General features: G+C 42.4%; 3 protein-coding genes and 1 non-coding gene across 15 annotated transcripts; 2 read left to right on the top strand and 2 right to left on the bottom strand.

Annotated features, from left to right (window-relative positions):
• Positions 1-5,329: 5,329 nt before the first annotated feature.
• Positions 5,330-17,424, bottom strand: C4BPB (complement component 4 binding protein beta). Of its 2 annotated transcripts, XM_055108767.3 has the most exons (6): positions 15,817-16,769; positions 14,778-14,951; positions 13,438-13,614; positions 8,636-8,729; positions 7,010-7,124; positions 5,330-5,534 (listed from the first exon to the last, which is right to left on the bottom strand). In XM_055108767.3, the coding sequence occupies exons 1-6, from the start codon at positions 15,872-15,874 to the stop codon at positions 5,394-5,396; spliced, it is 759 nt and encodes a 252-aa protein (XP_054964742.1). In that variant the 5' UTR covers positions 15,875-16,769; the 3' UTR covers positions 5,330-5,393. The 2 variants fall into 2 exon arrangements, with proteins under 2 accessions (XP_054964742.1, XP_034801484.1); XM_034945593.4 differs by having other exon boundaries at positions 14,778-17,424.
• A 7,030-nt stretch (positions 17,425-24,454) lies between these two features.
• Positions 24,455-53,112, bottom strand: PFKFB2 (6-phosphofructo-2-kinase/fructose-2,6-biphosphatase 2). Of its 8 annotated transcripts, XM_055108828.2 has the most exons (16): positions 52,076-52,220; positions 50,637-50,738; positions 43,426-43,551; positions 42,788-42,884; positions 42,295-42,361; positions 42,083-42,157; positions 41,675-41,731; positions 40,350-40,474; positions 37,779-37,986; positions 37,147-37,293; positions 35,912-36,016; positions 35,031-35,160; positions 34,190-34,252; positions 33,867-33,931; positions 33,057-33,236; positions 24,455-26,458 (listed from the first exon to the last, which is right to left on the bottom strand). In XM_055108828.2, the coding sequence occupies exons 2-15, from the start codon at positions 50,719-50,721 to the stop codon at positions 33,069-33,071; spliced, it is 1,518 nt and encodes a 505-aa protein (XP_054964803.1). In that variant the 5' UTR covers positions 50,722-50,738; positions 52,076-52,220; the 3' UTR covers positions 24,455-26,458; positions 33,057-33,068. The 8 variants fall into 8 exon arrangements, with proteins under 8 accessions (XP_054964803.1, XP_054964806.1, XP_003822951.1 ...); XM_055108831.2 differs by lacking the exons at positions 33,057-33,236; positions 52,076-52,220 and adding an exon at positions 52,235-53,111; XM_003822903.5 differs by lacking the exon at positions 33,057-33,236 and having other exon boundaries at positions 52,076-52,246.
• Positions 53,113-53,194: 82 nt separating this feature from the next.
• YOD1 (YOD1 deubiquitinase) lies at positions 53,195-86,935 on the top strand. 4 transcript variants are annotated; one of them, XM_055108804.3, is made up of 5 exons: positions 53,211-54,757; positions 55,728-56,347; positions 77,797-77,982; positions 80,411-80,588; positions 81,962-86,935. In XM_055108804.3, the coding sequence occupies exons 1-5, from the start codon at positions 54,415-54,417 to the stop codon at positions 83,485-83,487; spliced, it is 2,853 nt and encodes a 950-aa protein (XP_054964779.2). In that variant the 5' UTR covers positions 53,211-54,414; the 3' UTR covers positions 83,488-86,935. The 4 variants fall into 4 exon arrangements, with proteins under 4 accessions (XP_034801450.1, XP_054964779.2, XP_054964781.2 ...); XM_055108806.2 differs by lacking the exons at positions 53,211-54,757; positions 55,728-56,347 and adding exons at positions 56,900-65,846; positions 67,218-67,482 and having other exon boundaries at positions 81,962-85,107; XM_003822906.7 differs by lacking the exons at positions 53,211-54,757; positions 55,728-56,347 and adding an exon at positions 72,713-72,890.
• Positions 66,663-66,769, top strand: LOC112438702 (small nucleolar RNA U13). Its single transcript, XR_003027078.1, has one exon. It is a non-coding gene; the product is annotated as a small nucleolar RNA U13 (small nucleolar RNA).
• Positions 86,936-132,042: the final 45,107 nt, after the last annotated feature.

The raw sequence follows: 132,042 nt of genomic DNA on the forward strand, positions 1-132,042 counted from the left end.
CAGGTGATCCACCAGCCTCGGCCTCCCAAAGTGCTGGGATTACAGGAGTGAGCCACCGTACCTGGCCAAATCTCTTTATTTTTCTATCAGCCCCTTTATTCTGTGCTCATACTACATTCAAACATATCTCTAAGCTTAATGCCAACCTTCTTTGATGCTTCTGCCTCTTCTGTAGTCTACTTTTTATTCTTTTGGTGTTACCATATTTAGAGATAGAATAGGAATCAGCAAAGAGATAAGTGGTTGAAGAATTAAAATGAGGATCAGAATGGTACTGTATCCTGGCCAACCAAGGAAGAAGAGAATTTCAAGAAGGAAGGGTTATCAGCATCGTCAAATTAAGAAAGTAAAGAAGATGAGGACGACTAAGCCTGCTAGCTTCAGAGACCAACTGGAGGCTGGCCAGTGTCCTCCTTATTACCAAATCTAAACATCTTTGCTGTCAGTGGTGGAGGAGATTTGGAGTGGTTAATCAAATCTCAAAATAGAAATGGCCCCAGTTTTCAGAATGTAGACTAAGAAAAGCAAGCTTCCTGTGAACCCTTTGAAAAGTCTGATTGACCCCTTGCCTCAACTCTGATGTGGGAAGGTGGTGAAAGATCAACAAACCAACACATCTGTCTTTTAGATACAGTAACAAGAGCAACACCTTACACCTCTTCTTCTTTAGCTTATTTTATTAGAATGCAATATTATTCCTCCATTTATAATTTTTAAAACTTGAGGCTCAGATAGGGTTTAAAGTACGTCTCAAGTCTTACATCCCCTAATACAGTGCTCCTGAAAAGATTTCTGCCGAAAACACCTCCAAACTTTTGTCTCTGTTTTATCCTTCTAATCCTGCACTCCTTAAAGGGCCAAACCACCAGCCTTTCCTCCAAGCTTCCCCAAGGGTTTAGTAGTCCACCGACCTTTGGTAGTTGAGGAAGAGCAGAAGACTCTATGATGATATCTGGGATAGTTTCTCAAAGAAGAAAACTGCCTTGATCTATGTAGTCCTGGTTCCTCCCCAGATCAGAGTTTATCATAATACCCTGAAGTTGACTGGTAATTGCTCCACCAAAAAGTCCCTGAATTTCAGCCTTGACCAGTGGTTGGCTGGTCAAGGACGGTTGATGGAAATAGATGGGCAGAAACTTTTGACGGGCCCAATGAATGATTAACAGCAGAAATAAAGCAGCACTGTTTACCTAAGCTCCTTCCTCTTTGCTAGTCCTCATTCTTCGTAACATGTCGCAATCGTTTATTTTCTCCTCTGCCAACCATTTCCCCTAAGTGGAAAGGTAATTTGAATTTGAAGCCAGAATTCTTTTTTCTTTTCATAAACACATAAGGGTTATGCAAGACACAGTCCAGCTAGCCTGGAAACCTTGGATACTGCGAGGTTCAGAGAGCCTCCGCAAAAATGATCCACTTTCCATGACACTAGGTCCAGTATGCTTTCCTGGAGTTTGAAAACTGATATTCTTGCCCAGAGCTCGTCTCTATCCCACCCCAAGGAATTACAAAAGGTGGGGAATTTTTCAAACATGCGTTGGGTTTCCACTATGTGCTGAGTTATCTAGAACGTATTTGGAGTTCAGCAAATGTTAACTGCTACTACATGTCAGGCACCAGAGGGCCTCCAAAAATTGATCTATCCAGTGCGCTCAGAAGAACGCAATGAAGGACCGGCCATGTTTCCTCTCGCATAGATCTAAAAAGACCACAAGCACTTACATTGTCCAATTAAGCTACTAATCCTCAAGGTTAAGATTTGTGTGCTCAGAAGATTGCTATTAAAAGGCAATTCTTTCTGAGAACTTCACTTTTTCTGTAATAAATACTAAAAGTCCCAGAAGAGTTTCAGAAAAGGAACTAAACTACAACAGGTTGAGTTAATCAAGGAAGTTTTTACAGAAGATGTGAGATTTGGATAAAAGGTAGAAATTATTAGATAAAAGTGGTAAGGATATTAGATGTAAAGAAACCATGCGCTAGGTCACCAAGGTGAGACACTGATTTGACCAGAATGAAGATAGAGGAGGATTCCAGATTGCACAGTCTTGAGACTAAATTGGAAGAAATATCACCTTTAAAGCTGCTATTTCTTTAAAGTACCGTTTTCCAATGTATTGAAGTCCTTTCGTTTACTTTCCACAGTGACTCTTGCAGATTTTTCTCTCCAGGTCACCAAATTGTCACATTCCCTCTCAGCAGATGCTCTTACCTCCTACTTTACTAAAAATCATTTTACCTTAGCTTCATCAATGTCAAATTTTCCCTCCTATTCACTCCTCATTCCGAGGAGAATTGTTTCTTCTTTTCCTGCCTCATTTTCAATGCATCTCTCATCCTGAAATGTCCCTTCAATTTTGCCAATACCTCAAATTCCACCTTTCTTCTTTAGTGTGATGCTGAACTTCTCAAAGGTGTGACTTGTTCTACCTGCCTGTTCTTTCTCATTCATCACTCCACCTGTTGCTTTCCCATCTGGCTTCTACCACTCTTCTACTGACATGTCTCTCTGAGGCACGCCCTTAGGTCCAAGTCCAAAATATCTTTAATTCATTTCTTAGGATCTGTCTGCAGCCTTTGTCACTGCTGATCATTTCCTTTCTGAAACTCTCTTCTCCTTTGGCTTCCATGACACTAAACTTACCTGATTCCCTTAACTTAACTAATTTCTCTTTCTTAGTTATTGTTACCTTCTCTTCCTCCTTCTCATTCCTAAATATAGATATATCTCAGGCTCTTCTTTTTTTAAAAAAAAATTATCTTCGCAATTTTAATGATCTTGCCTTCTGTCACAGCTTTAACTATTATCAGTAAGAAGACTAGCCAGCACTACATTATTATTTCTGATTACTCTCCGAAACTCAAGACTTACTTTCTTAGGTTTTTTTTTTTTTTTCCCCCACTGGACATCTTGCAAGCACTTCACTCTCAGCACATCCAAAGAGGAATTTCTCATTTCCGGCCAACAAGCTTCACTTTCTGACCCCAGCTTTTTCTGACCTCTGGTTCTCGGGAATAAAATTTCAGATTCACTTTTGAACTCTTCCTCTCCCTCACCCTTCAATGTTTGATTAGTTGACAGGTTGTTTTGATACAAGTTTTCAATACCTCTCGTGTCTGCTGCTGCTTTTTCATTTCTGCTGCCACCAAACCAGTTCAGGTTGATAATGCCTCCCATATGGACTATTGTAGGAGTCCTTTCGTTGGTTTCTCTTAGTTCTTTTCCCTCATCAACCAATACTACAACCAACATTGTGAGAGAAATCTTTCTTTATGTTCTGTCCTTATTATTTCCTTGTTTGCAAGGCTTCCATGTCTTCATGGTCTGACTGCCAAAAAACAAATGTATATTCTCTGCCTACCAAAAACAAGTGTATATTCTCTAGCACGTCATTCAAAACCCTCCATAAACTGGCTTTGACTTATCTTTCCAGCCACCTTCTCTCTCACCAATTTCCATGCTTCATCTAGGCCAGTCCAGGCTATGTGCAAGTTCCTAAACATATCCCATTTTTTCTGCCTCTGTGCAATGCCTTCTAAAATTATTATTAGAAATTCATTTTACAACATTAAAAAGTTTTAAGAGAATAAACACTTATAATTTCATATTCTAAGACAAATGTTTTTATCTGTGCCTATTATTGTCTAATCCTTTCCCACAAGAATAAAGGTTTTACATAAATGCAATCATAAGCCCTTGTTATTAAATATTGTATTTTTACTTAAGATTGTATTTTTAAGATTTTCTACTTCCTCATATTTATCACCATATAGGTCTGCATTACATTTAAAGTACCATAATTTATTCAAAATTTTCCTAAGAGTAGACATTTCAAATGCTCATAAGATCCTCCTAGATAGATAATATATACAAATAAGAATTAGCTTCAATTTCAAATCATTTTCCTCGAGTTAGATTAATCCTAGGAATGAATTTACTTGGTTAAAAATCTTATTATTGGCCAGGCGTGGTAGCTCATGCTTGTAATCCCAGCACTTTGGGAGGCCGAGGCGGGCAGATCACCTGAGGTCAGGAGTTCGAGACAGCTTGACCAACATAGGGAAACCCCGTCTCTACTAAAAATACAAAATTAGCCGGGCATGGTGGCGCATGCCTGTAATCCCAGCTACTCAGGAGGCAGAGGCAGGAGAATCGCTTGAACCCAGGAGGCAGAGGTTGTGGTGAGCTGAGATCACGCCATTGCACTCTAGCCTGGGCAACAAGAGCGAAACTCCATCTCAAAAAAAAAATTTTTGTTTTAAATCTTATTATTGTCTTACTCCATTTCTCAAATATTCTTTCCAACTGGAATAAGCTCTTTAATCTTTGTCTCTAATTCTCACTTACTTTTGAAGGCCCAAATAACTGTGACTTCTTCCTTGACAATATTCCTGCCTCCTCCTCCCAGACAGAAGTGAACCTCCTCTCATCCGAGCTCTCATAGCCCACTGTTGTCTGAAAAATGTTTACTTCATTCTAACCACTCTAAAATAATGCTACGTGTGTACATGTCTTGTGTCTATTAGTAGACTCTGGGGTACTCAAGAGTCCATCTCTTATTCCCCTTCATAACTTTACCTAGCGATTTTCCATTATTTCAAGCTGGCTTATATATTTTGATTGCACTTTATCTAGATATCCTACGTGTTTCAGGTAGCAGTCAGGATGAGAGGTGGGAGAAGCTTGTCATGCCAGCTCAGTATGACATTTTGATTAAAAGCCTTAGGATTCTTATTTCTTCTACCCTCTAAAAAAGGAGAATTGTAAGTAAAAAATAATATAAAATTTTTGTTTCTAAAAAAGAGAAGAAATATATTCACTTGTGTTGCACCATCTCTAATTTATCATGCAGGACCAGGTTTCATTCAAGAGGCAGTAAGCAATTTTCCTGCAGATTTGGAAACCTGTTTCCATAAGCCAGATGTGGGCAAGACTGGGAGGAGAGTTTGGGTCCTAGCTCTCCTTCTGTCCCAGTGGGTCATTTTTAAGGATGTAACTATTCTCAGCATCTTTTCCAAAATGGAAGGTTAATTTTTGCCTCATAAGTTGCGGTTAGTTTTGGTTTCGTAATTCATGGTCTCATGTTAAAATACGAGTTACTCTCTCGGCTGAGATCAGAGTTTTCCATTCTCCTTACAGACTGGAAATTAAGCCCTCTATTCTCCAATAATATGTTGCTAATTCTGGCCTTAGACAACCACTACATTTGGCCTTTTCACATTCTGAGAACAACACACACACACACACACACACACACACACACACACACACGGTGCATTATACAACTGCAGTTGGCAATTTCAGCCCAATAAGAGGTAAATCTGAAACCAATTTCAGAACCAAGAAGAAAATTTATTCATAGGTTTATTTCTATTACATCTGCTCAGCTGCAGTGTTACAACAATTTTGCCTTCAACTCAGCTTTCTTCAGCTCCAGAGAATATTTTAGCTCCTCCATTGTCATGCCACTTTCCTTTAATTGTTGCATAAAGTTCTCCATGGCTTCGCAGAGGTCCTTACTCTCCTGAAAGGCAAGCTGAAGAAAGAAAATTTTTCACAAGTTACAACATAAGGACTGAGACCCAGCTATATACTCTGAAGCCAGTGAGCAGCAGTTAGCTCTCTGAATGGGGGCTCAGAACCAGGCTAGCTTAAGTAAAGATTTGGGTTTTCAACATGGCAAATCATTTATATTTTCTGGCTTAAATATACTTATTAATATTATCCCAGTAATAAATATGAACTAAAAGAAGAATCTCAATGAAAATGGATCTGTTCAGTGTTGTTTGTTTAGTTTTGGAGCCTAGAAGAATTTTAGAGACTTTTCCAATTCTCACGCATTGTGCTTATGTGCTTTGCTCTATAACAGGGATCCCCAACCCCAGGGCCACAGACTGGTACCGGTCCACGGACTATTAGGAACTGGGCCACACAGCAGAAAGTGAGCAGCGGGCAGGCAAGCAAAGCTTCAGCTGTATTTATAGCCACTCTGCTTTGCTCACATTGCTGCCTGAGCTCCACCTCCTGTCAGGTCAGCGGTGGCATTAGATTCTCATAAGAGCATGAAACCTATTGTGAACTGCTCATGCGAGGGATATAGGTTGACCCCTCTTTATGAGAGTCTAATGCCTGGTAACCTGTCACTGTCTCCCATCACTCCCAGATGAGAATCTAGTGCCTGATGATCTGTCACTGTCTCCCATCACTCCCAGATGAGAATCTAATGCCTGATGATCTGTCACTGTCTCCCATCACTCCCAGATGAGAATCTAATGCCTGATGATCTGTCACTGTCTCCCATCACTCCCAGATGAGATTCTAATGCCTGATGATCTGTCACTGTCTCTCATCATTCCCAGATGAGATTCTAATGTGTGATGATCTGTCACTGTCTCTCATCACTCCCAGATGAGAATCTAATGCCTGATGATCTGTCACTGTTTCCCAACACTCCCAGATGAGAATCTAATGCCTGATAATCTGTCAGTTTCCCATCACTCCTAACTAGATGGGACCCTCTAGTTGCAGGAAAACAAGCTCAGGGCTCCCATTGATTCTACATTATGGTGAGTTATATAATCATTTTATTATATATTACAATGTAATAATAATAGAAATAAAGTACACAATAAATGTAATGCATCTGAATCATCCCCAAACCATCCCCACTCTCCCCACCCCCATCCGTGGAAAAGTCATCTTCCATGATACCCATCCCTGGTGCCAAAAAGGTTGGGAACCACTGCTCTATAAGGCACATGAGACAACAACTTCTACCAACAGGGTCTCATGAGGTATTTGTGATGATGGTAGTGAATGGGAACTTCCAACTTCCATTTATAAAAATGTGAGTTAATAGTTTATGAGTCCCTTCTACAGCCAGGCCAAGGCCAACCCATTCAAAAGCAAAATGTCCCACATTAAACAGATATATACTGAGCATATGCCAGGAGTGATGCCAGGCCCTGGAGATCCAGCTGTGAACAAGACAGATATGAGCCTCCTACTTACAAGTGCCTTCTCACACTCTGGTTTGGGAGCTTCCTGGATCAACTTGCAGACTGGAAGTGCACTGCTCCACTCCCCATCAACGCACTGCTGCTCCTGTACGCCCACTAAGTAGTACCTGAACAGAAATTAGAAAAAGGCTTAGCTTTTCCACTTTCTGAATTGGGTAATGGAGACTGGTTTTGTGTAGTTGTATTTCAGTATTTCATGCTGTGATGGAATCCACCTCCCTGCCCTTGAGCCTCAATGCATGCTTAAGTTATCTCGGTATTACAAAGCAGTTCAAAGTAAAACCATTTTCCTGGAGGTAGGAGAGGACCCAAGTGATGAGTCAACTCATAAAACATAGAGAAGTGAGAAATTCTGAATCAGGTGTTTACACACTCAGGTTTTGGGTGGGGAGAGTGATAGAAGCACTTTATCATTCAATAACCTAAAAAGGCATCTGGCATCTAAGCTCTAAAAAGGAGTAGAAAATGAGAGACACTTGCAAATAAATCTTAGCGAAGGGGCTAAAAAGGAGCAATTGCTTTTCATCAGAAAAATATGAGAGTTGCCTGCAAAGTGCATTGAAGGTATATAACGAGATCGAAATGCCAGTGAGGCCACATGACTCTGAGTTAATTAGGGGGCTTTAAGGGTCTATACACTAAGTCTTTATATTTCTGCACTTCTATGTTTGTCTTTTAGTATTTATATTTTTTAGAAAAACATACATTTTAGGCCAGGCACAGTGATTCATGTTTGTAATTCCAGCACTTTCCAGCACTTTGGGAAACCAAGGTGGGAGGATCACTTGAGCTCAGGAGTTCAAGACCAGCCTGAGCAACATAGGGAGACCCTGTCTCTACAAAACCTTAAAAAATTAGCCAAGCGTGGTGACCCATGCCTGTAGTCCCAGCTGTTAGAGAGGCTGAGGTGGGAGGATCTCGTGAGCCTAGGAGGCAGAGGTTGCAGTGAGCTATGAGTACACCACTGCACTCCAGCCTGGGTAACAGAGGGAGACACTGTCTCAAAAATAACAACAACAAAAAAACAAAAAACCCATACATTTTATTTATTTATTTATTTTAAAACAGAGTATCACTTTTCCACCTGGGTTAAAGTGCAGTGGTGCCATCTAGGCTCACTGCAACCTCTGCCTCCTGGGTTCAAGCGATTCTCATGCCTCAGCCTCCTGAGTAGCTGGCATTACAGGAGTGTGCCACCACGCCCAGCTAATTTTTGTATTTTTAGTAGAGACAAGGGTTTTGCCATGTTGGCCAGGCTGGTCTTGATCTCCTGGCCTCAAGCAAACCGCCTGCCTTAGCATCCCAAAGTGCTGGGATTACAGGTGTGAGCCATCACGCCCAGCCAAATCCATTCATTTTAAATAATTTATCTTGTCTTGGCAGAGAGGAAAAAGAGATACTTGCATTGGGGTAAGTAGGATACTTTAGTAGGATCAGTCTGTCTTCTAGGGATTGAGGAGAGCTAGCAGAGGGCCAAAGCAGCTCTCAAAATCAGAATGAGCTTAGAATCCTGCAGCAGTAGGAAATCAGATGACCAGGTGGACACAGACTGGGTTATTCCCAAAAACAATGCTGCCAAGGGGCAAGATCTGGCATTTGACAGGCTGTGTTCACTTACCTGTCTTCACAGTAATAACTAATGGTGGATCCTAAGGTGAAATTATTTCCTTCAAAATAGCCATGAACTGGATTCCCAGGAGGGTCACAGTCCCCTGAGAGAAACGAGTATAGAAGTCACAGTTATGAGGGCCAGGCATGCTCAATGAACAGCACCCCTAATTGCAGCTGTTTATGCCAGCACCTGACAGCCTCAGAGCAACACCTGTGCCAGCACCTGACATCCTCACAGCAACACCTGCGGGATCTGGAAACCTGTTCTTCATTCATTTCCTTCTCTTCTAAATCATATTTGTCCATGGGAAAGAGCTTTCCCCCAGCCCATCTTCTGAGTTAGTAGGGATTTGGGAGTATTATCTGACAGCAGGAGCTCAAGGAAAGAAATTTTAAGTTGTAGAGAAGCTAATTGTTAATGTACAAGAAAAGAAAAATTGGGCCATAGGTGAAGGCTGAAGAAATAACTCCCTGAGAGAGGAGATGAAGCGTGTGAGCTCAAGTGGAAGCTGACATGCCCTGTGGATAAGAGTTGTGAAACATGAGTGTATTAGTCCATCTCGCATTGTGATAAAGAAATACCTGAGACTGGGTAATTTATAAAGAAAAGAGGTTTAATTGGCTCACAGTTCTGCAGGCTGTACAGGAAACATGGTGCTGGCATCTGCTCGGCTTCTGGGGAGGCCTCGGAAAACTTACAATCATGGCAGAAGGCAAAGGGGGAGGGAGGCATCTCATATAACAGGAGCAGGAACAAGAGAGAGAGGGAGGAGGCGTTACACACTTTTAAACAACCAGATCTCATGAGAACTCACTCGCTGTCATGAGGACAGTACCTAGGGAGATGGTGCTAGACCATTCATGAGAAATCCACCCGCATGATCCAGTCACCTCCCACCAAGCACCACCTCCAACACTGGAGATTACAATTCAATATGAGATTTGAGCAGGAACACACATCCAAACTATATCAAAGAGAGTATCAGAAAAAGGGGAGAAGGTGGGAGCAGTGGCTCACACCTGTAATCCCAGCACTTTGGGAGGCTGAAGGGGGTGGATCACCTGAGGTCAGGAATTTGAGACCAGCCTGGCCAACATGGTGAAACCCAGTCTCTACTAAAAATACAAAAATTAGCCCAGCGTGGGTGCGCACCTGTAATCCCAGCTACTTGGGAGGCTGAGGCATGAGAACCGCTTGAACCTGGGAGGTGGAGGTTGCAGTGAGCCAAGATTCTGCCACTGCACTCCAGCCTGGGAAACAGAGCAAGACTCTGTCTCAAAAGAAAAAGAAATAGGGGAGAACATGGCTGGAAGGGAAGAGGACGAGTCTGTGGAACTGTGGAAAGAAAGCAGGATGACGTGTTAGGAGTTGTGAGTCTTGATACTGGCTCTTCCACTAGCTATGTAGCACTAAATCCATTTTGCTCCTCTTGGCTTCCTTCCTAATATTATCAGATAAGCAGGTTAAATAATATCATCTCTAAGGTCCCAGTCAGCTCTGAGACCACAGGACACTAAACATGTCGATCAAAAATAGTGGCTAACAATGATTATGTAGGTGTATATTTACTGAAACGTAAAAGTCTTCTAAACAAATGGTTGAGTAAAAACAGCAGATCATGAAAGAGCATGTATAATATTATTTTTGTAAATCATGGTTACACATACATAAGCACAGGAAAAAAGTATGGAAAGTTATATGCCAAAATACTTAATGCCCTTATCCTTAGATGGCTTGTACGTAATTGGTTTCGTCTTTTATTTTCTATATTTTTCTACAACAAAGGTGTATTAATATTACTTATGCAGTTAATACACTGTAATTTTTTAAAGCTCAGAGACTGAGCTCAAAGGCTGAATAGAGGAAAGCAAGAAGAATTTCCAGGAGTTGTTTGGGGGATTCCAGTCCACCAGAGTTCTGGTAACTTTTATGAGTACAATTTTGAACGGAAGGAGATGATGTGGTAAACAGAATAAACAGAAAGAATCTGGTTTATTCAGAAACCTAGGGAGCTCATCCTAGATTTAGATAATGAAGTGACATAAAAAGACAGGGATCCTGTGGTTAAGAGCTAGGATAGAAACTACTGAATTAAAAGAGAGTAAACCAGAAAATGTTTGGAAGAAATAAGGAAATACTTTAAACTTGTGTCAAGCTAATGACATAAAATGCTATTATATGCATGTAATTTAACTGTATATATAATAGTATGTATGCAAGTTTTAAATAACCCCAAATTCCCTCATGTAAGAGCATATATAGTTTGTGCTCTTAAACTGCCTGTCTTTATTATTTCTTTTTCTTTTTCTTTTTTTTTTTAGAGACAGGCCTCACTGTGTTGTCTAGGCTGGCCTCAAATTTCTGGACTCAAGCTATCCTCCTGCCTTAGCTTCCCAAGTAGCTGGGACTGCAGGTATGCACTGCCACGCCTGGCTTTTATTATTTTAGTAGCTACTGCCAAAATACATCCAAATAGTGATAGCACTTTACACTCTCACTGACGTAAATGGCTATTTCCTCAGGTCATGAATAGTATTAAATTAAATCCATCTTTTCATTTTTTGCTAATCTGATCAGTAAAAGATGTATATCTAATTTTAATTTCCAGTTCTATAATCATTTGTAATGTTCAATATCCTTTCATATAATCAGGAGATAGAAGTGCTGTTTAGGGCCATTATTTTGGAATTGCCTGTCCTTACCCAACTGATTATTTTCTATTGGGTTGTTTTTTTCCTTACTGATCTCTAGGGGATCTTTGTTGATTAAAAACATTAACTCTTTAACCATCAAATATGTTGCAAATACTTTATTCAATATGATGTCTTTTAGTATGTAGAAGTTTTTCTTTTAAAAATTTAATTAAATCTGCCCATTTTCTTCCTTTATGACTTCCTGAGTTTTATGAAACTGCTTAGGAAGGCTTTCCCCATCCCAATGTAATAAATATATTATCTCATGTTTTCTTTTAATGATTTAATAATTTTGCTTTCTATAGTTATATATTTAAAATCCATTTGGAATGTATTATGAATATGCTGTGAGCTAGAGCCCTAACTTTGTCTTCTTCCAAATAGATAATTATTCCATCACTATTGAAGACTTTTCCTCCTGACTTAATCTGTTCTACTTATATGTACCTATACTTTGCTATTTTAATGATATATAATTTGTAGTACCTACAGTTTGCCATATTGTGCTCATAGTAACTTTGTAGTATTTTTTACTATCTAATACGGCAAGTATTCCTTTCCCTTTGATCCAGTCAAATGTATACATCATTCATCATTTTCCCAAAAATATTTACAATGTTAGATGTGTATCCTACCGGATGAGATTCTTTAATTAATGTTTTTTTCATATTTTTGAATTTAAAATCCTGGGAGGCATTGCACTGTAATACTAAGTCTGCCCATCCAGGATCATGCATGTCTTTTCTTTCATTCAAGTCTTGTTTTATATCTTTCAGTAAATTTTCATATAGATCTTGTGAATAGAATTATTTTTACATTTCAAATTCAACTAACAATTATTAATAGAAAATAAAAACATTGATTTTTTTCAATATTTATTTTGTGTCCAAGTATATATTAAATATTTTAGTAGACTTTCTTGGATATTTGAAGTATATTCTGCAAATAATGGCATCCTGTGATCCAGCAATCATTTTAGGAATCTATCCTATAGAAATAGCAATGTAGTAGCCTGGTGCGGTGGCTCACGCCTGTAATCCCAGCACTTTAGGAGGCCGAGGCGGGTGGATCACAAGATCAGGAGTTCAAGACCAGTCTGGCCAAGATGGTGAAACCCCGTCTCTACTAAAAATACAAAAATTAGCTGGGCGTGGTGGCAGACACCTGTAACCCAGCTACTCGGGAGGCTGAGGCAGGAGAATCGCTAGAACCTGGGTGGCAGAGGTTGCAGTGAGCCGAGATCACACCACTGCACTCCAGCCTGGGCAATAGAGTAAGACTCCATCTCAAAAAAAAAAAAAAAAAAAAGAAAGAAATAACAACGTAGACATAAGAATATGTGTGTGTATAAAATATTCATTTCAGCATTGTTCCAAATAGCAAAAATATTAAAATAATATGAGAGCCATATAATAAATTACGACATACACATATGCAGTTATTAAATAGCGGGCAATAGAGCTACATGGACTGGTGTAGGAAAATGGCCATGTATATAGTTACATGAAAAAAAGCAATTTAAAAATATGTATAGCAAGTCCCTTTTCTGTAGGTATATTTATACATATACATACACACAAAATGGCATTTAATGCTTATTTAATTTAAATATTTTATTTGTGTGTGTTTGTTTTAAATGTCTGTATAAACATAAGAAAAAGTCATGAAATAAACACACCCAATTTACTAACTCTGAGAGATATGAATTGTAGTGATAGAAAGAGGGTCTTTAGCCTCTTGTAGATAATTTTGCAATAGATGAGTTATGATCTTTTTCCCCTGTTTTGTGTTTACTTTTCAAACAAAGTCACTGTCTTGAAATTAAGAAATAAAATAGTCGATGCTCCAAACTACCCTACATTACACCTAGTAGGACAGGACCCCTATCTGAGAAGGAAAAATGTGTGCTTTGGATGCTGTTCATTGCAATGGAATGTATTCTCTTGAGGTGAGATTTGGTTCCGTGAGCTCCACTTGTTTCATGGCTGTCTGCTAGATCTTAAGCCTGTCTCTGATACAAAAAAAGAGAAAAGCATCCCAGGGATGTGGCAAATGTCTAAGTTTAGACTACTAATCAGTATTTTGGGGATCTTTGATGGTTTCTCTTGTACTTACTACTTTTGCAGATGGGAAAGGGAGGTGCCCAGGTGTGGTCCTCTAGACACTGGCTCCGATTGCTGCCCTTGAGGATGTAGTGGTCATTGCACATAAACGTGATTTTGTCACTTACATTCACAGGCCCTGAAGAACTGAACTCTCCATTCACCAGCACAGGATCAGGACAGTGGCCCACTGAAGAAGAAAATAAGCAATAAGCTGAAAGGGCAAAGCTGAAGCCCAACACAGCAAAGGCCAGACCTCCTCAGTCTTCAGTGAGAAAACAGCAAATTAGAGTTAATACTGCACATTTTTAATTGAGTGAAGTACATGGTACTACCATATCAATGCAGATTGAAAAAAAGAGGAGATTGACCTAAGTACAGCCCAAAAGAGCTTTGTCATGCACAAGAACAACATGAATTGGCAACTGAAAGTAATTAATCACGTAACTGAAAGTTACCAATCGTATGTTTATTGTACTGTTATATTAAGCATGGCTCAAAATAGTGAGACTATGTTTGAGGCAAGTATTTCCTTCCCTTTCAACCAGCCAAATATACACTTACTTAGCATTTTTTATTTTGTTGTGCTTTTTCCCATGGCATGGAAACAAACAGGAGAGAATGCACAGGGATATATGAGTTTGGTTATATGAATGAAGGATAATAATATCGGTGTGCTGTACTCTAGGTATACAAGAGAACTAATGCAACTATTCTTTAAAAAATAATAGTAATAAATAGGATATGGATTAATTATTACCCATCTCCACAGAGGATACCAGAAATGAGTTTTGTGACCTTGAGCAAGTCAGCTGGATCTCAACTATCACATTGGTAAACTGAGAATATAAGCTATTCCCAGTTCAAAAGTTATATGATAGGTGAAATAAAATGATACAATGCACTTACTTCAAAATAATAAAGTGAGGATATACATGAAACAAGATTATCATGTGTGGATAATTGATGAAATTATGTGATGAGTCTATATGAGTGAATTTGACTCTTCTGTCTTTTGTATACATTTTAAATTTTCCATAACATAAACATTTTTAAAGCAATATAAGGTTAAACAAATTATAGCAAAAAAAATTAGTTCTAATATCTGGAAGAAATTATTTCTTTCCCATAGAGGGAATTGGTTCTGTTAATTCAACTGAATTAATACTGATCAAGATCTGATCATACAGCTTCCAAGAGAAGCTCCTCCACTGGAGTGCTTTAAAAGAGGTCTCCTAGAAATTGAGAATTTTTGTTTTCTTATAAAGTTTTACCACAGCCTACAGGAAGTAGGATGTGAAGGAGTAAAACAGGATATCAATATGGGCAAAGATACAGAAAGATCTAACTTACAACGGCACTCAGTAGTGGTGTTATCCCACTCCTTAGAGGCATTGCAAAAAAGGGTCTTCTTTCCTACCAGGTGGTAGCCCTTGATACAAACGTAAGTCCCCAGAATCTGTCCTTCCACCTCCTTTGCGACAAATATGCTATTGTCCACTGGAGGAAGTTCTGGACAGTGCTCTGCTGGAAGGAAAAAGAAAACAGATTCACTTGGCATATCATGTGCTGTCAGAGAACCCTTATCAGATTTCCCCATTCTCATGTCTTTTTGCTGGATTATTGATCCTGATTCCTGCACTCCTCCATGTCCATGTACATCCATGTCCTTCCCTTCCAACGGATTTCCAATTTTTTTTTTTTTTTTTTTTTTTGAGACGGAGTCTCGCTCTGTCACCCAGGCTGGAGTGCAGTGGCCCGATCTCGGCTCACTGCAAACTCTGCCTCCCGGGTTCACGCCATTCTCCTGCCTCAACCTCCCAAGTAGCCGGGACTACAGGCACCCGCCACCACGCCCAGCTAATTTTTTGTATTTTCAGCAGAGACGGGGTTTCACTGTGTTAGCTAGGATGGTCTCAATCTCCTGACCTCGTGATCCGCCCACCTCGGCCTCTCAAAGTGCCGGGATTACAGGCTTGAGCCGCTGCGCCCGGCCGGATTTCCAAAGTTTTATTTTCAAAAGTATAACAGGAATTTTACTCAAATTCAACCACAAGTTGTCAACTTCTAAACAAATAGTCCCCTACCCAAATAGCGATCCTGGAGTTTATAACAAGTAAGACCTCCCAGGATTTTGAAATTGGTACTCTTTTTGCTCCCAGAACAGAAAGGGAAAGTAAACAGTAACCACCCACTTCAGAGATCAGGGTTATCATTAAATGTACACTAAGCTCCTATTGAGTGCAGAGCATTAGGCCAACTTGAGATTTTTCAATAGAAGAATAAAGATATTATAAATGTAAACTTCCTTAAAGCCCTAGACAGAGTTCCTCAAAACACCGCAAACGGACACCAAATGCCTGTAAGCTGAGTTGAAGGAAAACATACGTACCATCTGAAGCAGAAACCCGCCACGCAACCATAAGACAGCACGCACACCAAAAAAACATCTGGTGATCAAAGTCCTCTCCCCAGGCTGGAATTCACCCAGCTCAGACACCTGGTTTGAAAAAAAATAGATCTTCTAACACCGCTTAAGACCAACCTAACCACCTCCTCTCTAGAGAAGAGGTTATATTGATTTACCCTCCCTGGAGAAAATGAAAAGAAAAAATCTTACGACAGGAAATCAGAACAGCTGTAAGGAAGCTGGTATAGGGAGGAACTGCAAAAATACAAAGGGATGGTAAAAGAGTTGCCAGGTTTAAAACTCAGTTTCAGAAATTTCCTGGTTTCTGGGAATCCAAATCCAGTTGACCAGTTTTTTGAACCGCAAGCTTATCCTTCCCCAACAAACATGGGCCAAATGGTCTTGCCATGACCTTGACTTCTGTCAATAGTTGCCAATGTTTACAGTCCAACTTCTGTAACTCTGGCCAGCACTGGGGAAAGAGAACGGGCTGTCAATCCCTGGTTCTTGCCCAGGTAGAACACAATTTTGAATGCTACCTCATCCTCTTTCCTGAATACCAGATATCCTAAGGCTTTAAGCAGCACTGAAGACGAAAGCTCAAGGAAGTAAACTAACCTTACCTGTCTCTGTCCCTCCAGAGTTAGGGCTTCCCAGCAAGGAACTGGTCTTAACTGACTCCAAAGCTGAGAGCTCCAAAGTCCTGCAGTGACACATTGTTCTCGCTTGCCAGGCCTGTACCCAGGCTTCCTACTTTGTGGCTCTTCCAGGGACAGGATTTGGCCTGAGTCCAGAGTTAACCAAATGAGTAAAGAGAGAGGTGAGGAGAATGCTTTGGTCTCAGGAATTAAGGCATGTAAAATTGTTTTGAGGGATCCCATATCATCTTGCTTGTGACTACTATAACACTTGGTTGGTTCTCTGTGCTGTAATTATGGAACTGGGGAAAAATTCCTACAAAATTTCAGGTTTTAATAGAATAATAAAGCATTAAGGACACAGTAAGGTTGCAAATGTTCTTCTCTTCCCCATCCATTATTACTATTTGTGATGATTAATCTATGTCTTTCTCCTGAAAGGAATCAGGATATGCCACCCCCAAATATTTGGCATTAAGATTCTTTTAAGCTGAAGATATTTGAGATTCAGTGATATGGAAAGGAACAGAGATTTTGGGGGCTTTCCTTATCTGTCTAAAGGCAGCAACCTTGGAGATAAGGTTGCCATAAATTCCTTTTCAGGGTAGGTCTGTCCTGGAGGGGAGAGCATGAGTAAAACATATTTCAAATTCCTTCTCCAGAGAAATTTCACGGCCTTGAAGGAGACAGAAAGAACACTCGTACTTATATACACAAACATTATCACAGAACTTTCTAATTTCCTACTTTTCCCCTGAAAACCCACTTACCTTTCCAAAAAATAATCTGTTTTCTTTTTTGTTTGAGATGGTGTCTTGGCATGATCTCGGCTCACTGCAACCTCCACCTCCCAGGTTCAGGCCATTCTTGTGCCTCAGTCTCCCAAGTAGCTGAGATTACAGGCATGCGCTACCATGCCTGGCTAATTTTTGTATTTTTAGTAGAGATCGGGTTTCACCATGTTGGCCAAACTGGTCTTGAACTCCTGACCTCAAATGATCCACCCGCCTTGGCCTCCCAAAGTGCTGGGATTATAGGCATGAGCCACCGCACCCGGCCAATAATCTGTTTTCTTGTAAGTGCCTTTCTTCTCCCCACCTTCACCTATTAAGATGATGTATAAGCCCCAATTCTAACCAACTTTTTGAATTACTTATCACTGAGTTTTCCCACATGTACTCAAGTTACATGTATAAATAGAATTTTCTCTCCTGTTAATCTGTCTTAGTCTAATTTGCAGGTCCCAGCCACTGAATACAATATGGTAGAGGAAAGGTGTTTTTTTCCTCCCCTTTATTCCCACAGGAAACTGCTAACTCCAGGACAGGGTTTGTGTCTGATTTGTATTTGTATTCCCTTCCACGGTGCTTCATATTGCAAAGCAGTTGTCTGTTAAATGAATGAAAGTAATGCAGAAATAAATGAAAAAAACAGTCATCCAGAAACTCTACCACAGCCCCCAAAATCCATATGATCACTTGCCATTTATCACATGCTGCCTTATGATTTTTTATGTCTTATCTTTTCTTAACTAATATGCAAATTCCTATAGTGTAAGCACCCTCTAAGACATGATTTTCAAAAAGTTAAAAATATGACACAAGTAAATATAAGATGAATATATATCAAAGATTTAATTCAACTCATTAATTAATGAGGAAACATTCAGATGCTACAACTGGTTCAAAGAAGAATTTGAGGAATAGGAATGCATATAGTCAGTCAGTCAAAAGCATTCTGAAGTGACCTTTCCAATAGATACAAAACTGGTTAATATCCTACAGAGTAACAAACTGTAATATTTGCAATTGGCTTTTCTACCTGGTGGAAAGTAATTAAAACAAAATGGACAAAGTATATTTGCTCTACTATAACCAGGAATCATTTGCATTGTTCTCAGATAAGAATCATTTGCATTCCTATAAATTTACTGCAAATTAACCTCTATGCTTAAAGAGTTCTAAAACAACTTTAAATAAAGTCAGTCAGAGTCACATACTCCTGTGAATTGATCATCTCCAGAGGGCCTGCTAGAAAATGCCCAGGAATCCATTGAGCATTTACTCCAGTGATCTCTTTTTGCTAATCCTAAGCTTTGAATAATTTTTATTTACATACCCCATGTTCTACTTCTTGAGGAATGCATGTTCTTCAGTATCTTTTATAGATTTATATACAGAATGTTTGTATAATAAATTATTTTAAAAAGGAAGGAAAATCTAGTTTAGCCCTACATAAATATGGACATAAAATAGAACATGTATTACAGGAAATAATTGCAAGTAATTCTTCATCTTAATGGCTTACTTCAGATTCAGAACTATAGGACTTTAGAAACCATATCACTTATACTATTGTCTTACTAATATTTCTCCATAAAATATAAAAATACAAAAATATTCACACTAAGTGGGCTCTATAGAGACAATAAATAGCATCACAAAGTTTGGGTCAGGTTTTTTCTGTCAAATGAATTAGAAGAAAACTTTGCCTCAAAGGTTTTTGGATTTTAGAATTACAGATTAAAGAAAGAAACAGAGAGTGATTGAGAGAGAGAAAGAGTAATATGGTGGGTCTTGGGGGAGAGGCAGAATCAGAGATAGATGCAGAGAGATAGAGATGCTTAGGAAGGGGTGTCTGGGGACTCTGAAGGACAAGTGTCCACCTGGCACTGCCATTGTCCCCCTGCCCCAACCCCGCTCTTCCCTCCTCAGCCCTCTCTCCCCACAGGACGAGCAAGAGCATCAGAGACAGAGATGGAGACAAAAGACAGACAGAGGAGACACTGACAGAGTGAATCAGAGAGAGACAGAGACAGAGGAATTTCTCCTCTTCTCTCTGCCTCCCTCCTCCTCTCCCCAACACCTCCCCCTTCACCACCTTCCTGCCTCCCTCTGCTCCCCTTCCAAGGCTGCATATTCTTCAGGGCTTACCCTCAGCTCCAGGACAGGGTCCTCCTGGGGCTCCTGATGGGTGAATATTTACACCACAAGAGTAAATAAAGATTACAGGCTTATATATTTTACTATGTGTATCCAAAATTAGGCAAATTAATAAATGAGCATTAGCAGGCTCTTCTATTCCTTTGAACATTAAAAGATAGTTGGATCTATGCCAGATCGTTTCCTGGAGAACTGGGGTAATAGATCAGGTGAAACTGTTGTTCTCAGACTGGCTTCATTGCTTTACAATGGAATGGGCAAGCTGGGCATAGTGGTTCACGCCTGTAATCTCAACACTTTGGGAGGCCGAGGCAGGTGGATGGCTTGAGCACAGGAGTTCGAGACCAGCATAGCAAGACCTCATCTCTATAAAAAATAAAATTATATATATATATATATATATTAGACAGGCATGGTGGCATGTGCCTGTAGTCCTAGATACTTGAGAGGCTGAGACAGGAGGATCACCTGAGTCCAGGAGATCAAGGCTTCAGTGAGCTGTAATTGCACCACTGCACTCCAGTGTAGGCAACAAAGCAAGAACCTGTTTCAAAAAAACAAATAACAACAAAACACAAAGAAATGGGCAGATGGTAGTTAAAGGAAGAGATCAGGAGGTGAGGAAGGAGGAGTAGAAATATAAAAGTCAGCAATGCCCAATCTGGGGGAAGAGTTGTGGGAAGTTATAAAAAGGGCACACACATTGCAGTGTGTGTAAGATTTTAAGAGAATTCAGGAAAGACTATTTTAAGAAGTTCTACAGGGTGTCATGAATGGATTCCCTTTGGTCTTTGTCAAGAGAATTCAGAAAAGATTTAAATTGCTCTTTTAATGTTTTTTACACGTTGGGTTGATGTTTCCCCAATGCCTGACCAAAACAACCTGGGCCAGAAAAGTGTGGGGGGCGCACAGCCACATACTCAAACTTATGTACAAGGCATTTGAGGTTGGGGCATGGAAAAATGCTGAGGCACTGTGTGTATGTTATTTGTGCGTGAGACTATAATTCCTTGACCCTGAAAACAGGACAAGGAGTGGAGTGTGTGATAAGGAACGCTGAAAACAGCCTCCTGAGAATGAGGTTTGAGTGCTTTGACAAGGCCACAGGTGTCTCACAACCCGACCTCAAAAAGCCATCTGGTGGATGTTTGTGGTTTAACAAGCCCTTTCAATGAATACATGGTGGGCAGATATTGGGGCGGACTCTCCTCAGAGGAGCTGCTCCCTCCCACGCTCAGCTGGAATTTTCTGAGAACTCATTCTTGGCGTTCACTGCAAGCTATAAGCTTTGCGAAAAGTAGCCTTAGGCAGATTCCATGGGAATGTAAATTTTAAAAAGAATTTTTAAAAATCAAATTGTGCATGAAACACTGTAGAATAAGCTTTAATTATGAGTTTAGATGGACCTGCATTGTGGCAAGATCAGAGTTGATGGATGCAAGTTTTAGGGGACAAGAATAAGTCACCTTAAAATATGCCTCTTTGGCATAAAGATTATTTTGAACTGCAGGCAAATGAGATGCAATGGAAGCAGAAAGAAGCCTTCCTGGAGTATCTCTTAGATGACTCTAAGCAGAAACTTCTGAGGAATGAGGACTGCTGTAAGTCCTTTCTCCAGAGGGAGATTTATGTCCACAAAGAAGTCAGTGTCAAGACAGACCTACACAAACCTTCTCCATTAGTTTCTTTCAGGTATTTGCCTTCTCAAAATTTGCAGCCCTGGAAACTTAACGTTTTTTCCTTTGTCTTGTCACTTCTCTACAAAGTTATTGCTCTTTTGTTAAGATGCTATATAAATCTAAGCTCTAACTCCCCTTTGAGTTACTCATCATGAGGTTCCTCCCAGGTGGGGTGTGCTGCACACATTAATAAATTGTTTGGGTTTCTTTTGTCAATCTGTTTTGTTAGTCTAATTTACAAAGTCCCAGGCACAGAACCTAGGAGGGTAGAAGGAAAAATAATTTTTTCCTCTCTTACAAAGCAATGGCAGCCTAACTCCTCAAAGGCTACTGCTCACCTTGTTATAGCCCTTCAGACCTGCTACAATGTTTCAATTACCTGCTAAGGCAGGTTGCTACTTCTTCAATAGCTATTGAACCCTTCTTTGGTAACTAAACCCTAATTATAACTGGCACAAAGCCACTTGGAATAAAAATATTCCAGCCTGCATGAAAGCTGTATGTAGCCACTTGACTACATTTTGACCAATGAGGTATAAGCATAAGTGTGTTTGCAAAATCTAGGAAATATTCTTTTTTTAATTTTTAACTTTACAGTAGGTGTATATATTTATGGGTTATATCAGAAGGGAAATATCCTTAAAAGAAGCTGGTATGTCCTGTTGCCTTCTTCCTTCCTGCTGGCCAGAGTGTAAACATGTTTTCTGCAACTGGAGTAGCCACCTTCCTCTATGAAGTAGAATCCAACACATTGTTCTTTTTGAGCGAGAGAGACAGAGAAAGAGAGAGAGAGCGAGTCTCACTCTGTCATCCAGGCTGGAGTTCAGTAGCATGATCATAGCTCGCTGCAGCATCAAACTCCCAGGCTCAATCAATTCTCCCACTTCAGCCTCCCGCGTAGGTAGGACTACAGGTGTGCACCACCATTCCTGGCTGATTTATTTTTTATTTTTGTAGAGATGGGGGGAGTCTCACTATATTGCCCAAGCTGGTTTTGAACTCCTAGCCTCAGGCAATCCTCCCGCTTCAGCCTCCCAAAGAGCTGAGATTACCAGCCTGAACCAATGTGCCCTTGGAGTTGTTATTTTAGATTTACTGAAATCCACAGCTGAAACCAACTCTAATCTGAAACAGAGTTTGAGTGAAATGACTCAGGAATTTAAATTCAGAAAAGAATATTTAACAGACTTTATTAAAGCATACTCTGACACAGTTTCCCTTCCCATCCATAAATTCTACAAAGACAATGGGGGAAAGAGGAGAGAACCTAGGAAGTGAAAACTGAATGGCAATGAAGAGGCAAACATATCAGTGATGACGGAAACCCAAATGGATAAACAAGTTATTCTCTGAAAGTAGGCTGGATGTTCGGTGAAGGGCATTAAACTTGTTGAGAGTAGACCCCATTAGAGCTGCAGTGCTGCTTCCCAAGCGTTCCTATGCTTCTGAAATTATTTTGCTTAATTGCAGAGAAACTCTCCTATAGAATCTAATCTGATTTTCACAGGTAGAGCGTTGCATACAATCAAAAAGGCATTTAAATGCCTTTGGGAATTCAGAAGCATAGTTGTTCTGCTTGTAAAGGGCTGAAGGAATGCAGCTGACATTGGCTTGATGAGAATAAAAGAAGACCGTGCTTTGATGTTTTTAAGAGAAAGAAAATATTACTCTCCATGATTACAGTGATGCTATCTCATTAAAAACCACGTTCTTAAATATCCCAGTGTGCAGTAAAAAAATTCCAGTACATCATATATTCCCCTCCTCCGCTTAAATAGTATCAAATGCATGTCACTGGATTATTTTTTCTTTTACATGTTAAAGGAGAGAAACGGACAAGAGAGTATGGACAGTATTACGTAGCTCCTGTTTCCTACCCTGAGGTCCAAGAATGGGTTTCAGGTCATGACCTCCCTAAACTGTATGCAAAACCTATGTGTCAACCTTTTTCTGGGTAGAGAGTCCTTAGCATGTCAAATTCTCAAATGAGTTCAAGAGAATGAATGAAGGTTAGATGGTGCAAAATACTTCTAGAGACCATAAACCTTGGTGATGGGCCATTGTCAGACTGCCACAGGAAGTGCCCATGGGCTCATCACCTCCTGCCGAGTTCAAAACCAGCTTGGGCAACATAGTGAGACCCTATTTCTACAAAAATAAAAAATAAATAGCCAGGGCAAGCTAGTGAACCTGAAGGTTGATGCTCCTCACAGTGAGTCTTAAGTGAAGACCCTGGAGAGGTTTAAGAAATGGTGTAATGATGACACCTACAGGAGAAAGGCAAATAATGACCATCACCCTACACTGAAGTACTCGCTGAGTAATCATTTTCTAATGCTGGTATCTTTGCTAAGTTACCAGCAACATTTTAAAACAGTGTGGCATGTGTCTGTTGGGTCTTAACATTTACCTTGTTCTGAGGTATTATTGGCTTTATAAAAATCACGACAGTGTTGAGGTGTGTGACTCAGTAATGGTGCTCATTTACCTCTCTGTAAAACCCAGAGAATGATTCCAGACACCCCAGCCTTTTACAAATGGTGCCTTGATGGCTGAATTAGAGAACACTTGCAGAAGTGCCTGGAGATATTTCCAAGGAAATTAAACCTTGACACCACATCCTCATTACTGTCAGCCCACCAGCTAGATTATTAAAGCTCAATGTATTCATCAGTACACATAACCACTGTCTCTCACCTGTTTTCAAATTGGAGAATTCATAAGTCATTTTCATTCTATCAGAAGAACCCTTGAACTTAAAGAATTTGGAAATCCTCTGTTGTTATTATGAACATTTCATTTTATCTCTATTGCTGCTGACCCCAAAAGATTGTTCCAAGTTACTTTATCATATACATTTATGTAACCATTATCCAACATTATTTGGTCAAGGTCATTCATGAGGGGGAAAGCATCCCCAGTAGAAAGAGATGGGTTAGGTTACAAACCTGCTGTTAACCTTTCCTTTCCAATAATAAACTCTAGACAAAGGTCAGGGACTTTGTTTTAGTCATTGCCTGGCAACTAATGGGTAGTCACTAAATATTTGTTAAATAAATAAATGAAACTCTAGGATGTCAGTAATGCATGGTAGTCACGATCTTACTGATATCATTTTGAAATGCTGATGAAACTTGAACTGGTTAAAATCACTAGTTGGAAATATACATATAACCTAATAATTTGAAAATCATCTTAAAGAAGCTAGTTTCAAACACATTTTAGACAATGTTATTAGTATTTTGCATACATATAATGTACCAAATGTTATCTTTTCGTGTGTTATCTTAAAAATTGCATTTTTAATTAAAAATAATTTTATTGTATGTTCTTATTACAAAAGCAATACATATTACTCATGTATTTTAGCATGATTTTATTAATCAAGGAGATAAACATTTCTCCAGAGAAATGCATCGCTTGGTTTACACTTACAATAAAAATCAATGAGAAACAAAGTATTCAAAAAAAATTCACTGTCCCTTAACATCATTATTTTCCTTTTACAGAAGACAGATATCTACATTCTGGAAATTTAACTTAATATGACATTAGACTTAAAAGCTCTAACTACCTAAATTTCTACAAAAAAAACCCAAACAAACAAACGAAAAAAACCTGACAACATAAATTATATTACATTCTGATTAAATACATGCAAACAGTGACATGAAAACTCAAAAATGTCTTACATGGATAGAATAAATAACTAAATATAAACATTGTCTGATCATCAAAAGACATTTTTTGATGCAGAGAGAAATCCATATCACAACTAAATCATTATAGTACAGCATGCGTTAGGCAGCCAGATGAAAATCATCTGCTACAGGGTAAGGAGCCTTCCTGAAGGCAGCTTTGTACGTAGAAAAGCAGCTTCTAGTTGCTGGATGCTGAACCGCCTGCAGCCCAGCTTATCACATCTTAGGTAACAGAGTCCTGTATCATCCACAGTATAAAAGAACCATTTGAGAAAAGCTACATATCGTTACTTTTCTTGCTACTCACCCTTTTGCCCAGCAAGTGAGCATTTGAGTGAAAAGGAAAAGAAAGAAAAGTAAAGCTAAAAACATACTATTCTTTAAAAAAATAGACTTTCCTTGCAAGATATAATATCCTGTAGGGATTCCATACTCTCCTTCAGTAACAGTGACATGTCAAAACTACATTTACAGAGATACATTCATACATTTGACAATCACTGGGGAAGAGTTATCTGATTTGTCTGTAAGGAAAAGCAAATGACTAATGCACTGAGGCGCTGGTCCATGACCCCGCCACCCTCACTTTTATATGAGAGACCAGTGACCACAATAGTGACCAGTGGCCAAGAGGCAGGTATCAGGAGACTACTGCCCTCCAAGTCACAGCCACAGCTCTCTCAAGGACTGTATCATGGTAACAGAGCCCAGAGGGGCGTGTCTCCTTCCACCTGTTCTGAAGCCAAAACACTCCCTGATCGGGCTGATTCTCAAGGAGCTTTCTTGACTTACTCACATGATATAAATGGCACTCTACTTTTCTGTCTAGCCCACATTCCCAACCACCCAGGAGAACCACATCAGCCCCATCTTGATGCATGAGACGCACATGCATCAAGTCAAAAGTACAGTAGCTATAAAAGGGAACTTAGAAGATGGGTCCCCTTTTTGGGGAGTCTTGCAGTCAGATCCTGTCCTGAAGGGCCTGGAACAAGAAAAACTTCTCTAAATGAAAAGGTTGCCACTGACACTGTTCTTCTATCAAGGCAGAAAAGATGTTTTAGGGACTGAATTTCTCAGAAGACCCTCCATTCACCTGGTGATTTGTCTCTTGCTTCCAATGTGGCAAATAGTAACTGCTAGCATATGTATATTAGACTCTAGCCTGCTCACCTGGAACAGTGGCAGAGACCAGCTCTTACCTTCTCACTTGAAAAGTAAATCTGAAGAAGTGCATTTGCACTTTGGGCAAAAAAGAGCCAGCAAAGGATGCAGACAGTCACAGGTAGGATGTTAAATGCCTATACAGAATGAGATTGACCAACTTGGACCAAACTCAGCACAGAGATGACAAAAAGTCACTGGTTCAGGTTGCTAAATGTTTTGAGGCACAGGGAAGTTAAATTTTTCAGTGTAACTGATATTCCCATTAGGCAGGAGGGGAGGAAATATGGTGACGTTTCTCCAGGCCTCGTTTTGGTGGCCCCCAAAGTCCAGTTCCCACTTAACTTCCTGTTCTAGCCTCTGTGAAGCTGACATCCAAAGCTTTTCAGTAGATCCCAGTCGTTTGGAGAGGTGAGGCCTGAACATCCACATCATTAGCAAGGCAACATGAGGGACGCTGCGGAGGGGCGTCTGCGCACAGCCAGTGTGGTCTCTGCTGCCTATGAGCCAGAGAGGAAGAGACACAAAGCTATTACAGCACCGCCAAGCAGCGAACATAAAAGTAGAACAGAATCCTTCCCCTACCTTCCCTCCTCCCTCAACCTCCCCATCCCCACATCCATACACATGCATGAACACACTGGCGTGCCTACACACACACCTTGACTACCCGAATGGCGTAGTCATGGTCTTCTTTCCCTGAGGAGCTGACCTCGTGACCATATTGGACCAGGCACTCCTTTCAGACCTGGACCATAAGCTACATACCCAAGACATGAAGCAGGAGCAGTCAGGATCCCTCTGGTAGAAGGATATCGTGTAGGCTATGTCAGCCAAAAGACCATGCCAATAAAGTGACACTGTAGTCAGGGGCTACTTGGCTTCTGAGGAGGGTCCCTACTATTTTAGTTATACGAGTCCATTCTGAAACCAGTCATCAGAGCAGATCAACTTCTTCCCATTAACTGGCATCTAACATTTTACCTTGTGGGAAATTTTTCCCCTAGAACAGTGCTTCTCAAATGTTAAATGTGCATATGAATCACCTGGTCGTCCTGGTAAAATGAGGATTCTGACTCTGGAGGTCTGGGATGGGGCCTGGGATTCTGCATTTCTAATGAGCTTCTGGTCTTCGTTAAGGTAACAAGGAATAAGGCATGAGAATGGTAAAACAACCCTATCTGTATTTCCTGTCTCAAAAAAAATTAAATGCTGTTTTATACCCTTGACCATAATCTCTTTAGAAATGGGCAAATCACATTTTAGGAACAACAGTCCACTAAGTGCTAAAAAATCTCCAAAAGTTTTCTTTATAATACATAATATGAGTTACATGTTGCTAATGGGAATACTGCACAGTGCAGTGAAATGTAATTGTTTCTTAATTCTTGCATAAGTGCCAACAGGAACACACAACTATTGAAGTTCATGTGCTTTCCATAATGTTCTTCCTGTCTTCCCCAGAAGGTGGCAGAAGAGAGCCATGGCTACACCATGGTCTTCAATTACAGTGCGAACTTCTGTTGGCTCGTCTGAGTCTGAATCCTTGTGCAGCATGAGGCAAAGTTTTAGCGGTGGGGAAGGGATGGGAAACACAACTGAAAATACTAAACAAAAAACCCAGAAGCCTTCTGATAGGTTCAAGTTACTCAACAATTTTATTTACCCATTCTACACACACGCACACAAAAACACATTTCAAATACAGTTATGCACACTTTAAATGGATCTGAGTGGCATACTTTGTTATCAGTGTCACCCGATTAAATCAGAATGTTGCTAAAGACTTATGTTCCTATTTCAACAGAGCAGTGCCTAGGAAATCTACAGTAGAACTCTCTTCCTAGGCTTCCCAATCTGACCCATTCCCATTCAACACAGAGGTGCTCAGCCCCACACCATCCCCCTTCCCAAAGGGCACCATGTATGATCAGCCCTTTGATTTTGCCATAGCAAAACCATCACCATACCAGCATAAGTTGATCTTCTTGTTAGGTCAATATAATAAAAAACGTACATAAGCAATTCAGATACAAAAACATTGCGTAGGTAAATATTGGTCACAGATATCCAGTGAAAGGCTTACTGGAAAAAATACTTTTGCCAACCCTTAAAATCAATTTTTAAATGCCAAATTTTCTTCTCATTTTTACTAACTAGATTAAGCGTAAAATCCAAATGCATGGCTGACTAAAAATAGCAGTCCTGTCCAATGGAATACAACATTCCAGAACAGGATAAGCTGGGGACACAGAAGCTTCAGAAACGAACAGTGGAACTGAAGTCCTGCCCTAAAGCAGGGGACTGGATGAGATGGCTTCAAGTAAAGGTAACAACTCCAGGCTCTGAACAGGCATTCCCTTAGCTGAGTTCACAAAATACCATAAAAGTGATGCATAACCTTTATCTTGTACAAAATAATGAGAATTTGGCCACGACTATATAAGAAATATCTATTTAAAATCATAGTGTACAGAACTCCCCTATAAAGAAAACATGTGGAGTGCTTAATTCCTTTCTTTGTTAGACACATTTAATAGACAGAGAATTACCATAATGTACATACACTTCAATGGATACAATCAGAAAGCAGGCAGACTGTCAGCTTACAGACCCTAGACCGTTAGTCAGGCAACACCCAAATTTTACTATAGTCTATCTATCAGTCAGCACACAGACACTACTACAGTCTGTCAGTGACAAACAGATCCTACTAGAGTCAATCAGCACACAGATCCTACTAGTCTATCAGTTGGTCAACATATAGACACTACTAGAGTCTGTCAGTCAGCACACAGACACTAAAGTCTGTCTGTCAGTCAGCACACAGACACTAAAGTCTGTCTGTCAGTCAGTCAGCACAGAGCTCCAACTAGAGACAGTCTCCTGGACAGTATGGGTCTAAATTAAATCCCTGGACACAATTCTGATATCTGTGTCACCTTCAGGGAAAGTCGATTCTACCCCACCAGTGTTGCAACCTGACTCAGTTGTTACATATTTTCAATAAGTCAAAATACATAGAAAAGCTGGGTAAATCTATCAAATTTCTTAACAATGAACACAACATGGCTTCTGGGCTTGGCAAAGACAATGGAATGTGCATAAGATTACATAACCCAGATACAATTCTTCTGATTACTGGATACTTTTTCCCTTGCCCATTGGCCACTCCAACCACCAATGAGTTTCTGTCAATTAAGATCTCCTGCTCACAAAAAAAAAAAAAAAGAAAAAAAAAAGTAACATAGATGAATTTATTTCCAAACAGCTATATCATATGTTTCTTCAAAATGCCAGGGTCTCTGAAGACCAAATGTGGGTTGCAAAGAGGATTACCCAGATCCTCATATGGAATACTCACCCATTCAGTCTAGGGGTACACATATATTGTGTCCTTAACTCCAACTTCTTTGGAAACAAACAAACAATAACAACAACAACGAAACACCAGAGGCAAAGATATAGGGCAGATCCCTAGCACAATGCAAGTTTTTAGAAGCTTTTCTTATTCTACTTTAAAACTCAATGTAAAAATCATCCCTTTACCAAAACAAAACAACAATACAGATAAGAGCTAAATTACAATTTAGGGATTAGGAGATAAGAAGAGAAGTAGGTTCTCTAAATCTGCTTTAGAATTATCTTTCAAATCTGTCATAGTCTTGAAGCAAGAATAAGAAAACAGAATAATTTCCCTTTCCCCACTTTAGACAAGTAAATTTATAAAAAACTTTTTTAGAGGTGAGGTCTCACTATATTGCCCAGGCTGGTCTCAAGTGATTCTCCTGCCTCAGCCTCCCAAGTATCTGGGACTACAGGTATAAGCCACAGCAACCAGCTTATTCCAGTAGATTAAATGCTAATGTCTTTACCTATTTCTCACAAAACAAAACTTACAGCCTCAGCAGAGAGTACTTTTAAGTCCATTTTTATTTTGTAGGACTTGTGATAGACACAGTCATAGTAATGTATACAGATTACCAACATGCATTCAAGTAAGACCAGGAGAGAAAAGATGAGAAGTAGAGCTGAAACTTCTCTAAAATTTGGAGTAAGAGCTCTTTTCCATTCTACATTCTCCTGGCTTCTTCCTGCTAGACTTCTCTGAAGGGATCTTGCTTTAGAAACTAAAGGATGCTGAAGCCCTTGCTTGCCAAATTCCAATTTCTCATGTCCTATCTGAGGCTAAGACCACCTCAGCTCGTCTTCTGGAGAAAGCGAACTAGCACAGGGGAGAGTGGGGAAATAACGGCAGGCTGAGAGCCAGAATGAACATCCCAGTGACCTGTCTCTAATGCTGGGTTAATGACAGGTTAACACAATGCTAGCTTGTTAGAGAAGTCCCCTTTTGCTAAGAGTGGGTACAGTGTTAATCCAAAGTCTGTGGATCAAAGTGCTCCCTCTTCTCATTCATTAGGTCTGAATTACTCTCACCTCACAGCAGAAGAAAAGACTGAATGCCCATTTGGGCTACAGATGCCACCATCCAAGCAAATGTGGACAATGCAACCTTGTAAAAGTGCCAAACACGCCTCCCCAACCATATCTCATTCTCACACTGGTGGTGGTGGGGGCATCCCCATCCCCCAATCCTTGTAGTCTCATAGCCATAGGACAACAGAAAAGTCAGGAGAAGCGATGTGATGGTTGAACACTTCTAGACTCAGACTGTTGCTATATTGCAAATGTCCATTTGTTATAAATTACATGTCCTGTCTCTTAAAATAACCTTCCTCTGGACAAGGACCTTTTCTTCTACTTCTGTTTATCTTTCCCCTATCCCTGCCCCCACCAGCCCAAAGCTCCACAAAGACACTAAGTACATGTTATGTAACCACTAAACAGGAATAGCAGGTTACTTAACATCTTGGACACAATTTTGAGAAGAATCTAGGTAAGCAGCCTTTAGAAGCTGGCTATGGTATCCTACTTGGGACATACGAGTAAAGGACTCAGGGTCAGGAGTCAGTTGCCAGTGATGACAACCTTTATCATCCTGCAGGGTCTGCACCTCTCTCCAGGGTGCTTAAAATCCCCAGCTGCTATCTAGAGACAATTATTTAATTCAGTGATTTGTTCCACATCACTCAGCAATGTAAAGGGTTAAAGATGGGACTAGAACCTAGAATAACCCTCTAAAACACAGCAGCCTGCCTTCCAGGGGGTTATATCATTTAACATTATGATCTGCTCAAACATCAAACCCAAAGAACTGTCCTTTCAGGACTATGAGGAATTCAGAATTCCTAGGCTGACACTTTTGTCTGAGAAACTACTATCCAGTATTTTTCCACCTAACTTCCTAAGGTGGAGTTCTTAACCCGAGCTATGAATCAGAATCATCCGGGAAGCTACTTAAATACATGCATGTCCAGACCCAGATCCCAGAGATTCTGAGTCAGTATTAAGCATAAGGTGGACACAGGCATGTTTATGATTCAACAATTCTAAAGGGGATTCTAAGGAATACTCCTGGATGAGAACCACAGCAAAAAGTCTTCCATTACCAAATGAAAACACCCTTGGAAAATAGCTAACTCCTTCTCACTGGTTACCTCTAAAAGACCAGCAGATAACTTTAAGGTGGGGAGTCACCTATCTCTTTTTAAAATCCCATGAGAACCCTAAACTTGCCTCTCAGAAAAACATACATATATTTGTACATTTTGCATGCAAAATTGGGAAAGAGAATAAGCCATCATGGTCATCAAGGGGCTAAGAATTTCTTCCCTAAAGATTTTCTGTTTAACCCTACAAAGAAAATGAAATGACAGAAGTGAATAGAGAAATACAAACAGTTACGAGCTAGATCCCACAGGGTTCCAAGGACTTCTCTGGACATCAAGATGAGATAGTTTCTCTTTATGAACAAAAGAATACTCCAATGAGAGAGATTAAATTCATCATCAAGCTTTTCCACATTTGGGAAAAAAAATGCTCATGTAAAAACTATTTTGTTTTGATGTTTCTTTCTTCTTAAGGACAGTGTGCTGAAATTATTCAAAAATAAGCAGTTTTAGTGAACTCTTCTCTGCCTCTTGCCTTGAGCAACTCAAACATCAGTGGTGACTCCTGAATCTAACTGCCCTTCTAAACAGCCCCAGAGGATACTGGCTTTGGCAGGAAAAGTTGCTGTGATTGGCAAAGAACCTGAGAGCCATGGGAGAAAAGACATGACTGCTCTCTAAGAGCCCTGCAAGAGCTAGAGCCCCCCCTACTCTCCTAAACCCCACTCTGCAGACCTCAAAAGACCCAGGCCTGACTCTAAATTAAAAATAAAAACCAAGACATTTCCCACATGCTCAGAGCCAGAATCCCCCAGGGCATCGAAGACTTAGGACTGTTTCTCATGAAAGGAGGCAAGAACTCTCACCCTATGTCTACTTGCAAGCTCCAGAATATTCTGTGGATGTTCTGTAGCCTGGGCTGGCCCTTGCAGGACCTGGCTGGAGAGGAAGGGAGAAAGGAAAGGAAAGACTCCTCCAGTCCAGATCCATTTAGACCCTCTGCAGAAAGCATCAACTGGGCCAGACTTGTCTCTTGTCAATCACCCCTTCCTTCCTAGACAGACACCACAATGCCATGCATTACACTGGACAATCCAGAGGGGACATGAAAGTGGGGGAAGAAAGCAGTCAGGTAAGGAGTGTGAGGAAAACACACATTGAAGAGACAAAAGTGAAGGAAAAATAGACTTTTTGTCCCCCAACTGCTCACCCGCCCTCCATCCCCCAACACTTCACCAACATGAGGACATTAGTGAAGACACCAGGGAACAGAGAGAAGATCCAAGAGTGTGGGGCATGCTCAGCCCCAAGGGAGTGTATCTTTTTCCTCCTCCAGATCATCCCATCTGAGAATCTGTCCTAAAAGACTCAATTTGCTAACTTGCCCCTGGGTGAAAAGATGTTTCAAACTGAAGAACAGCCTAAGTTGTCCTATAAACACATAACCTCATGTTCTGTGTTAAGATTAATGGTGAAGTGTCAGGGGTGGGCGTAGAGGGAGGAAGTTAATGACTCCTTGGTGATTAGTGACAAGGGCAGGAGGCCAGGGCTGGAGGGAAACACACAGTTACACCACCGGAATGCTGACTTGGGTCTTCGGCTAGTCGGCCCCTTCTTGCATGTCCTGGGCACGGAGAGGGCTGAGGGGCTTGAGGGGCCGGCTCCCAACACTGTAATTTCTTGGACGCCTTATTGTATTCGAACTGGACAGAGGCGTAAAGCTGTTCCTTCTCATCCTTACAGGGGTTTGGTTCTTGGGGAAGTTGTTCTGATTGGAAATGGAGTGACACCACACAAATGAAAGCCAAGCCAAAAGCTCACTCATACAGGTTAATAATGCGCTTGTAACCACAACAGCTTCCCTCACTGCTGCTCCTCTGCACACAGGGTCCCTCACAGGGCATGGCCCATGGCCTGGCCTCCTAGCATCAGGGGGCTAAAAGGGAGAAGCTCCTTAAGCATAACATTCCAAAGCAGGAAAAAGACCCAAAGAAAGGAAGGGGCTTATTGAAGACCACACAGATTACCAGGGACAGACCTAGGAACAAACCTACACCTCTTGACCCCCACCTTATAGGCTCCTCTGGACTCTGCTTTCTAAAGGGACACTTGGGGTTGGAGGGGGGTAGTAATTTGCATTTCACTTCAGCCAAACACTTTCCATATTTAATTGGATTTCCAGGAGCCAACATTCAAGGTTAAGACTCATGAAAGGGGTACTAATTTAAAAAAAAAATAATTCCAACATCAGTTTCAGACGTAGCAAACTACGTTTGGACGTAAGTTCTGAATCTGTTTCCCTTTTGTACATAAAAGAAACCCCAGACTCTTGATGTCAAAGCTTCAAAGACTCAAGGTGGCAGGGAAACTGGTGTGTTCATCGTGGGAAAATACTTACAGTTGGCTTGTCACGGTGCGTGTTCACAGCCTCCACGTTAAGTTTAATTGTTTCCACTTTGCACCCTGAGAAAACAGAGGAAAGAGAGGACTTAAAGAAAAAGGTTCAATGGAAAATTCCTTAGTTATGGGAAAGTATACCACAAAGGAATGTACGCATTCTGCAATACACACAGTCATGCATACATCCCTTTCAAAACAGAAGGCACTGATGGAGCTTCCCTGGTATATAGGGATAATGAAGCTGAACTCTAGACAAACTTCAGAGAAAATTCTGACCTTCCTCAATTCCCAGCTCCCGTCAGCCCCTATGTGCATAGTTACCATAGGCCACAGGAGTAAGTTTGAAGATGGTATGGAGAGGGCATCTCAAGTATGGTAGCTCATCTGAAAACAGAAAGACCAGGCGAAGGAAGTCTCTTAGTATTATGGAGTAAGGTCAAGTTAGTGGAAGAAAGAATCTACAGAGCTCATAATGAGTTTCCCTTACTTTGACCACCTCTTAGAGTTGTACAACTCCTCCCTTAAACCCCAGACCACAAAGCCACCCAAACTTCTGAGTGGCTAAGGCAGGAAAAAAGGCCATCTTAGATCCTTCCATGCAGGCAAAAACAGGAAGTATTGTAGCCAGAGAGCCCAATGGAAGGGGGTCACCTGGGTACAGCAAAGGCCAATAAGGTCTGACCACAACAGCTTCCCAGCAGCTCAGGATGCTGAGCTCAGCATCCACAATGCAGGCTTCCCAGGAGCTCCCGAAGATTGGGAAGTGAAGTATGGAAGAAGTCAACGGCACCTTCTTACTGCCGTTACCCAGAAACAACTGCTGCTCCTAAGATACCACCCTCCTAGTAGGCAGCGTGGCAGGCTGGGAATATTCAACCACTGTCCTGATGCTGCCAGGAGTGTCAGCATGACACTGGCCCTTGAGCCAGGCAGGATCAAGGAGCACCAGCAGCAGCCACTCTCCATTGGAAGCTTTCGTAGCAGCAGAGTGAACTCAGCAAGTCATTGACTCAGTGGCTGCTGGGAGCCCCACACTGCTGTCTGGAGAAAGTACTCTAATTTGAGCGGAGACAGGGAGGTCTGTTTCCCAGGAATCCTGGTGCCACTGCAAGTCCAGCCCTCTCCCACTGGATGTGTCTCCCAGCCCCTCCCTCAAAGGCACCTGCGCCCTTATCCAAGAAGTAGGCCAGGAGGCAGCGCATGACAGCCTGGTGGGAGATGACGAGGACATTGCCCTGACGTTCCAGCTCCATGATGACAGGCTCCAGCCGCTGCACCAGGTCCTGGTATGACTGTGGAGGGAAATGGGGCAGACTGGCAGGAGCCCAGGTGCAAGCTGGCAGCCAAGTCAGTGGCTGGACCTTGGAGACTAAGGGCCATTTCTTCTTCCTCAGCTGGCTTTCCTTCTGGAGGCTCAGTGAGTTTACATCACCTGCTAACTGCCCCCAGCCCTGGTATCTCTTGAGAAAACTCAGATCTTTCAAAAGCAATATTTAGACCAAGAAAACTACAGGTTAAGAAGACGAAGTGTGAGTTCAACCTGTGTGTGTGTGTTTTTTCTTCCCACAGATTAATACAGGCAGTGAGACAAGAGACTCCTAGGGGTTTCCTGTACCTCTGCCATTCAGTTTTATTTACTTTTGCCTCACACATCCCTAGAGTATGGAAACCACTTAGACAAGGAAATAGCCTAAAACACTCAAGATGATAGGGAAATAATTCCTATCCCATATATTTACTTGGTGACTCCACTTACTTATGTGGGGGTGGGATTGAGAGAGTACAAGGAAAAAAAGAAGTAAAAATGATTGTGTTGATTCTAAAACATACTGAACAGAGGATGCCTTGTCACCCTTATCCCTGGGAATCTTAACAATTAATGAGGCATTCGATTGTCTAAGCTGAATGAAACCAAAATGACCCAAGGGAAGGAAGATAAATGATGCCTAGACCCTCCAAATCACATTCAATCCTTCCCCCAAATTAAAGTTAAACACTCAGCAAGGGTCTAGGCAGTCACTTCACATGACAGGGGCATCTTACCTCCCCACCAGGATATCGATACAGATACTTCTCTTGATCTCGAAGTGCAAACTCTTCTGGGTACCGTTTCTCAATCTCTGCATAGGTCATCTCTTCACACACACCCTGCAAAAAGCCACTTGAAGCTGGCTTGAAGAGATAGACTGTACCACACCAGCCCCATCCCAAATAAGGAAGATGACATTGAAGAATGCTAGTTTCTTAGTACGTGCCAGGCACTGTGCTGGGTCCTTTCATGTATTGCAGCTGCCTGTGACCAGAGTGTCACAGAGTGTCTGTGACTCACCGGGTGAGGACCACTGCCGGAAAGAGGCAACTTCTCTAGCTCAAGCTACCACATTCTCCTACTACTGGGGGGAACTTACAGGTCAAGAAAGTCAAGAGGCTAAAAGGAACAGGAAGCAGAGAAGGAGGGAAACTGAAGGGACTGGAGACCTTGCATGAAAAATAAAAGGGTAGAAGGAAGGAAAGAAAAAGAAATGTCGGCCGGGCACAGTGGCTCATGCCTGTAATCCCAACACTTTGGGTGGCCAAGGCGGGTGGATCACAAGGTCAGGAGTTCAAGACCAGCCTGGCCAAGATGGTGAAACCCCATCTCCCCTAAAACTACAAAAATTAGCCAGGCGTGGTGGCAGATGCCTATAATCTCAGCTACTCGGGAGGCTGAGGGAGAGAATTGCTTGAACCCAGGAGGCGGAGGTTGCAGTGAGCCAAGATCACGCCACTGCACTCCAGCCTGGGCCACAGAGCGAGACTCCGTCTCACAAAAAAAAAAAAAAAAAAGAAAGAAAGAAGTGTCTACTTTTGTACTCAAGAAGAGAGAAAGCCAAGAGAAATTTTGGGAAAAACTTTTCCTGAATAGCTGACCAAATGATCTAAGCAGAAAGCAAAGAAGTGGGTTGTTAGCTATTTATTTTTCCCAGGAGGCAAATATACAAAGGAACAAAATGAGTCCTTGTTAGCCCTACTTTCCCCAGGTGCCAGAAAGGCTGGCTCAAAAATTGGTTTGGGTCCCATGATTGGCACAGGTACTGAATCAGGCAGGAAACCCCTGATTAGGGGTGCAATTGTCCTCCCTGAGCCCCCGGGCTGGCCATAGAGTCAGCTTCCTCAGAGTTTTTACTTGTTGGTTGTAGTTTCCTAGATAAAACTGTCTAAATAGTGACTTCTGAGAGTTCCTGCCTGAAGACGAGACTCTTGTTGGCTTTTCTGGGCCTTCAGAGCTTCCTACTCACAGCATCAATCTCATTCAGAATCTTCCACTGCTCATAGGGCACCCCGAGAGATTCAGCAGTCTGTATGGTCCTCTTCAACTGGCTTGTCCACACTTTGAGGTCTGTTATTTCCTGTTCCTCCAGAAATTTCCTTAGAGCTTGGGCAAACTGGGGTTTAAACATGAAAATTAAGGGTAAAAAGAAAACACACAGACACACACACACACACACACTCAACACACACATACACAAAGCCTGCTAACTTGGCCTGTAAGGGACAACGTGCATAACCATGGTCAAAATCCATAAGGTGCTACATAGTTAATATAAACCCAAAAGGAAATGAACTTTAACTGGAGCACCCTGTACATTGCTAAGTATACAAGTTGTGCCCAATGAATATCTGATGGTTGAATGATCACAGCAGAAATGGGTCAAAGTTATCTACTCTTTAACACAGAGCTAGACGCAGTGAGCAAGAACACACCTTGAGCACTTGCCTGACTATGAAACCACAGCCTACGTCCAAATGGGATTTAAGTAAGGAGATAAAATATATGACCTCAGCCATGCCCTTCTAACTCTAAGCCTAGAAAATCCAGTGTGCTGAATAATTACTCATAGAAAATCCAGTGTGCTGAATAATTACTCACCTGCTTTCCCCGCACCGAGAGGCCAGAGTCACCCCCAATCTTCCCCAAGAGATTGAACTCGCTTTCTCCATGCCGGCAAAGGTAAATGGTGCGAGGCTGGACGTGGATATTCATGAGGTAGTAGACTATCTTGCTCTGGATGTAGTCCTGGACTCTGTTGACTAAAAATCGCTGGCCCACGTTTATCACCTTGATGAAAGAAAGATCCCTGGGACAGGAAAGGAAAAAAAAAATTCCCTAGGTAAGAAAATCTGAGAATAAGAATCAGAGGGAAAAGGATTTCTATAGGGACTTGCAGGCTCACAGCTGCTCTTCCTCCCCTCCTCTGTCACACCCACGTTTATGGAACCAAATGGTAGGAGATTAATTACTCCTTAAAACCAAGATGAAGTACAATTTCCTGAACTTCTAGTAAGTTTGTACCATTTCCTCAGTGCCTGTGGTGTGACACGTAATGTAGATAAATAGGATAAACAGAATTCAGCCTTCCCATCAGGGGCTAGACTAGATGACCTGAAGATTTTGCTAAGCCCAAAATTTGGTGAGAAGAATAGGCCCCTTTTGAGGCAGTTAAGACCTGGCCAGAATATGGCATGATGAGCAATGAGGGGAAGGGAAGAGGCAACAGAAGCACAGACAGAAATGTCTATATACTCCCTGCATCTACCTAATCATGCTTCTCTCAAAGACACTTTCAGACATTGCTTGCTTTGAGGCCAACATGAGATTGTTCTCTTTATAAAAGTCATAAGTGTGGCTGGACGTGGTGGCTCATGCCTGTAATCCTAGCACTTTGGGAAGCCAAGGTGGGTAGATCAGGAGATCAGGAGTTTGAGAACAGCCTGGCCAACATGGTGAATCCCCATCTCTACTAAAAATACAAAAATTAGCCAGGCGTGGTGGCGGGTGCCTGTAATCCCAGCTACTCAGGAGGCTGAGGCAGGAGAATTGCTTGAACCCAGGAAGGGGGAGGTTGCAGTGAGCCGAGATCGTGCCACTGCACTCCAGCCTGGGCAACAAGAGCGAGAGACTCCATCTCAAAAAAACAGTCATAAGTGCTTATTTTAATTCAAAAAATCAGAAAAAATGATGGAAGGGTGCAAATCACGCATCACCCTACTACCAGAGATAACATATACAAACATACACATGTATATATATGTAGATCTTCTGTATGTTTTTCTAGGTGGGACTTTGTTCCAACTGAAGAATACTTTATGCCATATCTAGAGGTGGTTTTCAGCCTCTGAATTAAGGGGATTCTGGGAAACCCACTTGAAGGAACTGAAAGGCTCAAAACATTAAACAGACCACTGTATTAAGTGTGCCATGCACATTAAATGTGCCATTTGCTTGGCTGCAGGTCTGTATTATATGAATAGAGCTGTTAACTGCCCTGAATGCATGCTCTTTCATGAGGCCACATTCTTGCAGATTTCCATGTGTACACCATCTTTCTTCAACATGGACTTGGTTTTGCTATGGCTCATATACCTCACACATGACAAGTTAATCTATAGTCTACACCATACTGCCAACAAATGCTTCCATAGTAACAACAGCTGGTATTGATCAGACATTTCTCTGAGTCAGGCATGTTCTTGAGGGCTTTGCATGTTATATATATATAGACAGAGATAGAGAGACAGATATAAAAAATATGCAATATGTAATATATATGTTATGCTATAATATGCATGATATACACACAAGCATTAATATATGTAAAATATCATATAATATATATAAACTTTAGAAACTGATGACACATCTCCAAAGGGTATCCTACAACACCCCCATTCAGATATGGAGCAGTGATTCTCAACCAGGGATGACCGTGTCCCCCAGGGAACATCTGCCATGTCTGGAGACATTTTGGTTGTCACAGCTTGGAGGTGTTACTGGCATCTAGCGGGCAAAGCCCAGGGAAGCTGCTGAACATCCTACAATGCACAGGACAGGTCCTACAACAAAGAATTACCCAGTTCAAAGTGCCAATAATACTGAGATTGAGGAAATCATGCTCTAGAGACTGGAGAGAAAAAATTGATGATAAAAAACACTTCCAGCCAGGCGCAGTGACTCATACCTGTAATCCCAGCACTTTGGGAGGCCGAGGCAGGTGGATTACTTGAGCTCAGGAGTTCAAGACCAGCCTGGCCAACATGGGGAAACTCTATTTTTACTAAAAAAAAAAAAAAAAAAAAAAAAAAAAAAGCCGGGCATGGTGGTGCACACCTGTGGTCCCAGCTACTCAGGAGGCTGAGGTGGGAGGATCACCTGAGCCCCGGGGGCAGCAGTTGCAGTGGGCCCTGATTTTGCCACTGCACTCCAGCCTGGGTGACAGAGTGAGACCCTGTCTCAAAACAAAACAAAACCAACCACTTCAATTTTTCATGTACAAGATGCAATCCACATAAAAGCCACAAATCCATACCTTATTTCTCTGGGATGATGTTAACACTGTAGATCTAGATTATCAGAAGGAAGTTAGAGAACTCAGGGAGAAAGGTTATTTTCCCAGATGAGACCTTTGCCTTGGGCCCTTCAAACCATGGCCTTAAACCTTACTTGTCATAGTTGTCTGGGTCAAGAGGTCGGTAGGTAACTTTGTAGCATTCAATTCTCTTCAGGAAGTCCTCCATCACGTTCTCTCTGTTCCTTTCAGGATAGTCAGGGCTTGATACCTTAACCTCCTGAAATCATAGGAACCAGTAAAGGCCTCATCAGAGGTCTGCTCGTAACAGTCCTACAAATAGCCACTGCTAAAAAAAAGAAAAAGAAGTCCATAAATGTCGCCTTTCACTGGAACATTGGCACTCCACTCATTGAGTACCCCCCACCCCGCCCCGCCCCGTCCTGTGACCCTGGCAACCAAAAAAGTTAAGACAACTGGGGAGTCATGTGCCTGCACTTGGCTGAAGGACAGAGGCAGTCACGCAGCCAAAGCTGCTCCTGGGCCCCAATCCCTTTATGTACTTTCCTGAGAAAACAGAACAGGCTCCAATGTTTCCCTATTACCACTCAGAATAGGGTGCATGACCCCAGTGCCTGACTTGGGACCAGATGCCTCTTCCTCAGATGATCCCAAGTTCCTACGGCTGGGAGAGCACCTGCATAAGACCATGTTCAGATATCTACTCGGTCCAGCAGAGCACAACCCATCCAATGGGGACTGGCTTACATTGTGACCCCACAGGGAATAAGGAGCTCAATTTATAGAACACTGACGAGAACTTTGGACAATTGCTGGGGAGATAACCTTCCTGTAGGTAAGTCCTGAAATGAAGAGTCTGATCTATTCTTTTTTTTTTTTTTTTTTTTGAGACATGTTCTCACTCTGTTACCAAGACTGGACTGCAGTGGCACAATCATGGCTCACTGCAGCCTCAACCTCCCTGGACATGTTCTCACTCTGTCACCAAGACTGGACTGCAGTGGCACAATCACGGCTCACTGTGGCCTCAACCTCCCAGGCTAAGGTGATCCTCCTGGGTTCAAGCAATCCACTTGCCTCGGCCTCCCAAAGTGCCGAGCCTACAAGCATGAGCCACCGTGCCCGGCTGATCTATTCCAACATCTAGGTCTCAACATCCAGATAATACCTAGAGCACAGGGCCAAGAATCCTACAACCTAAACCCTGGTTTCAATTCAACAGCTAATTCTTACTTGATTCCTTAAAGCCTCAGTTTCCTCTCCCAAGAGAAGAGTGTAGAAGTGCCAGATGGGGCTCTGGCAGATAGAAAAGATCTCTTTGTGATGTTAAACATGTCTATTTCTCTCTTTCATTACGAAAACACCCCTCCCCAACAACACACACACACACACACACACACCCCACAACACACACAGCACAAAAGGTGAAGAGGAGATGATATGTAGGGGTGTCACCAACCAGAATATTGGCAGCAATGACATCAGGATCATCACAGACGGATTCCACAAAGAATACCTGGCCATGGAGAGAAGGCAGTGATAAGCAAGTCAAAAATGCCAGGCTGTTAATTAAGAGCACATGCTCATCTACCCCACCCAGCCACCACATCTCCCAGGATTTTCTTCATGAAAGTGGCCCTCAAGTCCTCCTCATAGCTCTTACCACAGCCCCTGGGCCTCAAACATACAGGCTAACAGTCTGAGAAAGGACCTGAATGAAAACACTCAAGGACTGGGGGAATGCTCTGAGAGAAGAGATTCAGATATCCCATCCTATCCTCACCCACTAGAGTGAGAGATCCATGCCCGTAGCCTGACTCCCCACCTCTACTCATCCCTTTTCCTCCAGCATGGAGTCAGATCCTACCTTGAAGGAATTCTGTTCAGCAAAGTTCAAAATCATGTCCCTCCTCTCCCGGGTTGTATTGGTGGCATCAAACACCTGTGAAGAAAGTACACAAGGTAAATGAGCAGGAACAGAGAAACGGAACCCCACCAGGGCAGACTCAAGGTGGGGCTGGGTAGCCAGGCTGCTGCAAGGGTGGGGACCAGAAAGAAGAAGCAGCAGATAAAGCTTACCGCAATCTGACCATTCTCCTCAGTGAGATACGCCTTAACATCTTCCAGCGCCACCAGAGCACACTGTCTGCCATAAGAGCAAATGAAACCAGCAAGGAGAGCTAAGCTCAAACAGTCAGAGACACAAACATTTGGGTGGCTACAGAAGTCACATCCCTGCCCACTTAGTTTCCCACTGTTCAAAACCTTTCTCTAACTAGATCTTTCAACTTTCTCACTGAGGGTTTTCACACCATCCTATAACCCCCTCCTGCCCCTGCCCCAATGCACAGATCTTAGCCCTCTTTAGACTTCTCCTACAAGCACACAGGTATCAATCACCCTGAGCCCTGTTCTTCTGACCACCCTAGCCCAAGGTCACTTGCCCATCAGATAACTTCCATTTAACTTCCCCATAAGATATTTACTGAGATGAAACCAAGCCCTGTCACACCAAGTCTCATGACGGCCAAGAAAGAGCTGACCTGGAGATCAGGCCTTAAATAAGACTCACTTGCGGATCTTCATGGCCTCCTCATTGTCATGCCGAAAGAAGTCGTAGGACTTATAGGACTTGACTGCTTCACGCCGATACACCCCAAGATTAAACACTGTAGAAGACACCCAAATCCTTCAGCAGCAAAATAATATGATGGCCCCACCAAATGGGATTTGTTTCTTGGCCTAATGTCGGAGTGACCAAGGGGATGAAAAAAGCGGCAGCATGGTAGGTTGGGAACAATATCAGATTAAGAGTCAAAAGAGTTGGGTTCAAGCCCTGACTTTCTAGACCTTGGACAAGTCTTAAGCTGTCTGAGGTTTCAATTTCCTCAGCCACTCTGTCTATTTCACAGAGACACTGCTAGGGTTATATAAGATGATGTCCATGTAAGGCTTCTGAAAAGGTACAGCCCTATGCTCATCTAAATCTTAACAGTCCTATCAAAGGCATTCCCTCAAAACTAGGCCAATCCACCCACGCCAGGAGGAGACAAGTCTGGGAATAGAGAATAACTCCAGTAAACCAGAAAGAAACTGCTATTTCTGCCAAAAGCACCCTATAGCATTGATGCCAGGAAGAATAAGTCTCCCAGAGACCTGTGAGGCCCAGGAACTAATAATTGTCTTTCCTAGGGAATGAGCCACACTTACCTTTGGTGGGGACTCCAATCCAGTTGAGGTAGCGTGTTAGTTTCTTGGACACGTAGGTTTTACCCCGGGCTGGCAAACCAATCATAACGATCAGAGTCGGGGAGTTGGTCATGTAGGAGGCCCATGCTAGAAGGAAATGAAACAAAATAAAACGAAATGACTAGAGTCCTAGTAAGGTTTTTTGGTGTTTGTTTTTTTGAGACGGAGTCTCACTCTGTCGCCAGGCTGGAGTACAGTGGCGTGATCTCAGCTCATTGCAACCTCCGCCTCCCAGGTTCAAGTGATTCTCCCGCCTCAGCCTTCCGAATACCTGGGACTACAGGCGCCCGCCACCATGCCCAGCTAATTTTTGTATTTTCAGTAGAGATGGGGTTTCACCATGTTGGCCAGGATGGTCTCAATTTCTTGACCTCATGATCCACCCACCTCAGCCTCCCAAAGTGCTGGGATTACAGGCGTGAGGCACCCAGCCCCGCTGGGGTCTAGTAAGGTTTATACACTGAGCTACGAACTTCATAGTCATAATCTCATTTTATCTTCATAAACCTGTGGAGCAAAGGTTCAGCAAGTCTGGGAAGATAAATAAGGCGATATCAGGCAGGCCTCCTGAAATAGAGTTAAAAGGTTATGCAGGCTTCCAGAAAATGCCCAAACCAAGATACGCCTTTCCCACATGTCTGAGGTCTTCACTGCAGTACCCAAGGTGGAAAGAGGAAAAAAGTAGCAAGGATAAGAAAGAAAATAACCATGCTGCAGCCAGACATGACAGCTCATGCCTGTAATCCCATCAATTTGGGAGACTGAAGTGGGAGGATCACTTGAGGCCAGGAGTTCAAGATAAGCCTGGGCAACATAGAGAGACCCTTGTCTCTTAAAATATATATATATATATAAAAAGATATATATAAAGATATATATAATATATATATTTAAGATATTTAATATATATCTTAAATATATAATATTTAAGATATTTAATATATATCTTAAATATATAATATTTAAGATATATGTGTGTATATGTGTGTGTATATATATATATTTAACTTAGCCAGATGTGGGAGTGTGCACCTATAGTCCCAGCTACTCAAGAGGATTGCTTGAGCTCAGGAGTTCAAGGTTGCAGTGAGCCATGATCCCGTCACTGCACTCCAGCCTGGGCGACAGAGCAAGACTTCGTCTCAAAGAAAGAAAGAAAGAAAGAAAAGTAACAATGACATCATCCTTAACATAAGAATGCCTAGAAATATAAAAATGACAGAGCCGTGAAGGAAGGTCTAATGCTTGGAGATTCTACCAGTGCAGAACTGAGCTGGCTCCTATAATAGGTCCAACAGAGTTTCTGTCTCCAGGATCCCACTCATCCCTTCAGAACCATGGGCAAGAATTAGCTTGCCCACTGCAAAAAGCCCTGCCTCAAGCTGTTTTGGCCTTTTCACTCAGGTCATGAGCTCCTCTTTAAGCCAGAATTTCTAAACCATAGTGAGATTGAGTTGGCAAAGCTTACTTGATACACATTCTGAATAGACCTCAGGAAGCTTCAGGGTAGAGCCAGCCCACAAAGGGCATCAGGGCCAATCTGCCACCATGGCCCACGTAAAAGCAAGACAATTGAGAAGCATTAACAGTCCTCAGTCTACCCTTCCTTAGTAAATTAACTTACTTCAGGAATGCTCATTTGCAGAGATAAGTCTCACTGGACAGGCAGGGCAAACTACATGTTCAGGGGACAGGTGACTTGTCTAGGGACACATAATGAGTCAAGGGTACAGCTGGCACAAGAACACAGATCTTGTGCTTCCTTGCAGCTTTTCTCCATAAAAAGAGGTTCCTCATCACTTTGCTCACAGGGGCTGGCTCCTCCCGGCCCATCTTGCTGCAGAGGAGAGGTGGGAGAAGGACCTGAACTGCTGCCGGCCACTGTCCCGGGGCCAAAAACCACACTGAGGTCATCTGGGATAGCTCAGGCTCTGCCGGCTCCAATGAGGGAAGGCCCTGCACAGGATGGAGGAAAAAGGAAGAAATACCTTCACCTCCCACTTCCCACCACTGCTTCCCAGAAGGTGCCCTGCAAGTTGCGGCTGCCCCTCTGCCTGGTACTAAGGGACCTTGTAAGATTAAGAAACAGTTCTGTAAAATGGAGGTACTTGGATGGGAAATATGACTTTCATTTTTTGAGAAATAAATGTAGAAAGATCTCAATGGAGAAGTGGGAGGAGGGGCCCAGGTAGAGAACCACCCTCGGAAGGAAAAGTTTCCTAAGGGTGTTTGGCAAGAAGTACTCAGAGTGACCCTACTGGTGAGGAGGGAGAAATGGAGGCCCAGACCTGGGGTCAGAGGGCTTGGCTTTTAGTCCTTTACCCACTGCACACATGGAAAATTCCCGAGTCTCAGCAGGAGCCCCTCCAAGGTAGGTAAAGGAGCAACATAAGTGATTTTCATCTGTGTTCAAATAGGGAGCTTAAAGGCAAGCAAACTGTACCCTGAAGCCTCAGCTGCCATTAATCCCTGATCACTGGCCCCTAACAAGCAGATAGCCTCTGCATGGGATCAGCTGTCTCAGGTTTAAGTAGTAAAATCCCCTGAGTCTTCACTTTCTCCAACTCGGCTCAATGCCTGCTCTCAATCCCCCATGATTTGGCTCATTACCTGCACTTCTAGGCCTGCTTTGTCTGCACCTTCCAGCCCATTAGGCACTTCCCCCGAAGGTCCTATTACCCTCCCTAAAGTTTAAAATGAACTGATACTTGGGAGCTGCTCTGAAGGCAACCAGGGAACCAGCTGCTCTTGTTTACCCATGTGGACAGAGAATGCTAAGAACAACAACAAAAAAAACTGCATCCACTGGGACCTCCCAAGAGCCCTCCAGCAACGCACCTCTCGCCTCTGTCCAGAATACACTTAAGCACACCTGCTACAACCAGGGCTTCTCATTTTCTGGAGTACAAAACTAAACCACACTTCCTATCTCAAATTACCACACTGGCAAAAGTAGGAACATTCTGTCCTGCCTGTTAAAAAACAAAACCACCTGCCACTGCCACCTGATTAATTTCAGAGACAATGTAACCCATCTCTTGATAGACAATGGAAAACTGTTTCAATCCTGAAATTCTCTTCCACCTTCTTTAAGCCAGGTTCAACTCCTTTTCTCAAACTTAAACTCATTTTCCTTTCATAAACTTGCTTAGATAAAATGAAGACTTGAGGCTGGGCGCAGTGGCTTATGCCTGTAATCCTCACTTTGGGAGGCCAAGGTGGGTGGATCGCCTGAACCCAGGAGTTTGAGACCAGCCTTGGCAACATGGTGAAACACTATCTCTACTAAAAATATAAAAATTAGCCAGTCTCATAACCCAGTCTCAAAATAAATAAATAAATGTATTTAAAAAAAAGATTTACAAAAAAAATGAGGACTTGATAACTTCCCTCATGTAAATAGAAAAACTCAAGCCTGGAGAAATTAAGAGCTTTGCCCATGGTCCCACAATAGACAGTCAAGGTCAGGGTTCTGACCAGTCTCCTGATCTCATGACTGCCCATTCAGTCCCAGCTGCCAGCTCCTGTGCCTCATGTCAGCACTTGACAAAGGTACCCTCATGGTAAACACAACTTGCTCTCCATTCTAATCCTGAAGGATGGTCTAGGAGAGCAATGGTTCCCAGCCTTTTCAAGACCCAGGTCGTCTTCTTTTATTGGCTCTAAAGAGGCCTAATATTTAGAAATATGCTGCCCATAAAGCATGTTTCATTAGTGACATTTTATCTTTATTCATCAGAAGTCAGAACTGCTGATTATCTCCTGCCCGTTGACACGCATGAAATAACCAAGTTCATATAACTACGGTCAAACACTAAGAAAGCTGATGTTTCAGTTAACCACTATGGCTATAGTTGATGCTGCCCAATTTCCATCAAATATCTTAAAATATTGAAAACAGCTTACAATATAGAACTTCTCAGGAGAGCAAACTAGTAATACTGATGAACATTTCCAATGTGTCTATCTTTTCTATTATTTCTGTAGGAAAAGTTGCTGTCACAAATGTGCAAAGGTGTACATGTAAGAATGGTCACTGCAGCACTCTTTGTGATGATGAAAAACTGGAAACAATTTAAATGCCTATCCGTGGAAAGCTGGCATATCCATACAATGCAGAATGAGGTAAATCTGCATTTATCAACATTAAAAGGATGTCCACAAGACAGTAACTTGTTTAAAAAAATAAAAAAGGAAATGGCAGCTGAACAGAATATGAACAATATGAACCTACCTTTATTAATAGGATATACCAGAATAAGATGTCTAGAAGAATCAAACTTAGAAGAAACAGGAGTTTTTTACTTTTCGCTTTCTAAATCCTTTCTGTAGTTTGAATTTTTTATGAACATACATTGCTTTTGTATTTAGGGAAAGGTACATGGAAGAATTTGTCTGTTCCAGAACTACTCAAAAAAAAAAAAAAAAAGAAAAGAAAAAGAAAAAAAAAGCATGTAGATTTCTCCATTTCTGCTTTTTTTTTTTCTTCCCTGAGATGGAGTCTCACTTTGTCACCCAGGCTGGAGTGCAGTGGCGCGATCTCGGCTCACGCAAGCTCTGCCTCCCGGGTTCACGCCATTCTCCTGCCTCAGCTTCCCGAGTAGCTGGGACTACAGGTGCCCGCCACCACGCCCGGCTAAATTTTTTTTTTTTTTTTTTTTTTTTTTTTTTTGTATTTTTAGTAGAGACGGGGTTTCACCGTGTTAGCCAGGATGGTCTTGATCTCCTGACCTCATGATCCGCCCTCCTCGGCCTCCCAAAGTGCTGGGATTACAGGCGTGAGCCACCACGCCCGGCCCTCCATTTCTGCTTTCATAAGCCCTGAAACCAGTCCTCTGAGCACCGTAAAGACACCTCGGCCAGTAGCCCCTCTTCGCCCCATCCCTGGAGCAGTTGAAGTCCCAGTAATGCTCCTTCGGAGGTTTTGGCTCCCTAAAGTCATTCTTCAGCCCTGAAATCCTCAAGCCCAGTCACTTCCCGGAGTCAAAGTTAGCCAACACAGGTGTAATGAGCAGCAAGGGAACAACGGTTAAGCTATTAATAAAGCAGCCGCTGATGTGAACACTAAGCTGCCAGGTGAACCAGCTCCAAAGTACAGCTCTATAGCAGAGGAAAAGGAAGTAAGTTAACACATATACTCATAACTTTATTTTCTCCTTTGACTATGTCTGCAACAGTCTCACAGCCCGACTGTGACGTGAGGAGAGAATAGGGTAAATAAATCACAGTGGCTTTAGGACACCTTCTTCTTCTTAGAGAAGAAAAAGGCATTTAGAGAAACTAGAGTATGGAAAAAAAGAGATTAGAGCCCAGAGCAGGAATTAGAGTCTAGAAGACAGGAAAGAAACCAGGGATTACTGCTTCCCTGACTTGAAAGCCCTCAAGGCAAAGGAACTACAGAAGAGTTAGGAAAGCAGGTAGAAGAGATTCCTACCATGGAGAAAAAAGCAAAGCTAGAAGGACTGACACAGGGCATCGTGTAGTCAGAGACTCCCACAATTATCAATCCTGCCCCCCAGCCCCAGCTCTCTTTTGGATCAAGCACCCTAGTAACATGAGTGTACCTCCCTGTAAGAGGTGCATCCTAGATCCCCAAATCTGGGTTACAATATTGTCAAATAAGAGAAGAAAACATTTTTTACTGAAAAAATAATTATTCACAGCCCTCTTTTAAATAGTGAGCTTCCAATACAGCATTTGAGTATGATTCAATATAAACATTTCAGGAATAAATACAACAGGCAGATTGAGTCACCTGTGAAAAATAACACACATTAGATATATGCCCAACACTCTTCTAAGCGCCTTCCTACATTTAGTCATTTAATCCTCACATCACTCTTGGGGGAGACACTGTTAGTACTCCCACTTTTAAAAGGAGTAAACTGAGGCACGGAGAGAACTAGCAACTTGTCCAAGAGCTAAGAAATCATAAACCCGGGATTCAAACTCAGGCAGTCTGACTCCAGAGGCTATACTCAAACATCATGCTATACTAGTTATCTCTCATGGGGTATTCTGCCCTTAGCACCTGGCTTCTTGCCCTGGCAGAGAAAAGAGACCCTAATTGTAGACCCTAACTCTGCCAACCCCAGTATCACATCCAGCCAGCTGCTTCTGTCCAGCAGGCTCCATGGGTGCTAGGTGAAGAGAGATTATCATTGTCAATCATGAAACTGACAAGGGCATGACATCAAGGTCGAGGCTCTGGGAAAAGCTTTGAACATGAGATAATTCCCGGTCTCATGCTGGTCGGCTGTTTCCACCTGCTGAGATATATATATTCCTTGACTAACTGGTTATATATATATATATATATATATATATATATAACCACTGAAGTGAGAAGAACTGACTGACAGGATTCTGCAGGAATGGTGCCATCCAGAAGCAGAGGCAAGAGTTAGCATTCCTTGAAGTTCCCCAAAATGTGTGGGGAACAGAGTCCCAGATCTTTTGGGAAGCTATGCAGCCTATGATGCTTAGAAATACAGATGCATGGGGACAGGAAATGATGCTTCATCTCCTCGCAAACCCTCCTGCTGTTTCTATCTAAAAGACAGGCATAGAAATGAAAATGCTCATGTGAAAGCTGTCCTCAAAAAAATGAACCTATAGGGAAAATAGTTTACAAAGTACAAAGGCTAAACCTGTGAGAAAGTAAGATGCCCAAGACACTGTGAGAAGCCAAGTGTCAGGGCTCATTCCCCTCAGGCCTGTAGGAAGGAAACCAAGCAGCACTGGCTCCCATCTGCAATTTCTACAATGAGCAGCACTCTCCCAAAACTCAGCCCAACAGATAAAGCTGGTAACATTACCAGCTCCAAGTAATTCCTGCACCTGCAACTGTGCCTTACTCATTGTGTGTACAATAATGTTAGTTCTAACTTCCATCAGCAAGCCAGTGTGCAAACATCCCAGGAGACAGAGATTCAGTTTAAGAAAGCAGTAAGAAACTGCTGGACTACACCAGTAGTCAAGCCCCAAGAACAGACATTTCACTAAGTCTACTTGTTTTAGACAGGACATTCCACCCTTGGAGACTTTGCATTAAATTTCCATGTCAAATAATTATTTATCACTCCCACCAAGCAGCAGAGTCCAGGATTATAACTATATTCCCAAGATAAAATGCTGAGAGAGAGCAGTCCCTCCTCTCTGCCAGAACTCACAACATTTCTTCTCTGACATTCGAAGATTTGGGGTTTTGGTTTCATAGCTGTTGTTGTTCTGTTCTGAGGAAGATGCCCCAGACATGGCAGCTCTTCAGATGTCTGAAACAGAGAAGTAGAATGTAAAAAAGGGAAGGGGAAGAAAGAAGACATAACTTAAAAAAAAGTCAGTGCATTGGATCCGTGTGGTATAAGTAAAAACACCCTGGGCCAAGAGGCAAGTTCAGTCCTGTTTCTCCCAGTTAGCAGCTACTTCTCTAGCCCTCTGTTTCCTCACCTATAAAAAGAGTTGCACTAGAACCTTACATTTATCTTCTGACTTACGAGTCTATATTTACAGACGTTATCTTCTTCAGTCCTAACAATAATCTTGTAATTAGGCAGATTTTGCCACCATTATTTCTTCTCATTTTACAGATTGAAAATTTGAGATTCATCGAATTAAGTGTCCTGCTCAAGGTTTCATGACCTCAGATTCTAGTTTTAAGAATCTGGGCAGAGTAGTGGCAGCAGTTGGGGTGGGGTGGGTTATGTATAGACGAAGTTCATTACCAGGAAATTAACTCCAATCTAACGGTAGGACTCAGTTTTGCAAACAGTGAGGCCGGGCACGGTGGCTCACTCCTGGAATTCCAACACTTGGGGAGGCTGAGGCGGGCGGATCAAGAGGTCAAGAGATAGAGACCATCCTGGCCAACATGGTGAAACCCCGTCTCTACTAAAAATACAAAAATTAGCCGGGCGTGGTGGTGCGCGCCTGTAGTCCCAGCTACTCGGGAGGCTGAGGCAGGAGAATCGCTTGAACCCGGGAGGCGGAGGTTGCAGTGAGCCAAGATCGCGCCACTGCACTCCAGCCTAGCGACAGAGCGAGACTGTCAAAAAAAAAAAAAAAAAAAAAAAGGAAAAATGAAAAAGAAAGAAAGAAAAGAAAAAAAGTGAGGGACGTGGGAAAATCTCGAACATATTCCCTGAAGGAAAAGCAGTAACTGGACCGCAAGACAGCCCTAGCACGTCGTCATTTCTCCTCTAGTGCATTCTCAAGCCCTGCTCCGCGCCCTCTCCCTAGTTACCCCCGGGACTCAGTCTAAAGAACGCCGGAGCGCTGAGGTGGTAAATGACTTCCCCAAGGTCACCTCAGGAAGAGGGGTAAGCCCTGATTCAAACTGGAGTGGGAAAGTCCTGAGCTCATGCCCCCAATTCAGACAACAGGGGGCTGGTGAGGACGGAAGATCCTGCGCCTTCAAGAGCCTTACACGATTCCTTTACTGTCCACACAAATCCTCCAACCCAAACACAGGCTGTGGCTCCCGGTCCCAGAACGTCCGCGCTGCCTGCCATGCCTGGGGACCAGCACCTCGCCCCGCACTTCATCCGGGGGCACGCAGCCCCCACATCCCGCCCCGCTAGACCCTACCCGGGGCTGCGCAGCTGTGGCTCACCCTACGATCTCTCCTAAGATCCCTCCCTGCCTTGGCCCCGGCGCCTCCCCTGTAACGCGACCGAATCGAGCCGACAGCTTGTGGCCGGGGCCGGCGCTACAGTCGCCGGCAAATCATGTGAGCCCGTCTGGCCCCGCCCCCTCGCGCGTAGGTCCTCACCTGGAGAGAATCATCCACCAATCGGGCGCCTGCAGGACCCAGGGGGCGGGGCAGGGTCGCAATCGCCTAACTGGCTCGGGAAGGCGGCTGGAAGTCGGAACCAGAGAGATCACAAGCTCCCGAGTTTCCCGGCGCCGAAGAGCCTGGTGGCACTGTTGCTTGGTAACTAATAGGGCTGGGGGCGGTGTTAATAAAAAGCTTGACTTTTTTTCTGACTCTCGCGAGAGTAGACTATTCGGTAGGCGTCTTGAGAGGGGGTGTGCCGGGTGACGAGAAAATGCTGCAAAGATTAACGCTCTCATTCCTGAATCCCAGCAGAACCTCATTAGATCCATAAATGGGAACGTAAGCTTTAAAGATGTTTTTGCTAGAATAAACTACCACAACACTTGAGCTAATTATGCCTTAGGGTGTATACATACCCGGCTCCACAGGTCAGACGCTGTAACCTAAGAAAATCAATCACTCTCATCGTTGAACCAGAAGCTTCCCTGGACCCACCCATACACCCCACTGGAGTTTTTTTTTGTTTTGGTTTGGTTTTGTTTTTGTTTTTTGAGATGGAGTTTTGCTCTTGTTGCCCAGGCTGGAGTGCAATGGCACGACCTTGGCACCGCAACTTTTGCCTCCCGTGTTCAAGCGGTTCTCCTGCCTCCCAGTATCTAGAATTACAGGCATGCGCCACCACGCCCAGCTAATTTTGTATTTTTAGTAGAGACGGGGTTTCTCCATATTGATGAGGCTGGTCTCGAACTTCTGACCTCGGGTGATTCACCCGCCTCGGCCTCCCAAAGTGCTGGGATTAACAGGTGTGAGCCACTGCGCCCGGCCACCCCGGTGGACTTCTAACCACTCCTACCTTCCCTCCTACCTACCCCCTAACCCAGACTGTATCACCCGTTGTAGTCGTCTTGAAGAACCAAGGAGGAAAATTGCACCAGCAAAAAAAAATTGAGTCATGAAAGATGTGAAAAGATGGAAACATTACATATAATTTATTCAGAAGCAAAGTCTTTTACAGTGGAGGTGAGTTTGCACCAAGTGAACTACACTTTTCATAGTTGCCCCAGCGGGCCCGTTTGATGCTTGATAAACCCACTCTTGGCAAGTGGGACTTGCTGTCTGGATCCCGGCTGGATAAAGAACAATGAGTATGGATTTCTTGGAAAAGAGAGATATAAATTCAGGGATGTCTTTATTCCTCCTTCGCCTGGGAATTAAACTAATTCTTCCAAAAGTTCAAACAGTTATCTCCTCTTTAAGGCTTTTTACAACTCCCAGAGTGCTCTAGTTGCCCTCTCTATGTCTATACAACTCTGTCTTTATTCATTCAGCCAGTATTTGTTGAACACTTTTTATTTGCGAGGCACAGTCCTGGGTTCTAGGCATACACGTTTGAAAAGGTACAGATAATCTAGCATTATCACGTTGCTTTGAAATTCAGTGGCTGTGTGTCTCACACCCCACCCTGTCTCCCAACTGCAGTGAATACTTGTTACAATGAAGGCAGGAATGAAGTCTTCATATTTGTATGCCCAGGAACTGAACTGGAATCTGATGACACGCGTTACATGACTCCTCCTTACACTGCCACCACCTGAATGAGGCAGCCGCCCTGGGCCCAGATGCTGACCTCATACTGTGCTTTCTGATGTGGCAAATAGACGTTTTCAAGCACAGTCCCAGGGAGGCAGAAAGGCCAGTCTTTCGGCCCCTGGAACCCCAATGAGTCAATGTTTAATGTAGCCACGAGTCTAGTCACAATTGTGATTGTTTTTGACTGGTCCTTTGACTCACTGACCATTCCTGGCATTCGTTTGCGTTGTGAACTATGATTCTGTTTCTCCTGGTGTAGTCTGGGTGTAGTGTGGAAGCCCCAATTTAATAATTTCCGACCTCACTAAGTGCAAGGTCACATTCCAATCTCCAGACCTTCATTCAGGAACTCCTTCCCCCGCCCTCTTTTCTTGAGCATATATGCTACCCACGCGGAGGGCACCTCACTCGCTCTATAGGTAGCAAGACCCGTTGTCCTTTAGGAATACGGAGGTTTACATCTTCGTTCTGAGGGTGGGGGAAAAATCAGCTGTCACTTTAAAAGAGTTCGCGCTTGCTAAGGTACTAAGGCAGAAGCCGCACCGAAGCGTCGCGAGAACTGCAACCACTCGCAACTTCTCGCGATGTTTGGCCCCGCTAAAGGTCGCCATTTTGGAGTCCACCCGGCGCCTGGTTTCCCCGGCGGCGTCTCCCAACAGGCTGCCGGGACCAAAGCTGGCCCCGCGGGTGCCTGGCCTATGGGCAGCCGGACCGACACGATGTGGCGGCTCCGCTGCAAGGCCAAGGACGGCACCCATGTTTTGCAGGGGCTGTCCAGCCGGACCCGGGTGCGGGAACTCCAGGGCCAAATTGCCGCCATCACCGGGATCGCCCCCGGCGGTCAGCGAATCCTCGTCGGATACCCTCCCGAGTGCCTGGATCTCAGCAATGGGGATACCATTCTGGAAGACTTGCCCATCCAATCTGGTAAGGAATCAGGGCTGGGGCCAGGGAAAGTCCCGGGAGGATGGAGAGGGGCGTGAGAGAGAACAGAACACCAGTCAAGGCAAGGTGGCTGTGGGTCGGCGGGGGGGCTTTGAGGCCAGGGGCGAGGATAGATCAAAGAACAGAGAGCTCTGACGGGGGCCAGGGCAAGTGTCTAGCAACTCCTTGTCTTGACACAGGGTTGAAAGGGAACCCAAAGCCTTGAAGACCCCCTTCCCCATTCCGCTTTCTGGTCGGCTTTGAAACTATCCCATTTTGTTTTCCCTCGGCGTCCACAAAAATATAAAGAAGTAGGGCCTATTTTCTCTGTCCTTATGTCTCTTTTTCCCTATATCACCGATGAGATCTCAAGGGTGCAGGATTTTTTTTTTTCTTGATTCATTTTTGCAGTCCCCTTCGTAGATACTTCGTTTGACAGGCATACTCATTTTCGAGTTAGCTTTTAAAACACCCACTGAAAGCTCTTTCAATTTCTAACCAGCAGCAGTTATTTCTGTGCCATATCAAAACTTGAACATCAGTGTTTATAATTAAAAGCTTTCAGTTGCTGTATCAAGGATGTTGTAAACACTCAATAGAGTAGATAAGTTCCCGGAGAAGGAGAACCCCCTAGCGGCCTACTCTGTAGTGAGCACCTTCTGTAAAATACTGTATAAGGAAAGGAAATTTTGTTTTTGAAATGTATCTTTTTAGGTAAGCTTGAAGTTGTTTACTCCAGACCCCTTCACTAAATTGGGATGCAACCTCAAGTGTTTTTTGTTCTTTTTTCATCTTTATGAAAATTCAGTGAACAAAGATTGTTACTGGTAACTTACTTGCAAAACTGTATTCTCCTTAGTAACCCCACTTTATGCTTTAACTCCTTCGGTTTGTAATTTACAGACTTGGCTAGAGAACACTCGGTTTCTTCTGTAATTTCTTTGCAGATCTGGATTTGTTTTATTTTTAACAGGTGACATGCTGATCATTGAAGAAGACCAAACCAGCCCCAGAAGTTCACCTGCATTTACTAAACGTGGTGCTTCTAGTTACGTCAGGGAAACTTTGCCTGTCCTTACCAGAACCGTGGTCCCAGCAGACAACTCTTGCCTCTTTACCAGTGTGTACTATGTCGTCGAAGGAGGAGTCTTGAATCCAGCTTGTGCCCCTGAGATGAGACGCCTCATAGCACAAATTGTAGCAAGCGATCCAGACTTCTATAGTGAGGCAATACTGGGAAAAACAAATCAAGAGTACTGTGACTGGATCAAAAGGGATGACACTTGGGGAGGAGCAATAGAGATATCGATTTTGTCCAAGTTTTACCAATGTGAAATATGTGTAGTGGATACACAGACAGTAAGAATTGATCGTTTTGGGGAAGATGCAGGATATACCAAAAGGGTTCTGCTTATTTATGATGGCATCCACTATGATCCACTTCAACGTAACTTCCCTGATCCAGATACACCTCCTCTGACCATTTTCTCCTCTAATGATGATATTGTTCTTGTACAAGCACTGGAATTAGCAGATGAAGCTAGAAGAAGGAGACAGTTTACTGATGTCAACCGCTTCACCCTGAGATGCATGGTATGTCAGAAAGGATTAACTGGACAAGCGGAAGCAAGGGAACATGCCAAGGAGACAGGCCATACCAACTTTGGAGAAGTGTGACCTATGCATGAATGAGGGTTGAAGCCTACTACCTCACACATCCAGAAGGCTCTGGGTTTTCCAATAAGCTATCGTAACCCTAAAGAACAAAGGATACAATGCTTGAACCATCCTTTTAACTTAAAACCACTAAGACACTGAAATTCCTTGTTAAGATTAAAATTAGTGTGCAAGTTTACAGATGTGTGTCTACAGTGGTAAACTGTACATACATGCCTCTTTCTGCTGGAGTGACAGAATAGGTGATCCTTGCCACCTACTGACACTGACCTGAAGGTTGAGATTGAGTATTATAAATTAGCACCCAGCAGCTTTAACTTGTAGAAGAAAGCATCACATTTTGGGTAATGTGGAAGGCCTCCTGTGAGTCCACTGGGCATACGATTGAGATTGAGTATTATAAACTAGCACCCAGCAGCTTTAACTTGAAGAAGAAAGCATCACATTTTGGGTAATGTGGAAGGCCTCCTGTGAGTCCACTGGACATTTACCACAGTGTCTCCAGTAACTGAGTCTTTTTAAAAACTGAATGAGTTAAGTTTCTAAATTATGAATTGATTCATCAAATGAAAATACTCAGAATTGTCCAAACTGATTTTATATTGCAATTTGGTAGACATTATAAATGTGTGCTTAACCACTGATAAGTACATCACAAGCAATTTTTACAGGGATGAGTCTCATCCTTGAGAATGTTATCACAAAACAGGAACTGATTGTGCCCTGTTTAAGATCTCTAGCATATAAAACGTAGAATGTATGAGGGAAAAGGTGCCTGAGCAGCTTCCTGAAGCTTTAAAAGACCGTTGGCCTCGTGTTTTAATGCAATTCATGTATTGGTCTTTGTCACATCGGATAACATTTTAAAGTTAAGCAGGGTACTTTTTTAATTGAAATTCCTTGAAATTCGAGTCCTCAGTTTTTTCTTCATTTGCGTAAAGTTTATCGGGGGGATTTAATTTTCTCAGCTTTTTGTTAAGAGCACTTCCTCCAAAAATTTTTTTTCAAGTAATAATGCTCTGCTTTGGGTTGGTTTTTGTAAGATTTTTTGCACACCTAAAGAGTGTTTGCTTTTGTGCTAGCCTTATCCCTCCACTAAAGTTATTTTAAATAATTTCACATTTCTGCAAATTAGCACTTTGCTTATCTGCAATCTTTTACTTGGATTTTTGAAGTTTTAAAGTAATTGGAGTAATACTGTTGAACGAGCTAGTTTCACTTCCAAAATAGAAAAAATTGTAAATCCTTGCCTTATGCAGCTTTCTCAGAATTCTGCTTCTTCCTAGTACTAGATGTGTAGCCATTTGCTTAGTGGACTAATCCGCAAGGCACACCCTCTAAAACTTAGCTTCACTACAAGATCTTCCAGATAAAAGTTTTCTACCTCTTTTCTTAATTATTCTGATCAGGGATGCTAAATTATAATTTGTTATGTATTATCTCACATAATGTGAAGAGGCTTAATGTTGTGAAGTTTTGTTATTTTGGTCTCATTTTTTATTAAGTATCTCACTTAGAAATTCAGTGGTATACTTTAAAGCACTTGGATCTTTTTCAGCATATCTTCCTAGCAAATGTTTTAAAATTGACATTTATTTTTAGCAGTTTCACTTGGTGAAGGTGGCCATATAAAATTAAGGAACATTTGAACAATATAAGAGAAAAGAACTTTTAAGGAACAATTCACAAAGTTTGTTTGAAATCGTCAGATGACATTTCTTGAGTACCTTTTGTGTGCATAGTTATTTTAGACAATATAAGCTGTTATGGTCAGCATAACTTAAAAGTGTTTAGTTTTCTATTTTACTGAGCCTTAAAAATAGCACTGATGAGCTTATGATACTTAATGTTTGGCAATCATAATGTGTTCAAATTAATGGGATTGAAAATCTCTCCACACCTGACTCTCATCTGATCTGGATGGTTTTAGTTTTGTATCTTTTTTACTTCTCCCAGAAAATACTAAATTTAAAACTGTAAATTAAGAATATACCACTAGATAACAATTATCAAATTGAGCTTTATGCATCATTACTCAGAAAGCCTGCCTTCCTTTCTTTGCTACTTCAGGACACAGAGTTGACATTTGCTTACTACAGCTTTAGATCTAGAAGTTTATTCATGCAACAAATATTTATTGAGTAATTTATACTGTGCCAGGCATGTTTTGATATGTTTCTGTCATATGGTTTGATATGTTCCAACATAAGTTTCTGTCACTTTAAAATTCAGTATATATTTTCTACAGTGGGTAAATTTAACAAATGGAAAGGAATAGAACACTGATATTTTACAGAATTAAACCCCTTCATTGTAAGGGCTTTGTTTACATATTAAGTGTCAAGTACTTATTCAGGGGATCTTATTTCATTCTATTTTATCTGTTATCTAGGTTGTCCATTTACCGGTTGGACACTGATACTCTGTCAAATTCCTTTCAAAAATGACTCTTTAGTCTGCTGAAATTTAGCACTAGTACTTTAGTGTTCTGATCCTGGAAAATTCAAGGTGAAGCTTTATTTGTGGACCATCTGATTTAATTATTGAGGATTAAAAACCTAAACCTTTGCTCATTCTAAACTCAAGCTTTTAAGCCTCACAGAATTTACAGGGGTTTGCTTTTTGTTTGTTTGTTTTTTCATTTTTTACTGTGCTTATTAAACTCTTGGAATTAGTTATTAAAGGGAGTAAATTCTCATCTTGGGAATTTTGAAAATCTATGGACTTACAACTTTCAGGAGGATTAAATGTCTTAAGTTTTGTACTAGAGCAGAATGAAATCTTTCCTATTCATTGAGTTTTTGCCTGCCATAGAGGAATTTTTTTAAAAATTAAAATGACAGTTTATATTAGTGGCAAAGTGAATAAAGACCTCACTTTCCCACCCCACCCTTCTTCCTTTCTCTTACTCGTCTTTGGATTAAAGGTCAGGTGTAGTACTATGAAGATTCACTCCTGAATAAAGTGATTTCAGAAGCTAAAATTTAACATACCTGGAAATTTTGTGATGTATTAGCCAAGTGAAGACATTAGTGTGTTCCATCTTTTGCTAATGGTTCATGGTTGATTTCTTCATTGTTTCCCATGAAATTAGCATAGTCAAGTGGTACCCTTGACGCTTGACTGCTGGTCAGTTTGACCCTGTTTTTAACAACTAATGTAGTCATGCCGCTTGATTATTCCATGAAGTCCCAGCAAAATAATAATGAGGAATTAACTAACATTATGTTATCTATCTAATTTGTCTGTGTCCCTAAATGCCCATGCCTAACTTGCTTCTCTAGTTTATTCCTTCTGTGGAGGGATTAAAACGTGGGTGTTGCAAGTTGCCCTAAGCTAAACATAGTTTTCTTACATCTTTTTGGGAAAAAAAATGGAATGGGAAGTATGCAAGATTAAGCAACAGTGATTTTTTTTTTTTTTTTGACAAATCAGGTGGCCTTCCTAAACATACTAAGAATTATGTTCTTTCATGTGTGGAGACACATTTGTTTGCAGCACTTTAAAACATATATATGGAATAAAAGTTTACATGTTGGCCCTCTAGGGATCTAATTAAGGACATTAAAGTACAATTCTTGAGCTACTAACCATCAGCTCTTCTTAATCAAAGATTGCCATCAGTGTAGAGTGTATCTATTGGCACAACATTCTGGTGTTTTGATAACAGTAGAACTCAATTTCAGTAACTATTAGGAGCATGGTCTGTGCCCTAGCATTAAAAATGTTACTTATTATTATAATGTGAATATCTTGTATTATTATACAATGCAGTATTCAAATTTGTCCTTGTAGTGCAGAGATGACTGATAATTTCTAAAAGATTTGATCCTTAAAACTTGTTTCCAAGCAGACTTATAAGGAAGCTGATTTTTGAGTCAGAGGCCTTAAACGTGTCTTATACAAGTGGCATCATTTTAAGTCCAAAGTGAAACACTTGATTTGAATAAGCTAGTTTATTAACTAAAGCTGTTTTCTTATGTTACAGTATTTCAGCACATTTCATTCCACATAAAAAGAATATTAAGTGTCCCTGGTTGTGGGAGAGTGTTTATTTTTCTCAAAATTATCTAGCATTTTGCTTACAGTGCTTTGAATATTTGACTTAAAATTATTATTGATGTTGAATTGTAGGGTGCTGATTTAGGTCTTGATTCATACACATTTAAAGGAGGTTGGTAACCCCCTCATGGTAGAGTGAAGGGAGAAAAGGGCCAAGAGGACAAAGTACCACTGATAAAGAAGAGATTGTCAAATAGATGCATTCCTAGTCATGAATTACGCTTTTCCAAACATTTTTAAAGCAATGCCTTTGTGTCAACTCAACCCTTCTTCCCCATTTCTTGTCATAGAATGTAGCATGGCCATAGGTGAAAAAGCTTATCATTAAAGTATGAAACCATGAATTATAAGCATTTTGCCATGATGCCCTTTTATACATATGTTTTTAAAAGTACTAACCAACATATAGGAGTTTAGGAATGGTGAAGATATAATTTGATTAAGTTGTAGGTAAACAGAAAGGATCATCTTAGGCTCAGAATTTCTATTATAATTACATGAGTCTACTTTATAAACTGGTATAGGCTATGTAATTAGCCCGTAAGTTACTTAAAGGACCAGGGGACCTAATTTTTGTCAGTTTTCCAGTCACATTGGTGCCATTCAGGACTCCAGCTGTTTACAGGAAATATGTACTTAGCAGAATAGTATTTTTCCTTGAAAAAAATTTGAATTCAGCCTAAATACAGAATGAATATGAATAGCTTGTGAAAAGGGTTAGAGAACAACAATATTCCTATAGTTTCTGTATTAATGCAGTAGAGACAGAGGTTCCTAACACAAAAAGAAAACCACAAGTAAAGACCGTCAAATTAGAGCTTTAGAATGTGACTTGAAAAAGTAGGGATGGGCAAAACAGCATAAGAAAATATTTTTTCTTAATGCAGATGGACAGTGTTTTCTTGTTTTAAAAATGTTTTGCCTACTTGCCAGCATTTTTTGAAGTAATGCACTGCTGCTACCTGGAAGATGTCTAACTTCATTTTCTACAACTCTTATGTGATTTTGCCATTGTCATTAAGATGCATTGATTTTATTTATGAGGTGTATGACTTTAAATATCTAAATGCTGTATTAAGTGACTTGTTTCAAAGGAATAAATGAAGTGAAAACGTTGTTTGAGTATATTTTGGGATCAGGGCAGATATGGCCACTGAACGGCTATTTTACTCAATATACATATTATCAAAAGCTTACCGAATCTTTAACTAAGGTACCAAAATCTGCCAAATATCACCCTTTAGGCGGACTCAGTGAATGAGACAGGAGAAACTAAGGTATTTCTCCTTAACAACGAAAGGTTGAAATTCCCATTCATTGACTAAATTTTTTTCTAAATCCAATCCTACAAGTTGTAATTCAATATTTGTTGCTGACAAGTTGTCAGTGTGGAAAGGCTTAATATTTATTTTCTAATAGACTGCAATCTTTGTGAACTTAGATCTGTTTGAAAACAGCAACATCACTATAGGAGGGTTTAATTTCATCTTTGGCAATGTCAACATTTAAACATGTATTTGAAGCAACCCTGTGGCTATTACAATTGGCCAGAGTTCAGATTCCCTAACTAAACTAAACTGTTTAACCCATTCTTTCTCATTGAAAGCTTTAAAATTATGGACGTGGAAGTATAATAATATCTAATCAGTTTGTACAGCAGCATAAAATATATCTCTGTGGGTCAGCGTACATCCAACATAAGAATAAGTCAAGCCAAACTTCACATTACAAGGTTCATAAAGAATCGGTTGGGTTGTGTGATGGAAGCTTATTGAATAATTAATTGTGCCCATAAAGCAATGCTTCCCAAAGTTGGTCATCACATTACCTGGGAACTTGTTAGAAATGCAAGTGCTCAGAAGGACATCAGAAATTGATGAGACCCAACAATCAATTTTAGTAAGCCCACCAGGCGATTCTGATGCATGATTAAAAAAAAAAAAAAAAAAAAAAAAAAGTTTGGGAATCGTGGCTATCACCATGGTGGTTTAAATGAACCATTAATCAACTTGTGAGAGATCTCTTATGGCTTATACCAGTTTTATGTCCTTAGCCTCATGCAATTCATTTTCACTCACCACTTACAGTTATTAAGTTTACAGATAATGTAAATCCAGAGAAGATTTGTAGAACAATGAATGACAATTCAAAAATCTCAACAAGCCAAAAAATCCTAACGTTGAATATTCCTAAATGTGAAGTCCTGCCCTTGAATTCTAAACAATCCATTATGTGAGTTCAGCATGAGGGAAAACCTGGCTTTATAGTTGGTTTGACAAAAGATGAAGCAATGGTACTTAATTCTAATTCTGATCCGAATAGAGTACTATGGCTTAGGTTGCAAAAATAGCTGCATTTTAATACTTGAAAGAGCAGGAAAAAGGAAGCAATAGTCTTTTTTTTTTTTTTTTTTTTTTTGAGACAGAGTGTTGCTGTGTCGCCCAGGCTGCAGCGTAGTGGGGTGATCTCGGCTCACTGCAAGCTCCGCCTGCCGGGTTCACACCATTCTCTGGCCTCAGCCTCCCAAGTAGCTGGGACTACAGGCGCCCACCACCACGCCCAGCTAATTTTTTGTATTTTTAGTAGGAATGGGGTTTCACCACGTTAGCCAGGATGGTCTTGATCTCCTGACCTCGTGAACCGCCTGCCTCAGCCTCCCCAAGTGCTGGAATTACAGACGTGAGCCACTGCGCCTGGCCGCAATAGTCTTAATGTTGGTCATGTTGCATTGGAGGTTTGGATGTGGGTTTTACCTGTAAAATGTGGTGAAAAACAGGTTTGATGGCCGTCGTGGAGGCTGAAGAAATGAGGGGGAAAAGAAGAGATTGACATGTTAGCTAACTTCAAATTTTGGGACATGTATAAAAGATGAATTAGATTTATTCTCTGAGGCCCTAGAGGAAAGAACTCAGACTAAAAAAGGATAGATATTGTTGCAAAGTAAACTTACATTAAAAACCTAACAAGAATGAAAATGAAAGCTATCAAAATACATTAGTAATGGAGGTAGTCTTTTGCATGAGAAATAGTGCTAGAAGTCATTAGGTCCCTATCATCTTAAAATCTGTTTTACGGATGCTAGAGAGAATGTGGAGAAATAGGCACGTGTTACACTGTTGGTGGGAGTGTAAATTAGTTCAACCATTATGGAAGACAGTGTGGCGATTCCTCAAGGATCTAGAACTAGAAATACCATTTGACCCAACAATCCCATTACTGAGTATATACCAAAAGGATTTAAATCATTCTGCAATAAAGACACATGCACACATATGTTTATTGCAGCACTGTTCACAATAGCAAAGACTTGGAACCAACCCAAACGCCCATCAATGATAGATTGGATAAAGAAATGTGGCACATATACACCATGGAATACTATGCAGCCATAGAAAAGAATGAGTTCACGTCCTTTGCAGGGACATGGATGAAGCTGGAAACCATCATTCTCAGCAAACTAACACAGGAACAGAAAACCAAACACTGCATGTTCTCACTCATAAGTGGGAGTTGAACAATGAGAACATATGGGCACAGGGAAGGGAACATCACACATTGGGGCCTGTCAGTGGGGTGGGGTGTAAGAGGAGGGATAGCATTAGGAGAAATACCTAATGTAGATGACGGGTTGATGGGTGCAGCAAACCACCATGGCACATGTATACCTATGTAACAAAACTGCACGTTCTGCACATGTATCCCAGAACTTAAAAGTATAATTAAAAAAAAAAAAAATCTGGCCAGGCGCGGTGGCTTACGCCTGTAATCCCAGCTCTTTGGGAGGCCGAGGCAGGGTGGATCACGAGGTCAGGAGATCGAGACCATCCTGGCTAACACGGTGAAACCCTGTCTCTACTAAAAATACAAAAAATTAGCTGGGCGTGGTGGCGGGCGCCTGTAGTCCCAGCTACTTGGGAGGTTGAGGCAGGAGAATGGCGTGAACCTGGGAGGCGGAGCTTGCAGTGAGCCAAGATAGCACCACTGTACTCCAGCCTAGGCGACAGAGCGAGACTCTTGTCTCAAAAAAAAAAAAAAAAAAAAAATCTGTTTTAAATGCTAGTTATAACTACAAAAAGTAAAACGTAGTTTTTTTCTGTCCTCTTTACCATCCCATTAGAGCTTAGAAAAAGAGTGGCTTGTGCTCTTAGTTATGTGGTGAAGGCTACAAAGCAGGACATGTATTTGGCAAAGTGTATACTTACTGGATGGTAAGTATCTATGCTTATCTTATATCTCTAAGCCTGAATGAGACATTCAAGAACAGAAAAGCAGGCATTTCAAATATATTTTCTATTTTGTTTTGACTTGGATTGTCTTTGTCTCTATTTTGTTTATAAATTTTGAGGATATTTACCAGACGAAAACAAGACACAAACATATTCCCCTAAGCCCACTGAAACTTTTATGATTTCCTCATAAAATGAATTCAAGAATTCCTAAGAAACTATTAATAGCTCTCAAAGAATGAATAGCCTTCTCTCTCTTTGCTTTAGTAGCTGCCACTCTTTTAACTTCTCTGCCCTTCTGACCTCCTAGAATTCCTTCCATACACGAAGTGAAGTTTTCTGATCTTATTCCTGTGGCATTTCTCTGTATTCACTTGGAGGACTTCATTAGTGAATCTTGAGGTATTGGAGCAGATGTCATAATGACTTGGCCATGTTCTAAAACCCTAAAGATGGCCCTGTTGAATCATTGCAATAAGCCGAAAAGCTATTAATCTGGAGTTGTTTGGAGTTGCTGCTGACTCAGGAGTCAGGTTTGAAATCAATACCGAAGTTAAGTACAAAATGTAGACAAAATTATTCCCAATAACCCTTACCTATCTCATTGAGTGTATAGACATCACCATAACTTATAAGTCCAACACAGCTAGTCCCCACGCTAGTGTTGGAAGAGTTCATGCTCACTCCTATGGTGCAGCTCTCTGAGGTCCCAACCTGCAGTGAGTGTGGCTCACTAGAGCACATTAATTGGTGGACCCTGAACTCTGATGCCTGTTCTCCTTGTTCTCTTAAGCTGTCAGAAGTACCACTCAGCCTCTCAGCATCTCAGCCACCCATTTTGGAACAGACAAATGTCTCCAGAGGAAAAGTGACTGGCCTCAAATGTTGGACACAACACACCAGACCTATCCTCACCTTGATCCAGGCCTGTGTCCTTAGTGCCTGCCAAATTCTTCACTATCTTTTTGGCTCTACACTGCAAACAGCAGGAGAGTTTGTCTGAATTACCCAGTCCAGCATTCCTGGAAGTGGAAGTCCTCAGCAGCACCTTTTCTAAGATAATCAAGAAACAACTACCATAAAAGCGTGGGGTTTTTTTTTAAAAGATGTAATCTTGGAAATATCAGGTATGAAACAAATGATGTAATAATTTTTCTGTCAACAATGGAGGAAAGAAGGGTTTCGTAAGAATTTGTCAGGGTTTATTTAGAACTGTCCAATAGGAAAAGTCACTTTATCAAGTAACCATAAACATTTTTCTAACACAGTTCATTTCCATTCTGTCGGATATTTATATTGAATTAAATAGAAATGTCCTTTTTATGGAATAAGAATCTATTTTTAGAGTCTGTTATGTAGGACATTTCATAAAATTACTATTCCTAATTATGGACAAAATTTTACAGTTACTGGAATTCCAAACTTTCTTCCACTATGACTTAACTATTTTGTATTGGGGTTGATAACTCTTTCTCTAATGAATTTTATTGGATTGAATTACCTCTCCTAGAGTGTTAATATTATGGAGTACATTGATCAATTTGAGTTTTTAAACCTACAAAACTAAGGAGCAGATTTTGCATTATGTTGACATACTGCCAAAGTTACCCTCTCATTAGGTTCATCCTTTAACATCCAAAGATCTAGCCTTGTTTTTCTTACTCTTACAATGAAGATCAAGAAAATGATCTTGAATTTGGCTAGGAAAAGCTAAGGTAATAATTTATCTCGGAAAATTGTTAAATGGTTTAACAAATCCTCATTGAGCTTTTACTTATTGCAAAATATGGTGTCAAATACCCCAAGATTGCAATAATATTAATTCATTTAATAAACATTTCTGAATGCTAATGTCATGCCAGGAACTTCCCTAGGTGGTGGGTATAATTTGGAGGGAAAGAAAAAACAACACTACAAAGAAATAAAAATACAAGTGCTATGAGATCCTTTTGTAGTTCATAAGTGTGATGATTGGGGTTTTGCACTTACGTGTGGGATGTGATGACTCTCTCAAACCTTGTTATGACATCAGCACATCACCTGTCTGATGTGAAAAATAAATACAGATGCTATGAAAAGAATAATTGGGTGGGAGAATCGAATTAAAATTGGTGAATCTGGGAAAGACTTTGAGAAGGTGACATTTAAGCTGAAATCTGAAGCATGAATAAGAACTAATCAGTTGAAAAATAAAATCATTTCAAATAGAGGGTACAGCATTTGCAAACATGATGTTGCAGAAGGAAATGAAATATTTTTCAGACCAGTCTGGTCACAGTATGATAAACAGGAGAAGGGGACATGAAATAAAGTATTAGAAGCAGGCAAGGATCCAGATTTGCAGCATCTATAAGCTATATTAAGCATTTCCTCGAATTCATATTTAACAGGCTTTATTTGCTTATTTTATGTTTGTGCCCATAATTACTTTGTAAACTCCACAAGGGCAGGAACTAGTTGTGACTTTTGTTATTGTTGTATTCCTAACACCTAATAAGGGGCTGGATCTACAATAGACATTCGATATATAGTTGAATGAATGAACATGTGAATGAACAAAGTCAATGAAGTTTATTCCTGTAAAGGAATAAAGTTATCCTAAGATCATTGGGAGGATATTCAAGCATTTTAAGGAAGGCATCAGATTGATGTTCCTCAAAATTTACTGTAACTGCCCTGTGGAGAAGAGATTGAAGAGGGCGGAGTGGAAGTGGACTACCAGTGAGGAGGAGGCTACTACAGTAACATATGGAAGTGATGACGGTGAGCATTATCATAGTTAGCATTTATTGAGTGCTCACAGTATACTCAGCACTCTTCATGTATTATCTCATGTAATCTTCACAATAACTCTATAAGTTATGTGCTATTATTATCATCTCTATTTTATAGATATGATTACTGAGAATTATAAAGTTTAAACTGCCTCAAGGACAAACAGCTAATAAGTGGATGATGGCTTGGGCCAGGTAGATGTCAAGAGAAGAGGATAGATGTAAGATATAATTTAGAGATAGGATCTCCAAGACTTGGTGATGTGGAATAATATTTACTCAATCAACTGGTAGGAAAAAGTGACATTTACTGATTCATGGAAGATGAAGGGGGGATGTATTTGGAGAGAATAGAGAAGAAAAGAGTTAAGACATGTTAAGTTTGAGATGTTTGTGAATCATGTGAAAGCAGAGACCATGTAGGCATCTACAGATCTGAAGTTCAAAAGATATATCTAAAGACAAAGACCTAAATTTTGGACTTGTTGACCTATAGATAAAAGCTGTGTGGATGGAAGAGAGAAGGTAGAGAGAGTGTATATAGGGAGGAAGACTCAGCACCAAGCTGCAAGTAACTCCCAACATTTAAGGAGCCAGGTAAGGGAAGAAGAACTAGCATTTAAAAGTTAGTTGAAGAAAGAGCCACCAAGGATAACTGAGGGTTCAGGAGAGATTAGAGAAGCAAGAGAACTTTATGTCATGGAATTCAAGAGAAAATAGTTTTTTAAAAAAACTGAAAGTGGCCAGCTGTGTTGGATGTTATAGAAAGACAAGATAGAGAAGAATTCAAACAGTCTATAGGATTTGGCAAACTGGAGTTCATTGACGACCTTAGCATGATCTGTTTTAGGGGAGTCAAGGAGAAAGTAGCCAGATAGAAATGAGTTGAAAAGTAAATAGGGATGTCTGGTTAAAGATAACAAGTTGAACATATTCACTAACCTCCACTCTCCCAAAACTTCAGTAAAATGATAGTAATGGAATTACACTCAAGGACAAAGAGATAGTGGGGTAAATAATAGCAACAACATTTCGGAAGTTAGTAAGCTGCTAACTTTCAAGTAATTTTTAACAAATTAGTTAACAAGCAGTTGGATGTGTGGTAACTGACAGCAGATTTTAAAAAGCTGATGGGAATTATTTTAGGAGAAAGGTCAAAATGATGATGCAGGAGAGAAGGTTACAGGGATAGAGTTGGTGAAATGAGATTCAGAGCACACATAATGGATGACAGGATTTTATAGGAAAAACATGGTTTTTGTTGTTGTACCGACAGGGAAAAAGAAGAAAATGGGTGCAAAGGAAGTTAGGTTTGTAAATTTGGGGATGGGAATGTGGCATTCCTGCCTCTTGACTACTGTTGTCATACTGAAGCGTTCAAAATTGGTGACAAAGTTGTTATATGAAAATGGAGTGAAAGAGAGGTAGACAGTTTATGGAGAGAGAAAAAGAGTGGTCTCAGAAAATGGGAAATCCAGTTTCCTAGAGAAAAGTAGTAATTGCCTGAAGTATAAAGTACCCATTTGAGGTTGTTACTCATGAATTTATAGTGGTACTAATCTGCCTGTTATGCGATCAACATAAAGATGTTAGTGACTCAAAGGAATCCAGTAACACCAAATCAAAAGCAAGAGCAGGAAATGCTGACATGTGGAGTCAACCATTAAACGTGACATTTCTGGGAACCAAGACACCAGCAGGTAGGAGACAAGTGATTACAGTCTATTCAGTCTGCCATGCTTAGAGTTTTTGCCATGTGATATAGTGTGAATGTTCTGTCCCCTCCAAATCTCATGTTGAAATGTGACCTCCAAAGTTGGAGGTGGACCTAATGGGAGGCGTTTGGGTCATGGGGGCAGATCCCTCATGAATGTCTTGGTGCTGTCCTTTTGTAATGAGTAAGTTCTAAGTTCTCACATGAGATCATGCCCAGCCAAACCCCTTTTCCGTATCAATTACTAGGTCTCAGGTATTCCTTTACACCAATGCAAACAGACTAACGTACTATGTGATAAGTGTATGTTCCATGGCCCTGTCTATTGTTAATAATGAGTCATTATAGCAAATAAAATAAATATTAATAAATGTATACTGAGTTCGCATGTTAGCACCTCCTTCCTCTCTCTTGCTCCCTGTCTCACCGTGTGACACTGCCTGCTCTCCCTTTACCTGCTGTTACTATTGTAAGCTTCCTGAGACTCTTACCAGAAGCTTAGCAGATGCTAGCACCATGCCTGTACAGCCTGTAGAATCATGAGCAAAACAAACCTCTTTTCTTTTTTTGTTTTTTTTGTTTGTTTGCTTGTTTGTTTGTTTTTAAGACAGGGTCTTGCTCTGTCACCAAGGCTGGAGTGCAGTGGCATAATCATGGCTCACTGCAGCCTTGATCTCCCGGTCTCAAGTCATCCTTTCGCCTCACCCCACGAGCACCTGGGACTACAGGTGTGCACTGCCATACCTGGCTAATTTTTGTACTTTTAGTAGAGACAGGGTTTTGCCATGTTGCCCAGGCTGGTCTCCAACTCCTGAGCTCAAGCAATCCCCCTGCCTTGGCCATCCAAAGTGCTGGAATTACAGGCATGAGCCACCATGCCAGCCAAACCTCTTTTCTTTATAAATTACTAGGTCTCAGGTATTCCTTTATAGCAATGCAAATGGACTAACACACCTTGCATGTGCACTTAGGGGGAAGGGAGGTGCCTAAGTGGGGAGGTTGTACTGAGAAAGGAAATCATAAACTAGCCTCTGACAGTCAAAGAGATGACCACAACAGCATGCAAGAATGGAGAAGGAGAGAACAGATGAGTCAGGTGAGCTGGGCTGTAATTAGTTTCCACAGAGTCTGGTCATCAAACAGGCATTTACATACTAAGAGCAATGACACACATACCCCGCTCAAATGATGACCTATATCAACCAGGAAGTCTTATTCTTTCAGGTTTTTGACTGACTTTGGAAATCCTCCCTTTTCTGTAGTCCAGGCCTCCTTTCCAACTCTCTTGGAATGTTAGAGACTTGGTATATTTCTAAGCAAAAATAAAACAAAGCAAAAACAATATGAATTCCAGGGAAAACATTTAAGTACATGGAGAATGGGAAAAAGAAAATTTGAAATAGTGATTTATTTCAGCTAGGACATATATGTGTTTGCGGGGAGGGGAGGCTCAAGGCTTCTAAGTAACTTCGACTGTGATGTTTATGTTTTATTTCCTGAACTGGATGTTAGGTACAGTTATGTTTGTTATGTCAGTGTATCTGAAATATTTCATAATTTACAAAAAAAAAAAAAACGTTTTTGAGAGGAAAGGGAGGAAGAGAAAGATGATTTTTGTCTATGTCCCTGCTTCTACCTGGTAAAAGATAGGGGTTCCTCCTAGTTATCCTAATTTTATTATAACTGAAAAACTGTGTCTGTTCACAAATAAGACTGTTGCCTACTATCCTCTTGGAAGTTAATTCTCATAAGTCAATTCATTTTTTTAGCAAATGTTCAAATCACACACCTATGGAGCTAGATCAACTTCATTGACTTCATCCATGGGTGTGACTCTGGTTGCACTGAACTGCTGATTTGGAGATGCCCTTCCTGTTTTGTTAGTATTATGACATCATATATGTTTGAATGACACACCAGGGAGAGAGGTCATAGCCCGAAGTGCTCATTCAGCTGTGATATCCAGAGGCTGCTGATAGGGTACTGGGTTATCCCAGGCTTCCTCCAACCTCCTTCCCATCCATTAGTCCTGCTCCACTTCATCTTTACCTTGGCCCCAGGATCACTGCCCTTTTTATTTCCTATCCAACCATGATCACAGAAAGAGAAAAGATGAAAGCCATGTGTCATCTTGTTATAAAACATATTAATAGCTTTAAGTAGGAAATGAAACAGAAAAGGACGAATCTAATTGCTAGAATTACACTTGCAAATTATCTGTGTATTTCATGATTCCCACTTGAGATTCCTTCCAAAATAGAGGCGGATTGGCATTATGCTGATTCATAGCAACCTTGATGTTATACTGCCTGAATTAAAATCTCTGCCCTGCCTCTTCCTAGCTACATGGCCTTGAAAAAGATTTTTAACCTCCCTGTAAAATTTAGATATTAACAAATGCCTACTTTTTTAAGTTAAAGACTAAATTAAAAGATACATGAAAATGCTCAGCACAATACCTAGCAAATAGCAAGAGCTTAATACATTTTGGCAATTATTGTGTACATTGATTTTAAATTTTCTCCCTGACCTTTTAATGCTAGTAAGTGGAATACCTCAAATCCTGATACCTATCAAGGATAATCTACCTGTAGGAAAAACCAGCTTCCAGGCAAAAATCGTATCTGTTAAGAGTGGTCTCTGTACCTGGTGGGAAATTTCTTCCCAAAAATAGTAGATTCTTCTACCTACTCTCTTCTCCCTACGAATTCCAAGTATCAGTCCATGAAAGGAGACAAGAGTTGCTAAACTGGTTGGTAGTTTGTTTTGTTTTTATTTCATAATATGTATTGCCACCTTCTGTGAACAGCCAAAAGAGAGCAGAGGACCAAATGACAGAGTGCATGCTCTCTCCTTTCAAGCTGTCCAGTCACTCTTTCATCAGGACACGGACCTCTTAGGGGATGAATGGTTTTATTTCCCCCAGAAATAAATTAGGCCAAGGAGATTGTTGGCAAGCACTGGGGCGAGACTGGCCCAACTACAGCATCCCTAGCCTGGGGACACCTTCCTCAGTGGACATGAATGGAATTGCTAGGCTTATGAGCTAGGAGTAGGCTTGGGGAAGAAAGTGACTTTCAACATCTAGAAAAGCTAGCAGCAAAACTGAACACAAATGAGTTTAGCTTAGAGAATTCAGGGGAAAACTAAGCTCCAAGTGGAAGAAGGTAGTTCTAGATGAAAAACCTGTTTCACATAGACCTATGGAAAAGCACACTGCCCAGAGGACTGTCTGCTTTCCTTTATATCAACATTAAATATATATACTATCTCTGCCTACTCCCTCCCTGCCACCTGTCCTTCCAGTCTCAGCCCAAACCAGCTCCTCCTCCTTCCAGCCCTCGTTTTTTAAAGAGCTCTTTATTAGCTTTAAACAGGAAAGGGGGGGGTAGGAGATGATTGGCTAAGAGGGAACAGCACCACCCTGCTCATTCCCCTCCCATTCCCTCCCTGAGGAAACAGCTGGAATGAGAGGTAGGGAGGGGAGGCTAGGATTGGCTGAGTCAGTGGCAGGGTGGGGGCCAGGCAGCACAGATGAAGCATTTACCTGTCTCGGTAAGTCAGGAGGAGCTCAAAAGGAGAAGAAAACAGTAGGAGGCAGGGGAAGCAGCCTCTGTCTCCATCTCTGCCCTTTGAAACAAAAGGGTATTTCTTTTCTCTCTTCAGCCCCCAACCCAGTGGAGGTGAGTTAATCACTAACCAACTATTGCTTATCCTATAGCAAGAGGAAGGGGTTTCATGGGAAATCAGAGCTACAGGGGAGGGGAGGTGTCCCTCTATACCCCAGCTAGGGAGATTTCCTCTCTGTTCCTCAACTCTCTGAGTCCATTCTGGGATCAGATCAGGTTGGTAGCAACTTGAGATTGTAGTATTTTTGTGGAGACTGGGGCTGGGAGGCACCTTCTTTTTCATTTATCCCTTTAGGTTGGATAGGCATATTGTGCAAACAACAAGAAAAAAAAATAGATTTGTTTCGGAAATTTCCATCTCTGAACAATTGAAATTGAGTTGTGATTTTAGAAAAGAACAGTTGAAATAGAGGGAGTCAAAATGGGGGAGAGTATCTTGGTTTTCCATAGCGACTGTAACAGGAAATTCTCCCGTGGCTTTACCAACTTGGTGTCGATCTTTATTTAAATAATGGGTGCAGTGTGTGTGTGTGTTTGATCATGCTCGTGTGATAATGGAGCTCTCTGTGTACAGGTGTGTTAGGCATGAGCTGTACTAGGTTGTTTGTAAAGGGATATGAGGTTTGGGCACATGGAGAAAACTTCAACTCCAGCTACCAGCTCATCTTTGGAAAACCCATGGATAATCTAGCTGCAAAGTCAAGTTTATTTGGGTTCTACTCAATTAACTTTCTGACTCTGCCTGTTAATAGACACAGAGACTGGCAAACAGAAAGCTACCTGGCTGTGCCGAGCCTCACCCACATGAATATTTCGTGGCTGCATGTCAAGTCTAGTTAGAGTTCCAAGTGGGGCTCAAGCCAAGGTAGTGTGGCAGAGTCCACAGACAGAGAAGCAGACCAGGGTGGTGGCTTTGTTTGTTTTCCTGCAGGTGTCCCAGTTGGCAGTTTGTGTGGCAGATTTACCTGCAGAAGGAAGGCAGATGTAGGAGTCGAGTCAGAGTAGCAAGTTGCCTCTCCATTATCCATCTTGGGGGGTTTAACCCTTTGGTCCCTAACTTTGACTCTTTTCCTCCTGCTGCAGAGAAGAGGGAAGTGGGAAGCCCTCAGTGCCAGGCTCAAGGGCCTGGCACACGCAGCCCTGAGTGAATATATGGGTTTTCCAGTCCTGGCAACTGGAGATTTAGGCTTGAGCTCACCTCACACCACAGAGCCAACACCCCACACTCACAGACTGAGGGCTGCCCTAGATGGTGAATTTAGGAATAAAGACCACTGGCAGTGTCTAACAAAGCTCTCCTATGCAGAGGGTATTTCTACCTGCTCCTTCCCTCAAACCCACTGGTGAAAGGGAAGATGATAATGTTGCCTAAACACACACAGAAACTTGCCCATGTGTTCATGGAGACGGATATGCAAATTGTGCAAGTTTTAGTCTTTCTGCTATTTTTCTTAGGATATTTTCCAGCCCAAGGCACATTTCTGGGTAGTCAACAAGAAGCAAAGACACCTGGATTGAAAGACAGGAAACCTCTTTGACTAGTAGGCAGAGAGGCAAAGCTCTTGGAGGACATGTGGGGGGTTCGTGGGAGGAGGATGAGAGGGACCTGGGTCTGATTAGAAGGTACAGACAAGCCAACCTGGAATGGAGCTGGAGCCCTCTCCCCACCCCACCGTCTCCAGATACCAGAACTTGAACTGTTCTTTATTTCCTCTCCTCCAAGGCTTGGCAGTATTTAGTATTTTAGTCAGTGGAGTAGTTAATATTTAATGTGTCTTTGGATGGGTGGCCCTGACTATAGGTGCTGCATATTTCTTAACCCATTCCCTCCTCCCGTTAAGTTCCCAAAGAGGTCAAGGGTTAAAAGATACCAAACTCTCACCTTGAGTGTTTTGTTTGTTTCTCAGTCTTCTTATCAGGGTTTCAATGGCTGCCCTGAAAGAGCCCCAAGGTTCAAGGTTGTGAAGTCGGTGAAAGGAAATGCAGCTTTCACCATTCAGATTCTTTAAGTCAGAAAACTAGGTATGGAGATGAGGTGACAGCGCCTCACTCAGCTTTGGTTTCAGGTTCAGATTCCTCTGTGCAGGGATTATGTAATCCCTAAAGACATGATCTTCCTTGGCAGTTGGTGTCATGTCTTTACTGTGGAAATATCTGCTGTTGGGGCAATACACTGGTCTGGAAGTATAAAGCTGAAGCAGATAATTTGCAGGGTTTAAGGTATGAAGTAGAAGGAGAAGGGGGTTTTAAGGCTTTTAGTATTTTAGTCAGGGGTGGCTAGTAACCATTCTCGGGGGCATGCCCCTCTTGCATCCAGATAGTCCCTGAAATGCTGTGTGGAGGGCTGCCCTGTATATGCATGTATAGGTCATTCCCTGTTTCCCTTAGGAAGGGCTAGTGGTAAGAGCCATAACTTTCTCACCCGTAAAATGAAGAAAACGTCACATCCTGCCTATGTTTCCAGATTATGCTGAAGATCGAATTAGCATATCTGAGAGTACTTTGCAAGCTATGGCATGCTGTGTTCTTGTGAAGCAGTGCTTTTCCTACCACTTTTATCTCTTCCAGCTACTTGAAGACATCCTAGGTTCTGAAACAAAAGTGTGATAAGCTTCCCTGGTAGGAAAGAGAGACTAGAAAATCTCTGTAAAGTCTAAAGCATACTTAGAAGCACAAGGGTAGTAATTTTCTCTGAAAGTAAGAGGCAGCATCGGCTCACCCATTCATAGAGAATATGATGTTAATTACAGTGAGTCACTTTAAATATTTACTGCCCTGATTTTACAGAGAAGAAAATTGGAACCCAAAACTAGACCCTTAGATCTACACTGACTTTTTGACAACAATGCCTTTGTCTTATACAGTTTTGTAACACCAGTGCCTATTATTAGGTGCTCATAAATGTTAGTTTAACTGAAAACATTGCCCAAATTTCACTGAGCCATATATTATCTAGGAAATTAAATATTTAAGAAAAAGCTCACAGTAATAGGTTAGAAACCAAGAAGAAGCCTTCCAAAAGCTCAACCTAATAGACCCTAGAACAGATGGCAAGTTCATTCATTCGGCATTTTTTGAGTGTTTTCTGTGTGCCTAGACTCACAGAGATGGAACTCCTTTGCTATAGTGGCCTCAACCCTACAAAATGTTAGGAATGGGTTAGTCCTCCCTGAACTTGGGCATCATTCATGGAGTGGGTAGCTGAGATGACTGAACTTCATCCACATGATTTCTCATGTTCCTGTTTCTTTGAGCTTCTGGGTATTGGGGAGTTAACCTCATGAAAAAACGCTAAGAGCTTCCTCACCCCACATTTATTTATCATTGGGCTTCTTTGGTGTCTCTGCCCCTCCAGTCCCCTCCTTATCTCCTAGGAGGATCTGGACCCCTACGAACCAGATGTCTGGCTCACTAGGGATCTCTCCTGTTTTCCCCCCAGTGTTCTGCCCCTCCCTACCTGCCCCTTTTAAGAGACTCCTCCCAAGCAGAAGAGGAGCTCCTTGGGGCTCCATACTTGCCAGCTGTATAGGGATGGAAAGCTGACTTACCCAACCCAGCCCAAACTTGACTTTGGCACTGGAAGCAATTATTACCAGAGGCCAAGAGAACATCTGCCCTGGCATCCAAAGCCCAAGCCTCCAGATCTCAAATAGATCATGTTTTCTTCTAGGACATTTTACCTAGTGTTGGGAGGGTTGGAAAGATGAAAGAAAATATAGGATGGCATTATAAGGAAAATATGGATTTAGAATCAGACAAACTTTATTCTAATTCTGGCTCTCCTCCAACTCTCTGTTTGATCTTGGAACTGTCTTTTCATCTTAATTCTTTTAGAATTTCATTTTAACATAGCAGACTCACTTCTGGCCTGCCATCTCCAGTGGAGTATTTCCCACAAACAGCCACATCAAAATCCTTGGGACTTTCAGAGGGAAGATGGCACTGCCATCCTTTGCTACTACTATTGTTACAATGACATTGAAACTTTTTTTCCCTAAGGAATTAGAGTTGGGAGGAAGCTATATGGGACATTTCTCTTGTTCATTTGACATAGGCTAGGGAATCTCATTGGGAATATGTGCAACAACAGAGGCACTAGAAAGAAAGAGATTCACTAGAAAGAAAATAGGTTTGTGTCAACCACTGCAGGTGCCCTGTTTATGCCTCCAGGCTAGGGAGTTAAAGATGGGTATCGTAGAGGTGGTTGTGATGATGTTGATGATATTGACTGTGATAGCAGGTGACAATTTGCTCTGTGCAAAGTGTTTTACATGTTCTCACAATAACCCCATGAGGTAGGTATTATTAAGGGACCTGTTTCTTCTCTCAAGTCTACAGTCTCCCATCAAACCAGAATCCTTCTTTTCTGAGATCCTGTTTCTCTTGTTTCAATTTAGTTTGATCCTAGATAGATCTTGTCTTTTTCTTGTTACAAGAACAATAATAGTTAATTATTGACTCATGAGGTCTTAGGGTGTTTACTACCAACTAAACTGTGCTAACTGTTCTCTCATTTAATCCTTATACTAACATTATTTAATGAGGAAAAACAGACTCAGAGTAATTTGCCCCAAGTCACATAACTGTAAATGGCTAAACTGGGATTTGAGCCCAGACCCAACTAACTCCAGAACCCAAGGTATTGACGCCTGTAATATTTATTGCTTATAGTAATGAAAATGTAGATTAAGCTCCTTGGTTCAGAGAAAAATGTAAGAGAAGTAGTAGAAGCTTCTTTCTGACTAGACTGCCTCTCCACCAACTAAGTCTGTCCTTCTGCATGTATTTAAGCCAGCTTCAGGGTCCTTCCATGCAGGCCGGGGGTGTCAGGCAGTGGCTGTTCATGCCCCCCTTCCAGCTCTCTGCTTGCTTGGTGTCCTTCCTGCCATGCCGCCCAGGGCCTGGGCAGAGCCTTGCCGAAGCCTCGGCTCACGTGTGGCTTTGATTCTTCTCTTTTCAGGCCCGGCTTGGGACATTGTTCACTTCCGCTCGCTTCCCCTCTAGGAGCCCCCTTTGCCATCCCTGTGCCTTGTTTCGGGCGATGCCCGAGAGGGAGCTGTGGCCAGCGGGGCCTGGCTCAGAACCTGTGACCCGTGTCGGCAGCTGTGACAGCATGATGAGCAGCACCTCCACCCGCTCTGGATCTGTACGTAATACTCTCCCTCCCGCAACCTGGTCTGCTCTCTGCACACCTGCCCTGCCCTGCCCTGCCCTATCCTTTCCTGCCACCCATCCTGGCTCACTGCACCTTCTCTTTCATTGTTGGGGAGTGATTCACAACACCAGTGGGTGCTTTCTGCCTGAGTCAGCCCTGGCTCTATAGAGAATAGGATGGGATGACCTTAGAGAGCAACTGGGCAAATGAGACTTTTTCCGCCGATTTTCATTAGGTTGGGGGTTGGGTTGAGCAGAGAGAGTAGGCCTGTAATCTGAGGTCATGGTGGAAACCAGAACATAGATTCTTGTAGCACATGGATTATTGAAGTTCTCTGCAATGAGCAGCATTACTTTAGTCTCTTACAAAGATCAAAGAAAATAGGTAATTAGGAGCCTAGGTTCTGGAACCAAACAGATCTGAGTTCTCTACTTATAAGCTGTATGACCTTGGGCAAATTACTTAATTTCTCTAAGCTTTAGCCTCCTCGGTTTTCAAATGGGATAGTTACTGTTCATACCCAATTCAATTTGTGGGGAGTAAATGAGATACAGGTAAAGCACCTAGCATATGCCTCTATATAGAAAAGAGTCAGCCTTTCTAGGAGCAGAGACTGAGAATCTTCCAAAGTCACTCTGTTTAGCTACTTGTGAGTGGCATTTAATAAACTGTAATTTTTCTGGGCATGAATTTAAATCTCAGTTGTTGTGAGACTGGTGTGAAAGAGTAAATCTGTGCTGCATCCAGACGCAAACATTTGTTGTTCATGCTTGTCACATACATAAGAATCCTGGAGAATTTATGCTTTTTTGCATTGTATCCTATAGAGGTATTTGAAAATTTAAGGGTGTCTACTGAATGTCAAGATGTTTAAGACAACCAGTGGATTTTGATATGTAAAAATAGAGTAGAGAAAGAAACACACATGCACAAATCCAAAGTGCAGACAATCATACAAATTTCATTTTGACCCTAGATAATGGGGCTGTGGAGACGTCTTCCTATGTCTTTTAGGCTGAGGCCAACGTGAATAGTCACATAGCACTGGACACAGAATGTGACAGGGATTAAAGGTTTTCAAAGTGAATCATTCATGAAGGAGAAACTCAGAGTCAGCTTATCCTTGGCAAGGCTATTTTAGGAGGAAGAGGACAATAAAGATATTTTTCTTCAAGAAACTCTTGGAGTCAGCTTCAGAGCTTCCAGGGGCTATATTTGGGGCTTCCTTTCACATGTAGGCCCACATGCGAAAGGAAGTTCCAGAGGCAACTGGAAGGGTTATTCTGCAACCCTCTCCCCTCCCTCCAGGATATTTTTAGAGCTGTCTCAAAATCTTTCCTGGCCATCTGAGTGGGCCTGAAGAATATACAACTCTGAAGTGTCCCAAATATTAGGAAAAGGGGTGGAGATGCCAAGAAGAGACTTGGCCCAAATTTCTTATATTCCAATTTGCCCTTTTGTTTTCCCTTCAACCTCCTCTGTGGAAGAGCAACTATTCCAGCAAACTTCTAGCCCCATACAACATAGACAGTAACTGTCTGAGATGACCATTATTATTTTCTTCCAAAAACCTCTATGTACTCTCTCATAATGAATATGATCTACTTTAAGATCTACTTAATATTTAATACTAAGCTGCTTTTCCCTCCTCCCATACCATCCAGTTTCTCCACCAACCTCCCCCTTTAAGTTAATATTTGCTTTAGAAATGCACACTTACTTGAACATTAGCCAGAGCCAAATGTCATCAAGAAAGTAAATGTACAAGGGGAAAAATTCCCGTATGGAATGCATTTCAAAGTCAAGTACAAATCATTTAGTACATTTATCTGTGGCCAGTCATGCCACAGTTCCTACTGGCCTGGCAGCTCATAGCTGGCTGCATTTCCTGCTTTTCCTCATACTGTCCTTGACATACCAGATCAAGTATGCAGAAGTACTTTTAAAAGTTAAAAGCAATACCACTGAAGTTTCAGGTCAAATTGTTATGTTGCACTTCTTATTTGGAGCTAAATCAGAGGTGCTCAAAGTGAGATGTTTGACAAAGGCTGTCAAACATTGAAACTTGGGACTGCTTCTAATCTGTGCCCCTACGCATTCAAGCCAGGACTGAGCAAAAGAAAGGTCCCTGCCATGTGCCTGCCCAGCTCCAGAGCTGGGCGCTAGTGGGCCAGCCTCCTGACAGACTCTGTCCTGCCTGGTGCCTACAGTTTCAGGAGGCAACTCCAGCAGCTTTGCAGAGTAGCAGGAGGGAAAGGTTTCCAGCTCTTCAGCATTCCTTCCTCTCTGCAGGGTGGTTCTCAGGCCCCGCCAGTTTCTGCGGAGGGAGCGCTTTCTCACAGCTCTCTCTCCCTCTCCTGTTCTTCTTCTCGCCCTCCCCCCGCCTCCCCGCCCCCGCCCTCAACCCCAAACCCAACAGAGTGATAGCAGCTACGACTTCCTGTCCGCTGAAGAGAAGGAGTGTCTGCTCTTCCTGGAGGAGACCATTGGCTCACTGGACACGGAGGCTGACAGCGGACTGTCCACTGACGAGTCTGAGCCAGCCACAACTCCCAGAGGTTTCCGAGCACTGCCCATAACCCAACCCACTCCCCGGGGTAAGGCAGACCCTCTGGGGTAGAACCCCAGCAAAACCCAGAAAATCAATATGTCCCCTCCGGCCACTTTCTACCTCGCCTGCCCTCTACCCCAAGGGTCACAGGCAGAAGAAGGTGTAGCCACACTCCTCACCACTCTCCTGGCTAGAACAGAGCCTTGTCCCTGGAGGGAAGGAGGGACCCCTGGCAAGCCAGCTTCCTATGTCTGTCTATGAAGTATCAGAGCCCTAGAAGGGAAAGGGGTTTGACCAGCTCCCATTCTCCTGTGGAAAAATTCTAAAGAGATATGACCGCAGAGGCGGGGGAGGGAGTCAGGGAGGGCTGGGTGGGTGGCTCTGGAGAGACTGAGTCAGTCTAGAGAGCTAATCTGGGTGACACAGAGGACAAGGGTAGGAGAGATAAGGAGAAGGAAGGGCTCCCCAGCTGCAGTGGGAAGCACCTCGAGGCCCTCGTTAGAGAGCGTGGAAAGCCAGTGGTGTTCAGGCTCAGCAGAAGGGGAACAAAACAACACACAAGTGTGGCCATGAGTGTGGGGCCACATGTCCCAGGGTGTGAGAAGCCTTTTACTCCTGAGGACAGTCCCGCTGGTATTGGGGCTGCAGTTTTGTGTTGTTTCATTTAGCAAATATTTATTAACAATTAGTTAGCTATAAATGGGGACGTAGGGCTTTCCTGCTCCATGAGGCTGATTCACTGGCCCAGGGGGCCTGATGTACCTGCCTAGCTCACTGGAAGGAAAGGAGTCACTTTCTGGTGTGGGGACACTATGGCTATTACAGAATTATCCACATGCTCATAGAAAGTGCAAGTAGAAGGCAGAAGCCTGGTTGAATCAAGAGCAAATCACTTATTCAGAGGCTTGCGCTGGGCTCAGTTATCTGGGAGGCCCAAAATAGCTAGAAGGAACTGTCCCAAATTTATCTCCAACCCTGGTGCCTCTGTAGAAAACTGGGGAGAGGTCGAGTCAATAACTTAGAGCAATCAGGGGTCACTCTCTTGCCGCCCATCATGAAAAATTAATTCTCAGTCAAAAAAAAGATATGCTATTATTATTTGTAGAAATGGGGGTCTCTTATGTTGCCCTGGTTGGTCTCGAACTCTTGGGCTAAAATGATCCACTTGCTTTGGCCTCCCAAAGTGCTGGGATTACAGGCATGAGACACTGCGCCTGGCCCTGGATCTGCTATTACTGATCTATTAGTCTAAATGATATCCAGACAAAAGTGCTGCTCTTGTAAAAGCAAAGAAAACAAGACAAAATAAAACCCATTCATTGCTAGTTTGGGATCAGAGTTCAGGAAGTCATTGCTTTCCCCTCTGCAGCAGGGCCCTCACCTCTGTCCACTCTTTTATGTTCTTTCTGACCCTCACAGGAGGTCCAGAGGAGACCATCACTCAGCAAGGACGAGCGCCAAGGACAGTAACTGAGTCCAGCTCATCCCATCCTCCTGAGCCCCAGGGCCTAGGCCTCAGGTCAGGCTCCTACAGCCTCCCTAGGAATATCCACATTGCCAGAAGCCAGAACTTCAGGAAAAGCACCACCCAGGCTAGCAGTCACACCCCTGGAGAACCGGGGAGGCTTGCGCCAGAGCCTGAGAAAGAACAGGTCAGCCAGAGCAGCCAACCCAGGCAGGCACCTGCCAGCCCCCAGGAGGCTGCCCTTGACTTGGACGTGGTGCTCATCCCTCCGCCAGAAGCTTTCCGGGACATCCAGCCAGAGCAGTGTAGGGAAGCCAGCCTGCCTGAGGGGCCAGGACAGCAGGGCCACACACCCCAGCTCCACACACCATCCAGCTCCCAGGAAAGAGAGCAGACTCCTTCAGAAGCCATGTCCCAAAAAGCCAAGGAAACAGGCTCAACCGGGTACACACAACAACCCCAGCCTCCTCCTGCAGGGTTGCCTCAGAATGCAAGAGCTGAAGATGCTCCCCTCCCATCAGGGGAGGACCCAAACAGCCAACTAGCTCCCCTCACAACCCCTAAGCCCCGGAAGCTGCCACCTAATATTGTTCTGAAGAGCAGCCGAAGCAGTTTCCACAGTGACCCCCAGCACTGGCTGTCCCGCCACACTGAGGCTGCCCCTGGAGATTCTGGCCTGATCTCCTGTTCACTGCAAGAGCAGAGAAAAGCACGTAAAGAAGCTCTAGAGAAGCTGGGGCTACCCCAGGATCAAGATGAGCCTGGACTCCACTTAAGTAAGCCCACCAGCTCCATCAGACCCAAGGAGACACGGGCCCAGCATCTGTCCCCAGCTCCAGGTCTGGCTCAGCCTGCAGCTCCAGCCCAGGCCTCAGCAGCTATTCCTGCTGCTGGGAAGGCTCTGGCTCAAGCTCCGGCTCCAGCTCCAGGTCCAGCTCAGGGACCTTTGCCAATGAAGTCTCCAGCTCCAGGCAATGTTGCAGCTAGCAAATCTATGCCAATTCCTATCCCTAAGGCCCCGAGGGCAAACAGTGCCCTGACTCCACCAAAGCCAGAGTCAGGGCTGACTCTCCAGGAGAGCAACACCCCTGGCCTGAGACAGATGAACTTCAAGTCCAACACTCTGGAGCGCTCAGGGGTGGGACTGAGCAGCTACCTTTCATCTGAGAAAGATGCCAGCCCCAAAACCAGCACTTCTCTGGGAAAGGGCTCCTTCTTGGACAAGATCTCGCCCAGTGTCTTACGTAATTCTCGGCCCCGCCCGGCCTCCCTGGGCACGGGGAAAGATTTTGCAGGTATCCAGGTAGGCAAGCTGGCTGACCTGGAGCAGGAGCAGAGCTCCAAGCACCTGTCCTACCAAGGACAGAGCCGTGACAAGCTTCCTCGGCCCCCCTGTGTCAGTGTCAAGATCTCCCCAAAGGGTGTCCCCAATGAACACAGAAGGGAGGCCCTGAAGAAGCTGGGACTGTTGAAGGAGTAGACTCTGCGACCAGTACAGACCCTGTCCTGGCTGAACAAGAAGAGACACATGCTCCACTTGGGAGCCTTTGCCACCACGCAACTCAGGGCTCAAGATGAATGGGAGGGAGAGATTTGAGTCCAAGCATACATTTATATTCAGTGTTGTGCCATTGAGTTCCCATGTGGATCATTCTGAAGGTGATCTCCACAAGAGGCTGTGTGTGTGTGTGTGTGTGTGCGTGTGTGTGTTTGGTGTTGTGTGAAGGGGGGCCGCTGGATACATCACTGAAGCTATTGATATAACACAATGAGTCACTGTTCAGAATTCTGCTCTTGTTAGATGTTTTCTTACATTGGGTAGAGTCCAGCCTAGCGAGAGCTGAGTGAAGGGGCTGGCCATGCCTGAGACGAAAAGTCAAATGAGACAATGGACGTGTCAATGACTTGAAAAAAAGTTACATCCAGCAAATGCAGGGTCACATGAAATATGGGCCTCCTGGAATCCCTACAGTGGATGGACACTGGCTCATACCTTGCCAGATCCCTCTCTCAGTTCCAGCCTTCTGGACAAGGCCTGGGCTAAGAGGAGCTGATTCGTTATCTCTTCACCCACTGCCCTCTCAGTATCACCAGTCCCAAAGACAGGATACGTCCCTGTAACCCAATCTCTCGGTTGATTGATAGCAGAACAGCTCTTGTTGGTCTGAGAAGGCAGGATAAGTGACCACATATTTATGCCACTACCTCCACCAGGGAGAGTCCTTCTCCACAGGCTTGATAAATTCAATCACCAACTGTGCTGTGGTCCCTGACTCTGCTACTCCCGTTCTTCCTGCTTTCCTGCTCCGTATCTCAGTCTGCACTGACCCCAGGGCTGGGCTGACATCAAGATGGGAGCCCAGCCCACAGGCTTTATAAACACCCAAGAACCGTTTCAGATCTTCTCTGTGCTGATGCAGGTAGTTTTAAATTTTTCTCAGTTCCAGTGATAGAAAACCCACACAATACATCCTCTGCCAGTCTTAATAGAATATCAGAGGTAAGAGGGGCCTCAGAGAAGCTCTGACGCAGTGCTGCTGGGGAAGGGAAGTGACTAACCCCGGGTCAGCCTGCCATTTAGGGAAAGAGCTGAGGTTCTTACCCTTGTTGCATGCTGCCACCTCTCCTTAGCCAGTGCTCTTGTACATCCACACAGCACCCTAAGGAGCCATAGTCACCATCAAAGACTCAACCCTAAGGCCCTTCAAGATCTCAAAGTGCCTTCTGAAGCATCAGAGATTAAATATTGTTCAAACTAATAGTTATTGCTGTGGCTTTTAATTTTATCTTTGGAAGATAGCTATATGGTAACTCATCATTAACCAGAACACCTCTCCCCTCAAATTCCCTGACCAAGTTGTGCAGCTTGAGCAAATGCCGAAAGAGGGTATTATGGGTGGGTGGTGTGGGCTTGCAAATACAAGCTTGGAGGTGAGACATGGCCAGACATGACTCCTGCTTCCCCTTAGGAAGTAAATCTTACTTATGGCTGTGAACTGCTTGGAGTCCAGGATGCCCAGATGTGAGGGGCAGATGAAGGGAATGTTGCTGGAAAGGTGCCTTTTAAGGCTGCTGAGAATTTCTGGACTGTGTCCTGATGGACGCAGCACCATCAAAGCCCAGAATTTCTGAAAATGGTGACAAGGTTAACATAAGGACAACAAATACTCCACCCTGTCATGGTATGTGGGGTGTGGGTGTGGCGGTTTCTGTGTACGTTTGCTCATACACGCACATCCAAAAGCCTGTGCCTCATTCCTGGCCATGGGTGAGGACTTGGTCTGTCACGGCTGATGAGGACTCCCACAACCAGCCAAGTTATGTCTTATTATACACCCCCAGAAAGAGAGAAAGCTGCCTTCTGGAGGACTGATTCCGCATGCTATATTCAGCTGAGTTGATTTCTGTGTCTATTTCAACCCATAACCTGAAGAATGATCACCTTATTCCTTATTCATTAATTTTCTTGATTAATAGGGAAACTTGGGAATAGCTATAAAGTAAAACTTGGGTGGAACCTGGGGCCCTGGCATCACACAAGTGTGATTAGGATGGTCAAGGTCATCAGGAGTACAGCCTATTATATTCCCACATCCTGAGAAAGGTCATTTCTCCCACACACGACAAAGTCACAGACATCTTCCACCTGCCACTAGGCATCCTCATCCTACTGACATGCCCATTTCTCCAGTTTTCTTAATCTGAGACTCCCTTCCCTTGTTTTTTAAAGATACCGTGCTTCTCCACATCCTCATCCTTCAAGGAGCATATTTTGCTCTAAGGATGGTCTTTGGGATTCAAGAATAGAATAATAAATCCAAACTTGGTCATTCCCATTTTGAAGAGATGCAAGAGGGCCCAGTGAGGACATCCGCCTCCCTGAAAGTGGTGCTAGACAGAGCTGAGGTCATTGTATCTGTGTATTCACATAGGATTTCTCTTCATTCAGCTTGAATTGATGGGGAGGGAGGTAAGAGTAGGGTCAGAGTTACTCATCCCTTTTCAAAGAATTGTGGGTGGAAGTTTGTAAAGGCCATTCATTTGATTTTCAAAATCAAAGCAACAGCTCTACTTCCACTTGGCCTTAGATCTCTGCTATACCCTGCCATAGCCTTGATGCCACTGGGCACAAGCCACCTGCCAAATACAGGAGTGGCCTCTCCCAGCCTGGCATGATAGGGGGGTCTGTGCCCTCAGATGTGTTGACAGCTGCTCTTCTGAATTGCCACACCTGTGCTACACTTGGAATTCTGCGCTCTGACTCTGCAGGGTAGGACCACGTGCCATCTCACACAGAGGTCAACCGATAAGCCCACTCACTCGTACATGCCTTCTTCCACAGTGGGAAGCATGATCTGGCAGGGGCCGCCCTGTAGGCTGGGGATGGGCTGCTGTGTGAATGTTGACGTTCGTTTCATGGAGAAAGGGGAGGTGAAAGATTGAAGAGCAGGTTCCCGTCAATGTTCTGAGTTCGAGCTGGAGGTGTAGATTGAATAGTCTACATGGTCTGTGAGTGTGTGAGATGAACCCTTCCATCCTTTGACACCTGGTTGTATGTGTAGGCTAAGAAGGACCCTCCTGTCAGTGTGCAAAGCTGTAATCTCATGGACTAGAGGAGAGGGGGCCAAGGGGATGGACAGGAGAAGTCATGCAGAATCTAAGCAGGAATGCAGATAGAACACATCTAGGCTCTTTTCCCCAGGAGAGTGATGATGGAGCATATAGATCTGGCTCAAATTCAGCCTCCATCACTTACCAGTCAGGAACCCTGGCGATATCACTTTAACTTTCTGAACCTTAGAGTCTTCACCTATAAGACAGGGAAAATAATACCATCCTTTCAAGATTGTTGAGATATATAAGTGATATAAAACATGTAAAGCTTAGTTCTGGCCACAGTGTAGCTACTCAATAAATGATAATACTACCTTCTGGGTCTTATTTTTTTCTTCTCAAAGGAGGTGACTGTAGGGAGGGTTGGATACCAAGGGTTCACCCAACTCACTTCTGAGAGAAAGATAGAGCCTGCTGCACACAAAACTTACGGCACAACCAGTCTTCGGCACAGCCTCCAGGTGACTCAGCTTCACCCACGCCAGGCTTCCTGGAGTTTGAAAAGACAGCAATTGGCATGGGTGTAATGTGTGTGTTCTGGTGCAGCCTGAACCAGCTGTTTCCAGCTTTCATATCCTCAAATCCAACTTCTCCTGTATCATCAGTCTCTTACTGCCCATGACCATAGAGCAAGCTTCTTTTTGCTTCCTTTTACTTTCTTTTGCTGTGTGGTTCAGAGAACTATATGCTGTTCTACAGTTATTTATTTTTAAAATGAAGGTAAAAAAAAAATAAGCGTATAACAGGAGGGAACTTCTCAGAAAGAAATAAAAGCTAGAAAAGGTTTTAAAATTCCTTTTTTTTCTTTTAAATAGCACGTTCTTTTAAATTTGTTCATCTCTGGAATGAATCAGGCATTAGTTATCAGGAGGCAAGAAGTGCATTGGATGAGGTCTGTAAATCTCTTCAGGTATAGGGACCTGTGAATTGCTGGAGTCATGACCACTGTCAAAATCATCACTGACTGTTAGCATACACATGTGGTAAAAACAGATTACACTCTAATTCCAGGCTGTCATTCTCTCTTACTCATTACCTAGTTGGATTGTTGTCCTTATCACCACTTGCCACGTATCCAGAATTCAAAATAATGTGAAACAGGCAGAGGCCTGGACCAGGTGAGCTTTAGTGGGTCACTTCTCACTCTCAACATGAGGGACTTGGTCTTTCTCCTAGATCCATGCTAGCCCTGAAATGTATGTTTCGGTAAATCCAAACAAGTTAGGAAGATCAACACCTGCCAAAAATAATCAAAATATAGTCTAAAATAAACTAAACCTCAGAGAACTTGAGAACGGAAAGGAAACTTTTAGGTTCTGTAATTCAACCTCCCACCTAAAGAGGAATTATCTCTATAGTTGGAGATACATATGTTTCTTCCTTTCTTTCTATCTACCTATCTATATCTATGGTCAGAAATAAACACACACATATATATATATATGTATATATATATACATGTAGGACCAGGAAGAAGGGAGGTTTGGTTTGGGGCATACTGAGTTTGAAGTTGCTGTGGGACTTCTAAGCTGACATGGCCTCTGGCATGTCAACTTAGATATCTATATCTATATCTATATCTATATCTACCTCCAACTATGTATATATAGAGAGAGATATGGTCAGAAATATAGTTGGATAGATGGATGGAGGCTTAATGGATGAATGGATGGATGGATGGATGAGTGGATAGATGGAAGAAGATAGGAAAGGAGGGAAGAGGAGGGGAGGGAAGAGAGATTGAGAACACACAGTGGCCAAGAGCATAGGCTCAGGAGCCAGGCTGCCAGGGTCTCTGCACTTCAGTTTCCTTTTCGGTGATTACCTTTTGCACCTTTTAACTTTCTTTGTTGTGTGGTTCAGGGAACTTTATGCTGCCCTACAGTTATTGTTTATCTTAAAAATGGAGAAAAAACGAACTTAGATTATAACAGGATGGAACCTCGTAAAGTAAGGCAATAATAATACTTACCCCTTGCAGTTGTTATGAAAATAGAATCAAATGAGATACTACATATAAAAAAACCATAGCACACTGCTGAATAAATGGTGTCTATTCATATTATTATCATATAGACATGTAATTCAGATGCCAACCGGGACCCCCATCAGGACTGGTTAATCTTAGCCTGCACCTAGATTCCTCAGAACTGAAACAGTCAAAGCCTTCCTCCAGTTTTAAGAGCCTCCTACAGTTCTGTCCTATCTGCATCTGTGTGTGCTGCTTCGGAGCCTCCCCACACCTGCCTCCTTCCCAATCCACACTCTGCCGTCCCCAAGCCACCGTCTCTGTCTCCGCTCACTATTGGTCTAGACGCAAAGCCCAGGCCTTTCACTGATTCCCATGGGAAATCAGGTTTCGTTAAGCAGTTTGTTATTTTCTGAGTTTTTTACTGAAGGTCAGTGTGGGGGATGCTGGGGGACCTATCACAACCACATGGCCTCACATCACCTCCCCTTCCACCCTTTCTTTTTCTTTTCCAACTTATAGCACAACCAGCAAATCCTTCTCACCTCCACCCGACACTTGAGGGCTCTTAGGATCTGAGCGTCAACCCCCAGAGACTTTTCAAAAAATTCCTCTTACATGAAGAGAGTTGCTGCGCCAAACTCTATACATCTCTACAGATGGAAAGATCATTCTGGTGGCTGGGTTGGGAGGGGACCGAGACAGGCTGGGATGGGTGTGTAGGGAACAGTTAGAAAGCTACTGCTGTAGTCTGGGAGGGAGGCAGTGGGGCACTGTGTAGCTGTGGTGGTGGCAGAAAGAAGAAAAGAAAGAAGGTTTGAAGACGTTCATCACTGACATGATTTGGTGGACCTATTACTGAGGGTGAGGAAGAGGGTGAGGTCATGAGTCATGTTTTGGTTTCATTCCTTCGTGATTGGATGGATACTAATACCACTCACTGAGACATAGACCATGGCGAGAGGCTCAGATCTGGGGGTCCCCTGCATGGGTCTGTGTTTGGACATGTTGAGAGTACAGCGCTCTCTACCTCCTGGGCCTTCATGCCTGAAAGTAGGACTGAGGCTACAGCACAAGTTGACTTGCAACATCAACACCTCCTCCAGCTCACACCAACCCTGCCACACTCTGCTTTAGTGGGTAGGCAGGACTCTGTGAAGGCCTCCTTTGGATTAGTTCCCGGCTCTGTTCAGTTGCTTGGATCTGAGGAAATATTTGTCATCTCCTCTTTGAGTGACTCTCCTGCCCCCATCCTTTAGGCAGGGGCTCCTGAAGGATCTGTCTTCATGTTCTCTTATTAAAAGCATCAAGCTGGTCCCAGCTCTGAGACTCTACCTTGGCTGTTCCTTCTGCTGGAGTTCTCCGCTCCTCATCTTTACATAGCTAGTTCCTTCTCATCCTTTAAGTCTCAGATTAAATTTCAGATTTTCTGAGAAGCCTTTGCTGAATGCTCGAGACGTACATGAGATATATATTTATGGACGCATCGGGAAATCTTTTCAGTGCTGTGCAGATGGTCGTGACTCTTCTTATTCCTCCAACCTAGGGACGGAGACCCAGTGCAGCTCTGCATGGAGCTGCTGGCATGGTGCCTACTGTCTGCACAGTGAAAGGAGGCAGGCACAGGTTTGGGCTTTGGCTGCCCAGCAGCATGGGGACCACAGCTCTTGTCCAGGATCTGGGCATCCCAAGTAGGATCTTATCAAGACTGAAGATCCCCTCTTTCCATGTCCACTTCAACTAAACATTTATTGAGTCCCTCTTAGAACCAAGAATTCTCATATTCAGTATCTCAAGTAAGCTTCATAACAGCCCCACACATTTCTATATAACTCTCTGTCAATTAGGGAACCAAGACACAGACAGTTTACTCAACTTGCCCAAGTTCATAAGTTAGTAATTATTGGAGTCATGGATTTGAACTTGGGTTGACCTCTCAGCAAGGCCAGTGCTGTTTGGCTATTACAAATCTGCCATATAAAAATAATTTCATTGACACCTCAAACAACAAAGATAGAATTACCCGTGTTTTACACATGAGGAACATGAGTTTCAGAGAGCTCATGGGGTTACAAGAAGTAAAACTAGAGACAGAATCACGGCCCCTGGTTCAGCACACTCATTCGTTTCTCAGTTTCCTGAGTTCAAACCCTCTATCCAATATTAGGAAAACAAAGATAAATAAGACATACCCAGAAAATGAAGGAGCTCGTAGTCTAGCAAGAGAAAGAGACAATAAGGTATGATTATATTCAAGATATAAAGATATAGAACCATAGAGGGTAGGGATCTAAGAGAGGAGGGGAAAGACCTGGAAAGAAGAGGTGTTCCAGACAGAGGAAACAGCATGTGCCAAGAAAGCACAAAGAAGTGTGGTGTATCTGGAGAACTGTCTGTGATGTACAGTGCCCAGGGATGAGGCCAGAAGAGCAGGCAACAGGAGACTGTGGAGGGCCTATGTGCCATGCAGAACAGTCTGATCTCTATCCTGTGAGCAGTGGAGAGTCAATGGAAGATTTAAAGCAGGGAAGTAGCAAGGTCAAAATTGCATTTTGTAAAGGCTCTGGCCAAGGCTGTGGATAATGGAACATACTGCAATGATACTACAACAAAGAAACCAGCTAGAAGTCTTTATCAGTCAAAGATGCTTTTGGCTGCAAGTAACAGAACCCTCTGTGGCTTAAATAAAAGGGGATTTATCTTTTTCTCCCATACTGGGAAATATGAGGGTAGGTGGCTATGGGCATTGTTCAGGGCAGAGGCACAGGAATTCTCTTTGCCTTCCTTCTGCAATTGCAAGATGGTGGCTCCAGTCATATTGCTGGCATTCAAAGGATTAAGAAGGGAAAAAATACTGGGAGCATCCATATCTGTCTTTTTAAATAAGAAAGCAAAGTCTTTCCCAGAAACTTCTGAACAGACTTTCTTTTCTGTCTCATTGACCAGAATTACATCACAAGCCATCTCTAGCTGTAAGAAAGCCTGTCTTGTCCTCTCTAATAGAGGCCAGCCTAGGAGAAGGGGGTGGATGTGAGTCTTCTGCTAGCTAATCCACAATGCTCCCAACAGTCCAAGTGAGAATTTAAATAAATCAGTGAAGATGGAGGTGGTGCACAATTCTAAATGTGCCCACAAACCAACCAGCAGCTTAGTGACTGACTGGATGTAAAGACTAAAGGAGAAAGAGGAGCTCAAAATGATGCCCACATTGCTGGTCTGAACAAGTAGACAGAATTCATGAATATTCTATAGGGGTAGGACCAGGAAGAAGGGAGGTTTGGTTTGGGGCATACGGAGTTTGAGGTTGCTGTGGGACTTCTAAGTTGACATGGCCCCTGGTAGGTAGACTGCGGGTCTGCAGTTCATGGGGGAGAAGCGATAACAGAGCCACTAAATGTAGGTGACAGTTGATCATGAACATGGATAAGGCTGTCTAGGGAGGATGGGTAGAATAAGAAGAACAGAGCTCATGGATGAATCTCTGGGGCACACTGACATCTAAAGGGAGGTAAATAAAGAGAAGTCCAATGAGAAAACTGCACCCCCAATTTCTACTTGATCACTGTTCTGTCTAGTATCTCTCAAATTAAAAAATTAACAACAACAACAACAAAATTAAAACCTTCCTTAACCCCACATCTTCTACAGCAGAGTTGTCCATCAGAAATTTCAGCAATGATAAAACTATGCTCTATCTGCTCTGCCCAATTGAGTAGCTGCTCCTCACATGTGGCCCTCAAGCACTTGATATTTGGCTAGTGTGACAAAGAACTAAATGTCTAATTTTATTTAATTTTAATTAACATAAACTTACATTTTTTAATTAGGCAAGTGGCTATGGTGTTGGACAGCACTGCTCTAGCACCCTAGCCATCTCTCTGCTCCCCTCTGGAAATGTTCCTTGAAATAAACACAACCTCTCCTTTCTCACCTGAACCTCACTCCTCCTCCCGCTTCAACCAAGCATCTTTCCCCTCCATGCCCCCAAGACCATGTTGTCAGAGTTACCAATGACATCCATGTTGGCAGATCCAGTAGTCTGCTTTACTCGCATTTACTTTATTTCTCTGCACATTTGACACAATTGACGACTCCCTTCATTTTGAAACACTGACTCCTGGGTACCGTGTACTCCTCCTCAGGATCTTTTGCCTTCTCATCCTCTTGGGCCTCAGGCCTCTCTCCTGTGCCCCCTTCTCAGATCTGTCTTCATGTTCTCCTTTAAATGCATCAAGCTTGTCCCAGCTCTGGGACTCTACCTTGGCTGTTCCTTCTCCTGGAGTTCTTTTCTCCTCGTCTTTACGTAGCTAGTTCCTTCTCATCCTTTACGTTTTAGATTAAATTTCAGATTTTCTGAGAGGCCTTTGCTGAATGATGAAGCTAAAGATGACACTTGATCTTTCCTATGTGGTACTATGAAGTACCACTCTTGAATTCTCTCCATAGTACTCACCACTATTCAGAGAGAGATTTTGAAAGCTAAGGGGAAAAAAGAGTTTCTAGAAAAGAACCTGGTCAACAATACCAAGTACTCCAGACACATCAAATATGATGGCACTAAAACATTTCTATTGGATTTTGAAATTAAGAGGTCACTAATAATTTCAGCAAAAACAATTTCAGAGAAGAACCGAGTATGAAAACCAACTTTAGCCAGTTGTAGAGTCAATGGAAGTGAAGACAGTGAGTGTAGTTAAATCTACTTCCCTCCCTTTATAGCTTAGCTAGGGAAGAAAGCTAGGGAAATTGAATAAAAAAATGTGATCAAGAGTACAGAAGGGTTTTTTTTTATTGTTTGCTTTAAGATGGAATAGATTCGAGCATGACTATATGTTAGAAGGAAAGCGTCCATAGAGAAAAAATTAAATATATAGGAAAAGTGATCATATAGAGGAAGGCTCCTAAGGAAAAGTAGAGGAGACAAGATCTAATGAACAAGAATAAATTCTTCTGGGGAAAGAGGGTCAGCAACTTTTCCAGGTCAGGGGAGAAGAAGGAAAGGATGGGCCAGGTGCAGTGACTCATGCCTGTAATCCCAGCACTTTGGGAGGCTGAGGCGGGCAGTTCACCTGAGGTCAGGAGTTTGAGACCAGTCTGGCCAACATGGCAAAACCCCATCTATACTAAAAACACAAAAATTAGCTGGGCATGGTAGCACACACCTGTAATCCCAGCTACTGGGGAGGCTGAGACAGGAGAATTGCCTGAACCCAGGGAGTAGAGGTTTCAGTGAGCTGAGACGTACAACTGCACTGCAGCCTGGGTGAAAGAGTGAGACTCCATCTCAAAAAAAAAAAAAAAAAAAAGAAAAAAATTAAAACAAAAAGACAAAAGGAAGGAAAGGATGGAGAGATGTAAAAAAAAAAAAACAAAAAACAAACCTTTGTGGAAAAGGGTGGGAAATGGAGGAAGTTCCCTCCTAATAGATTGCATCTTCCCTTTTAATTTGGAGGCAGCGTGAAAGCAAGGAGAGTAGGGTAGGGTAAGGAGCTTAATAAGAGAAGGTACAGAAGAGCCATTGTGGGAAGGGATGAGAAATAAAGTTAATTTGGAACAATGACAGAAAAAATATGTGGTGATGCTGAGAACCCCAGTGAGGTCAAAGACACCTATGTGTTCTTCAGGAAAGTGCAGGTTCAGAAAAAGGAAGGTTGAGTTGATTCAGGTTCAGAGGAGTGCAAAGTTATCTCAGTCCCTGGTCCTTCAACCAGGACTGCCTCATCCACCATTCTACACCTACTATATGAAAACATCCCCAACAGAAAGTAATTGCTCTGAACAATTGCCCCAGTTTTTGCCTGATTAAGCTAACCTACAGCTCTTGCCACATCCTTGCTAATTCCCTGAACCTGTGAGAACCACTCCAGTATCCAGACAATACTTGAGAGAGCTGGCAGTACCTGAAGGATGCTCAAAAGGAACTCTAGGATACTCTCTCAAAGCACTGAGGAGCAGTGCTACACTTACAGGGGCAGAAAAGGCATGTTCTGGAATGGCCTGGGGTAGGGAGAGCTGACACTGCCTTCCAGTGTCAGCCCAGCCCCTTGACATAGGTGGGGTGGGAGGGCTGGGGAGGTGTGTTTCAATCAGGATGGGAGGTAGAAGGCACACTCTGTGAAATGCTGAGGATATGTGGGAGTTTTGTACCTAGTAGAAAACATGGGAAATGGAGAAAGGACCCAAAGGAATGTAGAGGGGCCTGCATTTGGGCACAGGCTGTCCTTCCTTGGTGGAGTCAGTGTTAAACTAGTCTGGGGCTTGGACAGCAGTACACGGGCCGAGGGTAAACTCTTCCTCCCACGTGTTCACTTCTCAGTAACAGGAGTTGGGATGTCAGGAGAGGAGGTGGTTAATTAGGTTCAAAAACCCTTCCTCCTTACTGCAACAGGCAATAGCCTTCGGGGCTTGGAGGAATCCAACCAAACTCATTTTCTATCATTTACTATAGCCAAGGCAGAACTATAGGTGAAATATATATATGTGAAATAGCATGCTACTTATTCCAATCCTGAAAGTGAGAGAGCAAAAGAAAAGAGAGAGAGAGAAAGTGGGAGTTGCCTCTCTAACTTTCTAACTTCTCTTCCTTTTGCTGAGTTAATATCTCCTGCACAGAGACCTTTCAAACACTATCCTTGGGAGAGGCTTGGCTAGAATCAGTGTGTAGCAAACATTTAAAGAACAAGGTGTGCTGTGTATTCAGGCTTTGAGTAGAAAAGAAGGGAGCTCTCAGTCAAATGGAGAAGACAGGCATTGCGCCCTTGGAAAGCATTCCAGTGCCAGAGGTGAGCACGCAGAAGAAACGCCACGGAAAGACGAGGGCAAATGAACGCACTGCAGATGGCTGCATAATCGCTGAGGGGATGAGGAATAGAGTGCTGAAGGAGCTGATCAAAGGAAGCTGATGGAAACCAAAGGATGTTGAACTCCATTTTGAAGGATGGTGTGCTTAATCTGGGAAGCAGGGGGAAAGCATTCTTCAACAGGCTTCGGTGTACAAGGGAGGAAGGAAAATGTAAAATCCTTCATCCCCGGGCAGGAAGCCCTGAGCAAATGCATCACATCAACCTGTCCCTGGGTTTTTTCTTGCCCATTAATTGGGCCTTTCCTTTTTCCTGAACCATTGCACTCAGAGGCCTCAAACCGAAACTGGAGGCTCTAGGAGGCCTCCCACCTCTGGAAGCATCCAGGCAGGGAGGTAACAAAGGACCAATGTTTAACTCAGGGAACAGAGTCCCTTTGATAGGACCTTGGCCTTGGCACACTCTTCCTCTGTGCAGATAAGCTTGGATTCCATTCAGGGAAAGCAAGAACAGGAAGCAGTAGTTAATAGGGAACCCCTTGTTTTTTCAGATGCCTTACCAAGGTAGAAGGTAGGAGAGAAAATGACACAGATGTTGGGCAGCTCTACAGAAAAATGGTGGCACTGAGTAAGGCGCGCTGGCTTGAGACATGGGCACAATATGCTGACGATGAAGCCACCTCCGTACGGATGGCTGAAGAGGGCTGGTGAGGGCACAGCGGTGGGAAGCTGCAAGAGGATCCTGGGCAGCTCCTGGATGTGGTACTGCAGCAGGCCCATCTCCCACGATTCTAGAATTGACCTCCCTGACATCTTTCAGATCCCTCTAAGAGTTCCAGAAGGATCTCCCCTTTCTCTCTCTTCATGTTTTCCACCCACCCTCTCCCCCTGGATATTTTTCTTGGGATAGATAGAACACTGTCTCCAGGATTGGGCCATGTTATCCCAAGGAAGCCAGCAGGGCCAGTCATGGACCCTCACAGCAATGCTGCACCCACCATGTCAGCAGAGTCCGTTGCAGAAGAAAATCTTCCAGAGCACTGTTGGCAGAGCCTTTATTCCCTTCTCACTTGGGGCAGGAGAGAAGAATTTCCTACTAGGCTTTAGCAGGAGAGGGGGTCAGCCAAGTTCAGCTAGTTTCAGGAGTAATTGGTCAAGAATGGCTCTGGGAAGAGGGAGAAACTGTATTGCAGATTATCAGCCATTGTTTGGGCAATGTGGATTTTATTAACGGGGTGCAGAGGAATATTTAGGGGCTAAAGTCAAATATAGTCAAGAGGAGTTAGGGAAGAACTGCCACCGCCGGGGCCAAGGATATAGGAAGGAGGGCCACAGAGGAAATCTCTCAGTCGTATAGGAACAAATGAATGTGCTCCTTTCCCTGTCCCTTTGGTGTCAGCACCAGCCCCCTTCCTTTGCCTCAGCACTGCCCTGTGCCCAGCTTCCTTCTGGATACAGAGGCATCAGGACTCAGCACATGTGCCTGGATTTAGACAAGGTGGCCAATCCCAGATGGGAGATAGGGGAGCCTTGTGTTGCCTGGGAGAAGGATGGTCTCACTGAAGGCAGAGAGAGTCTGGGGGTCCTTGACGACCACTCAGCATTCTGTTATGTCCAGTTCCAACCCTCTGGGCTGTTGCCAGCCATTGGACAAAGCATCCAGAGGTACAAAGCATGGAGGTATAAACATCCAAAGCATGGAGGTACAAACCCAGGAGGTGTAGCAAAAGACTCCAGGCCAGCCAGGGCTAATGGTCCCAGCTCCTCACCTGACCTCTGTCCTGGTACTCTGGGATGGCTACCATCACTTTCATGCCTGGCCTCTGCCCATCCTGCCCTCTAGGGGCCCCTGACCAAGTGTAAACTATACCTATTTCCTCATTGGTTTAGCTGAGCTAAGGCTAGAATTTCCAGAGAATTATTTCCAGAGAATTATATAGGAAACTATTTAAAAAGGCAAAGCCCCTTGATATGGTTTGACTCCCTGTCCCCACTCAAATCTCATCTTGAATTGTACTCCCATAATTCCCACATGTTGTGGGAGGGACCCAGTGGGAGATAACTGAATCATGGGGGCAGTTTCCCCCATACTGTACTCATGGTAGTAAATAAGTATCATGAGATCTGATGGTTTTTTAAAGGGTTTCTTCTTTCACTTCTTCCTCATTCTCTTCTCTTGTCTGCCACCAAGTGAGACGTGCCTTTCACCTTCCGCCATGATTGAGAGACCACCCAAGCCACATGGAACTGTGAGTCCAATAAACCTCTTTCTTTTGAAAATTGCCCAGTCTTGGGTATGCCTTTATCAGCAGCATGAAAACGGACTGATACACCAATAAACAAACAAAACAAATGCAGAATCCATGAAATAGAAGTCTTCCGAGCCCCAATTCGTCACTCAAGTCCAGCCCCAGATAGACTTGGCTGGCAGGAGTCCCAGTGATCCCTTCTGTGGCTTCATCACAAATGACTGGGTTCATTGTTCTCTGCTCAGGAATTCAGTAAATTCATGTGGGATTAATCCAAGAGCAAATTCCTAGCATACAAGGGTAAGGAGTGGCTTTACTCATAAGCCACTTGTCCAAATGTCTGGCTGCCCTGGGAGAACTCAGCTTTTCTGTCATCTCCCAGAGTCCCCACCTTCAAGGAGTAGAGAATATCCCAAATAAACTGACAGTACGCAACTCGGCTACAGTAATGGGAGAGTCAAGGGTATTTAGAATGCTCTCCTGGAGTGTGTTTCATTTTCAACGAAGTAAAACCCTCCTCTCTGGGCCCAGGGTAACGTCCCTTTTGATCTTCCCCTGGGGCTGTCTTTCCATGTGGGCTGCTGCTCTCCCACCTCTCTGACAGCCCTCAGTGTTTCAACCTCTCTGCCTCCCCTCTATCTTCCCCCATATCATGGGCCTAATCTTGTGTCTAGGATCCGCCCCACACTGGCCTCTCTGGCCCTGATCTCCAGAGAAACTCATAGTATTTCCTAAGTGTTCAGAGCTGAACAAGTGTGCACAGGCAACAGACAGTGAGGTGGAAGGTGAACATCCCCAGCTCATCTGTAGGGACACATGTCCCAAAGACACCTGTGAGCACTATTGCCTTAGATGGCATTTATTCCTAGGATGGATTTGGTACATCCAGACACCTAGGGGTCATTGTGTTTTGTAAGAATGGCACATGCACTTGAGCAACACACTGGCTCTTTTATTTTTCTTTAGAGACTTTGGTACAAATAAATGAAAATAGCTATACCCACTAATGCATTTTCTGCAATAAGTAAATTTATAAGCCATTATGTCGGCCAATGCATAGCAATGTACTCCCTCCCCCACAACATGTAAAATGCTTCACATTAACTTAACCAGCAGCATAAACATTTTTGTGCCTTTTTCTTCTTTCTACAACTGAATTGGATGAGCTACACCTATAATTGATGACACAAATGTGTCACAGGTGATGAATTCGGTGTAGAAGAGAAATAGGCTGGGGGCTGGGGGAAATGTGAAAGAATTTTAATATGTCTTCATATTTGGATATTGGTAACTCACTTTTTGCCAAAGGCACAATGGATTTATCTCACTAGCTCTTTGGATATTCAGTGAAGAGGAAAGGTAAAAGGAAGGGTATTCAGAAGATTGGAATAAGAATTGCTCATCTCAGTGATTTAAGGAGAGTGGGAACTTCGTAAGTGAGCAACGAATTAATTGGAAGTGATAAAGTCAGAGGGAGAAATGGCTGATGGCAAACACCCAGCACAGGCAACAGTTCAGGGAGCACATCTGGCCTGTCCTGGGTGGGGAAATGTCTGCCTGTCCTCTGTCCTCCTCCATCCCTGGGTCCGCCTGCCCCTCACTGTCACCATCCTGCCACCTAATAGCAATCACCATCTCTTCCACAAGCCCAGAACTCCTGAGTAAAAAAACCACCTCCATAGTCACAATCTCATTTGGGTCTCAAAACGAAAAAGATAAGGAAGATTAGATTTTAAATGTTATTTTACAGATGAGGAGACTGAGGTTCCTGGAGGCTAAGTGACTGACCCAAAGTCCCAGAGTGGTACTTCCAGGGCTAAAACCTAGCTGCCCTGACTTCCCGCCCAGGCTGCTTCCCCGGCTCTAACTGCATCTCCTGAGACTCTGCTTTGGATTCTCCTCTCCACGTGGCTCCACACTGGACACTTTTCCTAGGATGGACCCTTCACTGCTCCTGACTTCATTGCTGGACTTGTTAGAGCAAAGTCCACCTCAACGTGCCCACCATCAGGCTTTTAGTGCTGGGCCCTGGAGGTGGGCATACTTACTTTAGCTCAGGAAAGTCTCTGTACCCAAATCCACCACCCTGTGACTTCCCTGCTGCTGCAGTAACTTCCTAACTAGGCTCCCTGCCAGCTGTACCTTGAAATATAGAGGAAAGTTTGCTGGATCTGGAGGCAAAACACTCAAGCATTAGTTCTGATTTCTATCTAGATAAGTAACCCTGGGCGAGTTAATCAACTCTTTTAACTCCAGCTTCTTTATCTGCAAAACTGGGATAATAATACATACCATGCAGTGTAGTTGAGAAGATTAAACAAGCTGTCTTTTGGAAAGGACCTGCAAGGTGGACAACAAATGCTACTATTCTTTCCCTCCATTCTTCTATTCTTCCTCCCTCTTCGCTTCCCCTGCCTTCCTTTTATTTCCTCTTTCTTACGGTTTATCCCACACAACACTCTCAGGCTGATCTTCCCTGAACTTTACTCACACCAGACTGCTCCCTTGGTCAGAAATCTGGAATGATTTCCCATTGCCAAGCCCAGTGGCATCTCTCTTTGCCATGCAGGTCCTGTGGCTCCTGGCACCACCTCTCCTCCCCAGGCTTCCTCTCCTCCTAACTCGGAACGTGCATCGTCCAGTAGGTGGCGTACCTATCCATACTGACTTGCTCCTTTCTGTTCTTGCTTCTGTCATCTCATCCTCCAGGAATGTCCTTTCCCACCTCTCTTTCCCTGGAGGCTTCCCTCACTGCTCCTTGGATCTCTCTCTTCTCTGATTTCCAATTTCACTCACTGTCCATATCAATTTCCTTGGCTTGAAATCAGAGGAAACTATGTCTTCAGGTTGTTTCCTATGTGCCTATCTTCTTCAACTGTACGGCCTGTTCCTTGAAAACAAACCAAGGTCTTTTACCTCTTTGAGTTCCCCATCAGGCCAGGAGAGCTCAGTGGTGACGGGATGAGATTTGGACTCACACCTCTAGGCCTGGGTTCAAATCCCAGGTCTAGCGCTTATAACCTATGTGATTTGGGAAATCCTATGTTTTTCAGCTTTAAAATAAATTATTTGGCCAGGCATGGTGGCTCACATCTGTAATGACAGCACTTTGGGGGACCGAGGTGGGTGGGTCACTTGAGGCTAGGAATTTGAGACCAGCCTGGCTAACATGGTGAAACCTGGTCTCTACTGAAAATACAAAAATTAGCTGGGCATAGTGGCACACACCTGTAATCCCAGTTACTCGGGAGGCTGAGGCATGAGAATCACTTGAACCCAGGAGGCAGAGGTTACAGTGAGCTGAGATCGCGCCACTGCACTCCAGCCTGGGTGACAGAACAAGACTCTGTCTCAAAAGAAAAAAAAAGAAAGAAAGAAAGAAAAGAAATTATTTAACTTCTTTATCAGAAGGTTGCTTTGTTAACATATTTGTCCATTGAATAAATATTTGTTGATTACCTACTTGTGCCAGGCCTATGCTTTTCAACATATATGAGCTCATCTAATTCTCATAATCTAATGTGATAACTTTAGCCCTGGGACTCCAAACTGTAGCATCAAATTTGTGGAAATTAAATTAATTAAGAGTTCATATGGAAGTGCACCATGCTGGACACATTGCAGGTGCCCAGCAAGTCTTTGCTGAATCTGAGTGTTAGTTATTAAATTGAATCAAATTGACTCACTCATCCACAGTACTGAAGATATTACAGTGAATAAAACTACAAGCTGGATACAGTGGCTCATGCCTGTAATTCCAGCACTTTGGGAGGTGAAGGTGGGCAGATCACGAGGTCAAGAGATAGAGACCATCCTGGCCAACATGGTGAAACCTCGTCTCTACTAAAAATACAAAAAATTAGCTGGGCGTTGTGGCGCACACCTGTAGCCCCAGCCACTTGGGAGGCTGAGGGAGGAGAATCGCTTGAACCCGGGAGGCAGAGGTTGCATGAGCCGAGATCGCACCACTGCACTCCAGCCTGATGACAGAGCGAGACTCTGTCTCAAAAAAAAAAAGAACTACAAAATGCTTCTGTCCTCATAGAGCATTCAGTCCAGCAAATGAGACAGACAGTAACAACAGTAATTGTAAATTACACTTGTGATACATGCAATATAGGGAAAGCATAGTGTACTCTGAGAGCCCATGAGGGAACCTAATGCAGGCTACTGTGTCAGAGTAGATTTCTCTGCAGAAGATCCTGAGCTCAGATCTCGGGATCTGAATAACCTAAGTGGGAATAGAGAGGGGAAAGAGCTTAAGGAAGGGGACAATGGGAATGGCAGGCAGTGGAAACAGCAGGGTGCAAAAGTCCTGGGTGAGAGAACAGAGGGCCCTGTTCAGAAACTGGAACTTAACAAGCAGCCAGGAGAGGGGGCAAGGTGGGGCTGAAGGCGGGCTGCTTCGAGCCTTGCTGGCCTTGCTGAGGAATCCAGATTTGATGCACAGTGGGGTGCCATTAGGGATCTTAGGCCTGGGAGTGACATGATCAGGTCTGTGTTTTTGGAGGCTCACTCTGGCTGCTGTGTGAAGAAAAATGAAAGAGCAAGGGTGATGCAGGAGAACAGAATGGAGTTACAGGAAACTGATGCCTGAAACTCTCCCGATAAAGACTCCAGAGTGTGGGCCTGAAAATAACTTCAGGGGCCTGTGCTCCAAGGGGCAGAAGCAGCCTCCAGTTCTGAGCACCCTCTCTTCCTGACTTCCTGATGCACGCTGGTCCTGACCCACTGCATCCTGTCTTATCCACTCTATGCCTTCTCAATGGGACATTCTGGTTTGGTGTGGGGATAAGGCCAAAACAAATAAACAAACCTTCAACCACCACCCCATTCTGAAGTGCAGGCTAAGCCACAGATTGGTTTGAACCTGTCAGTTCAGAGCTGGCTCCAAGGCCAAGACCCACCTGGCCTGGCTGAGAGTGGCCTCTCCACATTCTTGTCTCACACTCACCCTTTGAAGGGCAGAGGCAGGGCCCTCCTCCACCCCTTCCTGCCCAAAGGGCTGGCGGCAGCCCAGCCTCTGCTTACATAACCTGAGCCCAGGCATTGCTCCATTTGCTTCTTTGGGGCTGGGTGGCTTCTGGGGATGGGATTAATAGGTAGGTTCTGTGTGATAGATGGAGAAACAAGAACCAGTTTCCAGTTCCTCTAGTTCCACCCACTAAGACCCAATGGTCTAAAGTTTGGCCATATTCACAGTTCAAACATACTAGGATCAGATGGATTCCCAACACTCACTATTCAACACTCTCCTCTTCTGGTGTGAGAAATTGGAGTTACTTGTTGCTAGGGTCAAGATACTTTGGTTTGGACTTTCACTTTGTCACCAATGTGGGCAAATCCCATAACTTCCCTGGGCTTTGGTTTCCTCAACTATGAGATGGGGAAATTATCACTCCTGTTATGTAGACCTCACAGGAGACAAAGAAAATCAAGATGAAGGTTCTCAGAAAAGCTAAAAACACAATACCAATGTAAAAGAGCATTAATAATAATATCAATAATAATAATAATAATAATAATAAACCTTATATCCATAGTGACTCATCTGTGGCCATCAAAGCCCTGAGAACTTTTTAACTAGAAAATAGTGCTCCAACAAGCAAGGCTGAGTTCCCCACCCCCAATTTTCCCTCCTGTCCGCAGCCCCAATGGAGTTGAGGCTGAGGCAGAGGCTCAGCCCCGCTCACAATTCTGCTGCACTAGGTTAACAACACTGAACTCCTCCTAAGGGCTACATAGCTCTCTCTCCCAGGTGAGACACCCGGAAGTTCCATCTGACTAAAGTTGCAGGTGTTTCCTAGGTAAGGGGGTGGAGATTGTTAGCTCAGAAAAGGTGGTTGCAACTGCCTCAGGCAGGATTAAAACCAGTGCCTAAAACTGAGAAGATTCCTAGAAGGATTCAGTGCCCAGAGACCAAGCAAAAAGAGGGTACTAAGGCCAACCAGAGGGTAAAATACAAAGCAGCTACATGTGCCTTCCCAGTCTCAATCTTTCTCCTCCCCAAGAACTGCCTTCTCTCCCAAGGTTCACTGAGGTCTTTTGTATAAGAAAAGTCGTTAGTGTAAGCCAAAGGAGTGAATCTCTAAGAATGCACATACCTACATTAATGCACATACCTATATTGGAAGTGATAAAATCAGAGGGAAAAATGGCTGATGGCAAACACCCAGCACAGGCAACAGTTCAGGGAGCACGTCTGGCCTGTCCTGGGTGAGGAAATGCTCACCTGTCCTCTGTCCTTCTCAAGCCCTGGGTCTGCCTCCCCCTCACTGTCACCATCATGCCATCTGATAACAATCACCATCTCTTCCACCAGCCCGGTGCTCCTGAGATAAGACCACCAGGCACACACCTGAAATCCAACAAAATCAGATATATTGCCTCAATGCAGCGAGGGATGGCATTCCAAAGGAACGGTAGAATGATGCTCAGCAGGAGTAAGGCAGGGACACATCTCATGTAAGGTTTGGTGTCCTGCTGTAGGATTTTGAGGTGAGTCTCAGGGAAGTGGGGATCCATTCTGAATTCATTGCCATTTCGGACACAGGATTAGTATATATGGAAATTACTAGGGATTGGATGCTGTCATGAAGCTAGGGCAGTTTAGCAATTGGATATCCCCAATAATAGGACCCATTTGAGCAAAGTGGGCCTACAAGCGTCATTGCTAAGACAGCAGTAGTCATCACTCAAAAAGGGAGGCTTCATGACATTTTGCAGCTGCTGCGTGACTTTAGGAGAAACAATGTTTTCTGTTAATGTTGCAGCTGGCTTTATCTGTGTCTGTCCTTCCAGCTTGATTAACAGCAGGGCTGCTCTTTATATCTTCATTCTGAGCTGATTTTTCACTCTTCAGCTGGGTACAGGTTTTATGCTCTTTCACCTACCACCATTGCTTGTAGGACCTTTGGGTTGAATGACTCTCTCCACATAAATATGTCACCTGATTGTTAAGAGCATATTTCCTAGATTGAGACTGACTGTATTCACACTCCGGTTCCACCACCTGCTTATCTCTGATATCTTGGACAAATTATTTCCATCTTGGTCTCTTAGTTTCCTCATCTGTAAAACAGGAAAAAATAAAAGCTCTTGCCTCATAGGGTTGTTGTGAAGATTAACAGAATAAGACATGCAAAGTTCTTAGAATCGCCCTTAGTTAGTATTCAATAAGCCTTGGTTCTTTTTCTTATTAATTTTATTTGAAAGATAACCTAATTTCTGATTTAAAATGATGGATTTGCTGTACACATTTTCTCCTCTCCCTTCAAAGATTCCCTCCAAATTAAACAGGATTAAAATATATCAACTCCAAGCAATGAAGAGACCAGTAAAGAGGTTATCAACAGACGGGAGATGTCAACAAATGCTTGAAAGGAATGAAACCAATGGAGGAGTGACAACGGATGAACAGAGAACAGAAACCCAAATGAAGAAGGAGATTTAATTTTTGGAAATTAAGAAATATACACATAAATAAATATGTGTATATCCAAATAGATAGATAATAGACTCACTGTATATATACATCGTGTGTGTGTGTGTATGTGTGTGTGTGTGTGTGTGTAGGGAGAGGGAGAGAGTTTAAACTCACTTTAAAGAATAATATGTACTGTTAGAAAATGCTACGAAAACTGGTTGATCCATCCACCACCAAGCATAAGATAGAATATTAGCAGATCCTGTGCCATCTTTGTGACTCTCCTGTGGCCCTTCCTGACCACATCTCTCCCTCTTCCTAAGGTAACCACTATCCCAAATTTTGAGTTATTTATTCCCTCGATTTTCTTTATACTCATTCACATATGTAGCTAGCCCTGCATTGTTTAGATTTTCTCTATTTTTGATCTTTATATAAATGAAACCACGCTTTGTGTATTATTTTGTGTCATGTTTTTTCACTCAACATTGTTTATAAATAACAGTTTTATTAAGATGTAATTTACATAACATCAAATTCACCTTTTTGTTTTTTTGTTTGTTTTTTGAGGCGGAGTCTTCCTCTGTCACCAGGCTGGAGTGCAGTGGCGTGATATTGGCTCGCTGCAACCTCCACCTCCTGGGTTCAAGTGATTCTCCTGCCTCAGCCTCCTGAATAGCTGGGACTACAGGCACGTGCCACCATACCCAGCTAATTTTTGTATTTTTAGTAGAGACGGGGTTTCACCATGTTGGCCAGGATGGTCTTGATTTCTTGACCTTGTGATCTGCCCACCTCAGCCTCCCAAAGTGTTAGGATTACAGGCGTGAGCCACCACCAGCCCCAAATTCACGTTTTAAAGCATACAACTCAATGGTTTTTGGTATATTCACAAAATCATGTAACCATCACCACCATTTAATTCCAGAATACTTTCATTACCCCCAAATAGAAACTTATTAACAGTCACTCCCTAACTCCCATTCAGCCTAACTCCTGACAACCACTGATCTACTTTCTGGGTCTATGGACTTGCTTATTCTGGACATTTTGCATGTGGTCATGTGCCCATATATCAACATTTTGGTCAACAATGGACCACATACACAACATTGGTCCCATAAGATTTTAATACTGTATTTTTACTACACCTTTTCTATGTTTAGATATACAAATATTTACCATTGTGTTACAATTGCCTACAGTACTCAGTACAGTAACATGCTGTACAGGTTTTTAGCCTCAGAGTAATAGGCTATACCATGCAACCTAGGTATGTAGTAAGCTATACCATTTAGGTTGTGTAAGTGCACTCTGTGATGTTCACATAATGATGAAATTGCCTACGAACACAATTCTTAGAACATATACCCATGGTTAAGCAACATATGACTGTAAATGGAACCATGCAATGTGTAGCTTCTTGTGTCTGGCTTCTTTCACTTGGCTTGTTTTCAAGGTTCAGTCATACTGAGCATGTATCAGTACTTCATTTTTATAGCCAAATAATACTCCATTATATGGATATACTATATTTTTGTTTATCCATTCTTCAGCTAATGGACAATTGAGTTGTTTTCTCTCTTGAACTATTATGAATAATGCTGCTATGAACATTACAGTCTCTTGCATGAATATATATTTTGATTCTCTTGGAGAATACCTAGAAATAGAATTGCTGGGCCAATTATTAACTCTACGTGTAACTTTTTGAGGACTTGCCAGACTGTTTTCCAAAGTGGCTACACCATTTTACATTCCCACCAGCAACATAAGAGGGTTCAAATGTTGTTTTGAGAGCCACTCATGTGGATGCCTGTGACTATTGTTTACCCATTGAGATCCATTCACGTGGATGCCTGTGACTATTGTTTACCAATTTTATGTATATACCACATTTTAAAAATGCATTCTATGATTGATGGACATCAGTTTATCTCCAGTTTTGGGCTGTTATACACAATGCTTCTGCGAATATTCTTCTACAGGTCATCTGGTATAGAGGATCAAGCACTTCTTTAGGCTGAGCACAGTGGCTCATGCCTGTAATCCCAGCACTTTTGGAGATCTAGGCGTGTGGAACGCCTGAGCTCAGGGGTTTGTGACCAGCCCAGGCAACATGTCAAAACCCTGTCTTTACCAAAGTATACAAAAAAAAAAAAATTAGCCAGGCATGGTGGTATGTTCCTGTAGTCCCAGCTATTCGGAGGGGCTGAGGTGAAGGATTGCTTGAGCCTGGGAAGTGAAGGTTGCAGTGAGCCAAGATAGTGCCACTGCACTCCAGCCTGGGTGACAGAGTGAGACCCCATCTCAAAAAAGAAAAAAAAAGAGCTTCTTCAGAGGTGGGATTGCTAGGTCATAAAATAAGCACATTTTAAACTTTCTTAGTGAATATGGAATTGTTTCTCAAAGTCTCATTCTTAGTCACTTCTAACCTTAGTGTTTAAGAGTTTTTGTTTCTCTAAATCTCCAACTGGAGACATTATCAAATTTCTTAAAATCTTGGCTAATGTAATAGTATGCAATATTCTCTCATTGTGGTATTTGTTTGCTAATTTATTTATTTTTACCTGTATTATCTTACTAGAGCTTCAGAAAGCCTCATGAATTAAATAAGGTAGTCACTTCTTTACAACTTTGCAATTGAGGCACGGAGTGTGGTGTTACTACCAAAGGTTAGACAAACAATATGCAGATCTCAGACCAGAATTTGAATCTTCTGATTTTACTATTGTGGTCCTTTCCTTATATTGCCTATTACCCAAATTACACTCTAATAAGTGGTAAAACCAGAAACATAAGCAAGTCCGTGCAAGGTTTGGATACATTCTTGAATATTTTATACACTTTACTGAAGGAGATAAAGAAATACATTAGCAAGTTTTTAACTTTTATGGCCAACACTCTGTTCTTCCATCTAGTTAGATATAGCCTCAATAGGATCCTTTTCGTGATTTGAATCCCTATACAACAGTAGATTTATACATGATCAATACAAGGTTAAATGGAAATTTGAATATATTCTTTTCATTAGCCCTTCCAAAATATACACCAAGCTCCATGTTATCTTCTGCTATATTTTTCTAAACAATTGTTTATTTTAAGGAATTAAGTAGCATTTTAAAGAATTGTTTTCTTGTTTTTTATTTTATTTTTAAATCTGCTTTTTTTTTTTCTTTCCAACTTTTATTTTAGGTTCAGGGGGTATACGTGCAAGTTTGTCATGTGAGTAAATTGCGTGTCAAGGGAGTTTGGTATACAGATTATTTCATCACCCAGATAATAAGCATAGCACCTGATAGGTAGTTTTGGATCCTCGCCTCCCTCCCATGCTGCACCCTCAAGCAGACCTGGGTGTCTATTGTTCACTTTTTTGTGTCCACATGTACTCTGTGTTCAGCTCCCATTTGTCAGTGAGAACATACAGTGTTTGGTTTTCTGTTCCTGCATTAATTTCACTGTGGTTTTTAAACTGGTGTTCTCCTGATTATTCTTTTCACTGACCATCTTTTCCTATGATCCTGGGTCATATAGGTTTCTTCTTCAGTGAAATGTGAGATGTCTTTTACCAATCTTCTTCTTGGTTTATTTTTATTTTTCTTATTGATTTGTGGGTATTTTTCTTATACTCTGGATCTAAATCCTTTGTCAGTTGTATGTGTTACAAACATATTCTCCCAATTTGTGGCTTTTCTTCCCCTTCTCTTCATGGTATACTTTCAGAATCAGTATAAAACTATTCAATGTATTCAAAAATATACAATGTATTAATGTATTAAAATGTATCCAACTTTTCCTTTAGTTTGTGATTTGCGTCTTATCCTTTTAAAGAAACCTTTCTTTGCCTTGAAGCCATAAACTTCTTCCATATTTTCTTCTAAATGTTTAATTTTATTGTCTTTTATATTCGAATTCTTAATTCATCTGGATTTTTTTTAGCTTATAAACAATAAAATGTACCTCTTACAGCTCTGTGAAGTTCAAGATCAAGATGTCAGCAGATTTAGTGTGGGGTGAGGGCCCATTTCCTTGTTCGGCCCATTTCCTTGTTCATAGATGGTCCCTTCTCACTTTGTCTTCACATGATGGAAGGGGCCTGAATTTTGTGTTTGTGTATGGTGTGGATTAGGGACTTAATTTTTTTTTCCTCTGTGGGCACAAATATCATCAATGTCACCCCTCTCATATACAGTTTCCATCCATATGTGGGCTGTTTCTGGGCTCTCTTATCCTTTCCATTGTTCATTTTTCCATCCTCTTCTAATATCACATTGTCTTAATTATTCTAGTTTTACAATAATCTTTTTTTTTTTTTTTTGAGATGGAGTCTTGCTCTGTCACCCAGGCTGTAGTGCAGTGGCATAATCTTGGCTCACTGCAACTTCTACCTCCCGGATTCAGGTGATTCTCCTTCCTCAGCTTCCTGAGTAGCTTGGACTGCAGGTGCGCACCACTGCGCCTGGCTAAATTTTGCATTTTTAGTAGAGACAGGGTCTCACCATGTTGGCCAGGCTGGTCTCGAACCCCTGGCCTCAGATGATCCACCCGCCTTGGCCTCCCAAAGTGTTGGGATTACAGGCATGAGCCACTGCGCCCGGCCAATTTTACAATAATCTTGATGTCATAGAGAACATGCTGTCCTACAGTCACCAACAATCTTGTTCTTCCTCAGGATGGTTTTGGATACTCTTGGCCCTTTGCTCCTCTAAGCATACTTTGCAGTAAGCTTGTCTCATTCCATATAAAACCATGTTAAGCTTTTGAATGGAATTTCTGTAATGTTATAGAATTAAGACAGAGAAAACATACATATTCACCAAATTGATCTTCCTTTCCCACAAATATATTATGTCTTTCTATTTATTTAGAAAGATTCGCTAATAAATTTCCAAAATTTGTATTGTTTTCCATGTGAAAGACCTGCATATCTCTTGGTAGAGTCATTCCTAGATATCATTTTCTTTATAATTGAAAAACTTTAAAATGGTATTTTTCTGCTTATTTTTGGTGTAGAAATGAAATTAATATTTGTATATTGATTTTATATTTGTGGGCTTTGCTAAACTACCTTAACAATTCTAATAATAAATCTGTAGATCATTTGTGGTCTCTTATGTGGGTATTCACATCATTGGCAAATAATGGGAGTTTTATCTTATCCTTTTTAATTCTTATACCATTTCTCTTATTTTTCTTGCTTTGTTGAGCTGGCTAAAGCCTCCACTGCAATTTTTATTTTGTTCCTGACTTTAATGAGAATACTTTCGATGTTTCACTGTAGATTTTTAAAAGCAGATTTCCTTGCTGAGGTCAAGGAAATTACTTTCTACGTTTAGTTTACTAAGAAGTTGCTTTTTATTAACAATAAATAAATGTTAAATGTCACCTAATGCTTTTTATAAACCTACTGAGATGATTATCTCTTTAAATCTCTTAATGGGATAAATTACACGAATACAGTTTTCAATATAACTTTCAAGAATAGACCTATATATTAATTTTGTTTTGAGACAGGGTCTTGCTTTGTCACCCAGGCTGGAGTGCAGTGGTGCAAATATACCTCACAGCAGCCTCAACCTCCCAGTCTCAAACGATCCTCCCACCTCAGCCTCCTGAGTAGTTGGAACTATGGGTGTGCACCACCACACTCGGCTAATTTTTGTATTTTTTTTAGAGATGGGGTTTCACCATGTTTCCCAGGTTGGTCTTGAACTCCTGAGCTTAGGCAATCCTCCCACCTCAGCCTCCCAAAGTTCTAGGATTACAAGTGTGAGCCACCCTGCCCAGCTCATATATTAATTTTTTAAAACATGGCTGGATTATATCCAGAATGTTTTAGGTTCTTTTTTTTTCTTCTATATTCATGAATGTGACTGATCTGTAATTTTTCTTTTTCAGACAGTCTTTATACAGTTTAGGGATCCATGTTCCATTAGCCTCATAAAATAAATTTGGGAATATTACCCCTCCCACTATCTTCTGTAAGAATTTGAGTAAATTTGGAGTTTCTACCTCTGTCTCTTGAACACCTGGTAGAACTCACTTGTATAATTGCTTGGGCACAGGGTTTTCCTTATGATTCAACGTCTTTAGTAGCTATAAAACCATTCCAGTTTTCTATTTCACATAGAAGCAATTGTTGCCAGGTTTTTTTCCTAGAAGTTTGTCCATTTCACCTAAGAATACAAGTTTATTGGTGTAAAGTTATTTATAACATTCCCCTATTATCTTTTATCTCATTAGTTAGCCCCTTTTTTCATTCCTGACACTTTTTGTGGGTACCTTTGCTTTCCTTATTTGAATGATTTTGTCAAAGTTTTATTAATTACTTTGATGTTGATGGGTCTCTCATTTTACATTTTTTTCTATTCCATAAATGTTGTTCTTGTCTTACATATCTTATCTAAGACATTTTTTATAGCATTGTCGCATATTTTCATTCTTCTCCTTCCCTTGGGTTTCCTCTGTGATTCTTTTTCTAACATCTTTATTTGGATACTTTTTTTTTTTTTTTATGATGGAGTCTAACTCTGTCGCCCAGGCTGGAGTGCAGTGGCACAATCTCGGCTCACTGCAACCTCTGCCTGCCAGGTTCAAGCGATTCTCCTGCTTCAGCCTCCTGAGCAGCTGGGATTACAGGAGCCCACCACCACGCCCAGCTAATTTTTGTATTTTTAGTAGAGATGGGGTTTCACTGTGTTGCCCAAACTAGTCTCGAACTCCTGACCTCATGATCCGCCCACCTCAGCCTCCCAAAGTGCTGGGATTACAAGCATGAGCCACCATTTATTTGGATACTTAATCCAACTTAATTACTTAATGTTCAGCCTTTCTCCTCTTCTAATACAAGCAATATAAAGTTATAAATTTCCCACAAATTTCTACTTCAGTTTTGAAACAGTATTTTTTTAATTTAAATATTTTTATAATTTATATTATTATTTATATTTTAATCCTCGATATATCTAAAGGTCTTTTTTAAAACTCCCAAATATGTCACTATTTAAAAATAGGTTTTTGTTATTGAATTTTAACATAATTGTTTTGCAATAGATAATGAGATGTGTTTGATACTGATTCTTTGAAATTTGTTGAAAGTTGATTTATGGCATATGATGGTGGCCAATTCTTGAAAATTTGGAGTTTTTCTTTAAAAGAGTGCGTGGGTTTTTTTTGTTTGTTTGTTTTGTTTTTAGTGAAGTAAAATATTTAATATATGTCCATTAGGTCAACCTTGTTTTAGTCATAAAGATATTTTTAGAAATGCAAAGACTGGAGAAATGTATTTATCAAAACTTCTTTGGTTAGTAAATCATTAACAATGTGCTACAGCAAATATGGGAGAGAGGCAAGGAAAGGAAAACATGGGACCCAGGAAACAGTGGCCCTCACTCAGAAAAACAGTGGTGCCCCAGGTGACAGCTATGCAGCAGGTCTTGTGAGTTAATAATACCTACTGGAGCAAGACATTCCAGGGCTCCAGGAGGAAGGTGTGCAGCAAAAAGCAGGATTCAAGCAGTCTAATATTATCCTTAAGACTTTGGGAAAATGTGACCCAGGACAAAGTCCTATATCCACTGTTATGCCAAAGCTACAGTCCGTTAGAGTTGGGTGCTTGAGTTATCCTCAGCAAACTAATGCAGGAACAGAAAACCAAACACTGTATGTTCTCATTTATAAGTGGGAGCTAAACGATGAGAACACCATGGACACATGGAGGGGAACAACACTTACTGGGGCCTGTCGAGGCCTATCAAGAAGAATAGCTAACGGATGCTGGGCTTAACAGCTAGGTGATGGGTTTATCTGTGCAGCAAACCACCATGGTACATGTTTACCTATGTAACAAAGCTGTACATCCTGCACACGTACCCCAGAACTTAAAATAAAAGTTGAAGGAAAAAAAAATGAAAATGAAAAAGGAGAAGAAAGGCCTGGCGCAGTGGCTCACGCCTGTAATCTCAACACTTTGGGAGGCCAAGGCGGGCGGATCACCTGAGGTCAGGAGTTCAAGACTAGCCTGGCCAACATGGTGAAAGCCCATCGCTACTAAAAATACAAAAAATTAGCCGGGCATGGTGGCACTCACCTGTCAAGTCCCAGCTACTCGGGACGCTGAAGCAGGAGAATCACTTGAACCTGGGAGGCAGAGGTTGCAGTAAGCTGAGATGGCGCCACTGCAGAAAAAAAAAAAAAAATTGGGAGCTTTGAGTTTATCAGGACATCCAGAGATCATGGCCCAGGCTGCTGGGCTTGCCTCTGTAGAGTGAACTGGGTTGAGATTGCATGGACTGTGGGGAAGCTGACCAGTAGTCACTTGGTGTCTAACAAGAGCAGAGATCACACAGTTAGGTGCTGGCCTCTCTATCCTTGTCAAGAGTGGTCAACCCACTGGGGTTCACAGAAAGAGCCACTGGAGTAATGGGAGAAAATGTCCAAAATTCCATTTATCTCATTCTTTTTATTTGCTTTGTATGTATATTCTAATGCATATAATACATTAGGAAAGTAGAAAGTGTATATGTATGTATGTGTGTATATCTCTGTGTACATACACAAAGCACATGCATATTCAGAAATTTTTAGGTCATGAGGTGCATAATTATAAATACTTGGAGACCCCTAGTAAACAATAGCTATGTAGGGGAGAAACACTCAGATACTCTTCCAAAGTTAGGTAGAAAAATAATGATAGCAACAATTGCTGCACAGTGATTGTGTGCCAGGTGCTCTGGAGATGCTTTTAATTGATTATTTCAGCTAATCCTCAAAACAACCTTTCAGGAGGAATACCGCTTTTCTTACTGAATAGGTGAGAAAACCAAGGCACAGAGAAGTTAGGCAACTTGCTTAAACACACATAATAAGTGTCATATCCAGAATTCCAATCCAGTTGGTCTCCAGGGTGCATGCTATTTTCTATTAGCCAGATGTTCTTTTTTACAATTTCAACATTTCTACTTGTTATACATTGAATTGTGCATGCCTGAAATTCATATGCTGAAGTCCTAACACCCAGTACCTCAGAATGTGACCTTACTTGGAAATACTGTAACTGGAGATGTAATTAGTTAAGATGAGATCACATTGGAATAGGCTGGACACCTATCCAATATAACTGATGCTCTTATTAAAAAAAAAAAAAAGAACACCCATTGAACAGGTAGTTATGCATATCGGGAGAATCTCATGTGAAGGTTGGAGTTAGCTGCCACTAGCCAAGGACCACCAGAGCTAGGAGAAGGGGCTGGAACAGATCCTTCCCTGACATCTTCAGAAGAAACAGAGCCCTGCCGACAGCTTGATTTTGGATTTCCAGCCTCCAGAACTGTGAGAAAATACATTTCCATTGTTTAAGCTATCCAGTTGGTCGTGCTTTGTTATGGCAACTTAGGCAAACGAATATACCAGTTATTAACTTATTTGTAAATGAGGTTAAACTGAATGTTTGGATTAGGAAATAAAATTTAACCGCTCATCAGTGTGTTTTTGAATGCAAGTGACTTATTGGACAATGATTCCCTAGTCTTCTTTTTAAGTGCCCTAAGTATATTACTAAATCTTCTCAAAGACTCACAAAACAAAGTCTAATCCTAAGATTAAATAAATGACCGGAAGTGAATTATTTTATTTACTAAATTCTAGAACAACCTGCAACTATAAAGTGTGGCAGCTAAGTACCATTTCTGCAGAAGCTGATAACCTGGGACCCTGCCTCCTCTAATGTCTAGGAAAGCACATGCTCTTGGATCCCAGGAGCAAACCCCACAGCTAACAATGATTGCTGGTGCAAGGGTGAAGGGGAATTTCTCCTTTGCCTCCTGAAGGTTCACTGAAAATCAACTGACAAATGGTAGATTAACAGGAGAAAAGGTATACACAACTTTATTTTAAGCTGCATAGCATGGGGGAATGGCAGGAGAATGATTACCCAATAACCCACTGAGGTACAGATGTTTATATAACCTTTCTTCACAGGGGAAGGAGAGATGGAGGAAACGTGGTATTTTGAGAGATAGTAAAAAATGATTTTTAAGGGAAAATGAATGGACTTGAAGAAGATACAGTAGCCCAGGACAAAGTCTTTTGGGCCCTCGAAACAAACAGTTGTTTGCAACAAACATCTACCCAAGTATCAACAGACTTTGGGTTTTTTTCCTACTATATGAGTTAAGTTCATAAAAACTCAGGGAAGGTAGACATGTTCTTTGGCAGGTTTGGCTTTTAGGTAGATAAAGAGACTTCAGAGAACAACTTGATTCTGCGCTTTGGGAGAGACAGAAGATGAGGTGAGGTGGAAGGTCAAAGACACGTTAAGGCTGCCTCTTTAGTCCAGCACGTCAAAGCACCACATTTTGGGGTATTGGCGTATGAGCCCCAACACTGGCCTAGAGAGACAGCAAGAATTCTTCATCACTAGCTATGGCATGGCAAGATAATAAAACTGTTCTCATCTAGAAAAATCTCAAGTTCTACTTAAACATGGTGTATTAGATATAATATTTTATCTTTACTTTGTCCTCAAATCCCATTAAAAAGTCCCAACATTTTTTATAAAAAAAGGAGAAATTCACAAGGACAGAGGAAACAGAAAAGCGGATGATAGCAGATGAGAGATGGGAAAGGTTCTCGCTCACTGCAAAAGGAGAACTGGCAAATACTGGAAAATGAGAAGCAGGTGAAATGAGGGGTAACTGACCAAGCAGGGCGGAGATGTGGAAACCCAGGCCTGCAGGGAGAGGAATTCAGTGAGAAGCAAGTGTTTGAGCTGCTAAAGCCATGGAAGGCTCCGGGATTAGAGGACCATGGTACGCAGAGGTGAGCCTGAGGGACACAGCTTAAAATAAGACCATTGACTACGAGTCTGTGCACTGAGAAGATTACCTCCCTTTCACCTCAGGAGGAAGCCGTTTTCTACCCAAGGGGAATTTACAACAGATACACTTCAAACTCCAAACTCAGAAACATTGGCCTCAGCTGAGAACTGGAGGATTCGTGGGTAGTCTACACTGAATAGTGAAATCTCCAGCTTCTTTCTCCATTTGGTTTCAAAAATGTTAGCAGAGAGGCTCAGACACCCCCAACGCCCAACCTCTGAAACACCCCCAGGCAGGATATTGGAAGATTTTGGAAGCTTCTCTAGGGAAACCAATTAACCCCAGAGAAAATGACTGCTGGTACTAAATTTGGGGGTTTCCTCTGATTAAATGGCTTGGGTTCTTGCTGAAAAAATGCCAAAGCACCAAAACCAAAAGCCCAACAGTGAAGCCTGCTGATTGACAAGTTCTGCATATATGCACAACCCAAGCAAAATTTAGGTGCCTTGGTCTGAAATACGAACACACATACTAGAAACACTAGACATTCGCGGAAAGCCTCCAAAATGAAAGCCAGAGATCAAAATAAAGAATCCAGAAGAAGGAACTCAGAGAAAATAGAGATGATGCAGGAATTACAAGAAAACTGTATAATTTTTAAAAAATCTATAATTAATATCCTTGGAAACATGGAGATACTGCAACTATGAATCAAGAATAGAATGTTACATGTTTTTGAAGGGAGATTTAGAAAACAAGACAAAGTTCTTGTAAAATACAATATGATAGCAGAAATTTGTAAGTATATATCATATAATATTTATAAAATAAAGTTATGGGAAAATCTTCTCTGATCCTTCTACCTCCTTCTTCCACATTTAAGGACCTTTGTGAGTACATCAGGACCACCCCAATAATAGGACAATATCCCCACCTCAAGATTCTTAATCACATCTGGGAAGTCTTTTTTGCCAGGTAAGGTGACATATCAACAGGTTCCAGGAATTGGGATGGGAACATCTTTGGGGGCGATTATTCTGCCTACTGCAGAAGTTGTTTGGGGTGGGATTGAAAATGGCTCCAGTGTGTTTCCCCTTCCTGAACCAGTCACCTCCACTTCTGGTCCACAGGAAGCTCACTTTCTCTGCCTGGATAGAATCTGAGATGCAGGCCAATCTCAGGGTAACAGCAACTCTGGTTGGCTCACACTACTCCCAAAGCAGCTAGGTAACCTGCCTCATCTCCTCCCTAATGACCATAGTGGGGAGTCAGCTATTGTCCTAGCGGCAGGGAACACGCACTCTCTAAGCAGTCAACTGAAGCCCATCTCACTAGACTTGAGGCAAGGGGCAAGCACCACCCCTCCTTCAATGGGGTAGGGAGGCCAGTCTCAGCACAGCTCTCTGCAAAGAAATCTGCCTTACCACCTCCCAATCTCCACCCACCACCCTCTCTCATCCTCAGTGCAGAGAGTCACCTCACTGGCTCTCTTTGTAGAATTTTCTGCACATCTGCCTCTCATCTCACTCTGGGTCATTTATCTCTTGTGTCTTGGTGATCATATTGAAATATATAACTTAGTCTGCTGTCACAAAAACAAAAAATAGAAAACCAAGCAGATGACCCAAAACAGGCAATTCACAGAGGAAGAAATACAAATGATCAACAGTCATTTGAAATTCGTTCCCCAAGTGATGAAATATATTCAGATTAAAAGAAGACGCCATCTTCACTGATAAGATTGGCAAGGTCCCACAGTTTGAGAGCACCGTGTGAGGGTTTACAGAGGCCTTTTATATATACCTCTGAGAGCAGTGTAAAGTTTTTGGCTGGCAATTTTTCAATACGCATCAAAGCCATTGAAATGTGATTTTGGGAAAAACACTGCCAGGTATACAAAGAGGAATGAATAAGGATATTCACTGAATCATTATTTATATTAGCAAATAATTGGTTATTAACCACTAAGGAGTTTGTTAAATAACTTATAGTCTCTGTATATGATGTAATGCTTTGTAACCACTAAAAGTGATATTAAAGAAGGTTAATGACATCAGTAAATAAGCTTTGATATATTGGGAAATGAAAAAACATGGGTTGAAAAACAGTACTTACAGATTGGTCTAATTTAGTGGGAAAATATGTGTGAGACGTAAACCTTGAGATATTAAAACTGTGTGTCTTGATGTGGCGGGGTTATGGGTACATTTAAATTTACTTCTTTGGTTTTTGTGTATTTTTGAATATACAACTGTGAAATGATATTATTACTTTTATAATGAAATCCATTTTAAAATGGTAGTTTGCACCTATCTCTGTACAGCTGTCTCTGGGTTTGGATATATTGGGAGAGGTACTCACTCACTGCAAAAGGAGAACAGGCAAACTGCCCGACAAGGACAGGGTGAGGGGAAACTCCATAAGACTAGTAAGGGTGGAGCAGAGCAGCTGGATGGGACAGGTTTTGTAGCCAGTGCTCTATTAATAAATGATATGCCCGTCCTTCAGTGAGCCCCATCAGCAAACATTGGTTCTGTGCCTGCTACGGAGGAAAAGAACGATAGCCTGTTTGAGCCTCAAAGGGCTGATTAGGGAGAGAAAAATTGCATGAAATAATTGCAAACGTATGCTTTGATAAATCCAAAATAATACAGCACTGACTATATTATATATGTAGTAGGGGTGGTGCAGAGTAAATAATCAGAGTTCTGAGACTTTGTTGAGAAAAAGGTAGGATGAAATACGTGAATAAATCGATTAATACTATCCAAAGCTCCTCAAGGTGTGCTTCAAGCCAGTTATGCATGTTAGGTTATCATGACATGTTTATAAAAGCAAGGGAGAGAGGAAAGAAGAAGGCAAATAGAAGGAACATTTCAGGTAAAAGGTGTGGCTAAGCCAGTGGTTTGCAAAGTGTGGTCCCTGAACTGGCAACATTGGCATCACCTGGGAACTTGTTAGAAATGCAAATTCTTGGGCTCCATCCCAGACCTACTGAATCAGAAAAACTGGTGGCAGGGCCCAGCCATTTGTATTTCAACAAATGCTCCAGGGGATTCTGATGTAGCTAAAGTTTGAGAACCACTGGGTTAAACAAAGTCTTGGAAGATGGTGTAAGCAGGTTGTGAGTAAGAGAAGTGGCCTTACTAGAAGGAAAAAGCCACATCAGGGATTGATGGGAGATTAGATGGGCAATAAGGGGGCTAAGAAGGCGCTATATTATTGGAGGTAAAATAGATTAAGCTTTTTCACAAACAACATGGCTGGTATTTACACATAACTAATATGAAGGAAATTTGCTAAAGAAAAAAAAATCCACGTTCTCTCTTGATTAACACAATTAACTTAAGATTTTCCCTGTTGCATGTATTTGCCCATACGTATACCTAACGTTCACACAGTTATAACAAAGTTCTGAGGTTCTGTTTATTTTTGCATTTTATAGTAGACTAATATTTTGATACATTAATCAAGGCTTCCATTTTTATTTTGGCTTCTGCTGTTGTGTTTCACATCTTAGCTCTGCCTAGACTGTCTCTGGAGGGTTGTTACAACAGAACCAAATAATAAAGCAATCGAATGTTGGGTTATGAATTTCACAGCTGAGATCCAGGCCAAAGACAAAGGCATCTGGAAGTAAATGAACAGTCAGAGCCAGCTTTCCTCACCCCTAAAGCCTTGATAAAGTTGCCAACTAGGGCAGAGCTGCAGAGAATCAGAAAGAAGAGCAAGAGCATATCCTGGGGTCCATTCCCCACCCGGCCTGCACCCCCGGAACCCCACGGATATGGCCTAAACTCCCACCATGAAAAGAGCCTAGGGAAATGACATGTGTCACAGAGATCCTTCTACTTAGCACCATATGAGAGCAGCAAAGGCTACAGGTGACCCAGCTAGGACCTGAGGACCCAAGACAACCTCTCAGAACTCCCCGCAGCGCCAGGGTGATGTGATGATGCAGATGGAATGTGGCTAAGTCAGAGGCTGGCCTGAAAAACTTCTGTATTAGGGAACGGAGGACAATCCAGGTCCTGCATGGATCAACGGTCAAAGAGAAAGAAGTCAATAGACATCCCATCCTGGTGGATGCCCATCGGAGCAGGTAATGACAAACTACTAGGTACTACCCCAGGGAAAATGCAAGCAGTTGGGAATAGGGCGTGGCAACAGGACTTTGAATTGCCTGAGATTACCCAGAATCAGCATAACAGGACACACACCGGGGTGGACCACTAGTCAAAATGGGGCTTGAAAAGGAATGTAAATGTTACTAAAGAAAATTAAAGAAAGTTACATTTTTGCTACAACTGAGTATGTACTCTAAGATTCATACTTGCTACAATTATATAAAATGTTTTCCATGTCTGAAAACTCATTATTATTTTAGTTGACAATATCTCCATCAAGTGACAACACTGTATTTTATTTAGTCATTCTCCTATTGTTGAAAATTAAGATTGTTTCAATCGTTAAGTATAATGTAAATACTACAATGAAATAATTATTCTGCAACATTTATTTGCCACCTACAATTATGCCAGACTCCAGACTAAGCATGCTGATTCAGAGGTGAAAAAAACACAATGTCCCATTGTCTGGTGGGAGAGTCAAATGTGTCTAATGATCATCACAATGTAACATGAATGTGATTATAAAAAGCATAGCTAACTTGTGCCTATTTTAAAATTATTTCCTTAGGATAAATTCCAAATAGTGAGATTCTTGGATTATATTGACAAATTGCTTTCTTTTCTATTGTATTGTATTGTATTGTATTGTATTGTATTGTATTGTATTGTATTGTATTGTATTGTATTGTATTGTATTGTATTTGAGATGGAGTCTCACTCCGTCGCCCAGGCTGGAGTGCAGTGGCGCGATCTTGGCTCACTGCAACCTCCACTTCCCGGGTTCAAGTGATTCTCCTGCCTCAGCCTCCTGAGTAGCTGGGATTACAGGCATGTGCCACCACGCCCGGCTAATTTTTGTATTTTTAGTAGAGACGGGGTTTCACCATGTTGTTCAGGCTGGTCTCAAACTCCTGACCTCATGATCCACCTGCTTGGGTCTCCCAAAGTGCTGGGATTACAGGCGTGAGCCACCATGCTCAGATGACAAATTGCTTTCTTAAGGCATCAGTGTAATCTGCAATGAATAACAGTTTCTGTTATATAACCATGTAACATTCCTTGACTCATATGTGCTGGAAATATTTTCCAAGTCTTTTGTTTTCCTTTTTATATATTGTTGAGGGGCAAAATTTTAAAAAGTATTTTAATTTCTCTTTTCCTATGTTCTTTCTTATATGATTTTAAAACTTAGAAAATTACTCCTTTAGAGATAGGATACATATTTACTTCCATTTTCTGCTAGTTTTTAAAAATAATTTGGTTTTTCTTCAATTGTTTAATCCATCTGGAATTTTTTTAGCAACTAATCAGAGCAATTTATCTTCTAAATTGCTAGCTAAGACTATTTTTCCTTTAATACTATCTGATGACATTTATCAAATACGCAATTCTCACTGTAAAATAATAATATGTTTTCAGATATTAACCTGGTAAATCCTAGACTCTGATTAACCTGTGACCCCCAAATGTTGAACTGATGGCATCCAGAGCTTCATGGGGAGGGGAGAACCATCAAATATAGGGGAGCTCCTATTTCATTTTCTAGGCTATCTTGAGAACGTTGAAAAAAAAGTGAGAGGATTTTCAGCTAGCTAGAGAACTAATCATAGAACAGATTCTTGACCATTGATCAGAGAAGAACATGAAATATGATGTTAGTGAAGCCCTCACCATTGAGGAAGGAAGAAGTTCCTTCTAATGCTGGGATTAGGATCTGGGTGGGTGAGGGGGAAAAAAGGGGCAAAGAGTGACCTGAAATGTTCTGGCTCCCTTTCTCACCCCAGGATGGAACATTAACAAGAGGTGTTATAGGGCAGGAGGGTGCATCTTGGATAAAACCATCCCCAAGATAAATTTGGGACAGTCTAAGAACTTCAGGAGCTGCTGTCCTTCACAGACTGGGCAGAGCTTGGGGAAACCATAGACTTTGTGGAGAAACCCTCCACCGCAGGGGATGCTGCATCCAACATGATCCAAGAAAGGGGAACTAGCAATTACAGGCACATGCTGAAGGCAGACTTCAAGGGTCCACACACAACAGCATATTGGAGAGAAAGCAATCTAGAGTTTTCTGGCACCCCACTGAGATGCATGATAGCTGAGAGAGCAGAAAAGACCCAAGTTCCTAAGGAAGCTCAGAGTATGGAGCTCTTGTCACCAGAGGCAATGGCAAGGACCCGTGTGTATGCGTAGTAGGGGGCAGATGCCACTGTGATGCCCATGGACCAGATCAAACCAGTGGCATCTTCATCACCAAGAAGAATGAGGGGCATTTCAGCAGAGGGTAGGGAGAATCAAGGACATCTGAGCAATACCACTGCACCCAGACACCATCTTGAGAAGGGGTAGGAGAGATCCCTTCAAGCTGTCTAGAGTCTGAGCTTTGAATTAGCTGCTTTACCTAAAACAGATCTGAGCAATGGAGATTAACTTTCTATTAATTGGTACATGTAAAATATCTTGGCAATGTCACCTCATCCCTGCTACCAACAGAAATTAGCACCCACACTAAACAATTATAAGACAAAAATTTTACTTTTATTTTTCCATATCTGAGTAATATGTCAATTTTGAAAGCACCAAACACACACACACACACACACACACACAAAGAGAGAGAGAGAGTTAGGCCTTTTCTGGGCTTTTTGTTCCTTTATTGATTTAAAATGCATCCTTAAAGTCAGAACAAAACTTTACATGTGTTTGGGGTACGTTGTGTTCAAAAGCAATGTAGAAAGAGACTTTTTTCTCTTAGTAGGCATAGTTGGAAATTCATTCTTCTTTGTGCCAGAGGAATTCAGAACTCTTTCACGTATTGTTAACCTCGCATGAGGTGTGATGGCCACCACAGGTGACATAGGAAGCTTCATGCTGAGAGTAAATGTAGAAAAGTAGAACGTTTTGGAAAACTCAAATTTATTCTTGGGAAAATCCTTGCAAATCCTGTTGTTCCCTTGCATTCCCCAGGGGTGACCATATGTTTCCCTGGGACAATCCCGATTTACACCTGCTGCCCCAGAACAATTATTAGAAGTGCCCCTTCGTAGCGTCCTGATCTGAGGTCCCTGGTCACTCTAGCCATGGAGTCTTTCTGGCACAAGGTGGCAGCAGCTGCCCATAGTTGAAAACGTATTGTAGCTTTTGGGCCCTTCCGGTATCTGAGACAGAGAAAAGGGTCCATTCATTAACCCAGGACAGGCTTCCAAATACAGCACCAAACTATGGAATGAGAGTACCTTAGAATGCAAGGACTTAGAATACAGGATCATTTGGCCACCCCCTGCCATGAGGCAGGCCACACAACCCTTTTGGCAGCTGTGGGGAAAGCCATTCTCTGGATGGGTATTCTCTCAGCTGGTGAAGTTAGGCTTTTGTTCACAAATTTCAAGCAGCTCCTGGAGAGAAGGGAAGGGTCCACTCCCTGCAGTTTCTGAGATCCTCACCTGCAAAGACCCTCATCCTTGCGCTGAATGTGCAGGCTGCTTGGATATGTTCACCTGGCCCATCAAGAAGGTGCTTGTTTTCCAGATGATTCTTCAATTGTCAGCTCTTCTCTCTCTTTATTTATTTTTTCTTGTTATGGGTTGAAATGTGCCAAAAAAGATATGATGAAGTCCTAACCCCTAGTCCCTCAGAATGACCTTATTTGGAAATAGGATCATTGAAGATGTAATTAAGATAAGGTGACACGGAGTACGGCAGGCCCTTAATCCCATATGATATCCTTATAAGAAAAGGAGAAGACAGAGACACACGGGGAAGATGGCCATGTGAAGCCAGAGGCAGAGACTGGAGTGATGTTGCCATAAGCCAAGGAATGCCTGGAGATACCAGATGGTGGAAGAGGCAAGGATGGATCCTCCCCTAGATGCTTCAGAGGAACCATGGCCTTGCCAGTGCCTTGATTTCAGACTTCTAGCTCCAGAGCTGTGAGAATAGATTTCTGCTGTTTTAAGCCACCCAGTTTATAGTGCTTAGTTATGACAGCCCTAGGAAACCAATGTGCTTCCCTCTCACACTTTCCGACCCCCATGCATTACTTATCTATTGCTGCATACCAAGACTACCATAGAGTCAGCAGCCTAGGACAACACACATTTCTCTCCTGCTTTCTTTTGGTCAACAGTCCTGGCACAGCTTTGGGTCCTCTGCAAGCCTTCAGTCAAGGTGTCAGCCAGGTCTGGGTTTGCATCTGAGAGCTCAACTGGGGAAAAATCCACTTCCAAGTTCATGTGATGATTGGTAGGATTCAGGTCCTAGTGGGTGACCAGACTGAAAGCCTCAGTTTCTTGCTGCCTGTGGGCCAAAGGCTGCCCTCCATTCCTTGCCACATGACTCTCTCTACTGAGCAGCTCACAACATGACAGCCAGCTTCAACAAAGCCAGCAAAGGACAGAATCTCCTTGCAAGAGATGGGCATTACAATCTTCTCATTCTGTATTTAACCACAGAGGTGACTTCTCATCACCTTTGCTGTATTCTACTGGTTAAATGTAAGTCACAGGTCTCACCAACACCCAAGAAAGGGACTACACAGGGGCATAAACACCAGAAAGTGGGGACCACAGGAGCCATACCCCACAAGGAGGAAGGACAGCAAATTCCTCAGGGATTAGATTTTCAGACTGAACTTCCAGGGGCTCAAGTGTCTCTGCTCTCTCCCCAGTCACTGTCTCCCCACACATCCAAGAGATGAAAGATTATTTTTTCTTCCCCTTTCAGAGACTAAGCGCAACTTCTCATTGCTCTGTGGAGTGACCCTTTTCCCAACTTTCCTCCTTTTTCCCTGGGACAGGGGCGGAGTGGAAAAGCTAAAACAGGCTGACCCAAGGCAAGGACAGGCTGTGTTCTCCCACAGTCCGACGAGTATTATCTTGCTTTCCAGGGTGGGGGAGGGAATGAACCACTGCTTATGCTCATCCACTTTTTCCTTGCCTCTGCTGGTCTGCTGCTGGGCTCTGGAGTCAGCCCCATTTTAGGGAACCCTTAGTGCTCTCCTAATAATCCATGTCTCTCCATTTCCCCACCATCCTTTGCAGTTAAGTTGGGTCCATGTGACTAATTCAGTGGAAGTTTGGTGTGACAATTCTGGGATGAAGCCAGTGTACCTCCTCCCTCCCTTCCTTCCCTGACTCAGTAAATTTGGAGGCCAAGTGTTGAGAGGGCAGTGCCACAAGACAGAGGAAGCTTGGTCCCTGAGAGGTGGTTTGGAGAGCCCTTGCCACCCCCCATGGGACTTCATTTGAGTGAGAAATAAAGTCTGCGGTGCTAAGCCATTGAGACATTAGGATTTGTCTACAGCATCAGCCCAGCAACAGGTAGCACAGCTTATCACATCTGTTTGAATTTCTTTATCAGCCCCCAGGCAAGCTGTTGCAAAGAAAAGCTCAGCTAAGCACATCTAAATCATCTCAAACCTGCACTGGGATAGAGAGATCTGCCAGGGCCATTTTTCATAGTGACACTGGTTCTTGGCTCTGTTCTTTACCCCCTTACAAGCTATGTGACCTTAGAGAAATTATTTAGCCTCTGTGTCACAGTTTCCAGACCTGTAGTATAGGGTTCTACCAGTAATTTCTCATAAGAGTAAATGAGTAAAACCACGTAGATCAGTGGAATTGTTCCTGGCTCATCATTGCTTTCTCAGCTGGGGTGCAGGGACACACTCTGTAAAGCCCAACTCCAACACTGTTAACACAGGCCTCTGGGGCTTCTCCTCAGCCCACCTGTTCCCAAAACAAGTCTCAATTTCATTTCTTTTGTCTTTCCCCAATTCCCTCTCTTTCAGGCTGTTACCTTCCTTTCCTTAACACTAGAGGGTGCTTCAAGTCAGGCGCCATCTAAAACCAGATTCTCACTCTGAGTCCAGTCAGAAGCTGGTGAGTGCTGGACAGTTGGCCAAACTTGGAGCGTATCACTTAGAACTGGGAGATGGGTTTCTCACCATCAGAATGGCCAACTAACCTTAAGGTCACATAGCACATTCTCCTATTCCAGAATGATCCCAGATTGCTTCCTTAGAGCCCTATTCTTTCCCTTCCTAATACCTACCAATACTTCTAAATCACTTATATTGTATATAGTTCTTGCTGTGCTAATTGGCTTAATGTTCCTCTCCCCCAGCAGACTATCAATCAAGGGATGTGTCTGTTTTATTCACTATCCCTTTCCAGCGCCCAGCAAAGTGCCTAGTGCATAGTACCTTCTTGATAAATACTTGAAGACTCATTAAATTAATCCCCCTATCTTTTCTCATTCTCTACCCCACCATCCGCTTGCTCCCCAACACTAGAGTAATCAACCTGACCTTGTGCTACTTATCACTGCCATCCCAACCTTATCACCTTTGGTTATTTTCACTGTTTCTTAAAAGGTTTTCATTTTTCCAAATGTTTTCCTTCCAGTACATTTTGTCTACCGCCACCATCCTGCTCAAAAAACCATTACCTACAGGCTCAGTTCCCAGATGCTTTCAAGACACATTGACAAATTCATCTAGAAGGAACAACTCAGATGGTGAGAGGAGGCTGAACTTCCCTGAGGCTCCAGAATTCTTATCCATATGATAGGGATAGTAATACCATCTGACTTATGGGGTCATTGCAATGCCTAAATGAGATCATGGCAGGCATGGGCATTGGCAGAAAATAGAAAATGTAATAAAGGATGGCTATTTGCATCAATAATATTCTATGATTTTAGTTCAAAGGTATGAGAAATGTTTAGGTTGATAAAATAAAAACTTTAGCTGAATTAAATTTGAAGGAGTTTCATTGAGCAATGAACGATTTGTGAATCGAGCAACCTCCTGAGCCAGAATAGGCTCAGAGATTCCAGCACAGCCACATGGTGGAAGGTTTATGGACAGAAAAGGAAAGTGACATACAAGGAAACAGAAGTGAGTTACAGAAACAACTGGATTGGTTACAGCTCAGCGTTTGCCTTATTTGAACGCGGTTCAAACAGTTGGCTACATTTAATTGGCCAAAAGTCGGTAATTAGCACAAGTGTAGGCTACTGTCTGTTTACACTTCCACTTGTTAGAGTTCACAATGTACAGAGAAACCCTTAGGCCAAACTTAAAATATGTAAGGAGGCAGCTTTAGGCTAAACTTGATTTAACAAGGTGAACAAACAGAAGACTCTGGAGAACTATTTCAAAGGCTACTGAGAGAAGCGGGAGTAGATTTAATCCTGTATTTCTCCTTGAAGATGAAAGTAGTGCCAATAGGCAGGAATTAAAAGAAATTAGATTGTTCTCAATTAGAAATTCCTAAAAATTAGAAATATTTGAAAATGAAATTAACTTGAGTGAGTTCCCTGTCCCTGGAGATAACCAAACTAAGACTGAATGCCTACTTTTAAAATAAGTCTCTGAAGATACTGTGTATTCAGTAGAGACTTGAATTAGGTCACTTCTAAGGTCTCCTACTTTGTGATTCTATGAGAATTTACGATTCCGTGAGAACCCTTTCCTAATGTCTTTGGGCCATTAATTTCTCTCACTCTTTGGAGATTTTATTTTTTTGAATATGTGAGACCTGCTTTGATATTTGAATTTTCCTATTCCTTCCCAATTAGGTACTACATTTTTTGAGGACAGTAACTATGTACATATGTCTTACTACACTCCCTAACATTCCTAGCATTGTAGTCTGTGGGTGCCTGATAAAGATTTGTTAAAGAGAAAGGAAGGTCTTCCTTTTAGAGAGGAAAACTCCCATGCCAAAGTAGGTGGAACTGCAACATCCCTTTCTCTTCTCTCTTTCAATATGAAGCTCAGCTCCATGAATTGAACAGTTAGGAAGGAGATGACCCCAGGAACACTGGGGATCCTATGTGTCAGCTTTTGAAATATAGAGTGGAACTTCATCATTTCCTAGGGCATTCTTGTGTATGATCCATTTTAAAAAGTGAGTGAAAGATTAAGCATAATGATCTCTGAAGATAGTAAGATATTTTGCCTTCTTAAATTAAGCAATTTTGTCAATGTAGTGCTTAAACGCACTTATTTATAACTTAAACTTAAATCAAGATGAAATTCTTCATCATTATGGAGCCTGTCCCATTGCAGCAAATCTGGAGATTTGCTTCTTTCAGTATTTGGTAGGAAAATGGTCCTTGAGTACCCCCTTATTACTGGCTTCTGTGTGATTTCAGGCAAGTTGGGCAAGGCACACAACAATCTCTCTATAAAGAAAGGTTGGCTCTGCCCTTTCTATTTCATGGACACTTACAGGCTTAAGTCTAAAGATAATGGAGACATTTCTACGTCTACGTCTACTCTACAAGAGTGTTTCTTAGTTTAGACCACTAGAAGAAGTCAAGGATGGATAACAAGGAGTCTGAAAGCAGTAGCCCCAATACAATGTCATGATCCTTTGGCCTTTTCTGGATCTGAACCAGTTTTCAGACTTTAACTCAGTCAGGTCTCTGGGAGAAAGAACCCTGCAACACCCCAGCAAACATACAAAGTAAAGATTCCATAAGCCCTTCCCAAAGGGACCCAGGATCATTTACCCAGATAACTGTACCAAGCTGGCATGTTGCCCAGAGAATCAAAGCATCCTCATGGCTACTGTTCTAACTAGTGGGGCATGTGGGAGCGAGGTAATAAGTAAAGTCCTGGCCAAGGTCCAGCTTACACCCAGTGGTAATTTCTCCAGTCTCTGAATGCGTAATTGGGATTCATATACTTGCTACTTGGATCATTGGATCCTGGGCCTGTGGGCTCAGAACTATCACAGTAGGACCAAGTGAAGCATCTGAAACTGCCCCATCCCCAGCCAAGATAGTGAATATAAAACAATATCGTGTGTTGGGGGTAATTCTGGATATTAGTATCACCCATAAGAATCGAAAGGATACAAGAATGGCAGTTCCCATGATATCTCAATTTAATTCAATAGTTGTCCCCTGCAGAAACCAAGTGGACCCTGCAGGATGACAGTAAAGAACCACACACTCAACCAAAGAGTAACCCCATTTTCAGCCACTGTGTCTATCTACCTGCTACAAGCAGATTGGCAAAGCCTCAGGTACATGGCATGCAGCCTTGATTTGGTGAATGCATTCTTTGCTATTCCCTTCAGAGAAGAGAGTTAGAAACCATCCGCATCTATACAGTCGAATAACAATACATATTTATAGTTTCACCCCAGGGCTATGTTAACTTCCCTGTCTTCTGTCATAATATAGTCCAAAGGAATCAACATCATCTAGATATCCTAAAAAATGTCACATTGACCCATTATTTGATGCTTTCATGCTAGTCAGGCTACATGAACAAGAAGTGGCTATATTTTGGAGGCCTTCGTAAGACATGTGGATCAGAGGATGGAGGCAAACCTGTGAAGATTCAGGGACCTGTCACATGGTAATATTTTTAGGAGTCCAGTGATAAAGAGCCTGCCAAGAAACCCCATCCAAAGTAAAAGACAAGGCATTACACCTTGCACCTCCTACCACAGTGAAGGAAGCAACACATCTGATAGACCTCTTTGGTTCTGGAGGCAGCATATTCCACAGCTGGAAATACTGCTCTGGCCCATACACCTAGCGGCATGAAAGGCTTCTACCTTTGAGTGGGGCCCAGAGCAGGAAAAGCCTCTGCAGCAGGTCCAGGCTTAGCTGTAAGCAGCCCTGCACTCACTAGTGTTAGAGGTCTAGGTGGTGGGAAAAGATGCTGTGCAGAGCTTATGGCAAGCCCTAGTGGAAGAATCACTACCTAGTCACGTGGTCCCCTAAGACTCTTTTGCAGGGCCATGGCATCTGCAGGGGAGCATCACGTGCCTTTTGAAAAATAACTCCTGGTGTGATACTGAGTCCTAGTTGAGGCACAGTACCTGAACACAGGATACCAAATGAGTATGCATCTGGAACTACCCATCATGAGCTAAGAGTTATTACACCCACCAAGTCATAAGGTCAGGCAATTCATCATGACTTATAAGTGCTTTAGCTGGGATCAAGCACAGGAACCTGAAAGCACAGCAAGCTGCATAAGCAGGCAGCCCGGACCCTCATAATAACTACCACTGTTGCACAAGTGCCCCTCCCCAGGCTCATAAGGGCCACAGAAGAGCATACTTGGTAGCTAATGGCAGACAGGTGAAAACCCCAAGCTTGGTTTATAGATGAGTTGGTTTGGTTCGACTCGAAAGTAGATAGCAGGTGTACTACAAGGAATGATCTTAAAAGACAGAGTCAGGAGAAAGTCCATCCAAGGGACAGAGCTTGGACAGTGCACCTGGTCATCTATTTTGTGTGAAAGGAAAAATGGCCTGATGTTAGAATACATACAGAGTGAAAGGTGGGGGTAGTGGAACATGGAGGGACAAGGGAGCGGGCAGGAAGTGTGAAGATCTTTGTATCATGTGCTAAAGCTCAGCAGAGAGAATCCACCATGGAAGAACCACTAACTGCCAAGTTGACAGAATGAATTGGCTTTCTGACATCAGCCAGCTTCAGCCATCGGCCACCCTGGTGCTAATGCAGCGGACACATTAAGGAAGGTGCATTGTCAGAAGGATAGAGGCTATGCATGGGCCCAGCAAGCAGTATAGCCTCCCACTAATCAACGCTGAGTTAGTTACTGTTGCTATCAAACATTCAACCTACCAGCAACAGAGATGAACACTGAGCCCCCGCAAATAGCACCATTCTTTGAGGAGACAGAGACCAATAGCCTCCTTAGTGGCAAGTTAACTTTTTTGGGGCGCCTCCATCCTGCAAGGACCAGAGATTCATTAGAGGTTCATTATCATAGGAGAATGTGTATTCAAAATAGCATCCTAACCAAATAATCTTAACCAGTAAGAAACATATTCATTTCCATTTCCAGACTCAAGTCACTCCAGAAAGATTATGCTAAGAGGTGCTGATCATGTTTTCCAATAGCAATTCATACCAACATTCTAGAATGAGCTACAGCTAAAGTCTTAGGCTAATATGCTCCCATCTATGAAATAATCTCCTGGGATTCTTTACTCTGTGCTTTTGCCAATAGTCTGTACATGAACTTAAACTGTCTCAGCACTCAACTAACTGCCTTTGGAATGCCTCCTGTGTTTAGGGGTTGAATATTTTTGAACTGCAAGCTTTGCTATCAGGTAAATGGTGGTTGAGGTTATAAAAGCTTGCTAAATGCCATTATAAAATGATTATTTGTGCTATACAAACACTTTCTTCCATTGTCATTTGGAGGACTGACAAGTCTAATAGTTCACCTTCCTTTGTGAGTTTCTAAGTAAGTAATCGAGGACTTGTACAAAGGCAGATGTTTTTAAATAATGTTTTCTTCAATACTTGGTATTCTACCTGAGCTAGGAGGGAAAATGTGCCTTTCCAGCAGCCAACAAGGGTAGAAAAAGCTTACAAAGTGGGTACAGCGAGCAGAAAGCTACCACAACATATAAGGAGGATAAGTCTTGACTACCAAGGAAAGGGACAGGATTGGGTGAGCCACGTGGGAACCTAAAGCACCTCTGTCCACTGCTCTTCATCACACATTAGAAAGCACATTTTGGAGAAGAAAGAGATCCATATGGACTGTTATACAGCACAAGTAGCTTTTCTTTCTTGGGTTAGCCTTCTGTTTACTGGTTTTTACTCTCATGTGTGTATGTTTAACAAACAAAGTCATTTGCAAACTGGGGGATTGGAGGTGGGAGCTGGAGGACAGGGAATGGACAAAGCTCTTCCCAGATTTGATGTCTGGTCAAAGCCTGATTCCAGAGTCTAAGTCCTAAAATCAGGTTATAGTGTCATATATATATGTAAAGGAGCCCCTGGGGCTTTGTGCTGGATAAGCAAATTCAATTGTACCCCCAAGAGAAGAAGCCAGTATGGAGTTTTCTCCTCCATAAAGCTTCAGAGAAGGGACTTCATGGCTCTGAGAAAGTGCTCTGGAAACTGGACCAGTGCATTACAATTAATTGTACTTTACTATAATTTTTGGTTTCTGTAATCAAAAAGTCTTCAAAGTGTTCAGAAGTAGGTAAAACAGAAAAATATGACCTTAAGGATGCAA

The sequence above is a fragment of the Pan paniscus genome, chromosome 1 (assembly GCF_029289425.2).
Source record: "Pan paniscus chromosome 1, NHGRI_mPanPan1-v2.0_pri, whole genome shotgun sequence".
NCBI lineage: Eukaryota > Metazoa > Chordata > Mammalia > Primates > Hominidae > Pan > Pan paniscus.

Excerpts from the sequence above, each read along its gene's own strand:
- YOD1 (XM_055108804.3), top strand. The coding sequence starts at position 54,415 with ATGTTTGGCCCCGCTAAAGGTCGCCATTTTGGAGTCCACCCGGCGCCT. Across the intron at positions 54,758-55,727 it reads AGACTTGCCCATCCAATCTG|GTGACATGCTGATCATTGAA; the intron begins GTAAGGAATCAG and ends TATTTTTAACAG. Across the intron at positions 56,348-77,796 it reads GCTTCACCCTGAGATGCATG|GCCCGGCTTGGGACATTGTT; the intron begins GTATGTCAGAAA and ends TTCTCTTTTCAG.
- C4BPB (XM_034945593.4), bottom strand. The coding sequence starts at position 15,090 with ATGGATGTACATGGACATGGAGGAGTGCAGGAATCAGGATCAATAATC. Across the intron at positions 8,730-13,437 it reads CTTTCCCATCTGCAAAAGTA|GGGACTGTGACCCTCCTGGG; the intron begins GTAAGTACAAGA and ends CGTTTCTCTCAG. Across the intron at positions 7,125-8,635 it reads AGTTATTACTGTGAAGACAG|GTACTACTTAGTGGGCGTAC; the intron begins GTAAGTGAACAC and ends ATTTCTGTTCAG.
- PFKFB2 (XM_055108828.2), bottom strand. The coding sequence starts at position 50,721 with ATGTCTGGGGCATCTTCCTCAGAACAGAACAACAACAGCTATGAAACC. Across the intron at positions 43,552-50,636 it reads AATGTCAGAGAAGAAATGTT|CATGGGCCTCCTACATGACC; the intron begins GTGAGTTCTGGC and ends ATTTCCTTCTAG. Across the intron at positions 34,253-35,030 it reads CTTCTTGGATAAGGGCGCAG|ATGAGCTACCATACTTGAGA; the intron begins GTGCCTTTGAGG and ends TTCTGTTTTCAG.